The 144,179-nt window shown below is 46.6% G+C and overlaps 3 protein-coding genes across 15 annotated transcripts; 1 reads left to right on the top strand and 2 right to left on the bottom strand.

Moving 5' to 3' along the window:
- Positions 1-12,786: 12,786 nt before the first annotated feature.
- On the bottom strand, positions 12,787-29,528 carry DNAJB4 (DnaJ heat shock protein family (Hsp40) member B4). Its single transcript, XM_073643949.1, has 3 exons — positions 29,122-29,528; positions 19,389-19,960; positions 12,787-16,918 (listed from the first exon to the last, which is right to left on the bottom strand). The coding sequence occupies exons 1-3, from the start codon at positions 29,435-29,437 to the stop codon at positions 16,685-16,687; spliced, it is 1,122 nt and encodes a 373-aa protein (XP_073500050.1). The 5' UTR covers positions 29,438-29,528; the 3' UTR covers positions 12,787-16,684.
- A 32,752-nt stretch (positions 29,529-62,280) lies between these two features.
- Positions 62,281-73,095, top strand: FUBP1 (far upstream element binding protein 1). 4 transcript variants are annotated; one of them, XM_073643944.1, is made up of 21 exons: positions 62,281-62,492; positions 63,453-63,582; positions 64,232-64,270; positions 64,361-64,400; positions 65,139-65,188; positions 65,519-65,590; positions 65,870-65,927; positions 66,000-66,159; positions 66,262-66,360; positions 66,458-66,559; positions 67,141-67,243; positions 67,323-67,423; positions 67,705-67,846; positions 68,852-69,012; positions 69,093-69,247; positions 69,332-69,411; positions 70,863-70,991; positions 71,324-71,398; positions 71,535-71,594; positions 72,505-72,650; positions 72,929-73,095. In XM_073643944.1, the coding sequence occupies exons 1-21, from the start codon at positions 62,400-62,402 to the stop codon at positions 72,935-72,937; spliced, it is 2,004 nt and encodes a 667-aa protein (XP_073500045.1). In that variant the 5' UTR covers positions 62,281-62,399; the 3' UTR covers positions 72,938-73,095. The 4 variants fall into 4 exon arrangements, with proteins under 4 accessions (XP_073500045.1, XP_073500047.1, XP_073500046.1 ...); XM_073643945.1 differs by having other exon boundaries at positions 62,283-62,492; positions 63,453-63,546; XM_073643946.1 differs by lacking the exon at positions 70,863-70,991.
- Positions 73,096-81,442: 8,347 nt separating this feature from the next.
- Positions 81,443-143,810, bottom strand: NEXN (nexilin F-actin binding protein). 10 transcript variants are annotated; one of them, XM_073643934.1, is made up of 16 exons: positions 143,448-143,802; positions 108,879-108,961; positions 107,774-107,965; positions 104,666-104,747; positions 101,170-101,318; positions 99,854-99,895; positions 97,806-98,003; positions 97,385-97,564; positions 95,857-96,048; positions 89,051-89,239; positions 87,617-87,685; positions 85,542-85,739; positions 84,624-84,845; positions 83,083-83,268; positions 81,873-82,233; positions 81,443-81,783 (listed from the first exon to the last, which is right to left on the bottom strand). In XM_073643934.1, exons 2-16 carry the CDS (start codon positions 108,903-108,905, stop codon positions 81,770-81,772), a joined length of 2,301 nt encoding a protein of 766 aa, XP_073500035.1. In that variant the 5' UTR covers positions 108,906-108,961; positions 143,448-143,802; the 3' UTR covers positions 81,443-81,769. The 10 variants fall into 10 exon arrangements, with proteins under 10 accessions (XP_073500035.1, XP_073500036.1, XP_073500038.1 ...); XM_073643935.1 differs by lacking the exon at positions 143,448-143,802 and adding an exon at positions 130,612-130,754; XM_073643937.1 differs by lacking the exon at positions 99,854-99,895 and having other exon boundaries at positions 143,448-143,804.
- Positions 143,811-144,179: the final 369 nt, after the last annotated feature.

The raw sequence follows: 144,179 nt of genomic DNA, 5'->3' as shown, positions 1-144,179 counted from the left end.
AGGAGGAGAGCAGAGGAGTCTGGAGGAGGAAGACAGGAGTCTGGAGGAGGAAGACAGAGGAGTCTGGAGGAGGAAGACAGAGGAGTCTGGAGGAGGAGGACAGTGGAGTCTGGAGGAGGAGGACAGAGGAGTCTGGAGAGAGGAGTGCAGAGGAGTCTGGAGGAGGAGGACAGAGGAGCCTGGAGGAGGAGGACAGAGGAGTCTAGAGGAGGAGGACAGAGGAGTGTGGAGAGAGGAGTGCAGAGGAGTCTGGAGGAGGAGGAAGACAGAGGAGTCTGGAGGAGGAGAACAGAGGAGTCTGGTGGAGGAGGACAGAGGAGTCTGGTGGAGGAGGACAGAGGAGTCTGGAGGAGGAGGACAGAGGAGTCTGGGGGAGGAGAGCAGAGGAGTCTGGGGGAGGAGAACAGAGGAGTCTGGAGGAGGAGAACAGAGGAGTCTAGAGGAGGAGGACAGAGGAGTGTGGAGAGAGGAGTGCAGAGGAGTCTGGAGGAGGAGGAAGACAGAGGAGTCTGGAGGAGGAGAACAGAGGAGTCTGGTGGAGGACAGACGAGTCTGGAGGAGGAGAGCAGAGGAGTCTGGGGGAGGAGAACAGAGGAGTCTGGAGGAGGAGAACAGAGGAGTCTGGAGGAGGAAGACAGAGGAGTCTGGAGGAGGAGAACATAGGAGTCTGGAGGAGGAGGACAGAGGAGTCTGGAGGAGGAAGACAGAGGAGTCTGGAGAAGGAAGACAGAGGATTCTGGAGGAGGAGAACAGAGGAGTCTGGAGGAGGAGGAGAACATAGGAGTAGGAGGACAGAGGAGTCTGGAGAGAGGAGTGCAGAGGAGTCTGGAGGAGGAGAGCAGAGGAGTCTGGAGGAGGAAGACAGGAGTCTGGAGGAGGAAGACAGAGGAGTCTGGAGGAGGAAGACAGAGGAGTCTGGAGGAGGAGGACAGTGGAGTCTGGAGGAGGAGGACAGAGGAGTCTGGAGAGAGGAGTGCAGAGGAGTCTGGAGGAGGAGGACAGAGGAGCCTGGAGGAGGAGGACAGAGGAGTCTAGAGGAGGAGGACAGAGGAGTGTGGAGAGAGGAGTGCAGAGGAGTCTGGAGGAGGAGGAAGACAGAGGAGTCTGGAGGAGGAGAACAGAGGAGTCTGGTGGAGGAGGACAGAGGAGTCTGGTGGAGGAGGACAGAGGAGTCTGGAGGAGGAGGACAGAGGAGTCTGGGGGAGGAGAGCAGAGGAGTCTGGGGGAGGAGAACAGAGGAGTCTGGAGGAGGAGAACAGAGGAGTCTAGAGGAGGAGGACAGAGGAGTGTGGAGAGAGGAGTGCAGAGGAGTCTGGAGGAGGAGGAAGACAGAGGAGTCTGGAGGAGGAGAACAGAGGAGTCTGGTGGAGGAGGACAGAGGAGTCTGGAGGAGGAGGACAGAGGAGTCTGGGGGAGGAGAGCAGAGGAGTCTGGGGGAGGAGAACAGAGGAGTCTGGAGGAGGAGAACAGAGGAGTCTAGAGGAGGAGGACAGAGGAGTGTGGAGAGAGGAGTGCAGAGGAGTCTGGAGGAGGAGGAAGACAGAGGAGTCTGGAGGAGGAGAACAGAGGAGTCTGGTGGAGGAGGACAGAGGAGTCGAGGAGGAGGACAGAGGAGTCTGGGGGAGGAGAACAGAGGAGTCTGGAGGAGGAGAACAGAGGAGTCTGGAGGAGGAAGACAGAGGAGTCTGGAGGAGGAGAACATAGGACTCTGGAGGAGGAGGACAGAGGAGTCTGGAGGAGGAAGACAGAGGAGTCTGGAGGAGGAAGACAGAGTATTCTGGAGGAGGAGAACAGAGGAGTCTGGAGGAGAAGGAGAACATAGGAGTAGGAGGACAGAGGAGTCTGGAGGAGGAGGACAGAGGAGTCTGGAGGAGGAGGACAGAGGAGTCTGGGGAAGGAGAGCAGAGGAGTCTGGGGGAGGAGAACAGAGGAGTCTGGAGGAGGAGAACAGGAGTCTAGAGGAGGAGGACAGAGGAGTGTGGAGAGAGGAGTGCAGAGGAATCTGGAGGAGAAGGAAGACAGAGGAGTCTGGAGGAGGAGAACAGAGGAGTCTGGTGGAGGACAGAGGAGTCTGGAGGAGGAGAGCAGAGGAGTCTGGGGGAGGAGAACAGAGGAGTCTGGAGGAGGAAGACAGAGGAGTCTGGAGGAGGAAGACAGAGGAGTCTGGAGGAGGAGGACAGTGGAGTCTGGAGGAGGAGGACAGAGGAGTCTGGAGAGAGGAGTGCAGAGGAGTCTGGAGGAGGAGGACAGAGGAGCCTGGAGGAGGAGGACAGAGGAGTCTAGAGGAGGAGGACAGAGGAGTGTGGAGAGAGGAGTGCAGAGGAGTCTGGAGGAGGAGGAAGACAGAGGAGTCTGGAGGAGGAGAACAGAGGAGTCTGGAGGAGGAGAACAGAGGAGTCTGGTGGAGGAGGACAGAGGAGTCTGGTGGAGGAGGACAGAGGAGTCTGGAGGAGGAGGACAGAGGAGTCTGGGGGAGGAGAGCAGAGGAGTCTGGGGGAGGAGAACAGAGGAGTCTGGAGGAGGAGAACAGAGGAGTCTAGAGGAGGAGGACAGAGGAGTGTGGAGAGAGGAGTGCAGAGGAGTCTGGAGGAGGAGGAAGACAGAGGAGTCTGGAGGAGGAGAACAGAGGAGTCTGGTGGAGGAGGACAGAGGAGTCGAGGAGGAGGACAGAGGAGTCTGGGGGAGGAGAGCAGAGGAGTCTGGGGGAGGAGAACAGAGGAGTCTGGAGGAGGAGAACAGAGGAGTCTGGAGGAGGAAGACAGAGGAGTCTGGAGCAGGAGAACATAGGACTCTGGAGGAGGAGGACAGAGGAGTCTGGAGGAGGAAGACAGAGGAGTCTGGAGGAGGAAGACAGAGGAGTCTGGAGGAGGAAGACAGAGGATTCTGGAGGAGGAGAACAGAGGAGTCTGGAGGAGGAGGAGAACATAGGAGTAGGAGGACAGAGGAGTCTGGAGGAGGAGGACAGAGGAGTCTGGAGGAGGAGGACAGAGGAGTCTGGGGGAGGAGAGCAGAGGAGTCTGGGGGAGGAGAACAGAGGAGTCTGGAGGAGGAGAACAGAGGAGTCTAGAGGAGGAGGACAGAGGAGTGTGGAGAGAGGAGTGCAGAGGAGTCTGGAGGAGGAGGAAGACAGAGGAGTCTGGAGGAGGAGAACAGAGGAGTCTGGTGGAGGAGGACAGAGGAGTCAAGGAGGAGGACAGAGGAGTCTGGGGGAGGAGAGCAGAGGAGTCTGGGGGAGGAGAACAGAGGAGTCTGGAGGAGGAGAACAGAGGAGTCTGGAGGAGGAAGACAGAGGAGTCTGGAGGAGGAGAACATAGGACTCTGGAGGAGGAGGACAGAGGAGTCTGGAGGAGGAAGACAGAGGAGTCTGGAGGAGGAAGACAGAGGATTCTGGAGGAGGAGAACAGAGGAGTCTGGAGGAGGAGGAGAACATAGGAGTAGGAGGACAGAGGAGTCTGGAGGAGGAGGACAGAGGAGTCTGGAGGAGGAGGACAGAGGAGTCTGGGGGAGGAGAGCAGAGGAGTCTGGGGGAGGAGAACAGAGGAGTCTGTAGGAGGAGAACAGAGGAGTCTAGAGGAGGAGGACAGAGGAGTGTGGAGACAGGAGTGCAGAGGAGTCTGGAGGAGAAGGAAGACAGAGGAGTCTGGAGGAGGAGAACAGAGGAGTCTGGTGGAGGAGGACAGAGGAGTCTGGAGGAGGAGAGCAGAGGAGTCTGGGGGAGGAGAACAGAGGAGTCTGGAGGAGGAGAACAGAGGAGTCTGGAGGAGGAAGACAGAGGAGTCTGGAGGAGGAGAACATAGGAGTCTGGAGGAGGAGGACAGAGGAGTCTGGAGGAGGAAGACAGAGGAGTCTGGAGGAGGAAGACAGAGGATTCTGGAGAAGGAGAACAGAGGAGTCTGGAGGAGGAGGAGAACATAGGAGTAGGAGGACAGAGGAGTCTGGACAGAGGAGTGCAGAGGAGTCTGGAGGAGGAGAGCAGAGGAGTCTGGAGGAGGAAGACAGGAGTCTGGAGGAGGAAGACAGAGGAGTCTGGAGGAGGAAGACAGAGGAGTCTGGAGGAGGAGGACAGTGGAGTCTGGAGGAGGAGGACAGAGGAGTCTGGAGAGAGGAGTGCAGAGGAGTCTGGAGGAGGAGGACAGAGGAGCCTGGAGGAGGAGGACAGAGGAGTCTAGAGGAGGAGGACAGAGGAGTGTGGAGAGAGGAGTGCAGAGGAGTCTGGAGGAGGAGGAAGACAGAGGAGTCTGGAGGAGGAGAACAGAGGAGTCTGGTGGAGGAGGACAGAGGAGTCTGGTGGAGGACAGAGGAGTCTGGAGGAGGAGGACAGAGGAGTCTGGGGGAGGAGAGCAGAGGAGTCTGGGGGAGGAGAACAGAGGAGTCTGGAGGAGGAGAACAGAGGAGTCTAGAGGAGGAGGACAGAGGAGTGTGGAGAGAGGAGTGCAGAGGAGTCTGGAGGAGGAGGAAGACAGAGGAGTCTGGAGGAGGAGAACAGAGGAGTCTGGTGGAGGAGGACAGAGGAGTCGAGGAGGAGGACAGAGCAGTCTGGGGGAGGAGAGCAGAGGAGTCTGGAGGAGGAGAACAGAGGAGTCTGGAGGAGGAAGACAGAGGAGTCTGGAGGAGGAGAACATAGGACTCTGGATGAGGAGGACAGAGGAGTCTGGAGGAGGAAGACAGTGGAGTCTGGAGGAGGAAGACAGAGGAGTCTGGAGGAGGAAGACAGAGGATTCTGGAGGAGGAGAACAGAGGAGTCTGGAGGAGGAGGAGAACATAGGAGTAGGAGGACAGAGGAGTCTGGAGGAGGAGGACAGAGGAGTCTGGAGGAGGAGGACAGAGGAGTCTGGGGGAGGAGAGCAGAGGAGTCTGGGGGAGAACAGAGGAGTCTGGAGGAGGAGAACAGAGGAGTCTAGAGGAGGAGGACAGAGGAGTGTGGAGAGAGGAGTGCAGAGTAGTCTGGAGGAGAAGGAAGACAGAGGAGTCTGGAGGAGGAGAACAGAGGAGTCTGGTGGAGGAGGACAGAGGAGTCTGGAGGAGGAGAGCAGAGGAGTCTGGGGGAGGAGAACAGAGGAGTCTGGAGGAGGAGAACAGAGGAGTCTGGAGGAGGAAGACAGAGGAGTCTGGAGGAGGAGAACATAGGAGTCTGGAGGAGGAGGACAGAGGAGTCTAGAGGAGGAAGACAGAGGAGTCTGGAGGAGGAAGACAGAGGATTCTGGAGGAGGAGAACAGAGGAGTCTGGAGGAGGAGGAGAACATAGGAGTAGGAGGACAGAGGAGTCTGGAGAGAGGAGTGCAGAGGAGTCTGGAGGAGAGCAGAGGAGTCTGGAGGAGGAAGACAGGAGTCTGGAGGAGGAAGACAGAGGAGTCTGGAGGAGGAGGACAGTGGAGTCTGGAGGAGGAGGACAGAGGAGTCTGGAGAGAGGAGTGCAGAGGAGTCTGGAGGAGGAGGACAGAGGAGCCTGGAGGAGGAGGACAGAGGAGCCGGGAGGAGGAGGACCGAGGAGTCTGGAGGAGGAGGACCGAGGAGTCTGGAGGAGGAAGACCGAGGAGTCTGGAGGAGGAAGACAGAGGAGTCTGGAGGAGGAGAACAGAGGAGTCTGGAGGAGGAGGACAGAGGAGTCTAGAGGAGGAGGACAGAGGAGTCTGGAGGGGGGAGGACAGAGGAGTCTGGAGAGAGGAGTGCAGAGGAGTCTGGAGGAGGAGAGCAGAGGAGTCTGGAGGAGGAAGACAGAGGAGTCTGGAGGAGGAGGACAGAGGAGTCTGGAGGAGGAGGACCAAGGAGTCTGGAGGAGGAGGACCGAGGAGTCTGGAGGAGGAAGACAGAGGAGTCTGGAGGAGGAAGACAGAGGAGTCTGGAGGAGGAGAACAGAGGAATCTAGAGGAGGAGGACAGAGGAGTCTAGAGGAGGAGGACAGAGGAGTCTAGAGGAGGAGGACAGAGGAGTTTGGAGGGAGGAGGACAGAGGAGTCTGGAGAGAGGAGTGCAGAGGAGTCTGGAGGAGGAGAGCAGAGGAGTCTGGAGGAGGAGAGCAGAGGAGTCTGGAGGAGGAAGACAGAGGAGTCTGGAGGAGGAGAACAGAGGAGTCTGGAGGAGGAGGACAGAGGAGTCTGGAGGAGGAGGACAGAGGAGTCTGGAGAGAGGAGTGCAGAGGAGTCTGGAGGAGGAGAGCAGAGGAGTCTGGAGGAGGAAGACAGGAGTCTGGAGGAGGAAGACAGAGGAGTCTGGAGGAGGAGGACAGTGAAGTCTGGAGGAGGAGGACAGAAGAGTCTGGAGAGAGGAGTCTGGAGGAGGAGGACAGAGGAGTCTGGAGGAGGAAGACAGAGGAGCCGGGAGGAGGAGGACCGAGGAGTCTGGAGGAGGAGGACCGAGGAGTCTGGAGGAGGAAGACAGAGGAGTCTGGAGGAGGAAGACAGAGGAGTCTGGAGGAAGAAGACAGAGGAGTCTCGAGGAGGAGAACAGAGGAATCTGGAGGAGGAGGACAGAGGAGTCTAGAGGAGGAGGACAGAGGAGTCTGGAGGGAGGAGGACAGAGGAGTCAGGAGAGAGGATTGCAGAGGAGTCTGGAGGAGGAGAGCACAGGAGTCTGGAGGAGAAGAGCAGAGGAGTCTGGAGGAGGAAGACAGAGGAGTCTGGAGGAGGAGAACAGAGGAGTCTGGAGGAGGAGGACAGAGGAGTCTGGAGGAGGAGGACAGAGGAGTCTGGAGGGAGGAGGACAGAGGAGTCTGGAGAGAGGAGTGCAGAGGAGTCAGGAGGAGGAGAGCAGAGGAGTCTGGAGGAGGAAGACAGAGGAGTCTGGAGGAGGAAGACAGAGGAGTCTGGAGGAGGAAGACAGAGGAGTCTGGAGGAGGAGGACAGTGAAGCCTGGAGGAGGAGGACAGAGGAGTCTGGAGAGAGGAGTCTGGAGGAGGAGGACAGAGGAGCCTGGAGGAGGAAGACAGAGGAGCCGGGAGGAGGAGGACCGAGGAGTCTGGAGGAGGAGGACCGAGGAGTCTGGAGGAGGAAGACAGAGGAGTCTGGAGGAGGAAGACAGAGGAGTCTGGAGGAGGAAGACAGAGGAGTCTCAAGGAGGAGAACAGAGGAATCTGGAGGAGGAGGACAGAAGAGTCTAGAGGAGGAGGACAGAGGAGTCTGGAGGGAGGAGGACAGAGGAGTCTGGAGAGAGGATTGCAGAGGAGTCTGGAGGAGGAGAGCAGAGGAGTCTGGAGGAGGAGAGCAGAGGAGTCTGGAGGAGGAAGACAGAGGAGTCTGGAGGAGAACAGAGGAGTCTGAAGGAGGAGGACAGAGGAGTCTGGAGGAGGAGGACAGAGGAGTCTGGAGGGAGGAGGACAGAGGAGTCTGGAGAGAGGAGTGCAGAGGAGTCTGGAGGAGGAGAGCAGAGGAGTCTGGAGGAGGAAGACAGAGGAGTCTGGAGGAGGAAGACAGAGGAGTCTGGAGGAGGAAGACAGAGGAGTCTGGAGGAGGAAGACAGGGGAGTCTGGAGGAGGAAGACAGAGGAGTCTGGAGATGGAAGACAGAGAAGTCTAGCGGAGGAGGACAGAGAAGTCTGGAGGAGGAAGACAGAGAAGTCTGGAGGTGGAAGACAGAGAAGTCTGGAGGAGGAAGACAGAAGAGTCTGGAGGAGGACAGAGGAATCTGGAGGAGGAGGACAGAGGAGTCTGGAGGAGGAAGACAGAGGAGTCTGGAGGAGGAAGACAGAGAATTCTGGAGGAGGAAGACAGAGAAGTCTGGAGGAGGAGGACAGAAGAGTCTGGAGGAGGAGAACAGAGGAATCTGGAGGAGGAAGACAGAGGAGTCTGGAGGAGGAAGACAGAGGAGTCTGGAGGAGGAAGACAGAGGAGTCTGGAGGAGGAGAACAGAGGAATCTGGAGGAGGAGGACAGAGGAGTCTAGAGGAGGAGGACAGAGGAGTCTGGAGGGAGGAGGACAGAGGAGTCTGGAGAGAGGAGTGCAGAGGAGTCTGGAGAGAGGAGTGCAGAGGAGTCTGGAGGAGGAGAGCAGAGGAGTCTGGAGGAGGAGAGCAGAGGAGTCTGGAGGAGGAGAACAGAGGAGTCTGGAGGAGGAGGACAGAGGAGTCTGGAGGAGGAGGACAGAGGAGTCTGGAGGGAGGAGGACAGAGGAGTCTGGAGGAGGAGAGCAGAGGAGTCTGGAGGAGGAAGACAGAGGAGTCTGGAGGAGGAAGACAGAGGAGTCTGGAGGAGGAAGACAGGGGAGTCTGGAGGAGGAAGACAGAGGAGTCTGGAGATGGAAGACAGAGGAGTCTAGCGGAGGAGGACAGAGAAGTCTGGAGGAGGAAGACAGGGAAGTCTGGAGGAGGAAGACAGAAGAGTCTGGAGGAGGGCAGAGGAATCTGGAGGAGGAGGACAGAGGAGTCTGGAGGAGGAGGACAGAGGAGTCTGGAGGAGGACAGAGGAGTCTGGAGGAGGAAGACAGAGAAGTCTGGAGGAGGAAGACAGAAGAGTCTGGAGGAGGAGAACAGAGGAGTCTGGAGGAGGAAGACAGAGGAGTCTGGAGGAGGAAGACAGAGGAGTCTGGAGGAGGAGGACAGAGGAGTCTGGAGGAGGAGGACAGAGGAGTCGGACAGAGGAGTCTGGAGGACAGAGGAGTCCGGTGGAGGACAGAGAAGTCTGGAGGAGGAGGACAAAGGAGTCTGGCAGCTTCTCTCTCATAGAGAGCTCCGGAGTCGAGTGTTGTATGGAGGAGTTGGGAGAGATCGCTCTCGGCCTTATGATTGTTTGCCCGGCATCTATGTGATGTGTTTGGTGGCCATTATGATTGCATTTGTCTACAGAATTTTTAGCAATTTCCACCATCATTTAGTGGCATTTTCATCATGCATAAAACGTGGAAAGGTGGAAAGAAAAGAGGGTAGGTAACCTGTCACCCAGGATGTTGGCACTGGCATTACGACACACTATGAAATATATACTGTACTTACCAACTGACCCAGGAATTTCCGAGACTCGAGGGCTGGATGTCTACGTTCTGCCCCCACATCTTCTGGAAATGTCCCTGTCCCACCCAGAACACCCACTTTTGTGTGGGATTACATTATTGGTAGTGGAGTACCGGGAAATCCTGAGCTATTTGGTAAAAATGGAAATGTAATGAGACAACACGAAACTTACAAATGAGATAAAAGTTGCATCTCTGCTCTACACGGATCCTGAAAAAGTGTGACGAGGTTCTCAAGAAAGGAGCGCACATCCATCCAAACATCTCAATACAGTAGTGAAGCTTTAGAGGGGTTGTCAAGGGTTAGAAAAACATGGCTGCTTTATTTCGGAAACAGCGCCACCCCTGTCTACAGGATGTGTCTGATATCGCAGCTCAGCTCACTTGAAGTGAATATGCATAGTGTCGCTGTACAATCGTATCCTCTGGAGCCCGGCGATGACGACTGCACAGCATTACCCGCTCTACAGATACATCACTGTCTGTCCATGTTCCGGGTTACTGGGGATTCTGTAAACAGAAACCTTAAAAGGCGCGAACCTTTAACTGGTAGAGCATCAACGATCAGCGGCGGAAAGGCTTCACGAGGACAAAGCCAAGACAAGGACGAAATGTCTTCACTAGCAGCAGATTGCATTGATATAAAACCCCTTTCTGAAGCCGAGGGATCAGATATTAAAGGGGTTGTCCACTCTGGAAAGACTGCATAGAAAAGAAAATATCCAAGAAAAATATACATTTCTCTAATAAACATTCATTACAAATTTTCAGGACTTCTCTCCCTTTTTGCTGTTGATTCTTGGTCGCTCTACACCCAGGAAGCTGCTCCTCTTCCTCTGGTCAGGTGACCACCCCCTCATGGGTCCTGGCTCTTCTGGATCATCATGACCTCTATTGAGCTCTGCCACCACATCACGTGGTCTCAGCTCCTCCATTATTTTCCCACTCCCAGTTTCTCACAGCTTCATAGTTGCCAATAGCCCTGGATTTTATGGGACCATCCTGATTTTTCAGATAAAAACCCAGCTGTCATGTGCCAAAAAGGGTCCTAAAAGTGGGTGGTCTGCCCTGTATGGCGAAGGTTGGCACGAGGATTCAATATCAATATTGATAAGTATGCAGCTCCCTCGGTTCTCGTCCAATTTCCTGATTGATGTGCTCCACCTATAACTTCATCACATGACCAAAGAAGAAGGACTAAAGCAGTGGTCACCTGACCTGATGACATCACAACCAGGAAGGGAAAGGTTACAGTTTCCTGTGTCTTGAGCAACCAAGAACTCAACAATTTCCGGGGCAGAAAAAAAGAAGGCAAAGGGTAAAAAGTTTTTAATGAATGTATATTAGAGATATGTATATTTTTTGTATGATTTGTCTCCTGCAACTGAATTTTTTTTTAAAGTGGACAACCCCTTTAAACCTGGAAATTCCAGACAGACATATAAATGAAGTGTTACATGGCCGCCATACACAGTCCTATGAACGGGCAGACGTCCTAACCCTTTTCCTCACTGAAGGTTCTTTGCCTTTACAAGTTTATTCTATTATTCTGGAGCAGTCCAACAATTCAGAATCTCCTATAATCCGACACCTATCCTCCCTAATCAGGAATGTCTATTGTCGCTGATTTCAGAATTATGACTGCAGTAAGATAGAGATATTAATACTAAGGCGTCTGCCGTCCTTGACATGAAAAATAAGGGAACATATAATAATCTTATAAAAACCTTCGGATTCCAAGAATCAATGAAATTAAACAGTCACAAAGCAAAGACTTTTAATAAAAACAAGGCACAGAAGATTCATTCTCAGCCCCTCCGACCAATGAACCCGGGACATATACTTCCGCGTGGTGCAGTATACGGCCACCGCTTTCTTTTACTTATGTAACAAAATATATATTTTTTTTTTTGTAAAGTGCATTGTATCAGCCCTAACACGATTACTCCGCAGCGATGAGCATTCGCCGGGCACAAAACAGCGGGTGCGGCAGCCGCCAGAACTTCATGGTGTTTGGACTCGGTTTTCGTTAGTTTGGGCTACAAGCGGAGCGAATGACATCCCTGAGTGCAAGCAAAAAGGTACATAGATTCCTGACGAGTCCAACAGGCGTGCGTGTATGCCTTTAACTAAACTTTAAAAGTTTTTTTAATATGTTGTAGCCGATGGAACGTTGTGTAAACCCGCCGGGTCCCAGCACCACAATACAAGCTACCAGACAGTCAGAGGTCGAGGTTGGCGTGCAAGTCATCGATTGCACATGGCAGTGACGTTATGCACTACATATGGGGGACATATACAGTACAGACTGGACACACCTTCTCATTTAAAGATTTTTCTGTATTTTCATGACTATGAAAATTGTACATTCACACTGAAGGCATCAAAACTATGAATTACCACATGTGGAATTATATACTTAACAAAAAAGTGTGAAACAACTGAAAATATGTCTTATATTCTAGGTTCTTCAAAGTAGCCACCTTTTGCTTTGATGACTGCTTTGCACACTCTTGGCATTCTCTTGATGAGCTTCAAGAGGTAGTCACCGGAAATGGTCTTCCAACAATCTTGAAGGAGTTCCCAGAGATGCTTAGCACTTGTTGGCCCTTTTGCCTTCACTCTGGGGTCCAGCTCACCCCAAACCATCTCGATTGGGTTCAGGTCTGGTGACTGTGGAGGCCAGGTCATCTGGCGTAGCCCCCCATCACTCTCCCTCTTGGTCAAATAGCCCTTACACAGCCTGGAGGTGTGTTTGGGGTCATTGTCCTGTTGAAAAATAAATGATGGTCCAACTAAACGCAAACCGGATGGAATAGCATGCTGCTGCAAGATGCTGTGGTAGCCATGCTGGTTCAGTATGCCTTCAATTTTGAATAAATCCCCAACAGTGTCACCAGCAAAGCACCCCCACACCATCACACCTCCTCCTCCATGCTTCACGGTGGGAACCAGGCATGTAGAGTCCATCCGTTCACCTTTTCTGCGTCGCATAAAGACACGGTGGTTGGAACCAAAGATCTCAAATTTGGAGTCATCAGACCAAAGCACAGATTTCCACTGGTCTAATGTCCATTCCTTGTGTTCTTTAGCCCAAACAAGTCTCTTTTGCTTGTTGCCTGTCCTTAGCAGTGGCTTCCTAGCAGCTATTTTACCATGAAGGCCTGCTGCACAAAGTCTCCTCTTAACAGTTGTTGTAGAGATGTGTCTGCTGCTAGAACTCTGTGTGGCATTGACCTGGTCTCTAATCTGAGCTGCTGTTAACCTGCGATTTCTGAGGCTGGTGACTCGGATAAACTTATCCTCAGAAGCAGAGGTGACTCTTGGTCTTCCTTTCCTGTGGCGTTCCTCATGTGAGCCAGTTTCTTTGTAGCGCTTGATGGTTTTTGCAACTGCACTTGTGGACACTTTCAAAGTTTTCCCAATTTTTCGCACTGACTGACCTTCATTTCTTAAAGTAATGATGGCCACTCGTTTTTCTTTACTTAGCTGCTTTTTTCTTGCCATAATACAAATTCTAACAGTCTATTCAGTAGGACTATCAGCTGTGTATCCACCTGACTTCTGCACAACACAACTGATGGTCCCAACCCCATTTATAAGGCAAGAATTCCCACTTATTAAACCTGACAGGGCACACCTGTGAAGTGAAAACCATTTCCGGTGACTACCTCTTGAATCTCATCAAGAGAATGCCAAGAGTGTGCAAAGCAGTCATCAAAGCAAAAGGTGGCTACTTTGAAGAACCTAGAATATAAGACATATTTTCAGTTGTTTCACACTTTTTTGTTAAGTATATAATTCCACATGTGGTAATTCATAGTTTTGATGCCTTCAGTGTGAATGGACAATTTTCATAGTCATGAAAATACAGAAAAATCTTTAAATGAGGTGTGTCCAAACTTTTGGTCTGTACTGTATATAAAAATGGGTCCAGGATGAGGGACATATATACCAGGATGGGTCCAGAATGGGGGACATTCATACCAGGATGGGGGCATATATACCAGGATGGGTCCAGGATGGTGGACATATATACCAGAAAGAGTCCAGGATAAGGGAAATGTATACCAGGATGGGGGACATTTATACCAGGATGGGGGATATGTATACCAAGATGGGTCCAGGGTGGAGGACATGTATGCCAGGATGGGTCAAGGATGGGGGACATGTATACCAGAATGAGTCCAGGATGGGGGATATATATACCAGGATGGGGGACATATATACCAGGATGGGTCCAGGATGGGGGACATATATACCAGGATAGGGGACATGTATACCAGGATGGGTCCAGGATGGGAGACATGTATACCAGGATGGGTCCAGGATGGGAGACATGTATACCAGGATGGGTCCAGGATGGGGGACATATATACCAGGATGGGTCCAGGATGGGGGACATATATACAGGGATGGGTCCAGGATGGGGGAAATGTATACCAGGATGGGTCCAGGATGGGGGACATATATACCAGGATGGGGGACATATATACCAGGATGGGTCCAGGATGGGAGACATATATACCAGGATAGGGGACATGTATACCAGGATGGGTCCAGGATGGGAGACATGTATACCAGGATGGGTCCAGGATGGGAGACATGTATACCAGGATGGGTCCAGGATGGGGGACATATATACCAGGATGGGTCCAGGATGGGGGACATATATACCAGGATGGGTCCAGGATGGGAGACATATATACCAGGATTGGGGACATGTATTCCATGATGGGGGACATATATACCAGGATGGGGGATCTATATACCAGGATGGGTCCAGGATGGGGGACATATATACCAAGATGGGAGGATGGAGGCCCAAGATAAGGGACAATTATACCAGGAAGCGTCCCTGGATGGAGTACATTGGTACAGGAGGATGGACGTTACTACATAATGAAGGGGAGTGGGGGGGATGCGTATGTCTTCATAGGATTTAGAATGCACAAGGGGCCGTACATCGGACCAACATGCAAAGGGAGGGGGGACCAGGTCCAAAGTTTGCATCAGGGCCCATTGGACTCTAGTTAGGGAACTGACTACAGCATATAAAAGAACTTTTAAAACCTTAGTTACACTTTAAATAAAAATGGATACTAAAGCTGGCCATGCAGTTTCAATAGCTGAGAGCCGAGCGCCGGGATAGCACCACCTATTTCTAGATGAGCTCCACATACACATGAACGCTCACCTCAGCCGAGAGTGCATGTATCATGAATGGACAGAATGGAAGTCAATGCCAGAATCCTAATTCATCATGTCCTGCTTTCCCTGACAATAGATGGTCATCCTTTCCTGATGAAATCCACAGGCTCAGGCACATTGAGATTAGAGGGGGGGTCCTGTACTCCGTCAGCCATCTTCTCCATGGACTGTGTCTGGTTTTGCAGCTCAGCTTCATGAACGCTGCAATACGAAATCAGGACTATGGACATAACGGGGCACAGAACTGGGAGCTTTTCACACAATCCCTTTAACAGAAGCGCGGGCCACGATAAGACCAACGCTATGAGGCCCCATGTCTACATTTATGGACCCCATACACTAGATTAATTCTCATTGCCAATTTCGTTGGGACCAGCTGACCAAAGTGAATGGGGGTCTCCGATTCTCCCGAACAGGTGAAAGGATGAGGCAGCATGCTCCAGTCCTTTCCGCAGCCTGAGGTGTCTGGTGGCAGCTCGCTGCCCTTCCCCCTCCGAGCGTGCATGTGTATGGGGGAGTCAGGTGCCCGCTATCTACGTTACACCTGATTATTATTATCGCCCAACTATTCCGATTCTTTACATAGAAAATGATACCATTACTACATCAATCACCTCCTTCCCCCTCGGCAGACCAGAGTTCCCCTTTAAGTTTCCCCGTATTGTCCCATAGAGCCGCTGTTTGCAGTCTGCCCATACACATCAGACAGCTGCGAATAAACACTCTAGTGACTCCCCCATAATCCTGCACCCCCACACTGCACATTTATTCGGTCGGAAGTCTAACTTCTAATGTTATTTGCTACTTATATAAAGGCCTGTAAGAGGGAGGAGAATTTTCTGATAACCCTCCTACAAGAAAGACTGGCCCTTTAATTTTGTTTTGGCCCTTTAATTTAGTTTCTTCGACCCCCTACCTGTACTGACGGTCCGTGCATTGTGTGTGCTGTGTCTGCAGGGCTGTGTCTGCAGGTAGATAGGTGGCTCAGGTGAGAAGAGGCTAGCCTGTACTATTTGGGGGGCTGGTTTCCCTCCATTCTGAGTCAGTTGCAGAGGGGATGTGGAGCGGGGAGCAGCTGCGTGAGCCGATACAGTCCAGGTCTCTTAGCTACTGCCCGATGCGGCATGTCACAGAGGAGAGATTGCCCCGGAGGAGGCAGCCATGCCCGCCTGTGAGGAGCTGGGGCGGACGCTGCTCTAGTAGAGACCCTCCCTGTAGAGAGACAGGAGTCAGGGAGGAGGAGAGACTGTACATGGTCAGTAGAAAAAGACAGATGGAGGGCATAGTTGGCAGACGAGGGGTGAATGTCTGCGGCTTCAAGGAGCTGACAAGCTAAAGGTCAGACGAGCCGAGTTGTAACCCGTGAGTGACCATTCTACAAGTGAAGAGTGAGCCAGAGAGAAGGGCCTGAGAGGCAAGTGTGCACAGAGGCCTGCTGGAGCAAGAAGTGACAGAATGAGGCCAGCAGCTGAGGAGCCAACCTGGAGTGAGCGGTCTGGAGGATTGGACAGCCGCTAGAGAGCATAAGAGTCTTGTAGTGAAAAAGTTGTACAGAAGAAGTAGACGTTTGGACCAAGAGTCTACAAAGGGACAGTAAATATGGCGTATCTGTAACGTTCAAGCTAAGCGCCTCACCTAAGGGAAGCCGCGCTGAGAGGAATCACAAGCCAGGGCCCGTCCGGCACGTTACACCAGGTTGTGGCCACTCACACCCCCAATGATCTTCTCACAGGCCTATAAATGGGTTATTTCTGAATTCATAAGAACAAAGAACATTCATTGAAAGGATGAATGGATCATTTCTGAAGGCCCTCAAATAGTTGTCGGCAGCACATCTCCCCAGGTAAACAGTAGATGTGCTGCCGATATGTCAACTACATGGGAACTATCCTAATAAGTCTGCATGGGGTCGTGTGAAAGGGTCTTACCCGGGCGCTCATGGGATTGTTACAGAAGAAAAACTAATGCCGTATTGCGAATCCTTGCTGTATTCTGGGGATCCCATCTTACAGTCTCCGGCACACCGACCGGTCTTTAGTGACTGCTTCTCTCAGCACGTACCGCGTGTTCTTTGGCTAAATGCAACGTTTGAGGCATCAGTTTTACCACGTTTGAGATGCGTCGGTGCAAACATTTTTGGAAAAAAACATATTCTCCCTATTTGACAAATGCGCAAAGCTCTGAAACTCACGTAATACCGACGCTTCTTTAACGCCGTGCGGGATGAAATCCGATGCTGAATATACCGCCAATCTAATATATAAGAACTACCGCTATGCAGGGTTTGCGTCATCACCATTAATATGCTGGATATATGCAAGCTCTGTAATAACAGAAATGCTCATACAGTACACATCCGTCATTAGTAAGCCTGTGAAACCCCCCCGAAATGGCAACAGCAGAAAACATCCTCCACGGGGTTATATACTGCACATATACAGCCCCCCAGACACTGGGGTAGTGCGGATGGATGGCTGGGCGCACGTTCTAGGATTGTGGAGTTGGTTCAGAGACTACTCGGTGCTTTCAGCGTCCTCTAGGACGCAGGCAGGTGCCGTTTCAGGATCTCCTTTGACGACTGTGGAATGCTGTCCGGGAAAATTACTTCGAACTCGACCAGAAGGTCTCCATGTTGATCGGGGTTTTTTGGAAAAGGGAGTCCGTACCCAATAATCCTTCGTCTCATTCCCGGCTTAATAACTTCATTTATGGTCATGGGGATGTTCCGGTCGTCCAACGTGGGCACAGTGATGGAGCAGCCACACAAAGCCTGCAAACACAGAAAACACGTTACATAAACCTCAGGCAATGAACACAGACAGTCCCAATCTGGCGGACTTGAGCCTTACTAGTATTAGATGGACGGACATACGTCTCAGTGGCCGCCATGTAATATTTCATCCCTGGCTTCCTCCATCAGTTGTGGGACCTGAGATGCCTCAAGATGCTGGTCATCTCTGATGGGACAACCCTCCTAACTGAAAAAGTCCTAGTGATGGACCGATCTTACGTCTTATCCTCTCCGTCTTACAGCCACCATAAATTCTTAATTTTTTTCCACCGGAACGGCTGTATGAGATCTTGGCTTCCTAAATCGGCATGCCAACTGGGCTGCACTACTTAAATGCCACCGTCATCCTCCTCACCCCTCACAAAGCAAATGCGGGTTGCCGATAGATTGTTATGGCAATTGATCTTTATTTTTTTCCACCGGAACGGCTGTATAACATCTTGGCTGCCTAAATCGGCATGCCAACCGGACTGCACTACTTAAATGCCACCGTCTTCCTCCTCAACCCTCACAAAGCAAATGCGGGGTGCTGATAGATTGTTATGGCCCCCCCAGATAGGAGCACAAAGATGGGCACTATCAACCAAGCCAGTGCCTGGACTTCATGAGAGATCCTACATTTTACTATATTCAGGAATAACAAAGTATAAAAAGTGCAAGAGGTCAAATAATTGCAGGTTCCAGTCCTATAGGAGGGCTAGAAAAAAGGGTAAAAACGCTTTAAAAAATATTAAAAAACTATAAAAAAAAAAAAAAAGTTTAAAGTTTTGTTGTATCATCCTTTTCCCAATACAAAAGAAAATAAATAAACATATTGGGTATCGCCAAGTCCTCAAAAGTCCGATCTATCAAAATATAACATTAATAAACAGATTACGACCCGCATAATAAATCATGTGGGTAAGGGGTCTCCACAAAAGATTGGACCCCGTTACCACATAGCCTACTCAAAACAATACCTCTTGAGAAAGCCAGGTCCTAACACCGGCGAAACGCGCGTCGAGGCTTTTTCTAACTCTGCGTCCTATCCCTGCACCACCTTTTGCAGGTCTGGGGTCCCTCTCTATCCGGGTGAGTCTGGTGCAACATGATTTTTGGGACTTTTGGGAGTATACAACCCACATGGGAGTGATTCCTAATTATTTCAACTACATGTCCCTCTCCCTGTCTTAATTTTAGCACCATGTCCTGACCCCCGGGGTGAACCTTCTATTTAGACCTATTTATATGCAATATGAGGGATTACTGTATATGTCCGCTTGTCCTATCTATATGTCATTGTTACTAAAGTGATGTACTGTCTTTTAATATTTATACAATAAAGTTTTTCTATGCCATTCTACTCAGCTGTCCTCAAAATACAACATTACTTAACCTGCACGTTCAAATTTAAATTCCAGAATTGCTACTTTTATTTACAGCAACTCAAAAACAACGCAATAAAAAAGATATCAAAACATCATCTGTATCCAAAAGGATTCCAATAAAACTACAGCTCAGCACGGTGAAAGGGTTAAGTCCTCACCCAGCTCCGCCAATGGGCAACAAAAAAACATCTGGGTGTCAGGGAGAAACAAACAAAAACTGTACAAAGTTTTGGTATCACCATAATATCATATGAAAAACACTGTAAATTAACGCAAACAGTGACTCTTTGAGAGCGTAAACCAGTAAAACCAGTTCTGCAATCATCAGTGAGCCCCTGATTTTACTGGTGGTTGGAGCTGACGTGACGGCGGGATGGACGGTGACTGCAAACAAAACCTCTGTATGTGCAAAACACACTTATTCTATCCAGAGAAGCAAGTCTTTGTGTGACCGAGTGAGCAAAAGGCCGGCCCCTGGGAATTCCCTCACTGCGTCCTCCCCTTCATGTGATATTTCTTTCATTCCAGACCCTTCGATTCGAGCCCCCTTAGTCGCCCATAAGGTAGTGAATCAGTTATGGTATAATATACGGCTGTAGAAAACACATAAGGCAATGAAATCACTTTAGAAGGACCATCGTGTCCAATGGTTCCCCCCATATTACCAAGTCGTAGGTGGATGTCCTTTATATTTTTTGGATATTATTTTTTTTAAAGTCACTTTATGTAAACTGCTTCCCATCCCGAGTCTACAACGTCCGGCCGTTGTGCACTACGAGCACGGATGGGGGGGGGGTCACTGTACAGGTCTCTGACTTTGGAGAAGTGACAAACCTCCTCCAGAACGGTTCACCTTTAGGTGAAATGTGAGAAGCTTTCTTACAGTACCTATCTAGTGCAGTGGTCTGTATCTTGGAGACCCCCTGTATATAAAAGAGAACTGTGGCATTAGATTAGTATCATGCAAAAAAAAAAAAAAAAACATCAATGCAACACTTCCCTATGATCAAGTCTGTCCCAAAAAAAGTCACAGTCACAGACAGAAGTGTTATGACTAACAAAGTGGCAACCATAAGTCGTACCTCTCGCAGGCTGATCTGTAAAGGGCACACAATGTTCGAGCCATCCCTCTTAAAATGTGCATGGGGCTTGTCCTTGATAACAAATACTACATCGGCTGGAATGGTCATGGAGGCCTCGTCTCCCTCCTTGGGGAATGTGATTTTGGTGCCTTCTTTCCACCCTTTCTTTATCTCGATGGTCAGGATCTTATCCTCAGTCCGTGCGGTTCTTCCGTCGGGATTCATCCTCTTCCTGGAGATTCTCATTCTTTTAGTGCATCCGTGGTATATCTCCTCTAAGGACACTTTCAGCTCGTGAATTATAGGCGGGTCCTGCTTCCGTCGGATCTGACCAACCTGGTTCTTTTCTCTTGGAAACCCATTCATACCAAAGCTAGAAAACGAGCTGAACGGATCGCCATCCAACTCCATGTCCTCGTCGTCCCGGACTCCGGGCATTCGTCTTCCGAAGAACATTTCAAATGGGTTTGCTCCGCCGAAAAATGCAGCAAAAGTGGCGTGTGGATCTCCATGAAACGTGTAGTGGAAGTTTCCTCCGTGCCCATTTTGTGCCCCGGGTCCTCCTTTAAGTCCTAGAATTAATGATAGGAAAACATTATTGCAATTTTCTAACAGGATTTTGGTATAATGTAATTTCTGGACTCTTCCCAATAATGCAAAGGTCAAAGAAATTGTAATCTCTGGGTGAAGACAAAGCACAGGATGGTGCGATAGATGCAGTAGTTGACCAACATTTGGCCAACAGATTTCCCGTCGCGAAAATTGCACAATAAGTCGAGCATTTATGATTTTTAGTGAGAATAGAGACAGGGGCTTAACTCCTACGTGGACCAAAGATCCGACATGTTGAAATCCCATATCCCCCATCCTTCTGTCCCCCGACAGCTCCCATCAGGTGTTCCCTGCACACATTAGATAGGCAGTCGTTTCTCCCGAATGTGGCAAAATGGATAATATTCACTAAAGCTGGCGATGCACGATAGGTTCGTCCAGCTTACCGCAATCCCTCTCGACTTCCACATAGAGCGCTCTGCTCAGCCAACATTCATGTGTTTTAATGGGGAGAGAGACACCTCTAGGTACATTCGGAAGAGCTGATCTGGGCCCGTTATCAGGCACTGATCCACTATATATGTCAATGGTTCTTTATTTACTGGCCTGTTTACACAGAACGACGAGCACTGATGAGACAAGAACAATTGCTAATACCATCGTTATGTCCCGTTACAACATCGTGTTATCGGCAGCACAACTCCTGGTTACACTGGACGATGTGCTGCCGATAACGATGCTTATTACGGAGGCATAAACCATCCAATCACCAAAGACAAAGAGCGTTTTACTCGCTCGTTGGGTGATCGCCATCATGTCTACATGGACGGATAATTGGGAACAAGAGATGGTTCACTGATTTTCAGCCAGTTTACATGCACCTTCTGCCCCTGAAAATATCTGTTGGGGAAGGATCGGGGGTCCCCATGCATATCGGCAGGTCCTCCAGAGATTGTTCAGTTCTGCTGATTTTTTACTAATGTGTATGGGAGGTTAGTGACCCTTGTACTCACATGGAAATATGCATTCAGAAAACTTCTGATTGTTGGGGGAATGTGGTGACATCTGAGCTCAACTTGAGGCCGGATATGCTGCACATTAGGAAATGTAGGACTTGTCAATTGTTGCAAAACTACAACTCCCAGCATGCCAGGAGAGGTCATTTACACCATCATTGGGAGATGACTTTCTGAGTCAGAATTTAGCACATTACTGAAAGCATCTTTAAATAAGAATTTCCCTGGATTTTTTTGTTACTTTTACATAGTCCAATTGCGTCTGCTCCACTGATTCTGGAACAGTTTTTCTTCTGTTCTCATCCGTTCCAAAGTTATGCCTCCCTGTAATAAAGTTGCAAATTTTCCCTTCAACGACGGGGCGTGTACCACAGAACTTTTCTGCACTTTCTCCTCTGATTCTGGCCAATCGAAAAACGGACGTGCCCACAGAGATGTTCTTTAGCTGCTCGAAGGGAAGATTTGCATCATTACCAGGAGGCGACATTTTGGAATGGAGGGGTCACGAAAGGAAAAGAAAAACTGTTCTAGAATCAATCGACGGCAGAAATTGGAGGCGATGCTCAGTTAAAATAACAAACCAAAATCCAGTTTAATGGGGTTTTTGCATGTTTGTAAATGGTGCATTTAAAAACAAGTAACTATGACATTTACTTCTTATTAAAAATCCTCTCCATTCAAGAGGTATATTTCATATTTTTCCACTTTATGTCTGGGTTACCGGTCACCTCCGCAAGGTTTGGGTTCATAGTCAGTGAGCTGTGGAGATGAAACTGGCTCTGCTGGGAACAGAAGGTATGAAAATACAAAGTAATCGGTGTGAAAGTATGATCAAAGTAACCATGGCGATGAAGAATAAAGAAATGCTGCTTTCATCCAGACACGGAGAACAAGAGGGGGGAAGGTTTAGTAATAGGGTCTTACATGCAAACAGATGAGGATCAGACTCGATGCACATACATCACAAGGGCTGATGAGAGATGATGAATCTGCTTCTTCCCCGCACACTTTTCTCTCACTTTATTCCACTTCTTGGTTACATCAGTATTCGTTCTTTCACCTTTTGCCAAATATGTTGCCATAATTTTGTGCATTATAAGCTGTGAACACCTAATAAACGGGGTGCACGGGAATTCCACCAGAATTCTGGTGCATTTTAAATAGTAAATTTGCCCCAATTTTTTGGGGACCAGAAGCTTAAAAAAGTTTTCTCTACTATAATTGTTAATCTTACACAGGTCCAGGGCGGTGTAAAAAAAAAAAAGTATATACTCAGCTTTTGGACTGCTCTAATTATTGTGTCTTCCTATGTTCCCTTTAAGAGTTTCTACTGCATAACTATCTGAATCGGCTTTAGGAGCTGTTTATTGTGCAGAGCATCCAACTGGAAAGGACATTTGGGCTAAGCATTGTGAGGACAGTCCTATCAAGTAGCATTACTGAGCACACCTGCTGATTGGCCGGTGACTAACAGCTGCTCACAAGTCCTTTTCAGCTGAATGCCAGGCCAGGTATAACATACCCCAAATCTCAGGAATAGTTGAATGGGAGCTGTTCACACCTAATAGCTTATTCTACCTACATAAATGTCATAAATGCTGATAACTGATCATCACATCTCGTTTTTGTTAGTCATTGTGAGGGTCTCAGTGATTGGACATTTATGGCATCTACGATCTTAAAGTTTGACCTTCCGCGTGCTGTATCGAACCAGTCCAACCTCAGGTCTTCTCCAGTTTTGGCAATGAACAAGCACTAGCTAGACTGCCATATTGAACACTTAGGCTATGTTCACACTAGTAATTTTTTCAGCATTTTTTTTCTGCAGCAAAACCTGATCTCTTGGCAGGAAAGAAACTGTGGCAAAAAAAAGGTTTTGGTGCATTTTTGAGGATCCAAAAGTTCAGCTTTGCTTCCACCACAGGAGCATGAACACAGGTCACCCACCAATGGCAGTGCATTTACTTACTTTCACACTTTGGTCTGCCATTACTCAGGCATTGCAAAATTTCACACCTTTGTCAGCCACAGTTTGGATTAGTACAGTTTAATTAAATTAGTGATGAGTAAAAAGTAAACATTGGCAGACCCAAGGTGTGAGATTGATCAATAGGTGATCAGCCAATGTTTATTTTGCACGTATCCCTAATTTACTTAAACTGTACTAATCCAACCTGCCATCTCAGGTGACCTAAGACAAGATTGTAAATTTGGGAAAAATCACAAAAATAAATGAGTTTCACATACTGCTGATGGCTATGTTCACACTAGGCGTTTTTTCACCACCCATTACTTTCAATAGGTAAAAAACCCTGAAAGAAGTGACATGCTCTATTGTGCAAAAAAAACAAAAAACATGCAAAGCACAAAATACTAATGATGCAAAAAAACAATTTATGTGCATGAGATTTCTGAAATCTCATTGACTTTGCTGGTACTGTAAAACGCAGCTGAGCGTTTGCATAAAAAAATGCATAAAAAAAACGCTGAAAAAATGCCTAGTGTGAACATATCCTTACTACAACGAGCATTTGACATGTCACCAGTAAACAGATCAGATGGAGAAAAGCCCACCCTGCTTGTTCTGCAATTAGCTCCAAACATGGTGACTGCAAACATGATGCTCTTTTATCTGTTCATCATCTCCCTTGCCACTTAGTTTTTTTTTTGCTACAGGCTTTAAAGTGTTCACAGTGCAAATGCAAATGGATGCAATCTGCAACAGTGTTGCGGTTATATTAAGGGCTGTAACAATGCAAATAAGATATAAGCTTGTACCAAGAGAGCACAACTACACAAATATCGACCACAGAGACCATGGCCTTTCCTAGTACAAGGTCCAACATTCTCTATGTCTGCTCCAAACAGCCAGAAGTCGTATCTGTGGGTGACAAGACAGCAGGAACCGGTCATTATATGGGAGGGGTCCAAAATGGCAGCAGATTTTAACTTTTTATGTGACTGTACGGCTGACGACCATGTAAATGCAGCTCAGCGATGATGCCAAAGAAACTGGAGATGGAATGAAACATATGGCTCCAGCCCTGGCATTTCCTAGAATAACACTGAGTGGGTGGCGCTGACGGAAGGACCACATTCCACGTCTGAGTATATGGGGCGGTATACACCACAGCCATAAATCAGGGCATCAAGGGTATAGCGGTATAGTATATACTGCATGTGTAAAATGTCATCATTTCGGGCCCCCATGCAAAATCAGAACCTCAGCCTCCCAATAATCACGTGCCCAATGGGGTCCCATCTGCTCTGAATGTAAGCTCCGTACCCCTATAGCATAGCTGCCAACATTTCTGGGGGTGCTTAAGTCCCATCCCAATCCCTGGCCCGCTCCTTCTGGGAACACCTTGGACTCACCCCAGAGTTCCCACTTTTGGTTTGGGCGGCTAATACATACATTTTTCGGCCCAGGAAATCCGGGACGGGACAGTTGGTGACTATGCTATGTATGGAAAGATAAGCACCGGGATAGGCTACCTGAATTGTATTATTGATCGGTAGTGTGACCGGAAACATTGGGTTTGCAAAGGAGACAGTCAGCAAGACAATCTAGGAGCAGAAAGTCACATTTAATGGCAGAGTTTTAAGTAAGGGACCAGTTGTCGCATCCTATATATAAATCTTCTATAAATATCAGTCTCATAGACAATAACAGAGCTGAGGTGGGGCATCCATCTGCAAAGCCCAATTCTCGTGGTTCCATACTCCCTGAGGGTCCCAGTGGTCAGACCCCCAGTGATCAGTAAGTTGTTCCCTATCCAATGAAAAGGTGATAACTTACAATTCTGGGAATAACCCATTAGCGGGGGCTGCACGGTGAGCGTTGTAATTGCAGTATTCCATCTAATGATTTCCTACAGTGTCGCGACTTGTCTGATAATTGCTGTTGTATCACATGCCGCCATATAGTCCTGACTGGGGCCGGCTGCAGTTCTCAGTGTAGCCGGGCGGCCATGGCCTTGCAGGAATAACTTAGAGGGGTAGCGGTGCTAAATTAACACTCTGGCCCTGTCATCTACAGTAAAGGTGGGCCGAGGTCGGGAAGGTGTTAGGGGGTCTGAGAGCCCCTTCATTGGCTGCTGGGGATTCCCATCCCACGTTCTTCTTGCACCAGATTTGGTAAATCTCCCCCGTCATTTCTCTTGTGGTTGCATTAAAGTGTTAGCTGTATACTGAGGCTGTGAACAATGATTTGCCTTTTATACTGAGGATCAGCCAAAAATGTAGTTGTCAAGGAGATCAGTGATGGTAACGACAGCCGCATAATTCTTAATTTGCCGCAATAAACGTTTCCATGGATATTTAAAAAAATACAGGAATTTGTTTGCTGCTTTAATTAAATGGTGTCAGAACTTAAAGGGGGTTGTCTCAACAGCAACAGAATTTCTTCAAGGGGCGGTGTGCATATGATGACTGACAGCTCGGGCCTGTGGCATGGTCCCGCAGCCGGCCAGGACTCAGCGCTCTCCTGTGCTGCTAGGAGAGACCGTTTTACCTCTGCAGCATGGGAGAAGCGCAGGGACTCGGAAGTAGTTTGGATTTAGCGGTCCGGTCAGCTCCAGAGCAGCGCTCGCTGGCTTGAATCTACTGACACCACTAGCTTGCCTGGAGCAGCACTGTCTGCAGAGAAAGCTCAGGCAAGCTACTACTGTCAATCACCAGCGAGGGAGACGAGGACATGCAAAGCCAGTGGACCGAAAGGTGCACTGAGCTTTTTGGCCACACCCAGGGTGCACCAAACATCCTAATTAGCATATATGATTAGACTTCATAAAAAAGCTGATTTTTATAAGGGCAATCTCTCCTACAAGGCAATGTGCTTAGTTTATACAGCCAGTTTGGGATTACAGGCTCCTTTTAGCTTCAAAATCCTAACAAGGACAATATTAAGAATGGGAAAGATAAGCAGCTGCCAGATTCCTCTGACACTACGTATCGCGACTATACAAAAGACTGGAGACGTTAAAATCCGACATGGAGACAATGTTTCTCCAGCAGCAACTATGAAGAGGCAGTGGATACTGAATTAAGCAGGGGGCTCCCACTAAATGCATCGCCCCAAGGCCTCCCCCATCCTGACCGCAGGCCTGGGTATATAAATGCATCGCCCCAAGGCCTCCCCCATCCAGACCCCAGGCCTGGGTATATAAATGCATCGCCCCAAGGCCTCCCCCATCCTGACCCCAGGCCTCTGGGTATATAAATGCATCGCCCCAAGGCCTCCCCCATCCAGACCCCAGGCCTGGGTATATAAATGCATCGCCCCAAGGCCTCCCCCATCCTGACCCCAGGCCTCTGGGTATATAAATGCATCGCCCCAAGGCCTCCCCCATCCAGACCCCAGGCCTGGGTATATAAATGCATCGCCCCAAGGCCTCCCCCATCCTGACCCCAGGCCTGGGTATATAAATGCATCGCCCCAAGGCCTCCCCCATCCTGACCCCAGGCCTCTGGGTATATAAATGCATCGCCCCAAGGCCTCCCCCATCCTGACCCCAGGCCTCTGGGTATATAAATGCATCGCCCCAAGGCCTCCCCCATCCTGACCCCAGGCCTCTGGGTATATAAATGCATCGCCCCAAGGCCTCCCCCATCCAGACCCCAGGCCTGGGTATATAAATGCATCGCCCCAAGGCCTCCCCCATCCAGACCCCAGGCCTCTGGGTATATAAAGTATAAGTCCTGCTACATGTCGTTATATTCTACATCTGCTTTCATGTTTTTTTTTTTTTTTTTTACAGATCCTACAAGAACGAGCCCAACAGCATTACTGATCCTGTGGGAGCTGACGAAGCAGCGCAATAATGAAGCCGCACACAGAGGATCACTGCAAAATCTGCAAGACGTTAAATGGAGGCCCCCCCCGGGCAGAAACCAGTGACGGCGCCCCCTCCTGGAGACGCGTGCTTATGGCTTTTATTCGCTGTTTTCAATTAGGGTTTAGGAATTTCATGACATCATGTAAGATTCTCAGTGTCCGGGGCTGGAGCCAGAGATCTGTGTCATGGAGGAGCGAGGACGGCTCTTCAGCTCCATCATTTCCTTTTGTTGCTTATGACGGTGACATAGTTACCGCCCGGCCGCCATGGTTTCTTTTGTTTATTACCCTTTTTGGTTACTTTTGTCTTATTTAGCATGTGGTGCTGAGTGCATACCCTCGCTCTAGTATCACCTTGGTCTTGGCATCTTGTAATGTGACATCACGTATCAGGCATTTATACTTATGTGATACTATATTAGCGTCACATATACAAGTACCAATCCCTGTAAGACTTGGAAATCTATTACAATGTGTGTAAAAATCCTTATAGAATTTAGTGCATTTTACTAATTTTTCATATATTGTAGATTTTGAGTTAAATCTATATAATATTATTGAGGCTACACAATGCATTTAAAGGGAACCAGGTCAGAAAGGAGCAGGATTGTCTCTTGATTTATTCCTGCCGCTCCCCTCAGTAATGTCTTTTTTTTTTTGTAAATCAGCCATATTGTTCCAGAGATAGGGGCCTTTTTATTTACGGCTGGTTTTAATGGTCTTTACTCAGGGGCGTGGCTTACAGGGTAATTATGCAGGACCCCCCCCCAGGTCTTTACTCAGGGGCGTGGCTTACAGATGCAAAAAATCTGTAGATAAAAACCGCATGTGCGTCTTTATTGTGTTTCGCAGTGGAAATGCTGCAAAAATGCCTTTAATTGGGCCCGGCCGTGACTTTATCACTGAAGCTGGATACTCAGCAGCGGAGAGTAGATTTATTTGATGCTTGACATTTCAAAAATTGCAGTGGAATAAAAAGTTACAAAAGACAAATACTGATGTAATTATAAATGGAGCAAGGCCGCGCTCACTGGACGGGGTCCGGCCGGGAGTATGTATAACTCATACATACCCTCCGGTCCCGGCTCAGAAACCTGCAAATCCCTGCAGTGCACAGTACATGCGCTGAGGGGATTCATAAGTCTACAGTCAGACAGAGTGACTGCAGACTTATCGATTTGGACTGGACGGCCCCTTTAAATCTAACCCTAAACTAATCCCTAGATAAACTTAGAAAAAGTGTAAGAATTTACCAGTAGCTCTTAGTAATAAACGAAGACAGATTTGAATCACGTGTCTTCATTCCTTGGCTGCTCCATCTTCTTTACTTGCTGGCTATGCAGAGCGCAGCAGTGAAGATGGGCTTATCATTAGTTGCTGCCTTCCGTACAGGCATCGACTGAGATGACAAACCTCACTTGATTAGTCATTTCGGTTGCTGCCTATGCAGAACATAGAAGCAGATGGCAAGTCTCATCTTATCAGTTGCGCTCTGCATAACCAGAAATCACTGTACACTTGCAAGAGCTGACTGCTTCACAGGGTGGGTAATTTTGGGAAGCGGCGAGAGGGAGGGTGAAATTTTGCAATCCCATAGGCTGTGGGACTGGGGGTAAGCGTGCCCCGGACCCATCTGAGGCTAAGCCACTGATATCAGGTCCATTTGTGGTGCACAAACCAAACATACAACACAAATGTGATGAGAACGTGGACTTATTATGATGTATTAAATGTATAACAGATCGATATCTCTCTCTATTACTATTGTCCTGTTACGTGGCATAACTCTGGATGACACGCCAGCCCATGTATGTAGCAGGTACCGATGTTCCCATGCACACTGAGCGCTCCGGAGCGTAATAAAGCGTCTCCATATATGTGTATATATATATATATATATATTGTATTATAAGGAGCATACGATGCCTGTAAACAGAGCGGCTCTGACGTGATTAGGGCTGTCGGAGTATCTGAACGATTGCAGCAGCTGCTTTGATAAATCCTAGGATCATGTGGTCTGGCTCAATCGATATTAACCAGCGAGTCTCACCTCTTTTCTACTGACGTACGATCGCGACACCCCCAATAAATGTCATATATAAACATAGCAGCAAAAATGTCCCGTGTGACCCCGGTACGTTTCCATCTGACGTTGGACTCAAAGCTGCAGCCACAGAAGGAAATAATGCAAAATATAGACGTGAACATATCCCGTCCACTAGGGTTATTGGGAAGCGTGTGGGATACAGGCGTTAACCCCTTGAGCACCATTTGACTATCAGCTGTCCATTGCGTGCGGGAAGGATGAGACGTAAAAGATAATACCTACCCTCCTCCCCGTATTGATCATAGATCTCTCTCTTTTTGGGGTCACTCAACACCTCGTAGGCTTCCGCTATCTCCTTGAACTTCTCTTCTGCGTGGGCCGACTTGTTCTTGTCCGGGTGCCACTTGAGGGCTTGCTTTCTGTAAGCTTTCTTGATATCCTCCTCTGAAGCCCCCTTCTCGATGCCCAAAATTGAGTAGTAATTTTTCCCCATAGCCCCTCTGACGACAGGACTGGAATACTCACAGCTACTCGTCCCTAATGGGATACAAAAAGCGTGTCCCCCCGAATGCTCACCGGTCCATCCCCTCCTGCTCATATATAGAGATCAGCTCCCTGCCTCCCATGTACGTCTCTCTGCTGCCTGCAGAATTTACCAGCTCTTTCTACCAAGTTTTTTTTTTTTTTTTAAACAAGCTGAAGCTTTATTAGATGACAGGCTGCAAAAATTCTACCGAACTCGGGGAACAGCTTCCTATTGTGCCAGGATAAAGCGGGTGACAGAACAAAGTGCCCTGTGACCACAACCTCTGTACAGGAAGGCACGCAACCGCGCACATCAACAAGAGATCCACCGCTCGATCCATGCAAGATATTTCACAAATTATATGATCTCCAGAGTACACATCAAATAAACATTTTAACAAAAAAAAACAGAGATGGGAACTTTACATTACTGATCGGGAGTTAAATTCCAGATACAGAGCTGCACTCACTATTCTGCTGGTGCAGTCACTGTGTACATACATTACATTACTGATCCTGAGTTACATCCTGTATTATACTCCAGAGCTGCACTCACTATTCTGCTGGTGCAGTCACTGTGTACATACATTACATTACTGATCCTGAGTTACATCCTGTATTATACTCCAGAGCTGCACTCACTATTCTGCTGGTGCAGTCACTGTGTACATACATTACATTACTGATCCTGAGTTACCTCCTGTATTATACTCCAGAGCTGCACTCACTATTCTGCTGGTGCAGTCACTGTGTACATACATTACATTACTGATCCTGAGTTACATCCTGTATTATACTCCAGAGCTGCACTCACTATTCTGCTGGTGCAGTCACTGTGTACATACATTACATTACTGATCCTGAGTTACCTCCTGTATTATACTCCAGAGCTGCACTCACTATTCTGCTGGTGCAGTCACTGTGTACATACATTACATTACTGATCCTGAGTTACATCCTGTATTATACTCCAGAGCTGCACTCACTATTCTGCTGGTGCAGTCACTGTGTACATACATTACATTACTGATCCTGAGTTACATCCTGTATTATACTCCAGAGCTGCACTCACTATTCTGCTGGTGCAGTCACTGTGTACATACATTACATTACTAATCCTGAGTTACATCCTGTATTATACTCCAGAGCCGCACTCACTATTCGGCTGGTGGAGTCACTGTGTACATACATTACATTACTGATCCTGAGTTACATCCTGTATTATACTCCAGAGCTGCACTCACTATTCTGCTGGTGCAGTCACTGTGTACATACATTACATTACTAATCCTGAGTTACATCCTGTATTATACTCCAGAGCCGCACTCACTATTCGGCTGGTGGAGTCACTGTGTACATACATTACATTACTAATCCTGAGTTACATCCTGTATTATACTCCAGAGCTGCACTCACTATTCTGCTGGTACAGTCACTGTGTACATACATTACATTACTGATCCTGAGTTACATCCTGTATTATACTCCAGAGCTGCACTCACTATTCTGCTGGTGCAGTCACTGTGTACATACATTACATTACTGATCCTGAGTTACATCCTGTATTATACTCCAGAGCTGCACTCATTATTCTGCTGGTGCAGTCACTGTGTACATACATTACATTACTGATCCTGAGTTACATCCTGTATTATCCTCCAGAGCTGCACTCACTATTCTGCTGGTGCAGTCACTGTGTACATACATTACATTACTGATCCTGAGTTACATCCTGTATTATACTCCAGAGCTGCACTCACTATTCTGCTGGTGCAGTCACTGTGTACATACATTACATTACTGATCCTGAGTTACATCCTGTATTATACTCCAGAGCTGCACTCACTATTCTGCTGGTGCAGTCACTGTGTACATACATTACATTACTGATCCTGAGTTACATCCTGTATTATACTCCAGAGCTGCACTCATTATTCTGCTGGTGCAGTCACTGTGTACATACATTACATTACTGATCCTGAGTTACATCCTGTATTATACTCCAGAGCTGCACTCACTATTCTGCTGGTGCAGTCACTGTGTACATATATTACATTACTGATCCTGAGTTACATCCTGTATTATACTCCAGAGCTGCACTCACTATTCTGCTGGTGCAGTCACTGTTTATACATTACATTACTGATCCTGAGTTACATCCTGTATTATACTCCAGAGCTGCACTCACTATTCTGCTGGTGCAGTCACTGTGTACATACATTACATTACTGATCCTGAGTTACCTCCTGTATTATACCCCAGAGCTGCACTCACTATTCTGCTGGTGCAGTCACTGTGTACATACATTACATTACTGATCCTGAGTTACATCCTGTATTATACTCCAGAGCTGCACTCACTATTCTGCTGGTGCAGTCACTGTGTACATACATTACATTACTAATCCTGAGTTACATCCTGTATTATACTCCAGAGCTGCACTCGCTATTCTGCTGGTGCAGTCACTGTGTACATACATTACATTACTGATCCTGAGTTACATCATGTATTATACTCCAGAGCTGCACTCACTATTCTGCTGGTGCAGTCACTGTGTACATACATTACATTACTGATCCTGAGTTACATCCTGCATTATTCTCCGGAGCTTCACTCACTATTCTCCTGGAGTCAGTGTGCACATACAGTTGACACCAGAAGTTTCCATCCACTATATATAAAGACATGTCTGCAGGTTCTTCTCAATATCTGACATGAAATCAGAATAAACCTTTTCCGTTTTAGGTCAGTTAGGATTATACCATAATGTTTAATATTTGCCAAATAATGAGAGGAGAGAATGTTTTAAGGCATTTTTATTACTTACTGAAAAGTCAGAAGTTTCCATCCATTTCATTAGTATTTGGTGCCATTGCCCTTACACTGAATGACTTGGGTCAGATGTTTGGCATTTCCTTCCAGAAGCTTCTCACAATAGTTGGTTGGAATTTGGGCCGATTCCTCCTGACAGAACTGGTGTAACTGATCCAGGTTTGTAGGTCGTCTTGCTCGGCGCTCGCAGCCTTTTCAGCTTTGCCCTTAAATTTTCAATAGGATTGAGATCAGGGCTTTATGATGGCCACTCCAAAACATTGACTTTGTTATCCTTAAGCCACTTTGTTACCATTTTGGCAGTATGCTTCGGGTCATTGTCCATTTGGAAGACCCATTTCCGCCCAAGTTTTAACTTCCTGACTGATGTCTTGAGATGTTGCTTCAGTATTGCCACATAATCTTCTTTTCTCATGATGCCATCTATTTTGTGAAGAGCACCAGTCCCTCCTGCAGCAAAACAACCCTACAACATGTTGCTGCCGCCCCCGTGTTTCACAGTTGGGATGGTGTTCTTCGACTTGCAAGTTTCTCCCTTTTACCTCCAAACGTAACAATGGTCATCATGCTCAAAAAGTTAAATTTTAGTTTCATCAGACCACAGGACATGTCTCCAAAAATTAAGGTCTTTGTTCCTGTGTGCTTTCGCAAACATTAATCTGGCTTTTTTATGTTTCTTTTGGAGTAACGGCTTCTTCCTGGCAGAGTGGCCTTTCAGCCCATGTTGATACAGTACTCGCTTCACTGTGGCTATTGACACAATCTTACCAGCTTCCGCCATCATCTTCACAAGGTCTTTTGCTATTGTCCTTGGGTTGATATGCACATATCGGACCAAAGCACGTTCATCTCTGGGACACAGAACCTGTCTCGTTCCTGAGTGGTATGATGACTGGACATTCCCATCTTGTTTGTACTTGCGTATAATTGTTTGTACAGATGAACGAGGCACCTTCAGGTATCTTGAAATTGTACCCAAGGATGAGCCAGACTTGTGCAAGTCCACAATTCTCTTCCTGATATCTTGGCTGATTTCTTTAGACTTTCCCATGATGCTACACAAAGAAGCAGTGTGTTTCAGGTGTTCATTAAAATACATCCACAGGTGTGTCTCTAATTAACTCAGATGTTGCCAAAAAACTATCAGAAACTTCCAAACACATGACCTCATCATATGGGCCGTCCAGAATTGTTTAAAGACACAGTAATCTTAGTGTATGTAAACTTTTGACTTTGCATTAAGTAATAAAAATGCCTTAAAACATTCTCTCTCTCTCATTATTCTGGCATTTAGCAAATATTAAAAAATATGGTAATCCTAATTCACCTAAAACGGGAAAGGTTTATTCTGATGTCATGTCAGATATTGAGAAAAACATCATATGTGTCTTTTTATATAGTGATATAGTGTATGGAAACTTCTGGTTTCAACTGTACATACATTACTGATCCTGAGCTACATCCTGTATTATACTCCAGAGCTGCACTCACTATTCTGCTGGTGCAGTCACTGTGCACATAAATTTTTATCTTGCACTAGTGATGAGAGAGGGTGCTCGTTCAATTCTTTCACCGAGCATGCTCGGGTGCTCACCGAGTAGCTTTGGCGTGCTCTTATATTATGTTCGAGACCCTGCACCTGCATGATTTACAGCTGTAAGACAGCCTCAACACATGTGACGATTCCCTAACAAAGAAGCAATCCCTGCATGTGTTCAGGCTGTCTTACAACTGTAAATCATGCAGACACAGGGACTGGAACATAATATACGAGCATGCCGAAGATACTCGTTAAGCACCCGAGCATGCTCGGTGAAAGGGTTAAACGAGCACGCTTGCACATCATTATCCTGCACTGATCCAGAGTTACATCCTGTATTATACTTGTGGTAAGACGCCTCACTCGGCCGCTTCCGGAAGTAGATCCTGGAACCGTGTTTTCTCTGCAGGCTTTATTTAGTGGCATAAAGCCCTGCAGCTCCAGCAAAAATAAACACAGCCTTACTCGAAAAACAACAAAACAAAAGATAAACAATAGCACAGTCCATAGCAGTGTGGGATTAGCCCCACAGGTTGTAGTCCCAGCTTTCAGCTTCTCTCTGAGCTGTGGCCTTCCAGTCTGGAGTCTTTGCCACTCTAAACGCAACAGAGAAAAAAAACCAGGACTAAACATTTAAACTTTGCTCAGCCTCACCCTGAAGTGGAGGTATGGGGAATGACGTCCCCCCCATCTTTATGTCATTCCCATAAAACCACGCCCTTTAAAAGAGTTAACCCCCCAGCATATAACATACTGGCAGAAAGTTTATTGGTTCTAGTTCACACAGGCTACCAACCTGTGCGACACATACCTCCCCTCATATACCATACCAGTGACTCTGTCACATACTCCAGAGCGGCACTTACTATTCTGCTGGTGCAGTCACTGTGTACATACATTACATATCCTGCATTATACTCCGGAGCTGCACTCACTATTCTGCTGGTGCAGTCACTGTGCACATACATTACTTAACCTGCACTGATCCTGAGTTACATCCTGTATTTGTCATGGGTGTGTCAGAAGTGACAGTCGCCCTGCAGTTGGTTGCAGATCTCTTTGTTTAGCATTACAGACACCTTCTTAGAGGCTCTCTCTAGGACACAGCGGCTACCTCCCTCTGGCTAATTAACACCCTGGCCTGGGTGTATAAATACCTGCTGTCTGCTAGAGGGAGGTGCCGGCGATACTCACATTACCCCTTGTGAAGGCTCGGAGCAACTGCATTACTTCTTCCTCTCTGGAGCTATGAGGACGGGTGTTCATATCTCTGAAGTCGACTAAAGGTAAGCTATCTTCTCTTGTTTGTTCCACCTTGTTGTCTTTAGTTTTCAGTGGGGATCGACTAGCGCTCATCCCACTCACTTCCCTAGCCACGGCCTAACGTCAGAGAAAGACAGGGCGAAGTTTGCGTGCGGCGATTGGTGAAGAACTAATACAGGGACATTAGTAGAGACAGAGTGATATTAGATCAGCCTAGGAGGTCTCCACTCCCCCCTTTCCCTAGTGTCTGGGCGCCCTATCCCTCTTCCCTTTGTGTTGCACTGTCTTTCTCACACCTTGCGTGACAGTATTATACTCGAGCTGCACTCACTATTCTGCTGGTGCAGTCACTGTGTACATACATTACATTACTGATCCTGTACTGATCCTGAGTTACATCCTGTATTATACTCCAGAGCTGCACTCACTATTCTGCTGTTGCAGTCACTGTGTACATTACATTACTGATTCTGTACAGATCTTTAGTTACATCCTGCATTATACTCCAGAGCTGCACTCACTATTCTGCTGGGGCAGTCACTGTGTACATACATTACATTACTGATCCCGAGTTACATCCTGTATTATACTCCAGAGCTGCACTCACTATTCTGCTGGTGCAGTCACAGCCTTGAAAAAGTATTCATACCATGGGAACTTTTCCACATTTTTTCACATTACACCCACAAACTTAAGTGTTTTAAATTTGGATTTTATGTGATATTCCAATACCAAGTATTTGTGAAGTGTAAAGGAAATGATACAAGGTTTTCAACATATTTAAAAAATATGAATCTGAAAATTGTGAGGTGCATTAGTATTCAGCCCAGTCAATACTTTGTAGGACCATCTTTCTCTGCCATTAATGCTGCAGTCTTTTGGGGTCTGTCTCTCCAGTTTTGTACATCTAGTGGTGACATTTCTGCTCCTTATTCTTTGCACACTCGCTCAGTGAGATTGGATGGAGATTTCTGTGACCAGCAATTTTCACGTCTTGTCACAGATTCTCAATGGGATTCAGATGTGGACTGTGACGTTTACACACACGAATATGCTCTGATCTTAACCCTCCATTGTAGATCTGGCAGGATGTTTAGGGTTGTTGTCCTGCCGGAAAGTGAACCTATGCCCCAGTCTCTTGCAGCCTCTAACAGGTTTGTATTTAGCTCCATCCATCACCTCTGAGCAGCTTCCCAAGTCCCTGCTGAAGAAAAGCCCCCCCCCCCCCCCCCCAGAACATGATGCTGCCACCATGTGCAACAGTGGGGATGGTGTTTTCAGGGTCATGTGCATTGCTAGTTTTCCGCCACACAGTATTTTGCATTTAGCCCAAAAAGGTCTACTTTGGTCTCATCTGAGCAGAGTCTTCTTTTTTTCACATGCTCGCTGTGGCCCCTACATGGCTTTATGTAAACTGAAAACGGGACTTCTTGTCGCTTGCTTTCAAAAGTGGCTTATTCTTGCTCCTCTTCCATAAAGGCCAGATTTGTGGAGTAAACGACTAATAGTTGTCCTGTGCACAGATTCTCCCACCTGAGCTGTGGATCTCTGCAGCTCCTCCAGTGACCATCATCACTGTCCCCATAGGGAAATTATATTGTGAGCCCCAATCAGTATGTCTTTGGAGTGTGGGAAGAAACTGGAGGAAACCCAAGCAAACACTGGGAGAACATGCAAACTTCTTGCAGATGTTGGTGGGATTTTAACACATGTCCCCAGCGCTGGAAAGCAACAGTCCTAACCACTAAGCCACCATGCTACCCCATGGGCCTCTTGGCTGCTTGTTCTCATTGCTTGGGATGTCAGTATAAGTGGACGGCCATGTCTTGGAAGGTTTGCAGTTGTGTCATACTCCTTACATCGTTGGATAATGGTTTGCACAGCGCTCCATGAAATGTTCAGAGCTCAGGCTATTTTTCATAACCTAACCCTGCTTTACTCATCTCCACAACTTTATCCCTGACCTGTCTGGTGGGCTCCTTGGATTTCATGATGCTGTTTGATCTCTAATGTTCTCACACAAACCTCTGAGGCCTTCCCAGAACAGCTATGGTTATACTGAGAAGAAATTATAATAATAATTTTTATAGCGCCAATATATTCCGCAGCACTTTACAATTTTAGGATGGACTTATACAGAATAAGCATAACTCAGATATAAAAAGGAGGGCCCTGCTCGCAAGCTTACAGTCTATGAGGAAATAGGGGGAACACAAAAGGTAACATGTACATATTTTGTATCATACAGCCATAATGTGCTAAATAGGGTAAGTACATAGCACTACAAGAATTGGTCGCCAGCCAGTATGTGTACAGTACAGACAGAAGCTATTAAGTGCGTGGATGGTATGAACATGATTTTGAAGAAAATTTTAAAATGGGCCAAACTAGGACAGTTAGATAACTATGTTGAGGCGATAGGCCAGTCTAAAGAAATGGGTTTTTAGGGCACGCTTAAAGCTGTGGGTATTGGGAATTAATCGAATTGTCCTGGGTAGTGCATTCCAAAGAATTGGCGCAGCACGTGAGAAATCTAGGAGATGGGAAAGGAGGTTCGGATTATGGAGGATTTTAGTTTTAAGTCATGGTAGAATGGAGGGCATGGGTAGGGTGGTAGACTGAGATGATGGGGGAGATGATGGGTGGTGCTGAAGCATGGAGCGCTTTGTGGGTGAGGGTGATGAGTTTAAATAGAACTCTGTATTGGATGGACAACCAGTGCAACGACTGGCACAGGGAAGCAGCATCGGTGTAGCGGTTGGCGAGGAATATGATCCTGGCTGCTGAGTTTAGGACGGATTGGAGAGGGGAGAGTTTAGTAAAAGGGAGACTGATGAGTAAAGAGTTGCAGTAGTCCAGATGAGAATGAATAACAGCTACAGTAAGAGTTTTTGCCGAGTCAAAGATAAAAAAGGTTCTGATTCTAGAGATGTTTTTGAGGTGAATGGTGAAGGAAAGATCTGAATCAAGTATGACCCCAAGACAGCGGGCTTGTTGCTGGGGAGTAATGGTAGAGCCACAAACGGAAATGGCAATATCGGGCACAGGTAGGTTAGTGGAGGGAGGAAATACGAATAGTTCAGTTTTTGACAGATTCAGTCTTAGATAGAGGGAGGACATAGTGTTAGAGACACACAAGAGGACTCAATGTACCAATTATGTGACTTCTGGAGGAAATTAGTCACTCACAATTTTATTTGGACCTCGCTAGTATGTATGGACTCTGCACGAGTTACGCTTTTATTTAAGGTTTCAAGATTTGCTGTCTCTCTGTTTGGATCACATTTAGCCTCGCGCTACACAACAATTTTGTGACATTTTTATGAAAATTGTACCAGCTACCATAGGTTCAATATGTCCAAATCCCCCTTGCAGAAGTTGCAGTGCATGGGTTAAAGGGATGACCCAGATCCAGGACAAGAGTTGATCAAAAAGAAGCGAATGCCCTGGTCCAGCATCCAGTCCTGTCCTGCGTGGCAGTCACACTAGGGCAGTTTTCACTTTTACCGATACATTCTTTGCAGTCTTCTGATTGGACAGGACCCAGTTCGGTGCGATTTCCATCAGGAGATGCTTCAAAAAGAAACACTTTTTTTTCCACCAGGCATTTTTCAAAACCCAAAGCATTCTTTGTGTGAACTCAGAAATGTTTATCAGTGTTTTAAACCATTGTTGCATCTATTTAGCACAAAAAGTTGCACAAAAAATGGTGCAAAATTTGTGCAAAAATATCAGGCGTACATTAAAAAGTTGCACAAAAAATGGTGCAAAATTTGTGCAAAAATATCAGGCGTACATTAAAAAAAATAAAATAAACACTACAGAGGGGAAAAAAAAATTGTGAATAATTTTTTTTTTTTTTAAAAAGTTGCAATTGATGCATTAAAAAAATAAAACAGGCGAACATGTGTAAAATAGTCTTTAAAAACAGCACGGATTAAAAAAAGAATTAGGCATAAATGAAAAAAGGCGAAAAACAACAAAAACAAGAAGAAAAAAAAGGCACAAGTAAAATAGTGAATCGACCCTTGTAGTTATGCGTCCACCTCTTCATTGTAGACACTCCTGACTAAGATGCAGATATTAGTCTGAGGATCAATCCTCCCCACTGACGAGCTCGGGGGTCCCTTAGACTCCGCATCTCATATCAGTCAGCGGCAAATCGGATACAGAACAAGTTTTCACTGCTCAGATGAAAGTGTATCACAGAAGTAAAATATAATGGAAATGTACAGATCTCATCGGATAGGTGGTGTTACCGCTTCTCTGCACAATCACGATCGTCGTCTTCATATTGGTTCCTTCTCAGGGATTCTAACATAGCAGTAGATAGACGTCAGGTATCTAACCTACCTAAACCTAAAATTCCCAACTCCGTGTGTGGTTCTACCATCACTCCCCAGCAGCAGCTCGCTGTCTTGGGATCATATTTGATTCAAATACTTCCTTCACTCCCCTCATCAGATCACTCGCTCGCTCATGTGACCTGCATCTTAAAATCTCTAGAATCCAACTTTTTCTCACCTTTGACTCTGCAAAACTCTGTTGCACTTATTCATTCTTGTCTTGACTACTGCAACTCTCTACTGATCGGTCTCCCGCTTACCAAACAAACTTCTCTCCAATCTATCCTGCATGCAACAGCCAGGGTTGTATTCCTGTCCAACAGCTTCACCGATGCCTCTACCCTGTGCCAGCCATTGCACTGGTTACCCATCCACTACAGAGTCCAATATAAACTTCTCTATCTCACCCACAAAGCTCTCCACAGTTCTGCACCTCCCTACATCTCCTCATCTGTCTTCCACCCTACCTGTGCTCTCCACATCACTGCACCTCCCTACATCTCCTCCTCATCTCTGTCTATAACCCTACTCGTGCTCTCCTCTCCATTAATGACCTAAGACTAACATCCTCAATAATCCGAATCTCCCACTTCCATCTCAAGACTTCTCTCTTGCTGCACCAGTTCTCTGGAATGCACTATCCAAGACAATCCAGTGAATTCCCAGTATCCAGTTTCAAAATTGCCCAAAAAACACATTTCTTTAGACTGGCCTATCGCCTCATAAAACATCACTTTCCAGGACGTCCCTTCTGACAGCACCATCAGGAGGTCGTCCTTCATGTCCTTGATAGAGACAGGAAACACACAAGAGGTTAAAAGGCTCCTCCCTCCACCCCAACTCCAGTGTTTTTCCTGTCCCTATCAGGGACGGACACAGAAGAGGAGTACTCGCGTAGTTCCTGAGATACGGATGCAGGAGGATCCGGACGGGGTCCTCGCATTCCTTCCCTCCCTCCTGCTGAAATCCAGACGGCGAAACCCCGCTGTATCCAGGGGTCCCTCAGCCTTGACCAGTGTGAGTGCCAGGAAATTCTGTCTCCCCCGCAGAGGGGGCTCTCAGTTCCGGTGGCTGCAGCCCTGCGCTCGGCACCAGCGAGCCGCCCAAGATGTCGGAAGCCGCACTTCCGGATACAGAGGGAACGACACACGGACCTCTAGTAACCGGCGTGCGTTCCACGGTGGAACGCACTTCCGGTTTATTTGAAAAAAGGCGCCAGACTGAAAATTAAAGGGAGAACGCCTTTTTTTCTGACAATTCAGATGGAAGACAGGTGAGGGATGCTACTTAAAGGGGGGGTAGTGCTAAGGTTCTCAGTTCACTAGTAATGGCGGCTCTAACCACCGGTCGCTCTGAGGCTATGTCTGAACCTCCAGTCCAAGTAAGTTCTGGGCACATTCCCCTCTGGTCTCCTGTTTTTTTCAATCTGTCGATGGTAGTAAAAGTCTTGTGCTCCTTGTCATTTTAGGATAAGGAGGCACCTAAGAAAGACACGATGACTTCAGCTCCTAAGAAAAGGAGATGCGCCATCTGTAACAAAAAACTATCAGACACTTACGGAAAACAGCTATGCTCCACTTGTATTGCAAAAGTGGTTAAAGAAGAGCATTCTTCCTTCATGTCGGACTTAAGGGCTATAGTGAGAGAAGAAGTGCAGAGTACGGTTACGGATTTAGTTTCCCCGCAGACTCCTCAGGGTGCACCCCGTCACAAAAAGCCACGGCAGGAGCTGGAATCCAGTTTAGAGGGGGAGGAGTTGTCAGTCTTCTCAGACTCCGATCAGGATAGGGAAGGATCTATGGATATTCCCCCAGAAGAGAAGAAAAAATATCTCTTCTCCTGGGAAGATATGGATACTCTATTATCTGCAGTGAGGAATACCATGCAGATTGAGGACACTTACCAACCATCTTCAGTACAAGATGAAATGTTTGGAGGGTTGAGAACCCGCAGGAATCAAGTATTTCCGGTTAATAACCATATTAGAGCAATGATTCTTGAAGAATGGGAGGAGGCAGAGAGGAAGCTTGTCATTCCCAGAAGCTTCAAATCTCGCCTCCTATTCGAGCCGGAAGATATTAAATTATGGGACGAGATTCCCAAGATTGACATCCCGATTGCCAGAGTAACAAAGAAAACTTCCATCCTATTTGAGGACTCGTCTTCTTTGAAAGATGCAATGGACAGGAAGGCAGACAGTCTCGTTAAAAAAAACCTGGGAAACTTCTGCGGCAATAATAAAAGCCAATATCATGTCCACTTCGGTAGCAAGGTCTATGAGCATATGGCTGGAACAACTGGAAGACCATCTAAAGAGGAAGACTCCCAGAGAAGAGATCCTCAACTCAATCCCACTTCTCAAAATGGCGATGGGTTTTGTTGCCGATGCCTCGGCAGAGTCAATCAGATTCGCGGCCAGGAATGGAGCCCTTTCTACAGCATCCAGAAGGGCAATATGGCTAAAGACCTGGTCGGGGAATAGTCAGTCCAAGAACAAATTATGCGCCATTCCCTTTTCTGGTCTCTGGGTTTTTGGTCCCGTATTGGATGAGATCCTGGAGAAAGCTCCAGACAATAAGAAAGGGTTTCCAAAAGAAAAAGATATCTTCCTTTCAGAAACCTCGTTAACAGCAGCAGAAGTCAGAATATTCCTGGAAAGGGAAGTCGGGGGGGTTGATGGAGCTACCAGAAAGGAGGTAGCTCGAGAAATCCCCTTTCCCCTACAGGTGTTGGCACAGGCAGAAAATGACGCCAGGAAAGTGGATGGAAGACTCCGTCATTTCCACAGAGCATGGACGAGGGTTTCCAACAGCCCATGGATTATTCAATCCATTGCTCAGGGCTACAAAATAAAATTCGATCAGATCCCGCCGGGAAGATTCCATCTGACGATGACCCTGTCCGACTGGGTTTCCAAAAGGCTGCTAACAGATGTAAAAAAAACTCATGAATTCAGGAGCAGTAATACCTGTACCAGAGACAGAAAGCTTCTTGGGTTACTACTCAGGTCTATTCTCAATAAAGAAACCCGGAGGCAGTTTTCGCACAATAATAAATCTAAAATCACTAAACAAATCAGTAGTTTACAAAAAATTTAAATTGGAATCAATCAGGTCGACAATCCCCCTAATCAGACGCACATGGTCATGTGCACAATAGATCTCAAAGAGGCCTATTATCATGTTCCAATCCACCACCACAGTCAAAGGTTTTTACGGTTCGCACTAAAAGATGGAGACACCATTCATCATTACCAGTTTACTTGTCTTCCGTTTGGTGTCTCTTCGGCTCCTCGCATCTTTACCAAGCTGATGGCCGAAGTTATGGCATTCCTCAGAGAACAGGGAATACTGATAATCCAGTATCTAGACGACTTCCTGGTGTTAGCAGAATTTCCTCAACAGCTGAAGATCAATCTAACATCAACCATACTGACCCTAAACAATTTAGGATGGATTATAAACTGGGGAAAATTACACCTTATTCCAGAAAGAAGAAAAATCTTTTTGGGAATCCTCCTAGATTCGGAACAACAACTGTCATTTCTTCCGGAAAAGAAGCAGACGGAACTCAGGGTCAGGATCAAGAGATTTGCAAGGAGAAGGAAAGTCTCCATCCGAGAATACATGAAAATCTTGGGTCTCATGACAGCTTCCATACCAGGGGTCAGGTGGAGCCAATTCCATTCGAGACAGTCGCAGAAACAAATACTGTCATCTTGGAATCGGAAGATGGTCGGTCTGGACAAGAGAATTATTTTATCAATAATAGCCAAGAGATCATTAACTTCGTGGATTTCAAAGACCAACCTACAGGAAGGCGTCATGTGGAAACTAGCTCCATTCGTCACTCTCACTACCGATGCAAGCAACAGTCGTTGGGGGACTCATCTGAACAACCAATACCTGCAAGGTACGTGGCAGAAGCAAGATCTTCCCAGTTCATCAAATCTGAGAAAACTTCAAGTCGTCTGGTCGGCCTTAAAAAGGTGCCAAGATCAGCTAAAAGGTCATCATGTCAGAATCTTGACAGACAACATGACGACAGTAGCCTTCCTCAAACATCAGGGAGGTCCACCTGCTACAATCTTTGGAGGGAAAATTTTTGTCAGTGGGCAGAAAGAGCAATCCTTTCAATAACAGCAGTACACTTAAAAGGTGCAGTAGCAGATTTTCTCAGTCGAAAAACAATTCTGCAGTCAGATTGTGAGTTAAACTGGGAAGTGTTTCATCACATAACACATCAGTGAGGCGTTCCCTGATGGGATCTGTTCGCCACATGAAAAAACGCAAAGGCGGAAAAATTCTTTTCCCTCAATCCAGGGGAGAGGACGGCAGGGATAGACACCTTATCTCAAAGATGGAACATGGATCTGGCATACGCATTTCCCCCTTTACCCTTAATACCGTTAGTACTAAGGAAGATTCAGGAGGATCGGGCCAGGGTAATAATAATCCTTCCTTTCTGGCCCAAGAGAAGTTGGTTCCCCTTACTAAGAATGATGTCCCTGAAAGATCCGATAATCCTCCCAGAGAGATGGGATTTGCTGTTCCAAGGTCCAGTGTACCTTCCCGATGTGAAAACTCTCCAGGTTTCGGCTTGGATCTTGAAAGGCAGATACTGAAATCTAGAGGCCAGTCAGATGCGGTAATCTCAACCATGCAAAATAGTAGGAAACCAGTGAGTTCGGCCATCTGTACAAAAGTATGGAAAAAGTTTTGTACTCAGTATCAGCCAACATCAGAGAGTTCTATTCCAGACTTTCCAAAAATCCTAGAATTCTTACAGACAGGGTTTGAAAAAGGTCTAAGACCCAGCACATTGAAGGTACAGATTGCAGGATTAAGGGCCTACCTGGACTATCCTCTAGCCCACCATCCTTGGGTGGAGAGATTCATTAAAGCTACAAGGTTAAGACCAACGTTTAAATCCCACGTCCCTCCATTGACTTGAACATAGTCCTCAGGAGACTATGCAACAAACCCTTTGAAGAATCAAGCATTAAATTCCTTTCGCTTAAGACGGTGTTTCTGGTCGCAATAACCACTAAGAGACGTATAGGGGAGATACAAGCATTTTCAATCAGAGACCCATATCTGAAATGCCTAGATGACTGTATTATCCTCAGATTAGATCCAGCATTCTTACCAAAAATAGTTACACCTTTCTATGTGAATCAGGAGGTGGTCCTACTCTCTTTTTGTCAGGACTATAAAAATGGTCAAGAATTGACCTTCCATTCACTAGACGTTAGGAGATCAGTGCCACAGTACTTAGAGGTCACAAAAGACGGGCGTTTAGATTCCAACCTGTTCGTACAGTTTGGGGGAAAAAATAAGGGGAACAAAAAGCAATAAAATCTACCTTTAGCTAGATGGGTCACTTCAGTAATAAGGCTGGCCTATTCATCTCCTCCAGAGAATATTAGAGCCCATTCTACGAGAGCTATGTCCACATCATGGGCAGAAAGAGCAGGGGCATCTGTGGACCAAATCTGCAAGGCCGCAACTTGGTCAAATTTAAGCACCTTCTGCAAACATTACAAATTAGACATTCTGTTAGGTCAGGATATGGCCTTCGGACGGAAGGTCCTCCAGGCAGTAGTCCCACCCTAAAATGTATACTCTGGTATTCTCCTGATGGCGCTGTCAGGAGGTACGTCCTGGAAAGTAGGCATTAGACCTACCGGTAATAGGGTTTCCAGGAGTCCCTCATGGCAGCACCCATTACATTCCCTCCCTAGATATTCCTAAAACGACCTTGTGAAGTTAACATGGTTTGTAGAAAAGCAAATAAAATAGAGTTGCATCCATCATGGTGTGGGACTTGAAAAATCACTGGAGTAGGGGTGGAGGGAGGGGCCCTTTAACCTCTTGTGTGTTTCCTGTCCCTATCAAGGACATGAAGGACGACCTCCTGATGGTGCAGTCATGAGGGACCCCTGGAAACCCTATTACCGGTAGGTCTAATGCCTACTTTTAATAAAGATATATTAAAAATCTTAATAGTATTCACAGTATTAAAACAGCTGATGTCATAACCCAGCAAGATAAGGTACAACAGCTTACAAGACTATACAGTATATTGCAGGGGCCTCAAATACGTGGCCCTAGGGCCGCATGCGGCCCCTGAGGCTGCTTAATGCGGCCCGCAGGCAACGGAGCCCCCGTAATGATCGCGGCCTTGGCCTGAGGGCCGCCAAAGTCAGTGATTCTTTTCAGTTGAATGTTCTACAAGTTAGGGACCTGCATGGGCACATTACTACAAGATGGGGACCAGGGTGGGCACATTACTACAAGATGGGGACCAGGGTGGGCACATTACTACAAGATGGGGACCAGGGTGGGCACATTACTACAAGATTGGGACCGGGGTGGGCACATTACTACAAGATGTGGACCAGGGCGGGCACATTACAAGATGGGGACCAGGATGGGCACAATAATACAAGATGGGGACCGGGATGAGCACATTACTACAAGATGAGGACCAGGATGGGCACATTACTACAAGATGGGGACCGGGATGAGCACATTACTACAAGATGAGGACCAGGATGGGCACATTACTACAAGATGGGGACCAGGATGAGCACAATAATACAAGATGGGGACCGGGATGAGCACATTACTACAAGATGAGGACCAGGATGGGCACATTACTACAAGATGGAGACCAGGGTGGGCACATTACTACAAGATGAGGACCAGGGTGGGCACATTAATACAAGATGGGGACCAGGATGGGCACATTACTACAAGATGGGGACCAGGATGAGCACATTAATACAAGATGGGGAAGAGGGTGGGCACCTTACTACAAGATGGGGACCAGGATGAGCACATTAATACAAGATGGGGAAGAGGGTGGGCACATTACTACAAGATGGGGACCAGGATGAGCACATTAATACAAGATGGGGACCAGGATGAGCACATTAATACAAGATGAGGACCAGGGTGGGGACATTACTACAAGATGGGGACCAGGATGAGCACATTACTACAAGATGGGGACCAGGATGAGCACATTAATACAAGATGGGGACCAGGGTGGGCACATTACTACAAGATGGGGACCAGGATGAGCCCATTACTACAAGATGGGGACCAGGATGAGCCCATTACTACAAGATGGGGACCAGGATGGGCACATTACTACAAGATGGGGATTAGGGTGGGCACATTACTACAAGATGAGGACCAGGGTGGGCACATTAATACAAGATGGGAACCAGGGTGGGCACATTAATACAAGATGGGGACCAGGATGGGCACATTACTACAAGATGGGGACCAGGATGAGCACATTAATACAAGATGGGGAAGAGGGTGGGCACATTACTACAAGATGGGGACCAGGATGAGCACATTAATACAAGATGGGCAAGAGGGTGGGCACATTACTACAAGATGGGGACCAGGATGAGCACATTAATACAAGATGGGGACCAGGATGAGCACATTAATACAAGATGAGGACCAGGGTGGGGACATTACTACAAGATGGGGACCAGGATGAGCACATTACTACAAGATGGGGACCAGGATGAGCCCATTACTACAAGATGGGGACCGGGATGGGCACATTACTACAAGATGGGGACCAGGGTGGGCACATTAATACAAGATGGGGACCAGGGTGGGCACATTAATACAAGATGGGGACCAGGATGGGCACATTACTACAAGATGGGGACCAGGATGAGCACATTAATACAAGATGGGGAAGAGGGTGGGCACATTACTACAAGATGGGGACCAGGGTGGGCACATTAATACAAGATGGGGACCAGGGTGGGCAATTACTACAAGATGGGGACCAGGATGAGCACATTTATACAAGATGGGGAAGAGAATGGGCACATTACTACAAGATGGGGACCAGGATGAGCACATTAATACAAGATGGGGACCAGGGTGGGCAATTACTACAAGATGGGGACCAGGATGGGGACATTACTACAAGTTGGGGACCAGGATGGGCACATTACTACAAGTTGGTGACCAGGATGAGCACATTACTACAAGATGGGGACCAGAGTAGGCACATTACTACGAGATGGGGACCAGGATGGGGACATTACTACAAGATGGGGACCAGGCTGGGCACATTACTACAAGATGGGGACATTACTACAAGTTGGGGACCAGGGTGGGCACATTACTACAAGATGGGGACCAGGATGGGCACATTACTACAAGATGCAGACCAGGATGTGCACATTACTACAAGATGGGGACCAGGATTATTATTATTATTATTTATTATTATTATAGCGACATTGGCGCTTTACATGTGAAAAAGGGGTATAATACAAGAACAATTACAATAATCTTGAACACAATGTGACAGCGACTGGTACAGGAGGAGCAAGGAACCTGCCCGCGAGGGCTCACAGTCTACGAGGGATGGGTGAGGATACAGTAGGTGAGGGTAGAGCTTTACTACAAGATGGGGACCGGGATGGGCACATTACTACAAGATGAGGACCAGGATGGGCACATTACTACAAGATGGGGACCAGGGTGGGCACATTACTACAAGATGGGGACCAGGGTGGGCACATTACTACAAGATGGGGACCAGGGTGGGCACATTACTACAAGATGGGGACCAGGGTGGGCACATTAATACAAGATGGGGACCAGGGTGGGCACATTACTACAAGATGGGGACCAGGATGGGCACATTACTACAAGATGGGGACCAGGATGAGCACATTAATACAAGATGGGGAAGAGGGTGGGCACATTAATACAAGATGGGGACCAGGATGAGCACATTAATACAAGATGAGGACCAGGGTGGGGACATTACTACAAGATGGGGACCAGGATGAGCACATTAATACAAGATGAGGACCAGGGTGGGGACATTACTACAAGATGGGGACCAGGATGAGCACATTACTACAAGATGGGGACCAGGATGAGCCCATTACTACAAGATGGGGACTGGGATGGGCACATTACTACAAGATGGGAACCAGGGTGGGCACATTAATACAAGATGGGGACCAGGGTGGGCACATTAATACAAGATGGAGACCAGGATGGGCACATTAATACAAGATGGGGAAGAGGATGGGCACATTACTACAAGATGGAGACCAGGATGGGCACATTAATACAAGATGGGGACCAGGGTGGGCACATTAATACAAGATGGGGACCAGGATGAGCACATTAATACAAGATGGGGAAGAGGATGGGCACATTACTACAAGATGGGGACCAGGATGAGCACATTAATACAAGATGGGGACCAGGGTGGGCAATTACTACAAGATGGGGACATTACTACAAGTTGGGGACCAGGATGGGCACATTACTACAAGTTGGTGACCAGGATGAGCACATTACTACAAGATGGGGACCAGAGTAGGCACATTACTACAAGATGGGGACCAGGATGGGGACATTACTACAAGATGGGGACCAGGGTGAGCACATTACTACAAAATGAGGACCAGGATGGGCAGATTACTACAAGATGGGGACCAGGATGGGCACATTACTACAAGATGGGGACCAGGATGGGGACATTACTACAAGATGGGGACCAGGATGGGCACATTACTACAAGATGGGGACCAGGATGGAGACATTACTACAAGTTGGGGACCAGGGTGGGCACATTACTACAAGATGGGGACCAGGATGGGCACATTACTACAAGATGGGGACATTACTACAAGTTGGGGACCAGGGTGGGCACATTACTACAAGATGGGGACCAGGGTGGGCACATTAATACAAGATGGGGACCAGGGTGGGCACATTACTACAAGATGGGGACCAGGGTGGGCACATTAATACAAGATGGGGACCAGGATGGGCACATTAATACAAGATGGGGACCAGGATGGGCACATTACTACAAGATGGGGACCAGGATGAGCCCATTAATACAAGATGGGGAAGAGGGTGGGCACATTACTACAAGATGGGGACCAGGATGAGCACATTAATACAAGATGGGGAAGAGGGTGGGCACATTACTACAAGATGGGGACCAGGATGAGCACATTAATACAAGATGGGGACCAGGATGAGCACATTAATACAAGATGAGGACCAGGGTGGGGACATTACTACAAGATGGGGACCAGGATGAGCACATTACTACAAGATGGGGACCAGGATGAGCCCATTACAAGATGGGGACCAGGATGGGCACATTACTACAAGATGGGGACCAGGATGAGCACATTAATACAAGATGGGGAAGAGGGTGGGCACATTACTACAAGGTGGGGACCAGGATGAGCACATTAATACAAGATGAGGACCAGGGTGGGGACATTACTACAAGATGGGGACCAGGATGAGCACATTACTACAAGATGGGGACCAGGATGAGCCCATTACTACAAGATGGGGACCGGGATGGGCACATTACTACAAGATGGGGACCAGGGTGGGCACATTAATACAAGATGGGGACCAGGGTGGGCACATTACTACAAGATGGGGACAAGGATGAGCACATTAATACAAGATGGGGAAGAGGGTGGGCACATTACTACAAGATGGGGAAGAGGGTGGGCACATTAATACAAGATGGGGACCAGGGTGGACACATTAATACAAGATGGGGACCAGGATGAGCACATTAATACAAGATGGGGAAGAGGATGGGCACATTACTACAAGATGGGGAAGAGGATGGGCAATTACTACAAGATGGGGACATTACTACAAGTTGGGGACCAGGATGGGCACATTACTACAAGTTGGTGACCAGGATGTGCACATTACTACAAGATGGGGACCAGGATGGGGCATTACTACAAGATGGGGACCAGAGTAGGCACATTACTACAAGATGGGGACCAGGATGGGGACATTACTACAAGATGGGGACCAGGATGGGCACATTACTACAAGATGGGGACCAGGATGGGGACATTACTACAAGATGGGGACCAGGATGGGCACATTACTACAAGATGGGGACCAGGATGGAGACATTACTACAAGTTGGGGACCAGGGTGGGCACATTACTACAAGATGGGGACCAGGATGGGCACATTACTACAAGATGGGGACCAGGATGGGGACATTACTACAAGATGGGGACCAGGATGGGCACATTACTACAAGATGGGGACCAGGATGGAGACATTACTACAAGTTGGGGACCAGGGTGGGCACATTACTACAAGATGGGGACCAGGATGAGCACATTACTACAAGATGGGGACCAGGAGGAGCACATTACTACAAGATGGGGACCAGGATGAGCACATTACTACAAGATGAGGACCAGGATGTGCACATTACTACAAGATGAGGACCAGGATGTGCACATTACTACAAGATGAGGACCGGTATTGGCCCATTACTACAAGATGGGGACATTACTACAAGATGGTGACCAGGATGTGCACATTACTACAAGATGGGGACCAGGATGGGGACATTACTACAAGATGGGGACCAGGATGGGCACATTAATACAAGACGGGGACCAGGATGAGCACATTACTACAAGACGGGGACCAGGATGAGCACATTACTACAAGATGGGGACCAGGATGAGCACATTACTACAAGATGGGGACCAGGATGAGCACATTACTACAAGATGGGGACCAGGATGAGCACATTAATACAAGATGAGGACCAGGGTGGGGACATTACTACAAGATGAGGACCGGTATTGGCCCATTACTACAAGATGGGGACATTACTACAAGATGGTGACCAGGATGTGCACATTACTACAAGATGGTGACCAGTATGGGGACATTACTACAAGATGGGGACCAGGATGGGCACATTACTACAAGATGGGGACCAGGATGGGCACATTAATACAAGATGGGGACCAGGATGGGCACATTACTACAAGACGGGGACCAGGATGAGCACATTACTACAAGATGGGGACCAGGATGAGCACATTACTACAAGATGGGGACCAGGATGAGCACATTACTACAAGATGAGGACCAGGATGAGCACATTAATACAAGATGGGGACCAGGATGGGCACATTACTACAAGATGTGGACCAGGATGGGCACATTACTACAAGATGGGTACCAGGATGGGCACATTACTGTAACGGGTCTGGAAGGTGGAACCTCTGAGCTACTATACAAAGGGGCAGTCCTTGTAAGGAAGCGGGTGGCTCCCAGGGAAGGCGGGCAGGTAGACACGGCAAGTGACAGGAACAGTCTCTGGGTAGAAGGGCAGGTGGTCACGGCAAGTGACGGGGAAAGTCTCTTGACAGGCGGGTGGTCACGGCAAGTGACAGCAGGGTAAGAGTCTCTAGACAGGCAGGTGGTCACGGCAAGTGACGGCAGAGCCTCCAGGTAGGCTAGCTGGCGGGTAGCAGGTGAGCGCTCCCAGGTGAGCGAGTAAGAGTCTCTCGGCTGGCTGGCAGGTGGTCACGGCAAGTGACGGCAGAGCCTCCAGGTAGGCTAGCTGGCGGGTAGCAGGTGAGCGCTCCCAGGTGAGCGGGTCAGAGTCTCTCGGCTGGCTGGCAGGTGGTCTAAGGCAGATGCTTCCTGATCCGCAGGCGGACTGGTCCATAGACAGACTGGCGGATGCTGGTAGACAGACTGTCGGACCGCAGGGAATGCAAGCAGGTAGACAGAGCTGGAAAACAGACTGGCAAAGGGACCTGAGGGCTGAAGCAGAGGTGAAAGGCTTTGCAACAACTTTGCTCGGGCACCTCCATTTTGGGGAAGGTGCCTTATATATGGGAGCTCCACCGGCAATTGGCCGGGGACTCCTTAGGACGGCGCGCGCGGCCCCTTTAAGAGAGAGGGAGCGCGCGCCCTAAGCACAGTGCCCGGGAAGCAGCGAGCGCTGCCAGCAGCGCGGGAAGAGGACGCCGAGGACGGAGCAGGGAGTTGAGGGGAACGGCGTCTCTGCCTAGCAGGAGGCAGGGACGCCGACGCTACAGTACCCCCCCCTTTAGGCCCCCCCTTTTTTAGGACGGAGAGAAATTTATCAAGGATAAGCGGGGCATGGATGTTCTCCCGGGGTTCCCACGTTCTCTCCTCAGGACCAAACCCCTTCCAATGCACTAGAAAAAAGGTTTTTCCTCTTACCCTTTTGGTGGCCATAATGCTCTCGACCTCAAACTCGTCTTCAGCGGAAACCGGAGCAGGAGGCGTACCTGTAGACTTGGAAAAAGAGTTAAGTACCACAGGTTTGAGGAGAGATACATGGAAGGAGTTAGGGATCCGCAAGTTGGCCGGGAGTTTCAATTTATAGGCCACCGGGTTGATTTGTTTGATAACTTCCAGTGGGCCGATGAACCGAGGCCCTAACTTGTAGGAAGGAATCTTGAGCCGGACATATTTGGACGAGAGCCAGACTTTATCTCCAGGACAGAATTGGGGCGGATCCAGACGTCTTTTGTCAGCCTGTTTCTTCATCCGCTCGGAGGACAGAAGAAGTGCGGATCTGGTACTTTCCCAAATGGAGGAGAATTCGCTAACAATAGATTCCGCGGCCGGATTATCCACCGAGGCGGAGACGGGAAACGGGATCCGAGGATGTTGACCGTAGACAATAAAAAACGGGGATTTGGAGGAAGACTCGCTCTCGTGATTATTATAGGAAAATTCGGCCCACGGTAAAAGATCCACCCAGTCGGAATGGTGGGCATTAATAAAGTGCCGGAGGTAACAGGTTAGAATTTGGTTGATTCGCTCTACTTGACCATTGGACTGTGGGTGATAAGCAGAGGAGAAGTCCAAGGTGACCCACAGCAGTTTACACATGGCTCTCCAGAAGCGAAAGGTGAACTGAACTCCTCGGTCGGATACGATGTGGAGAGGGAGACCATGAAGACGGAAAATATGATGGATAAAGTCTTTAGCCAATTCAGATGCAGACGGAAGACCCGGCAGGGGAATGAAGTGAGCCATCTTAGAGAAGCGGTCAGCGACCACCCAAATGACCGTACAACCAGCAGAGACAGGGAGATCCGTTATAAAGTCCATGGCTATATGCTGCCACGGGGCAGCAGGAATGGGAAGAGGCAGAAGGCGGCCGGCTGGCAGATGTCTAGGAACCTTGTTGCGGGCGCAGGACGCACAGGCTGAGACAAAGTCTATTACGTCCTTGTGCAGGGTAGGCCACAAGTAATGCCGCGTAATAAGCAGGAGGGTCTTTTTCTGGCCAGCATGGCCAGCTAGCTTAGACGAATGTCCCCAATGTAGGACTTTCTCACGATCAGGTACTGTTATGAACGTCTTACCGGGTGGAAGACGATTTAGATCCACGGGAGCCACCAGCATTACCTTGGCGGGGTCGATGATGTGCTTTGGCTCCTCCTCTAGATCGGAGAACAAAAAGGATCGGAACAAGGCATCAGCTTTGATATTTTTGTCTGCCGGGCTAAAATGAAGAATGAAATCAAAGAGGGCGAAGAACAAGGACCACCGGGCTTGGCGCAGGTTAAGTCTTTGGGCACTCTGGAGATAAGCCAAGTTTTTGTGATCCGTATAGATAATTACAGGGTGAAGAGCCCCCTCGAGCAGGTAACGCCACTCCTCCAGTGCCAACTTAATGGCTAACAATTCTCGGTCTCCTATAGAATAACTGCGCTCAGATGAGGAGAAGAGTTTGGAGAAGAAGCCGCAGGTTACCATTCTTCCGGATGACGACTTTTTGGTGAGCACCGCTCCGGCTCCGGAGGAGGAAGCGTCTACTTCTAAGAAGAATTGTTTGTTGCTGTCCGGACGGTGCAGCACAGGAGCGGAGGAGAAAGCTTGTTTCAAAGACAGGAAGGCCTCCTCTGCCTCGGGCGGCCATTCTTTGGGATTAGCGCCCTTACGGGTGAGCGCAGAGATAGGGGCAGTCCGGGAAGACAAGTGCGGAATGAAGAGGCGGCAGTAGTTGGCGAAGCCCAGGAACCGCTGGATAGCCTTCAACCCCTCCGGTCGGGGCCACTTCTGGATGGCAGAAAGTTTCTCAGGATCCATTCGTAGACCGGTCTGAGAGATGATGTAGCCCAGAAATGGAAGAGAGGTCTGCTCAAAGAGGTACTTCCCAAATTTTGCGTAGAGGTGGTTTTGCCTGAGCCTGAGCAGGACCCGACGAACGTCCCTCCGGTGTGTAGGGAGATCCGGAGAGAAGACCAAGATGTCGTCCAGGTGTACCACCACGCAGGAGTAGAGAAGATCACGGAAGATATCATTGACCAACTCTTGAAAGACGGCGGGAGCATTACAGAGACCGAAGGGCATTATGAGGTATTCATAGTGGCCGTCCCGGGTGTTGAATGCCGTCTTCCATTCATCCCCCTGACGGATACGGACCAGGTTATAGGCCCCACGGAGATCCAGCTTGGTGAAGATCCGAGCACCCCTCAGACGGTCAAATAATTCAGGAATGAGCGGAAGGGGGTATTTATTCTTCACCGTGATCTGGTTAAGGCCTCTATAGTCTATGCAGGGACGGAGAAGATGCCTGCTCCCGCCGGGGAGGTAGATTTCCGGATAAATCCCCGGGCCAGGTTCTCCTCGATATATTCAGACATGGACCGGGTCTCAGCAGCGGACAAAGGGTAGATACGCCCTCGGGGCGGAGTAGCGACAGGTACCAAGTCGATAGGGCAATCGTATGGTCTATGAGGAGGTAATGTCTCTGCTTCCTTTTTATTAAAGACATCAGCATAAGACCAATAGGGTACTGGCAGGCCGGGTAGATTGGCTGGGGGAGGAGAAGGACGGGCAGGACGAACGGGAACTAAACAAGTCTTATGGCAGTCCTGTCCCCAGCGAAGGACTTCTTCAGTCTGCCAATCAAGCACGGGTGCATGTCTCTGGAGCCAAGGTAGGCCAAGCAAAAGAGCATGAGAGAGTCCAGGTAGAACATGCTCTCAGAGTGCAGCATTCCCACCTGCAGAGTTATGGGTTCGGTGATAAGTTGAATGGGATGCGGTAAGAGACCCCCGTCCACGGAGGCGACAGATAAGGGTTCGGCCAGAGGTTTGGTGGGAATGCGGTATTTCTCTACCAGGGACTGGGAAATGAGATTTCCGGCAGCTCCAGAATCAAGTTGAGCTAGTTCAAAGTAACGGTTCTCCCCGCAGATGATAGAGACCGACAGAATCAGAGATGGAGAGTGTTTATTCTTGTCTAGGACGACCTCTCTGAGCGATCCTAGACACAGGCATTTCCTGACCTCTCTGGGCAGGAACGGATCCGGTGCTCCTTACTGCCACAGTAGAAGCAGCTCCCCTCGGCACGGCGTGACTCTTGACGGGTTTTGACCATCTTGGTCTGGCCGACCTGCATTGGCTCAGGTGAGTGCGCCTGGGGAGTAACAGAGGAAGTGACGGGATTCTGGAAGGTAGGAGCAAGGCGAGGAATCCTCCTCTCACGGGTGACCTCTTTGGTACGCTCCTGGAACCGGATGTCAATCCGGGTGGCAAGTGTTATTAAGTCGTCGAGAGAGGTAGGAATGTCCCGACCGGCAAGTCCATCTTTAATCTGGTCGGATAGACCCTCCCAGAAGACGGACACCAGGGCGTCGTTATCCCAGGCAAGCTCCGAAGCAAGGGTACGGAACCGTATGGCATATTGGCCCACGGTGAGACTCCCTTGACGGAGGCGTAGCAGAGATGAGGCGGAAGAGGTCTTTCGTCCTGGTTCGTCGAAGACTTTCCGGAAGGCTGTGAGAAAGGCTGGCAGGTTGGACACCAGGGGGTCTCCTCTCTCCCATAGAGGATTTAGCCAAGCCAGCGCCTCCCCAGTGAGATGGGACATGATGAAGACCACTTTGGCTCGGTCGGTGGAAAACTGGTGTGCCAAAAGTTCGAAGTGCAGGGTGCACTGGTTAATGAAGCCCCATGCCTGACCGGGATCTCCACCAAAACGAGGCGGGGCGGAAAGGCGGGGACCGGGAAGGGATGCCATGGTATTGATGGGCAGCGGCGCTGCCGGGGTAATAGTTGTGCGAGTAGAAGCAGCTCCCGACGAGGCAGTCAGTGTGTCCAGGCGGGAGTGAACACTACGCAGGTGGCCCAAGATGGAGTCCTCTTGGGACCTCTGACGGGAAAGTTCATGACATAGGTCCGAGAGCGAGGGAGCTTGGGTGCCACCGGGTTCCATGGCCGAGCAAACTGTAACGGGTCTGGGAGGTGGAACCTCTGAGCTACTATACAAAGGGGCAGTCCTTGTAAGGAAGCGGGTGGCTCCCAGGGAAGGCGGGCAGGTAGACACGGCAAGTGACAGGAACAGTCTCTGGGTAGAAGGGCAGGTGGTCACGGCAAGTGACGGGGAAAGTCTCTTGACAGGCGGGTGGTCACGGCAAGTGACAGCAGGGTAAGAGTCTCTAGACAGGCAGGTGGTCACGGCAAGTGACAGCAGAGCCTCCAGGTAGGCTAGCTGGCGGGTAGCAGGTGAGCGCTCCCAGGTGAGCTGGTAAGAGTCTCTCGGCTGGCTGGCAGGTGGTCTCAGGCAGGTATCAGGCAGGTGCTTCCTGATCCGCAGGCGGACTGGTCCATAGACAGACTGGCGGATGCTGGTAGACAGACTGGCGGACCGCAGGGAATGCAAGCAGGTAGACAGAGCTGGAAAACAGACTGGCAACGGGACCTGAGGGCTGAAGCAGAGGTGAAAGGCTTTGCAACAACTTTGCTCGGGCACCTCCATTTTGGGGGAGGTGCCTTATATATGGGAGCTCCACCGGCAATTGGCCGGGGAGACTCCTTAGGACGGCGCGCGCGGCCCCTTTAAGAGAGAGGGAGCGCGCGCCCTAAGCACAGTGCCCGGGAAGAAGCGAGCGCTGCCAGCAGCGCGGGAAGAGGACGCCGATGACGGAGCAGGGAGGTGAGGGGAACGGCGTCTCTGCCTAGCAGGAGGCAGGGACGCCGACGCTACTATTACTACAAGATGGGAACCAGGATGAGCACATTACTACAAGATGGGGACCAGGATGAGCACATTACTACAAGATGGGGACGAGGATGAGCACATTACTACAAGATGAGGACCGGGATTGGCCCATTACTACAAGATGGGGACCAGGATGAGCACATTACTACAAGATGAGGACCGGGATTGGCCCATTACTACAAGATGGGCACATTACTACAAGATGGTGACCAGGATGTGCACATTACTACAAGATGGGGACCAGGATGTGCACATTACTACAAGATGGGGACCAGGATGTGCACATTATTACAAGATGGGGACCAGGGTGAGCACATTACTACAAGATGAGGACCAGGATGGGCACATTACTACAAGATGGGGACCAGGATGGGCACATTACTACAAGATGGGGACCAAGATGGGCACATTACTACAAGATGGGGACCAGGATGGGGATATTACTACAAGTTGTGGACCAGGGTGGGCACATTACTACAAGATGGGGACCAGGATGGGCACATTACTACAAGATGGGGACCAGGATGGGGACATTACTACAAGTTGGGGACCAGGATGAGCACACTACTACAAGATGAGGACCGGGATTGGCCCATTACTACAAGATGGGGACATTACTACAAGATGGTGACCAGGATGTGCACATTACTACAAGATGGGGACCAGGATGGGGCATTACTACAAGATGGGGACCAGGATGAGCACATTATTACAAGATGGGGACCAGGATTGGCACATTATTACAAGATGAGGACCAAGATAGGGGACATTACTACAAGATGGGGACCAGGATGGGAATATTATTACAAGATGGGGACCAGGGTGAGCACATTACTACAAGATGGGGACCAGGATGTGCACATTATTACAAGATGAGGACCAAGATGGGGGACATTACTACAAGATGGGGAAACATTACTATATGAAGTTGGTCAGAATTACTATATGGTTCTAATTGTAAGAAAAAAAATCACTATGTGTCCAATTAGGGGACACAAAAAGGAAATAAAAATTGAAAAAACTGTAAACTTGTAAAAACTTTAAAACTGTACCATAGCCCATAAAATGAATGCCATTTAAAACAATAAAATAAAAAAAAGCCAAAAAATGTTCAAAAAATTATCCAAAAGGTGTATAGAAAAAACAACATAGTATCATTAAAAATTTCATATCATCCTTGCAAAGAATGCGGCCCTTCAAATTCACATTTTTACTATGTGCGGCCCATATACTTAGCAGAGTTTGAGACCCCTGATATATTGTCTCCAGTTTGGGACTAAGTGCAATATTTATATATACACGTGGTCAAAATTGTTGGTGCCCCTCGTTTAATGAAAGAAAAACCCACAATGGTCACAGAAATAACTTGAATCTGACAAAAGTAATAATAAATTAAAAATCTATGAAAATGAACAAATGAAAGTCAGACATTGCTTCTCTGCTTCCACAGAATTTAAAAAAAAATTAAACTCCTGAAATCGGCCTGGACAGAAATGATGATTCTTCTTCTTCTTAACTTAATATTTTGTTGAACCTTTTGAGGCAATCACTGCAATCAAACGATTTTCTGTGGATTGTGCAATCAACATAATAATTTGACACTCACTTGGTCAACCGTGAAGGGTTATTGCCCTCCCTTAACAACACTACTTAATAACCTATTCTGCAGGAATTACCACTATCCCACTAACGGTCTTCTCATGGTCCACTATAGGATATTAGCACAGTCTGCTTTTGTACTTTTTGATGATTTCTCTTCCTTTTATCTTTTCTCCTAGGGCCCTGTAGAGTCAGTTAGGGAGAGTCTACGTCGAGGGGGGCCCCATTGCGCAAGTGTAGGGTGCCAACCTCCGTAGCAAGGTAGGGATATTTTAGACCAAAATATAGGGTTTAACATCTTTTCTGATCCTTTTGGATCACCAAATTGATAATTTTCTTGAAACATTAGATTTATTTGACTGAGGGAATATATCAAGTTATATCTTGTTTCACTTTTTTTTAGATGTTATTAAGTAATAACTGGTTGACCCGTTTATTTCTTTTCCTACCTTGCCTCCCTTTGCAGGACCTTATGGGGTTAGATAGAGAGACGACGTACAAGCGGGGACGCCACTGCGCAGATATAGGATGCCAACCTCCGCGGTAAGAAAGGGCAACATCAGAGCTGTTGTAGGGTTAATCTGTACCCTTTCCTTCTCAACTTTATCCATAAGAGTAGTGGATGGTATTGGCCATTTTTAATACTGTGAATAATATTAAGATTTTTAATATATCTTTAATAAGTGATTTTTTTATGATTACATTGTTATTTAGTGTTAAGTTGGTGAGAGTTTGCGTTTCTTAGGCTGCGTGCCCACAATGCGGACTTAATGAGTTTCCGCAGCGCCATTTCCGACGCGGAAAAGCATTAAAAACGCTTGTTAAGTTGTCTGCCATGTTTCCCAATGATAATCCACATGTGCTGTGCACATGCTGCGGAAAAATCCGCAGCACAACCATTAATTTTGCGGAATCACCGCCATTGATTTGCATTGGACCACATAACATCTGCATGACTACATGTGCACATGCGGATATTATGCAATTCAATGCGCGGATGGTTCCCGGGTCTGGAGAAGAGGAGACTCTCGTCCAGACCCGGGAACCATAGTACCTGTAGTTAAAGAATTAAAATGAAAAAAAAAACAAAACATATACTTACCTTCTGATGGCCCCCTGCCTGCTCCCGGCGGCGCTGATGGCTCTTCGGCTGCTCGCAGAGGTGTAAAAGGACCTTCCATGACGTAACTTAGTTATGTGATGGGTCACGCGACCGTTGAAGTCGGCGGTCGCGTGACCTGTCACATGACTAAATTACATCATGGAAGGTCCATTTTAGAGCACCACAAGTGCCGAAGACACCGGACGCACCGGAGAAGGAGATCGGGGGCCATCGGAAGGTGAGTATAATTTTTTTTTTATTTTTCAACATTTTTATTCTTTTTTTTTACGATTGATGCAGCATCGTAACTTAGTCACACAACATAAATCCATGCCGGTTGCATGGATTTTAATAGTGTGACCAAGCTGTCAAGCACTTTTCCAAGTGATGCTAAAATCGCTTGACAACCCTGCATGCAGAATCACATGTTCAAAACACTTCACAAACGCTTCCATCTGGCAGAAAAACCGCGTGTAAAATCAGCATGTGTCTTTTCTGCCAGGGAGATGCAGCATTTCTGCATCGTGGGCACTTAGCCTTACACTAGGTTATTCTAAGGCTATGTGCCCACGATGCAGAATTGAAGCAGAAAATTTCTGCAGCGGTTCTGCATGTTCTTGGCAGTAAAAAAGCTTGCGGATTTTACACGCGTTTTTACATGCGGATTTGACTTTGTTTTTCAAATGCATTGGGACCTCAAATCCGCATATGGAAACGCACAAATAATTGACATGCTGCGGATTTTCCCCCCGCGAAAAATTCCGCAGCATGGGCACAGAACATGCAGATTTTCATTGGGGATCATAGGGTACAGATTACCAAGCATTTACGCTGCGGAAATTCCGCAGCAAAAATGCTTGAAAAACGCATAGTGGGCACATAGCCTTAATCGGTGATTTTTGGCCTATCGCTTCACTAACTTTCCATGCGCTCAACAGCCTTCTGCATCAGTACTTGTACACACACACACTATCCGGTGACCGGATCATGCAGCGTTATTTTAATGCCTCTATTTATATTGATAAATGGGCTGTACAAGACAATCACTTTATTTTTACTTTTCCTGTCCCCCCTATTTCCTCATAGATTGTAGCTGGTGAGCAGCAGGGCCCTCTCTTCTCAGTATCTGGTGAATTATGTGCTACTCTGTGAATTTTTTGTCTGTACAAGTCCCCTCTGATGTGTGCAGAGCTGCGGAATATAATAATAATCTTGATTTTTATATAGCGCCATTAATTCCACAGCACTTTACAGACATGATCATCAGTATGTCTTTGGACTGTGGGAGGAAACCCACGCAAACACGGGGAGAACATTTGTATGTTGTACTCCTTGCAGGTGTTGTCCTTGGTGGGATTTGAACCCAGGATCCCAGCGCCTGCTCCTCCTCACCCTCGGGCTCAACACCTCCTCCTCGCCCTCAGCGCCTTGTCCTCGCCCCCTCACCCTCGGGCTCTGAGCCTCCGCCTCGCCCCCTCGCCCTCAGCGCCTCGTCCTCGCCCCCTCACCCTCGGGCTCTGCGCCTCCGCCTCGCCCCCTCACCCTTGGGCTCAACACCTCCTCCTCCTCGCCCCCCTCACCCTCGGGCTCGGCGCCTCCACCTCGCCCTCAGTGCCTCCTCCTCGCCCCCTCACCCTCGGGCTCTGCGCCTCCTCCTCGCCCCCTCACCCTCGGGCTCAACACCTCCTCCTCCTCCTCGCCCCCCTCACCCTCGGGCTCGGCGCCTCCACCTCGCCCTCAGTGCCTCCTCCTCGCCCCCTCACCCTCGGGCTCTGCGCCTCCTCCTCGCCCCCTCACTCTCGGGCTCATCGCCTCCTCCTCCTCGCCCCCCTCGCCCTCGGGCTCAGCGCCTCCACCTCGCCCCCTCGCCCTCAGCGCCTCCTCCTCGCGCCCTCACCCTCGGGCTCAACACCTCCTCCTCGCCCCCTCACCCTCGGGCTCAGCGCCTCCACCTCGCCCCCTCACCCTCAGCGCCTCCTCCTCGCCCCCTCGGGCTCAACACCTCCTCCTCGCCCCCTCACCCTCGGGCTCAACACCTCCTCCTCGCCCCCCTCACTCTCGGGCTCAGCGCCTCCTCCTCGCCCCCCTCACTCTCGGGCTCAGCGCCTCCTCCACCTCGCCCCCTCGCCCTCAGCGCCCCCTCACCCTCGGGCTCAACACCACCTCCTCCTCCTCCTCGCCCCCTCACCCTCGGGCTCAACACCTCCTCCTCCTCGCCCCCTCACCCTCGGGCTCAGCAGCCGCACATTCGCTTCTCGGGCCAACATTCCAGCCAGTGACAGTGCCTGAGGAGTGCACGTGATCCGGAAACTCTCGCGAGAACTGGCCTGCTGCTCTTCTGGCTCAGTGGGAGGATCCGGTGGGAGTTCGCGCGGAGTCTCGCGAGATCTGACGGCGCGGGTTACTGAGCGAGGACTTCGGGCGCCATCTTCTCTCTTCCCTCAGACGCACGGATCAGCAGGGCTGCGAGCTCCGTGGACATGGCCGACTACTCCACCGTGCCGCCCCCCAACTCTGGCGCCGCCGGGGGAGTCAATGACGCCTTCAAGGACGCGCTGCAGAGGGCGAGACAGGTGAGGGACGGGCGGCGGGACCGCATGGAGGGCGGGGAGTAGGCCCGAGCCCCGGAGAGGAGGAAGGCGAGGAGTAGGCCCGAGCCCCGGAGAGGAGGGAGACGGGGAGCGGGGCCCCGGAGGAAAGGAGGAAGACGGGGAGCGGGGCCCCGGAGGAAAGGAGGAGGACGGGGAGCGGGGCCCCGGAGGAAAGGAGGAAGACGGGGAGCGGGGCCCCGGAGGAAAGGAGGAAGACGGGGAGCGGGGCCCCGGAGGAAAGGAGGAGGACGGGGAGCGGGGCCCCGGAGGAAAGGAGGAAGACGGGGAGCGGGGCCCCGGAGGAAAGGAGGAGGACGGGGAGCGGGGCCCCGGAGGAAAGGAGGAAGACGGGGAGCGGGGCCCCGGAGGAAAGGAGGAAGACGGGGAGCGGGGCCCCGGAGGAAAGGAGGAAGACGGGGAGCGGGGCCCCGGAGGAAAGGAGGAAGACGGGGAGCGGGGCCCCGGAGGTAAGGAGGAGGACGGGGAGCGGGGCCCCGGAGGTAAGGAGGAGGACGGGGAGCGGGGCCCCGGAGGTAAGGAGGAGGACGGGGAGCGGGGCCCCGGAGGTAAGGAGGAGGACGGGGAGCGGGGCCCCGGAGGAAAGGAGGAGGACGGGGAGCGGGGCCCCGGAGGAAAGGAGGAGGACGGGGAGCGGGGCCCCGGAGGAAAGGAGGAGGACGGGGAGCGGGGCCCCGGAGGTAAGGAGGAGGACGGGGAGCGGGGCCCCGGAGGTAAGGAGGACGACGGGGAGCGGGGCCCCGGAGACAGCAGGAAGGGAGACGGGGCACAAGGCCACAGGGAAGTCCAGCAGCAGGTGTTCAGTTTACCTACAGCACCCCCACAGGCGAGATACAGAATTACGCACTACCCATTTGAATTAATGTGTCCTTGTATTGCAGGAGGGGACAAGTCCTTTAACGACCTTTTGTTTCCCCCTAACAGATTGCTGCAAAAATTGGAGGTGATACTGGACCACCGGCCGTTAACACTAACGACTATGGCTTTTCTGGGCAGAAGAGGCCACTGGATGACGGAGGTGCGTTTATAGATGTGGGACTGACTGCACACTCACGTAGGTTTACAGAATGCGCCGGTTACAAAAGATACTCTGCTATGCTGGTATACGGTTCCTGTTTTCTCTGTGGCGCACCGGTGTGTTACCTCCTCCCCTGGTCCATAATTTCCTCACATACAGGGTCTTCTCCACCTCGCTGTTTGACAATGTGGTCACTGATTTCTTTAATGCATTTTTACACCTAGGGCTTGAGTTTGACCATTTGTGCTATAGGGGGAAACATACAAAGGCCGACTTCTCATGTGCCAGATTATCAGGATGTGCCCGCTGTGTGATTGGTGCATCCTGGGCTGAAATTTACCCTACTTGTCAGGCCAGCGCTGACTTGTCCACTTGTTTTTCACCTTTTCAAAAGCAAACTCACAGATATGGATTCCATGAAAATTTGCTAATTTGTGACACCGGAAAACTGCTGCAAATTATGTAATGAATTCCCTCCGTTCTGTCCTGTTGGCGTCACTGGCTGTGGGTGACCCTCAGAATCATTGATGCACTGGTGTTGCTGCCAGCATTGCGGGGTCTGACTGTCCCCATGTTATTTTTTCACAGCAATGATTGCCGCTCGTTATCTCTTATGTAAGGTTTGCAGATTTATTCTCATCCGTTCAGTTGTTCGCTTTTAATTTTTTTTTTTGTTACCATTTAGATCAACCTGAAGCGAAGAAAGTTGCTCCTACAAATGATTGTAAGTCATACGATATAAATTTCTTTTTTACAGCCTTCAGTCATAGTTTATGGGTGTTTCTAATGTGAATTTTTCTCCTTCCCTTAAAAGCGTTCCCACCAGCAATGCCTCCCATGCACCAGCAGCAGAGGTGAGTATTCAGCTAGGAGAGCAGTTCATGCCACATATCAGACAAGCCTGGCACCAATGGCCATAAACCCATCCTCACTCCTACTGCACTGTTCCCTAGAAATTCGGAAACATGAATCATGCTTTTTTTTTAAACTCCTCAGACCCCTTACCGCCTCCTCCTCCTTCTGCTGCTTCATACTGTCGTTTGATTGAGCTCCTAGTGTAGACAAACCATTCCAGCTATCCGTGACTCGAGTTTTCCCACTTTTTTTACAGCTCACAATGAGGATTTTTCTCATTAAAAACACTTTGCAAGTTTTCAAATTAATGAGAATCAACTTTGAAATGAACCCCTTATTTAAAATCCCCCTCTATTTTTAAGAACGCAGTAACTCGCTTTACTGCTCATTGCCTAAGTTACCAGCAACTCTGCTGTTTCAGTGGTGGTCGGTTCCCTAAGTAAGGAGCAAAGCTCTTCCAAGCTCTTTGCTCTAAAGCTCATCTGCTCTGATGCTGGCCGTATCTGATAAGCTGATGCTGCAGAGGCTTAGCTTCCTGCATGTTTGTGCCGCTTCAGTGCCAACGGCACAACCTTGCAGCCGGTCTGAGCTGTCAATCGTAAGGCGCACACTCTCCTGCGCCCCCCTGACTAGCAGGGAAATTTCTGGAAGTGCAGTCATGAAAACAACCCTTTCAAGATTCAGATTTCTTTTTCCAGTGGTCTAAAAATGCCTTCTTTTTTTTCCCGTTTATTAAGGGCTGTTCTGACAGAAGAATACAGAGTTCCGGATGGAATGGTCGGATTCAGTAAGTTCTTTGTTGGGGCATTTCACACTGCACCATTTCACTGATCATATGTATAGGCGATAAATGCTACAACAATGGGGTCTGACCCTCCCAATCCTTCACACTTCCCCACCTCAAAGCATATGGCAATATTCTTATTAATAGGACACGTGCATGTGAACTGCTTGGTTATTCAGGGTGGCCTCCACTTCTTCCACCCGGCATTGTCTTTCAGTGCCCAATATCAAGGGTTTGTGTGTCCTTCTCTGCTAAAACTAAGTTTTACATTCTATAATTTTATTTTACCCTTTCCTGTGCCATCTTGACTTTTTATTTTTTCCCTTTTGTTAGTAATCGGGAGAGGCGGAGAACAGATATCACGCATTCAGCAAGAATCTGGATGCAAGATACAAATTGCTCCTGGTAAGACATCTTATCAAAAATGCTTAAAGTGGTTCTGATCTATGCAAGGGTGGTGAAGGAAAGAAAAAATTATTCCAACCCCCGGACCAACTCTGCTCCAGCACACCATGTCGATCACCAGTCTTCTGCCATCCAGTGGGCAGAAACAGCGTGACACATGTACAGAATTGTTCTGGATCCCCAGGCTTCAGAAAGCGTTTCAGGATTTTAATACCTTATATCAGGTTGTGTAAAATTCCTTTTGACGTATTCTTAATGTGCTGTGTTCTTTCTTTTCAGATAGCGGTGGTATGCCCGACCGGTCCTGCATGTTGACTGGCAGTCCTGACTCTGTTCAGTAAGTAAAGCACTAAGGGATTCTTAGGTTAGTTTAAGTTTATTACGTTTTAATTTAAACTCTTTATTTAAGGGGTGCGAAGAGACTGCTGGATCAGATAGTGGCGATGGGAAGGCCTACCCCTTACCATCACGGGGATGGTCCCGGAAATACAGTCCAGGAGATCATGATTCCTGCCAGTAAAGCTGGACTGGTTATTGGAAAAGGAGGCGAGACCATCAAGCAGCTGCAGGTACGACCAAATGATATAGGTTTGTCAGGGTTTTTTTTTTTTCCGTCTTCTATGTGGATTATTGGGACTTGGACTCAACTTTTGTTGTTTAATTGAAAACAGGAGCGTGCCGGAGTTAAAATGGTGATGATACAAGACGGACCTCAGAACACAGGAGCGGACAAGCCATTAAGAATCACTGGGGATTCGTACAAAGTACAGGTAAAACAAGCTTATCAGCTGTAATTATCAGTCGTAATAACTTGTATATTAAAGGGGTAAATTCAAGTTTTTAATTATTTAATATTTTTCTTTACAGGAAGCAAAAGATATGGTATTAGAATTAATACGTGACCAAGGAGGTTTCAGAGAGGCAAGGAACGAGTACGGTTCAAGAATAGGTGGCAATGAAGGGATTGATGTAAGTTTGCTTTCCATTTGTTATAGAGTTTAATGTCATAAATCAGGATAGCACCTCCATGTCTGACAAGTGCAGGGTCACCGCTCTTAAAGGGAAGCGGTCAGCAGGTCTTCTTTCTAATCTGTTCTCCTCCCTTTTAGCATGGTCCCTACAACCCCTTTCTATCAGTATTGTTGCCCTGTGTTCTTCCAAAAATTATTTTTAAGTGTCCCCTTCTGATCACATAAATTGACACACCCCGTATTCGCTGTCCCATCATCCTTGGAAGTGGCGTAGATGGTGTCTTTGTCATGCTCACAACCCGTCCAAATCTTGCACCTGTGCATTTGAGAACAAGAACTGTGCCGTTGACTTAAGACATCACTGCGTCAATCACAGGCGGAGGGGCGGTGATCGCAGGCACAGAGGCAGCGCCGACCACGATTCAGAGTTGTGCTTCGGACCACTTTGCTTCCTCATCCTTTAACACTGATGTTACAATGTCTGATCCTGTGGACACCTTTTCTGCAATATATCAGTATAACACAAGGTCTTACAAGTAGCATAATGACGCTGGGCATGTATTTTTTTTTTTTTTTTAGGTCCCAATCCCACGATTTGCAGTTGGAATTGTAATAGGTAGAAACGGTGAAATGATCAAGAAAATTCAGAGTGATGCAGGTGTCAGAATACAGTTTAAACCCGGTATGTACGTTTCTGGGGACTTGTCTGGTTATTCAGAAGAACTTGTGCATCTTCTGACGGAGATTCTTTTCTTTTGCAGACGATGGATCAACTCCAGAAAGAATAGCCCAGATCAGCGGCCCCCCTGACAGGTGTCAGCATGCAGCCGAGATCATTACAGACCTGCTCCGCAGCGTCCAGGTTTGTGCTTTGTCCACCTGTGTATCCCACCTAAATTGGGCAACTACAGATGCGTATTTTAACCTCCTTTAGAAGGGGGATTTGTGTGACTGGTCCTTTATGCAAAAACTTGAGGTTAACCCTATGTTGTCTTTATACAATTGATAATTATAACAGCTGTAATGAAGCATTGTCTTAAGTCCAAACTCTTCTGGGTGGAGGAAGTGTTTAAGTGTTACGTCCTTACACATTTTTGGGGTCAGACTATCAACTTTTATTTTGTTCTTCCTTTTGCACCACAGTCTGGAAATGGTGGTGGTCCTGGTCCAGGTGGACGGGGAAGGGGACGAGGACAAGGAAACTGGAACATGGGCCCTCCCGGGGGACTTCAGGAATTCAACTTCTTTGTTCTGACTGTAAAAACTGGACTCATAATTGGAAAAGGTTATGAACTAACTCATATTTATAATGGTTTTCCTTATGCTTTTCACGTTAAATGTCATTTTGTACCCCTAATGTTTTAGTGCAGCATTAAAGGGATTGTATTTTAAGAGCCGCTCCAATTGCAAGTCCTAATCAAAGTGGCATTTTCATGTACTGGGTCCATATCTCTGGGCACGGCACATGTATATGCCCCCCCCTCCTGAGCTCTTGCAATTGTGACACCAGAGGTATTAAAACATGGATTCCTCAGACATGCAACCTGCATAGGTATCCCCAAAAGTGCATTTACACTGCTTGGCCTGAAGGGTCAAAACTGGCGACTCTATTAAGGGGGATTTTGTACTGTATTTTATGACCCCTCGAAGGATAGGTCATCAATTTTGTAGTTGTGGAAAACCCTTTTAACACATACCATTGAAATGCTTGAGCTGAATATTGTCTTGTAGTATTCTTAAAGGGGTTGTCCACCTCCTGAGAACCTTTTTATTTTTTAACTGAAATGCATGTATTTGGAGCTAAAAATCAATTTTGCAGTTTAGTTTCAGTTAAAACTTTGCACCAATTGGCTTTTACAGGCATTGATTTAACTTTGGTGTGATCTGTGGTCCTTAATCACTTGAGAAGAGCTCTGGAAAAAAAACAGCAGAGTTAGTAAATCTCCCATTGGGCTGTCAGTATGAGCTCACTGACAGATTCTCAGTTTATCCATTTTGCAATCATCAATAGACAGCGTAACACAGAATATAGAATGCAAACAGTGCAACGTTTATAATGAAACCCAATAGGAAAAAATGATTTCTAGCAAAAAAAAAAAAGCCCCTTTTTAATTGAATATTTCGGTGAAAAAGGTAAAATCAAAACTGTCACTTGCTATCCCATTACAGGGGTGTCTCGATGTACACTTTCCATGTTTTGTTTCTGCTTAGTTGGGTGTCCCCCTTAGCAGATGAGCAAACTTGTGATAGTATTGTGAGTTTTCATGGTCTTCTGTCATTTACTTCACAGGGGGAGAAACTATTAAAAGTATAAGCCAACAGTCCGGTGCCAGAATCGAGCTTCAGAGGAACCCTCCACCAAATTCTGACCCGAATATGAAGTTATTTACGATCCGTGGCACTCCGCAGCAGATTGATTACGCAAGGCAGCTTGTTGAAGAGAAGATCGGGGTAAGTGACGGCAGGAAACCTTTTCACTTTAGCTTCTTGTGATTGCACCGTTACATTGTTTTTCCATTTTTTTTTTTCAGGGTCCCGTAAATCCATTAGGTCCTCCAGTTCCTCATGGCCCTCCAGGTGGCGTACCTGGACCCCATGGACCTCCAGGACCCCCAGGCCCCGGTGCACCAATGGGACCCTACAACCCTCCACCATACAACCCTGGTCCCCCAGGACCAGCACCTCAGTAAGTTTTGAGGGAACGCTCCTGGCACATTATGATTTATGGGTTTAGTGTATATTTACTCAGTTACTCTGTTTTTGTTTTTAGTGGTCCCCCTGCACCATACGCCCCTCAGGGTTGGGGAAATACATACCCACACTGGCAGCAGCCGGCCCCCGCAGATCCAAGTAAGTTAATTGTGTGTGATTGCCTTCTTCCTTCTGTAAAAAGTAGCATTTGGCGTGAAAATTAGATTTAGTCCAACTTGTGTATATGTAATAGGTGTGTGCCTAGATCCACTAATTAACCCCATACAGTACAAACCGCATGTGCTTCATTGCTGTGGTCATGATTTTCGGTTCCCCTCTTTGGAGGGGTCATATGTGATCATAACGCTTCATTTGGTGGATCCCGTCTGTCGCCGACATGTTTCTTAACATGCCTGAGCGTCGCCCCGTTTCCTGAGCATGGGTTTTAGTTTTGTTTTTGTTTTTTTATTTCATTACATCTTACGAGATCCCTTCAATTGCTACAGCCGGAGTCGTCTTGCTCTATAGTTTCGGTTTTAGTGCAAATCCACCTGCTCTTGGTGATTTAAAGGTGATCGAGAATCTTTTAGGGATCCCGGCAATGCAGGATGTTTTTTTTTTTTTTTTAACCAACCTGTAGGTTGCAATAAAAAAATAAATAAATCAAAGTGAACATTAAATTTGCTGCTGCTACATAGAGAATGTGTATTGTGGTATCAAAATATATGTTCCCATCTGAACACTGTCCTGCAGAGAAAACTATTGTATAAGCTGCTGTGACAGTAGGAGAGGGAAAAAAAAAAAGGTCTCCTTCTCCTATGCCATCTATACCCATTGCTCGGGCACAGTACCCACCAGTTTGATATTGATGGATTTCTTAAGTTAGGTCTTATCGATTAGGGCCCAATACCCCCAACTGATCGGCACCTTCAGCGGCCGGATGTAAACGGTGTGCAGAGCCAGAATAGCACAGTGCCATCCTCTTGGTATAAATGGACCTAAGAAGGGTGACCATTTGGGGGATTTCATTACACACCTGGCCAGGTCCTGAATGACAGTCTGCACTTGCTAGTGCTAACCCTTGAACACTCCTGTAATGAAGTGGGTTTCCTACGTCGGCCACTGCAAAAAAAAAAAAAGTGGAATTGTTGCCCATGGCGAACAATGAAATCAACAGAACTGCTGGGAGATTTCAGCTCTCCTGCCTGAAATCCTGTAAACGCAGCTTTGAGCAGTGTCTGCGCAGATTAAAGCGGCAAAGCCTCATGACATTAAAGTAGTCGTGTCTATAAGACAACCATTAAAAATTAACAAGATGCCTGCGGGTCCAGCTCCTTTATCGCCTGGTGACCAGCAGTAGTAGGCACGGACGCAGCGTGCACCAACTACATGTGCAGAATTACTAAGGAATGGCCGACCATGTAACGTGTGGTCGGCTGGGTCTGCCAGAGTGCAAGCTGCTGTTGGAGATGGACACAGATGGGACAGCGTGTGGGGGGGGACCCCTTGATGATAAAATTAATCAATGGGAGGGGGGCCCGTGAATAATCTTATGTAGATAGACTGCTCGTCTTCAGTACACTATAAGAGTGTGATGTTTAATTTCTTAGGTAAAGCGGGAACAGACCCCAATTCTGCAGCTTGGGCAGCTTATTATGCTCACTATTACCAACAGCAAGCACCCCAACCACCTGCAGCTCCATCTGCTGGACCAGCTACAACCCAAACTAATGGACAAGGTAGCAAAACTCCTTTTAATTTTTTTCTATAATTTTTTTATTTTATCGGCCTCCGCGTGCCAAAGGTCCTGGCCAGTCACATAAATCTCACTTTAATTTGGCTGTCATGAGGAATGAAGTGTGAGCTTATGTCACACGGTCCTGGTGAAGGCATCTTGAGGATTGCCGAAGGATCGCCCCCTTTTTAGGTGGCATGTTGACCTTTTCGCACACACCTTACATGCTTTGCATGAACTCATGTGGAAACCTTTTTGAACTGCTAATGTCTTGCTCGGTTTCAGTCCTCACTTGCGTTCGCTGCTTGACTTACCTGTTTAATGCTTTTCATTCAGTCGATCCCCCAGCCGCACCTCAGGGCGGACAAGTGGACTACACAAAAGCTTGGGAAGAGTATTACAAAAAAATGGGTATGTGATGAGCGCCATCGCTTACGGTCTTGGTTATGTGGATTTTTATTACCTTTATAAAGTTTGTGTTAACTTCTTGTAAAAGTTTTGTTAGTAATGTGCGTGTTGTTTTTTTGTTTTTTTTTCTATTTATTAGGTCAGCAAGCACCACCACAAGATTATTCCAAGGCATGGGAGGAATATTATAAAAAGCAAGGCAAGTGTAGTGTCAGGCTTCACTTTTATGTAATTGACGCAAGGCAAATTGATGTCTGTAAAGGGAATGTTTGGAGTTGGTGCGACTCGATAAACAGCCGAGACAACCGTCTCTTAACAGTAAGTCTTTTGATTAGCCGGCCTGGTGCGACGTCGCGACAGGCCAGCTAATCAAAAGTAGAGTTGTGGACGTCAGGTAATCAGCTCGCTGGGCTGCCTTCCAGCATGCACAGACTACGGACATGGCCGTACGACTGGGTCCTAAAGCACCAATCTGACATGCACAAATCATAGAGCATGCCCACAACGCTCTCCCATACATATGAGTCCTATCTACAGGTTTCTACAATGTGGTTGCTGTAAAGCAAGTCTGTGAACTGTTAACAGGAAGGCCGACAAGATGGACCGCCCAATAATCGTGTATCCCCCCCCCCCCCCCCCCCCCCAAAAAAAGAAGAAAACTTAAATCAGTGTTTTAATGTGTAAAAATGAAAGTGTAACTAACCATCAAAAGAATCAATTCACATGATTTTGGTACAGACAGGGGCCCTGCGAACCACCTCCTACGTGCTGTCATTTCTGGTGCCTCTTCTGATTTCAAGGCCCGGAGCAAAGCCTATGTAACATGACGCACCCATGCCGGCTCGCTGAGCCTCCTAATCAGAAGAGATGCCCGCAGGTAGAAAGCGGTCTGCAGGGCTCCTGTCCGGCAGGTACTGACGTGGCCGCTGGACCCCCAAGTCCTGCAAATCAGTTTGCTTATCTCTACTTTTGAGTGATTGATGGAGGAAAGGCAACCTGTTTAGGTGCCTACAAAATGAGAAAACTCCTTAAAGTTTACAAACACTTTAAACAATTTATGTGCCGCACTTTGTACTTTACAATTAAGTTTTTTTTTGTTTGTTTTGTAGGACAAGCGGTCCCCGCTGCGGGTGGTGCGCCACCTGCTGGTCAAGCAGACTACAGTGCTGCTTGGGCAGAGTACTACAGGCAGCAAGCAGCATATTATGCCCAGACAAGCCCACAACCAATGCCACAGCACCCTCCCGCGCCACAGGTAGGAAGTTAAGAGTCCTGTCTTGCATCTTTTTTATATTTTTGGGGAGGTATATATTTTACCCTTGCAAAAATCGTAAAGCTTTCCTGTGCAACACAAATGTTTTGTGTGATCACATTTTCCCCTTTTCAGGGCAAATGAAAACTTTTTACAGGAAGCAGCCGACATTTGTTAACCCCCGTTTCTCCCTTAGGCTCTCTCCTGAGTTTGGCTTTCCTTTACCAAGGAATTTCTGGTTTAACGCTTTGTTATATCTCTTATGTATTTCCTCTGCACAGGGCCAATAATGCGAAGCGGACAGTACAGTATTTGCTTCATTGTGTTGGGGAAAACCTTTGTTAAATGTTTGGATGCAGACGCCTTGATGAAGATCTTAAAAAATTTTTTTTTTTTTTTGGTTTAAAAAAAAAAAAAATAATTGTTTTGAAAAAATGTACATAAACTATCACTACTGACTGATAGGAGGCTATATTTCTGTGTAGAAATGGAAACTTGGTTTGTTTTTAGTAAATTAGTGTAGATGTACACATTCCAGCAAAATGTATTTGCAATTATGTGGTCGAAGCTTTGTGATACAAATGTACTTTTTTCAATGTATACTTTCACTTTTAAAATGCCTGTTTTGTGCTTTACAATAAATAATATGAAACCTCCTGTGTCGGTAAGTTGGATATGTGAGTATTTAAAATGAAGACCTGTTTTTTTGTTTTAATCAAATGCTTTACAAGAACAAATTGCATAGGAAAAGGAAATGATTATTATTATTATTTTTTTTTTTTTATAAATATTTGAAAATGGTTGTTTTCAGTTTTATTTTCTTTGACAGTTATTTTTTATTTTTAGAAAGTTGTACTGTTATGACTTGTAGACCGGATAACGTCTTGCTCTGCTTGCATGTATATAACTTTATAGCAGACGGGTCTCGCTGCATTACTTATGACCACTGTTCAGACCTGTAAAGTTGTCTTCTCTTCATACCAGTTTTAAGTTTTGTTTTTTTTTTATTGCTTTATTTTTTTTGTTTTGTTTTTTTTTTCATAAATTGACTTATTTACTTACTTGACTGTGTGCTGTTTTTATTATTTTCGATATGATGTAGTAACCAGTTTTTATATAGTTTTTCCATATTAAATAGAAAGCATTGCTGGGATCCGCCTGCATCTTTTTATGCCTTCTCCCCTATTTCATGGTTCAGTTCAGGTCTGTCTTTTATCTAATTGCAATGTAGAACCTAAGGGCTAGCGCAAAATGTTTTCCTTTTTATTGTAACCTACTGTGTCCACACGGCTAGTACAGGCCTTCATTTACACCATGCTAGTTCAGTGTTTTGGTACAAAAATCATTTAGCCCTTTTTTTTTTGCCTAAATTGCTCTGTAGTGGTAAGAGGCGCGTGGTGCTTTCTCTATACGCACTGTAAGTATTACACGTAATGTTCTGTACTGATTTATATACAGTGCTGTATATTACATGCCATTACTGTGTGGCTTTCTCCTTATTGTAGGTAAGTATTTTACTTGTGGATTTAGCTACAGAAGTGTAATATGTAATTTTAAGCTCTGTGCACACTCCATTCGAGCCCTACAGTTTGCGTATAAGTTGGGCTAAGCGCCTGGCATATACGTCAATCCTATATATAGCTCTCCTTCCACCTAAGACCGACATGGTGTCCTGCTGGCATGTCTGTATCATTACTGTATGGCCATGTTCCCATGTGCAGGAACGCTGCATTTTTCTGCTGGTGTCTGCACAAAAAAAAACCCCAAAACGTATTAGCAGTTTGATTGGATTGTTGCATTTTTCTAATGCTTTTCCCTCTTTCTTTAAAATAGATTTGACGCAAAGGCTTTTTTTTTTTTTTTTCCTGCCTTCGTCTAAAAACACCAAGGTGGGGAGAAAATGCACCAAACACTGATCAACAGCATCTTTAAAGGGACCCTGTCAGCACAGAATGACTGTTCAAACTGAGCACAGGTGCTCAATGCCTCGTGGCAGCCAATCATTTAAATACACCTTTCCACCTGCTTGTTTTGTATCTATCTCCACCCTTCTCTGGCTCTATGAGCTGTCAGAGGGGGTGGCAATAAAGGGAAAACAAGCAGGTGGGAGGGTATTTAAATATTTGGCCACCCCAAAATCCACAAAGCACCTGTACTTGGTTTGAACAGTCATTCTGTGTTGACAGTCTCTAAAAATGGTATCCGTTGGCAGGTTTTGCTGCATAATATGAGAGCTGTGTTGCGGTTTCAGTAAAATCAGTGTATTACTACAGGACTAGTTGCCTTGTTCCATGTAGTCTTCCTGCTCTGTATAACCCCGCCCACACCACTGATTGGCAGCTTTCTGTGTACACTGACAAAGCTGCCAATCAGTGGTATGGGCGGGGCTATACACAAAGTTGCTGGTCAGTGGTGTGGGCGGGGCTTTACAGAAAGCTGCCAGTCAATGGTGTGGGCAGGGTTATACACAGAAAGCTGCCAGTCAGTGGTGTGGGCGGGGTTATACACAGAAAGCTGCCAGTCAGTGGCGTGGGCGGAGGTATACAGAAAGCTGCCAGTCAGTGATGTGGGCGGAGGTATACACAAAGCTGCGAGTCAGTGGTGTGGGTGGGGTTATACACAGCTGCCAATCAGTGGTGTGGGTGGGGTTATACACAAAGCTGCCAGTCAGTGGTGTGGGCGGGGTTACTGAGTTCAACATTCCGAACTTTGCAACATTTGCAGCTTAGACAATGTTGACTCTTATCACATCTGCTGCACCCAGGTACTACATCGCTAGAATCAGGGTCTCTGACCCTGAATTGTGCTGCTGTCAGATTTTATAGCAAAAACCTGCAGACAGATTTCATTTAAATGCACAGTGGGTATTAAGTGTTCATGAGATCACATCCACTTTGCTTCAACTGTTAAATATAGCTATAAAAAAAAAGTGGAAAAACCGCAGTGTGTTCTCTATGTGGAAATAATGGCTTATGAGAGCCGCAGACTGCACTTTCCTTTGCAGGGGAGACGAACATCTTTCTTTTTTAATTGTGGACAGTGACACGTGCGGAGCCTTATATTGGGGGCTTGAACGCAGTCTGCACAGAGCTCTACTGAGAAACTATAAGTTGAGCTTTACAATGCCTGTCACTTGGCATCATTTCTATTAGTCCATTTGCCTTTTTATTTCTGTCTCTGACATATGAACTCGTAATATGAAGAACCGTAATGAGTTTATGTAGGCAATGTATTTTTTTTATTTTTATTTTTTCCTTTACCTGCCTTTGATTTCTCCACTTCTGTCTATGAAACAGGTGGGGGCGCTGAAATGACCTTTTTATTCTGCATGACGTTTTGTCTTGTTGTAAAGTCACCAGTTTATTTCTATATCGTTCAGATTTACCTTTTTTTTTTATATGACCTTTTACAATCGGAGGCTGTCTAATTCATTTCAGGTCTTTATAAATAAAAATTCTATATAGTTGGAAAGAGTTGAAATAATAAAACATCAGTTGCCTTCCCTGATCTTCCACCTTAGGTTCTGCTGCACAATGTGTCAGGTAAGCACAACCTAAGGACGCAAACTTGCATTATCATGTTGTCCCTTATTTGACGGTTTGTGCTTTATTTTTCTATGCCAAAATCTGCACCCAAAAAAAAAAAAAGTAAAATCTATATTGTCTTTGGACTGAATGTGATGTGTTAGGGAGGTGTTATTTATTTTTTTTCTTTCCTTCATGCTGTAGTAAGGGCACTTAATGTTTTTCCTGCTAGCTCTTTATACGCTTGTGCTGCTGTTAGACCGTATATGATGGCAGACATGATGTCCATGGTTTTCTTGTTGTCTCTCTTTTTTTGTTGTTAAAAGATCATTTGTTTCGTAACTTCTGAAACAAAATGTGCTGATTTTATTCTCTAAAAAAAAGTCCTGCATAACTTTGTACGTTTTTAAAAGAAAGTTTCAAAATCCTGCCTTCCATTTTCACACACAGTGCTGAAGATGCTGCAAAATGGTAGCTCTTAATATCAGGTCCTGAGGTAGTTCCCACCCATAAGGAGGAATCCTTTCTGTGTATGCCATTGGTGAGCCGATGAGCATGGACCTAGAAGGGCTCATGTAGAAGGTAACACCGTAATAATGCATTATATAGTGCAGACTGATGTCTTTATTTTTTTTTAACTGATCACTGTTGATGCTTTTTTCAACTGATATATATATATATTTTTTGCCCTCGAAGTTATCTTATTTGGTTAAAGTGAGCCTGATTTTTATCTTGAGACGTATACCTGGGTATATAGGACTGTTGTAACATTTCCTGAAGTGCTCTGATTATATTGCTGTCATTGAGGGGACAAGTCGTTTAGCCTGACTGCTTTTACGTGTTATATATTTTATTTTTAATTTCCAATATTCTGCAACATGAGTGCTCTTTTATGTTTTTAGTTTTTCTGTTACTTTAATATTTAGTTCCAGACTTTGAAATTAGGACTGTAATATTGAACGAAAAATGCATTGTGTGCACAAACTTATATATAGACTGGTATGAAGCTATGATCACATCTATACACGATCCGACCATATGAACAGTAACACCGGTAAATGACAATGATCTTTATGGAATTGATGAAGTAGGGCAGTAATTAATGTTTGTCACTCAATAATAAAATGGACATTAAAGAGGACCACTGGACACACCATGTAATAGTGGCTTCATAGCAGAATAAAAAGATCTTTTTTATTTATTTCACCTCTCTTTTAGATATTGGCAATTTAAAAAAATTGGTACCTGACGAGTTAATTTTAGATACTTCCCAGTGGGTGTTATTAGACCGCTTCTGTACTTTTGCATCCTGTATGACACTGACCAATCATAAGCAGGCAGCAACTTTAGGAGTGCAGAAGGACCTGTGATGTCATCAGTCACATGATCAGAGTGTGCAGTGTATATAAGCGCTGAAGATGCATTACACAGCACAAAAATATGGCGCATACAAACTGCAGTTAATATTTCCACACTTCTATGCTGTGTAATGTGCTTATTTAGGTTGCACACTCCAGCCGGCAGGACCTGAGGATTTGGGTCGTGTGACCCTGACATCATCGGTTCTTCTTCACTTCTATATTGCTGCCTGCTTATGATTGGTCAGTGTCATACAGGTGGCAACACCCACCTAGGCTTAAGCTAACTCATTAGGTGCCAAATATTTGATCGCTAATATTGCTGCAAGGGAGGCCAAAGTAAAACAAAGTTTTTTGTTTTTTCCTCTCTGCAACCACTATTACATTTTGTGTCCATTTCAAGAATTTTTGGTTAGTCCTGTTTAAAAAAAAAAAACTAAAAAATCTTGAGGCTGTGTTCACATGCACACAGGTCTTGCTGCAGCTTTAAGGCCATAAACCGGCTCTGTGCCACTGTGGTCTTTTCAGTTCCCCTTCAGGCACTTAATCTTGCATGGAAACAGCTGATTCACCTACAAGACCCCTCACATCTGATGGTAACGGCCCCGCAGTTTTTGCAGGTGAACCAGCAGTTTTCCTGTAAGATAATGAGATCATGCAGGAAAACTGTGGAAAGCTGCAGCCTGTCTGCTGGGTGTGCAGCTTTTGTTCATGTCTTACACACCAGTGCAAGTGCATTATAATAATTATTAACCATGCTCTCTGTAATCTGGTGAATTTAATCCATGGGCCATTGAGAGGCGTTCAAGAAAGGCCTGAATCTGCCGTTTGTGCGTTCATAGGGGTGGTCCATCACTAGAAATGTTATCACTTCATAATCCGTGACCTCCGTCCCACACTGATCTGGAGAAGCACAGATGCCGTCCTTAAGCCCCCGACACTTTTTTTTTTTTTTTTTTTTCCCCCATGGTCAATACTGTGCAAGGAAATCTTAGGGTGACGTGGTACAGAAATCAGTGCATTCCCCCAGGATCAATGTAGGCCTCAGAGGGTGGACCGCAATCCGGCACAGATCCCAGATGTGAACGCACCAGGTCCTAATATTTCATCAGGGCAGAACTTGCAGGGAGAAATGATTGTATATAGACTGTACAGACGCCGCCATTCCCTCAGACAGCTAGAAAGATTAACAGGAGTGACTGATAATTCGCTCACAATATGCAGGTAAATTAGAAGAAAGGTCTTTAGCTCTTTACCAGATGACGCTGAGACTTTTCGTTAATACTTATATATTTTTAGTGCTCATTAGAAATGAGCGAAATGATTTCCGGAACCCTGGTCCAGCGATCAGATCAGGATTCAGTGGCTGCTGGTCGGGAGCCCTGCGACCCGCCTGTTAGCTGGCACCATGTCATTGTTGCACCAGACTGGCCAAAAGGGCATCCGCGATGCCCACAGGTAGTAAGATGTTTGCATGGCTCTCGTCCAGCGGCCGCTCGATCAGGTCCTACCGTCCAGCGGCCGCTCGATCAGGTCCTACCGTCCAGCGGCCGCTCGATCAGGTCCTACCGTCCAGCGGCCGCTCGATCAGGTCCTACCGTCCAGCGGCCGCTCGATCAGGTCCTACCAATTCATAGTATTAGGAATCAGCTCTGACCACTTTAGCTGCATTCTTTCTGGCAATAGTCATCCTTCCAAGGTCATTAGTTTTCGTGTTCTCTTCGTTGAACAGTGGGTTGTTGTTTTTTTTTGTGTGTTTTTTAAGTATGGCAAATCAGTCAGATGCAAATTTTTTTTCCTTCGGTCCTTTTTGTAACCAGAGAGCTTCCAATTAATAGACATCCATATTGAATAAAAAGAAATGCAGATTTGTTCCCTTATGACAGAACCTGTAGATGTCTGTGTTTATCCAACCTCACCCCCCCCCACACACACACACGCTAATTAGAACACGTACTTAACCATTATGATACCCTATGTCCTTAGAAATGGCTCGTGACGGCTCTTACAGCTGTATTACAGATGCCCGAGGACTCTTTCAGGGTCACACTTGCAGCTTTTAGCAACTGACATAAAACAAGTGTACAGTAGTTATTGACGAGGTCTCGTTACTATTATCTCTTTAGTAGAAAATAAGTTATGCTCCATCAAAGGGATTGTCCAGGATCAGAAAAAAAAACAAACATGCACCACTCCTGTCCATCCACAGGCCGAGTTGGGTACTGCAGTTCAGTCCTGTTGTACCACCCCATGGACAGGAGTGGAGTTATATCTGTAGGAAATAGCCATGTTTTGCTGGAACCCCCTTTAATGAGGGTTTATTGGCCATTTTCTGTGCGCTTTCAGGTTTAGTTCCTTTTCTAATCGCTCTTGGACACGATGATGATGTGGGTCACTTTAGATGAGCCAGACCTGCTCCCTCTATTAATGCTGTGTCTGTCGCGCTGGTTTATCACTGATATACTGTACATCGGTTGTGGTAAGCAGTTTCCTATCTGTTGCTGTAATTTACTAACCCGGTAATGTATTTTTAGTTTTTGCTGTGACTTGCTAACACCTCTTAGTACAAGTATGATTTCACTGTGGGTATCTTGCCATTGATCAATGTGCTGTCACATAAACCTGTCGTACACGTGAGATGCATTTCTGACATTGCACAGTGTTCCCCACTGCATAAAGAAGACCGACGCCAGTGTCTTGTATAAAAAATCCAGTGTCGTAGTCAGCCGGCGTACAGATGGAGGTAAATCGCACGGCTCAATGTTTTATCCTGTAAAGTCTGATTAATACAAGGTGTAATGTTCGGCCTGACTGTAATGCCTCATTTCAGAATTTTGCTTTAGTCTATTCCATAAATCACTTTTGTGTTCAGTATCTTGCTATATAATATCTTTTTGAAGAGTTTTCTAGATACGCCATTGTTTCCTGTGATACATGGGCCTCGTCTAGTACTTCAATCACACTAGCGAAATTGCATGAAATTAGTCGTAGGTCACATTATGGGTACCGATGACCACAGGCAAGTTCGCTAGCGGGATTGGGGCTACCAGAAAAACATTGAATAAAATATATAAGTATATGGTGGACCCCAAATACAGGAACGGATGGGATATCTAATGTTGTAAATGCTGGCGTTGTTTTACCACTGTTTGGTACTTTGTGGCAACTAATCTTTAATTCTTTCCTCTGTCATTATTTCAGAACTAAGGAAACTTTTAGATGCCACGATTATAGGCTTAAGTCTTGTTGAAGGGGTTGCTCAGGGCAGTCACCTCACTGAGGACGGTGCAGTGTTAGCAAATATGAGGGGGTACAGCCTGCTGTTCAGACCCCCACAATTATGTGGTCAGATGGGCCATGACTGGGTACAGCCTGCTGTTCAGACCCCCACAATTATGTGGTCAGATGGGCCAATCACTGAATGTTCTGATCAATCCCTTTTTAAATATATATATGGATTGATCAGAACATTCAGTGATTGGCCCATCTGACCACATAATTGTGGGGGTCCAATTTTTTTTTTATTTTTTTTTTCTCTAAATAGTCCAGACTGAGCATATTTTTAGGGCAGTATTTGGGAACTTGTGGGGTTATCGATTAAAGAAAATCTTTCTTAGGGGTAGTATATCACAATCGTTAATGGAAGACCGGTATAACTTCTGAGTTAGCCATTTTTATTTGCTTTTTTTTTATTATTATTTTATTTTTTTTGATAAGTTGAGTCTTTAACATTGAACTTTTGAGAATTTTTACGAGTTGTATTACTGATGGAATTGCTCCTGTACTGACAAATGTATATTCTTCTGCTATATGTAACATTGTACCCAATAAAACCAATAAATGGTCTCTTGTGGCATTGGGCTCCTTACTTGTTGTGTTGTGATGATGCGGCGGCGCAGGAAGATCAATCCACTTAAAGGTTAAACAAAATCTTTATTAGGAAATTGGATGAAAAATACTCAAGAAGTTGGCACAAAATATTTCTCTTAGAAAAGTCAGGTGTGGGACCTACAAAAGGCAGCGGAGTTCTATAAAATTCTGCTGTTCACCACGTGCAGTTTTTTTTTTTTTTGTTCTGGGTGCAGCCCCTGCGTCGCCGCTCAGCATCCATCCTCAGCTGCAGCAATGCATGCAATACTACAGGAATGCTGGATTAATGCAGAGGCGATTCTTGTCGGCCCATGAAGAAAGACCTGGTTGCGGTGAGGGTCATAAGGAAGGCTCCAGGTAAAGCAGGATGTTAATAGTCATCAGCTGAAGCGAGAAAAGAGAGAGCAGAGTAAGAGAGAGAGAACCAGCGTGCCAGGAAGCATGCAGTCCATTACTAAAGCGCTAGCTCTTACTTTCAATGCTGAGGATGCAGCTGCTGGCGGCCGTGCCCCTGCTGTTCACTACTTTACACATATACTCCCCTTCATCTTCCGGGAAGGTTTCAGGTAGGTAGAGACAATATGTTTTTCCCCTCTCGATATACTGATAGTCTTCAGAGTCTTGCAGCATCTCCCCTTCAAACCACCATGTCACTTCAGGCTTTGGCTCTCCTGTAATTTTTACTGTAAACCTTACGGGTTCTGTGTCCACCACAGACATGTTCTTTAGTGGCTTCTTAAACCAAGGGGCCCCAGAGCGAGCAAGTTCTTCATCTTCATATTGTGAACCGTTGACACTCGCCGCCTCCTCCTCTTCATCATCGTTGTCCCTTTTCTGTAAGACGTGGAACGATTAGGTCATTCACTTATGTAGAATAATAGCTTGTTTTTTAACCTTATGTAACCCAGGGGTTAATTTCTACACATTACTGTTCTAAGCTACAGTAAAGGCGTCCTCACACCGCAAGTAAATCACATGATCGAGGATACAATAATGGGGAAGATTTATTTAAAAAAACGTGAACACGGGGAGGGGACTTCCTTTTAATGTAATTATTTGGTTTCGTTAAAATGACTGCAATATTTGGCTGCTATAGCCTCTATGGGTCACGGTGTGTTGCTTGCCACAGCTTGCGTTTATGGAGAAACTGAGCAGCAGTACCATTTTTTTCACAGATGTGTGAATGAGGCCTTGTATAAGTTGCCTGTTTTGCTCCTGTAGAACACAGTGTAAGGCAGTGCTGTAATTTATTCTCAACCTGCTATAGGGAAAATGTTCTACTTCCCAGGATGTGAAACAAATGTTCTGCTTCCCAGGATGTGAAACACAATCCCCATATGGACTATGAGGAGGGAGAGCGCAGGGAGCAATGGTTTATGAATGATGATTGATCTGTAATTCCATCTTTAGTCAGACATGTTGGGATCACATCTCAAAAATTACGATGTGGAATCTGCCTAAAATGTTAACAAACCCTAAAATATTAATTGGCTTGTGTGGAATTTCATACATTGAAATCAAGGGTGAAAATGTGGAGCATGCCTGCTCTCCTTAGTGACTGTTTCACATGGTGAGTGATTTGGGGAGGGGGGGGGGGGGTGTCTCTTAAAACCCATGTAATGTTTTTCACAAATTCCCCTAGGGAGGTTTGTAATCTAAATCCACTCATTGAGGTGGTTGTACCTTCTGTAAAGCAGCATCTATTTCCTTCTGTTCAAACTGCATTCTTAGAAGTTTCTGTTCCTCGATTCTTCTCTGTTCTTCTTCTTCCCGGGCTTTCGCCATCTGCTCGAATCGAGCCTTCATATTGACCTTGTGTGAGAATGGAGCGTGGCTCCTCACGGCTGGTCTTACATCGATCTCATCTTCCTGCAGCAGATAGTAACGATAATGTAAGTAACTACGCCCTTCTGAGCAATATAAAGCCTAGGTAAAGAAGCGATAATGTAAGTAACAGACCTACGCCCTTCTGAGCAATATAAAGCCTAGGTAAAGAAGCGATAATGTAAGTAACAGACCTACGCCCCTTCTGAGCAATACAAAGCCTAGGTAAAGAAGCGATAATGTAAGTAACAGACCTACGCCCCTTCTGAGCAATACAAAGCCTAGGTAAAGAAGCGATAATGTAAGTAACAGACCTACGCCCCTTCTGAGCAATATAAAGCCTAGGTAAAGAAGCGATAATGTAAGTAACAGACCTACGCCCCTTCTGAGCAATACAGAGCCTAGGTAAAGAAGCGATAATGTAAGTAACAGACCTACGCCCTTCTGAGCAATATAAAGCCTAGGTAAAGAAGCGATAATGTAAGTAACAGACCTACGCCCCTTCTGAGCAATACAAAGCCTAGGTAAAGAAGCGATAATGTAAGTAACAGACCTACGCCCCTTCTGAGCAATATAAAGCCTAGGTAAAGAAGCGATAATGTAAGTAACAGACCTACGCCCCTTCTGAGCAATACAAAGCCTAGGTAAAGAAGCGATAATGTAAGTAACAGACCTACGCCCCTTCTGAGCAATACAGAGCCTAGGTAAAGAAGCGATAATGTAAGACCTACGCCCTTCATGCAGCTGACCTTTTTGCTAAACCCCACGCACTTTCAAACCCCTTCCTGACCAGCTCATTTTTTACTTCCATTTTTTTTTTTTTTTTTTTTTTTCCCCTATCCTTGTTCTAATTGCTGTGGCGCTTGCCATTCGAAGAAATGTAGATTTGAAGGACTACTAATTTTACTAAACAATGCACTAAAAAAATAGGGAGAAAAATTTCAAGTGCTATATGACTTCTATATGACGGTGATCGGAGCTAGCTCCAGTCGCTGCTGTTGGATGCAGGTGCTGGCTATGTAACGGCTGACTCCAGTTCTTATACGATCAGCCTCTGTTCCCGAGCCCGCTCCATATACCCGTGTCCAATGTAGGACATACAGGTTGGGAAGAGGTTAAAATGTTGGGACCCATGCGCTAACATTTGCTAGTTGCAATTACGGTAGAATATTGGACTGGAGGAAATAGGATCGCCTGGGCCGGTTTCCAAGCAAGGCCTGCTATCAAAGAAAAAGCAGAAAGTTGACAATGGCTATTAATGGGACTACTAAAAGCTGAATATGGCCAGTTAGTGTTAGTTAATTGCAGAAATATCACAGATCCTGTAATCGGGAAATCATCCTACAGATCACCTACAAGACAAGCAGCCATTGTACAACTCACAACGTCGACCATCTGACCTCATGGAAATGTTCTGCTTCCCTTTCCTTCAGCTCGTCGTCCGTGGCTTTTCTCCTTAACCTCTCCTCTTCTATTTTTCTCTGAATTTCCTCTTCTGACAGTTTTCCAATTTTCTCAAATTTACTTTTCAAGTTTTTGGCTTGGATGGATCCAGTCCTTTTCAGCTTGATGAGTTCTTCATATTCTCTGCTTAAAACCTCATAACTTTCATTTATTTCTTCCTACTCCAAAAAAAGAAAAAAGTTGCGAGTAAGGCTTGATCGTTCCCTATTGGAGGAAAAGTTGCCAAAATATTCCTAAACTATTGTAGGGAAAAAAAAAAAAAAAAAGTTGGAATTGTTTTGGAAAATTTTGCGGTTTACAACCCTTCCTCCCTTCCCCTAATTAGCAGCTGTGATTTATTTCCATGGCTTTGCACAATGGAGGCACTTTTTCATGGGCATATGATTTACATGGAACATAAAATCTTTGTATGTAACCAAAAGGTTAACAATGAATTTTCTAGAAATCACGCCCACACTAAATTTTGATGTACACGATAAAGAGTATTTAAAGAGAATGCATCACATCAAAGGGCTGTCATTGTTGATGTCAGACACCCATCGATCAGCTTATATCGTGTCCATCGTCTACTGATAGTACACGACCGGAACAGCATTGCTCCACACACTGAGTAGTGGCCGTTCTTGGTACTGCAATTCAGTTTCCATTGAAGTGAATGTGATCTGAGCTGCAGTACTGAGAATGGCCAGTATTCTCCGGACGGCGCTGTGCTGTTCCTGGCACATGCAGGATCTGGTGATAGCTGATCGAGGAGGGTCCCAGGTTTCGAACCCCCCACGATTTGATACTGAAGATCTATCCTTTGTTGCAATTGTAAAACGTCTCCCATACAAATTAATTCTCATGTTTCCCACCTCTCCCATTTCCTGTCGTAACTGAGCAAATTCTTGTTTCTCCAGTTCCAGCTTTTGTTTCCTTTCTTCCTCTTTTAACCTCTTTTCTTCCTCCATTTTCTGTTTGAGGAGTTCTTCAAAATTAATTTCCAGTTTGCCTGGGGTTAGAGACTCTTGAGAGGTGGGTTTGCTGAGTGGCAAGCCTTCTTCATCTGGCTCCTGGTGAGGGAAACAAAGTATACATATATACTCCTTGTCAACTGTCCAACTCTGATCTCTGCACCGTCAGCACATCTGCACCCTGAAGAAGTCATTATGGTCACATTTTGCCGATTGTTTGACCAGAAATAATATGTACAGTATACATACCTAATTTTTCAATGTTACTATGAAGGGTTAGGTTCAACTAGATGCCATAAATGCATCTGTTCAGGGTAAATATGTGCAAAAAAAGGTTCCGAAAACATCCCTGAAACGTCCTTAATTCTAATTTTAATGCACTTTTGCATCCATGTGAAGTCGTGTAACCATAATGAGGATACCAAAATGATTTTTAGCTCCATGCAGAAATTGGGATTGTAGGACACGTTATGGCCACCGGCTGTGGCTGACCTCCTCAGCAGTATTGGGACTGCTCGCTTAGTATCCAGGATTGGGACATACAAATCTGTTTTACCAATACTAGAACACGGCGCAGGACTTCACCCATCGGCACAAAGTAAAAGGAATCTGCTTAAAAAAAAAGTTATTCTCACAATCTTTGATGGGCAATTTTGCAAAGAGCTTGTGAAATCAAGGAACGTTGCAATTTACTCCTTACTAAAAAATCCTCAAGAATGCAGGGATTTTTAATTTGATTGCTCAATGGCTAAGTTACCAGCAGTCTTAGCAGTGGAGGCCGAGCAAGTTCTTCACATGTAGGCAGGATCCTCTGACACAACAGATGCAAAATTTCCTCATACAGCCACATAGGGCGCACAGATCAGGCCAGCGACTATAATGCTGCTCTGAACTGTCAATCAAGCAGACGCGCGCTAGGAGGTGGGGGAGCTGTGTGCTTCTGCAGAAGATGGAACAGCTCCTTTACAAATAAGTCCTTCAACTTCATTAACTATCGAGATTTTTGCACTCTCAATACCATTGCCAGAAATGGCAAAATAGTGAAATTTATACGTTTGTTGATATGCAGTGATTAAAGGAACACTACAAATTAATAAAAAAATAGGCATGAGATAATTGTGCCTCGCTGGCTGCAGAATTTTTTCATGTTCCTTTCACAGCCAATCTACTAAATATTTTGCAGGGAAAACTTTTCTTTTGACTGCCTTAGGATATGTTATCAATATCAGATTGGTGACAGTTAGAGATGGGCGAGCATGGACTTCTCCTAAAAGTCCGTTGCAATATTCGGAGTTCCAGCGAGAGAATTTTTCCAGCTCCAAACTTCGGATCTCCATTGTTATCAATGGAATTCAAGTTCGGGTACCCAAACCAAACTTTGGACTAAAGTTCAGTCGGGTACCAAAACCCGAACTTCCACGGATCCGCTCAACCCTAGTGACGATTCAACTCCCGTCCTAGCACTGCTGATCGGATGATTGAAGGGTGGCATCGGGGACTAAAAGGGGCACAGCTCTATACATTGTATAGTGGCCGGGAAGCTCGCTTTAATTCACTTTTATGGGAGAAACCTTGAGCTCTTCATGGCTCGGATGGTGTCACGCAGCGCCTCGAGCATGGGTGACGGCAGTCAGACCCTCGGTAATTATTAATGACCTTATCCTGAAGATATATCGTCAATATTAAAGCCACAGAAAACCCCCTTTAAAGCAGTTATAGAACGTTGGCATAGGAAGAAATACTAAGATCATTGCAACAAATAAAAACCATTAGGAACGTCTTTGCATGGACCGACAGGCCACCGGGGTCTGCTGATGGTTCGGCCTTTTCCATAGGATCATTTACTGGATTTTGTGTTCAAAACTTGCGAAGGCAAAATGGATTTTTAATATTTTTAATATGTGCTTGTTAATAATGAACATGATGTAAATTAGTGAGTTAATATTAGAAATTGACCTCGGTTGAACATATCTTACTTTGCATGCGGCACAACTGTCCGGGTGAGAACACTCCATATCCTGAAGAATATAATCTTGGCCTGGGCTCTTAAAAATAATTTGGAAATTGTTTGTTTTGGACAATAACACAAAATGATTCCCAATCTGGAGAAAGCAAATCTGTCACCAACGGAAAAAAAACAGTCAAAGATACTGGCTACTGTGTAGTGGATCCTCCATCATCGCCTATTCTTTATGCCGATCTTTTACTACGTTCATGGAATTTTTAACGCGCGTCACAATCTTAATTCAGTGTTACAAGGACGATACGATGCTCAGACGGTCAACATATTTAACTTCCAAAATACGCAATTATCTGAGATGTAGATTAGACATTTTGGTGACCCTGAACACATCTTACAGCTTCTCATAAGGAAAAAATTCTGATAATACTAGATGTAAAGATAAGGTAATGTATTTGGAACCAGTTATAAACTACCAGTAGTCCCATATTTGGGGATGGAATTAATTATATTGTCACTTTTTGTTAAGGGAGCTCTTGAGAATTAGAATATTGTCCAGTACTTCTATATTGATGGCCCTTCCTTAGAATAGGGTATCAATGCCAGATCTGTGGGGTTGCGACACCCGGTACCCCCGCCACGGAGCTGTTCTGGATGCCGTCGGCGGCTGGATGTGCTTGGTTGCCGAGCGCAAGAGCACTGCTCCGTTAACTGCATGCTGGTCGCAACGAGTTCCACCAATAGGGGGCGATGTGCTGTACTCGGCCGAGGCCACTATGCAGTTGATGTGGCTGTGCTGTGCAGCTCCGTAGCTGAGCAGATGCGGCTGGCGTCGGGAACAGCTTATTGGGTGTCAAACTCCCACTGATCTGGTGTTGATGACCTATTGTAAAGATAGGGCATCATTGGTAAAGTACCACACAACACCTTTAAGGTAGGTTTTCATGATCAAATTGAGTCTGACTCCAAGAACCTGCACCGATTGTAATGGAAAGAGTACGACACTCCATCTTCACGGTTTACCTGGTACAGTGCCTACTTCTTGTAGTGGCGGAGCCTGGTATTACAGCTCACTACCGTTGACTGGAATGGAGCGGAACGGGCTCCAGTCCCCGGAACGGAGCGGAACGGGCTCCAGTCCCCGGAACGGAGCGGAACGGGCTCCAGTCCCTGGAACGGAGCGGAATGGGCTCCAGTCCCCGGAACGGGCTCCAGTCCCCGGAACAGTCACTGTCAAAAGGATGGAGCGGAGCAAAGTAGAAAGTGAAAGGGCTATGACACTCGATGGAAAGCTATGGCCCCTTGAATCAGCTAATTGGGGGAGTCGGAATCCTTACCTAGATTTTAAAGACTTAGGATGAATCTTCATCTGTTATCCCACCTTATGCCATCCTTTTCCAGACTGAACTCGAATACTTTGCATTCTATGAAGAACAGGGTAAAATCTTACCATGTTTTTCCTCGCCTCGGCAAACTGCTTTCTCTCCTCCTCCAGCCTCCGTCGCGCCTCCTCCTCCGCTCGTCTGTGCTCCACTGCTCGTCTCTGTTTTTCCAGTTCTTCAAAGCTTAATCTCAGTTTTCCAGGTGTAACATTTTCTTTTTGGAGTTCATACCCATCCTCATCTTCATCATTGGAAGCCTGCATGGCAAAAGTAATAATCTAAGAACCAATTTGTGTCCTTAATCAAGTCCAGAAGACACCAGACTCCGTGACCGCAGCACAACCAGGGTGGAGACGCTCAGCAGTTATTCTTGAGGTTTCTCACATGGGAAAATTCAGCCATTGTAGGTGTTCACTAAATACAGGCACACAGGGTGTCCTCTGTCCCTACATCCACATGGGATCGCCCCCATGTTTCTGGAATGTGGGAGGAAACCAGACAAAACCCATGCAAGGAAAAGCATGCCCACACCGCCTGCAAGGCGAAGCATGCCCACACCGCTTGCAAGAAGAAGCATGCCCACACCACCTGCAAGGAGAAGCATGCCCACACCGCCTGCAAGGCGAAGCATGCCCACACTGCCTGCAAGGAGAAGCATGCCCACTCCGCCTGCAAGGAGAAGCATGCCCATGCCGCCTGCAAGGAGAAGCATGCCCACGCCGCCTGCAAGGCGAAGCATGCCCACACCGCCTGCAAGGCGAAGCATGCCCACTCCGCCTGCAAGGAGAAGCATGCCCACGCCGCCTGCAAGGAGAAGCATGCCCACGCCGCCTGCAAGGCGAAGCATGCCCACGCCGCCTGCAAGGCGAAGCATGCCCACGCCGCCTGCAAGGAGAAGCATGCCCACGCCGCCTGCAAGGCGAAGCATGCCCACGCCGCCTGCAAGGAGAAGCATGCCCACGCCGCCTGCAAGGAGAAGCATGCCCACGCCGCCTGCAAGGAGAAGCATGCCCACGCCGCCTGCAAGGAGAAGCATGCCCACACCGCCTGCAAGGAGAAGCATGTCCACACCGCCTGCAAGGAGAAGACCTCAAGGAAACCACAGAGCCGTCGAGCGCCACTAAGAAAGGCCAAGAGCAGATCGATGAAATTAGGGTCTAATGAAATCCGTAATTGGAAAAAGGCTTAAGCCTAGTATAAACTGATCAGCCATAACAAGAAAACCAGTGATAAGTGGAGTAAATAACATTGACTAAAAAGTTACTGCTGGCTATGACAGAGAATTGTCAGGACACGCAGAGCATCGCATCTATGATAGAAAGGTGTCAGGAGACGCAGAACATCGCAGCTATGTTAGAAAGGTGTCAGGACACGCAGAGCATCGCAGCTATGATAGAAAGGGGTCAGGACACGCAGAGCATCGCAGCTATGATAGAAAGGTGTCAGGACACGCAGAACATCGCAGCTATGATAGAAAGGGGTCAGGACACGCAGAGCATCGCAGCTATGTTAGAAAGGTGTCAGGACACGCAGAGAATCGCAGCTATGATAGAAAGGGGTCAGGACACGCAGAGCATCGCAGCTATGATAGAAAGGTGTCAGGACACGCAGAACATCGCAGCTATGATAGAAAGGGGTCAGGACACGCAGAGCATCGCAGCTATGATAGAAAGGTGTCAGTACACGCAGAGCATCGCAGCTATGTTAGAAAGGTGTCAGGACACGCAGAGAATCGCAGCTATGATAGAAAGGAGTCAGGACATACAGAGGATCGCAGCTAGAATAGAAAGGTGTCAGGACACACAGAGGATCGCATCTATGATAGAAAGGAGTCAGGACATACAGAGGATCGCATCTATGATAGAAAGGTGTCAGGACACGCAGAACATCGCAGCTATGATAGGAAGGCGTCAGGACACACAGAGGATCGCATCTATGATAGAAAGGAGTCAGGACATACAGAGGATCGCAGCTATGATAGAAAGGAGTCGGGACACACAGTATCGCAGCTATGATAGAAAGGTGTCAGGACATACAGAGGATCGCATCTATGATAGGTGTCAGGACACGCAGAACATCGCAGCTATGATAGAAAGGTGTCAGGACATACAGAGGATCGCATCTATGATAGGTGTCAGGACACCCAGAACATCGCAGCTATGATAGAAAGGTGTCAGGACACCCAGAACATCGCAGCTATGATAGAAAGGTGTCAGGACATACAGAGGATCGCATCTATGATAGGTGTCAGGACACGCAGAACATCGCAGCTATGATAGAAAGGGGTCAGGACACACAGAGCATCACAGCTATGATAGAAAGGTGTCAGGACACGCAGAGCATCGCAGCTATGATAGAAAGGAGTCGGGACACGCAGAGCATCGCAGCTATGATAGAAAGGAGTCGGGACACCCAGAACATCGCAGCTATGATAGAAAGGTGTCAGGACACGCAGAGCATCGCAGCTATGATAGAAAGGAGTCAGGACATACAGAGGATCGCAGCTATGATAGAAAGGTGTCAGGACACACAGCATCGCAGCTATGATAGAAAGGTGTCAGGACATACAGAGGATCGCATCTATGATAGGTGTCAGGACACGCAGAACATCGCAGCTATGATAGAAAGGTGTCAGGACATACAGAGGATCGCATCTATGATAGGTGTAAGGACACCCAGAACATCGCAGCTATGATAGAAAGGTGTCAGGACACCCAGAACATCGCAGCTATGATAGAAAGGTGTCAGGACATACAGAGGATCGCATCTATGATAGGTGTCAGGACACGCAGAACATCGCAGCTATGATAGAAAGGGGTCAGGACACACAGCATCACAGCTATGATAGAAAGGTGTCAGGACACGCAGAGCATCGCAGCTATGATAGAAAGGAGTCGGGACACGCAGAGCATCGCAGCTATGATAGAAAGGAGTCGGGACACCCAGAACATCGCAGCTATGATAGAAAGGTGTCAGGACACGCAGAGCATTGCAGCAATGATAGAAAGGAGTCGGGACACCCAGAACATCGCAGCTATGATAGAAAGGTGTCAGGAGTACGCAGAGCATCGCAGCTATGATAGAAAGGAGTCGGGACACGCAGAGCATCGCAGCTATGATAGAAAGGAGTAGGGACACCCAGAACATCGCAGCTATGATAGAAAGGTGTCAGGACACGCAGAGCATCGCAGCTATGATAGAAAGGAGTCAGGACATACAGAGGATCGCAGCTATGATAGAAAGGTGTCAGGACACACAGCATCGCAGCTATGATAGAAAGGTGTCAGGACATACAGAGGATCGCATCTATGATAGGTGTCAGGACACGCAGAACATCGCAGCTATGATAGAAAGGTGTCAGGACATACAGAGGATCGCATCTATGATAGGTGTAAGGACACCCAGAACATCGCAGCTATGATAGAAAGGTGTCAGGACACCCAGAACATCGCAGCTATGATAGAAAGGTGTCAGGACATACAGAGGATCGCATCTATGATAGGTGTCAGGACACGCAGAACATCGCAGCTATGATAGAAAGGGGTCAGGACACACAGAGCATCACAGCTATGATAGAAAGGTGTCAGGACACGCAGAGCATCGCAGCTATGATAGAAAGGAGTCGGGACACGCAGAGCATTGCAGCTATGATAGAAAAGAGTCGGGACACCCAGAACATCGCAGCTATGATAGAAAGGTGTCAGGACACGCAGAGCATCGCAGCTATGATAGAAAGGAGTCGGGACACCCAGAACATCGCAGCTATGATAGAAAGGAGTCGGGACACGCAGAGCATTGCAGCTATGATAGAAAGGAGTTGGGACACCCAGAACATCGCAGCTATGATAGAAAGGTGTCAGGACACGCAGAGCATCGCAGCTATGATAGAAAGGAGTCGGGACACGCAGAGCATCGCAGCTATGATAGAAAGGAGTCGGGACACCCAGAACATCGCAGCTATGATAGAAAGGTGTTAGGACATGCAGAGCATCGCAGCTATGATAGAAAGGAGTCGGGACACGCACTGGAACGCATCTATGATAGAATGGTGTCAGGACACGCAGAGCTTCGCAGCTAGAATAGAAAGGAGTCAGGACACGCAGAGCATCGCAGCTATGATAGAAAGGAGTCGGGACACCCAGAACATAGCAGCTATGATAGAAAGGTGTCAGGACACGCAGAGCATCGCAGCTATGATAGAAAGGAGTCGGGACACGCAGAGCATTGCAGCTATGATAGAAAAGAGTCGGGACACCCAGAACATCGCAGCTATGATAGAAAGGTGTCATGACACGCAGAGCATCGCAGCTATGATAGAAAGGAGTCGGGACACCCAGAACATCGCAGCTATGATAGAAAGGAGTCGGGACACGCAGAGCATTGCAGCTATGATAGAAAGGAGTTGGGACACCCAGAACATCGCAGCTATGATAGAAAGGTGTCAGGACACGCAGAGCATCGCAGCTATGATAGAAAGGAGTCGGGACACGCAGAGCATCGCAGCTATGATAGAAAGGAGTCGGGACACCCAGAACATCGCAGCTATGATAGAAAGGTGTCAGGACACACAGAGCATCGCAGCTATGATAGAAAGGAGTCAGGACATGCAGAGCATCGCAGCTATGATAGAAAGGAGTCGGGACACGCACAGGAATGCATCTATGATAGAAAGGTGTCAGGACACGCAGAGCTTCGCAGCTAGAATAGAAAGGAGTCAGGACACGCAGAGCATCGCAGCTATGATAGAAAGGAGTCGGGACACCCAGAACATCGCAGCTATGATAGAAAGGTGTCAGGACACGCAGAGCATCGCAGCTATGATAGAAAGGAGTCGGGACACGCAGAGCATTGCAGCTATGATAGAAAGGAGTCGGGACACCCAGAACATCGCAGCTATGATAGAAAGGTGTCAGGACACGCAGAGCATCGCAGCTATGATAGAAAAGAGTCGGGACACGCAGAGCATCGCAGCTATGATAGAAAGGAGTCGGGACACCCAGAACATCGCAGCTATGATAGAAAGGTGTCAGGACATGCAGAGCATCGCAGCTATGATAGAAAGGAGTCGGGACACGCACAGGAACGCATCTATGATAGAAAGGTGTCAGGACAAGCAGAGCTTCGCAGCTAGAATAGAAAGGAGTCAGGACACGCAGAGCATCGCAGCTATGATAGAAAGGTGTCATGACACCCAGAGAATCGCAGCTATGATGGAAAGGTGTCAGGACACGCAGATGATCGCATCTATGATAGAAAGGTGTCAGGACACCCAGAACATCGCAGCTATCATAGAAAGGTGTCAGGACATGCAGAGCATCACAGCTATGATAGAGAGGTGTCAGGACACGCAGAAGATCGCATCTATGATAGAAAGGTGTCAGGACACCCAGAACATCGCAGCTATGATAGAAAGGGGTCAGGACACGCAGATGATTGCATCTATGATAGAGAGGTGTCAGGACACGCAGAACATCGCAGCTATGATAGAGAGGTGTCAGGACACGCAGAAGATTGCATCTATGATAGAAAGGTGTCAGGACACGCAGAACATCGCAGCTATGATAGAAAGGTGTCAGGACACGCAGAGCATCGCAGCTATGATAGAGAGGTGTCAGGACACGCAGAAGATTGCATCTATGATAGAAAGGTGTCAGGACACGCAGAACATCGCAGCTATGATAGAAAGGTGTCAGGACACGCAGAGCATCGCAGCTATGATAGAAAGGGGTCAGGAGACGCAGATGATTGCATCTATGATAGAGAGGTGTCAGGACACGCAGAACATCGCAGCTATGGTAGAAAGGTGTCAGGACACCCAGAGCATCGCAGCTATGATAGAAAGGTGTCAGGACACCCAGAACATCGCAGCTATGATAGAAAGGTGTCAGGACATGCAGAGCATCGCAGCTATGATAGAAAGGTGTCAGGACATGCAGAGCATCGCAGCTATGATAGAAAGGTGTCAGGACATGCACAGGATCGCATCTATGATAGAAAGGTGTCACGACACGCAGAGCATCGCAGCTATGATAGAAAGGTGTCAGGACATGCAGAGCATCGCAGCTATGATAGAAAGGTGTCAGGACATGCAGAGCATCGCAGCTATGATAGAAAGGTGTCAGGACACGCAGAGCATCGCAGCTATGATAGAAAGGTGTCAGGACATGCAGAGCATCTCAGCTGTGATAGAAAGGTGTCAGGACATGCAGAGCATCGCAGCTATGATAGAAAGGTGTCAGGACACACAGAGCATCGCATCTATGATAGAAAGGTGTCACAACACGCAGAGCATCGCAGCTATGGTAGAAAGGAGTCAGGACAAGCAGAGCATCGTAGTTATGGTAGAAATTGGTCAGGACACAGAACTTCACAGCTATGATAAAAAGGTATCACAACACGCAGAGCATCGCAGCTATGGTAGAAAGAACCAGAGGTTTTTGCCACCTGACCCACAACTGAAACAGCTAAGCCCGTCTACTTCACCTCCTATGATTCTTGGTTGTCCCCAGGAACCTATTTAGTAATGAACCCGTCGTTGCTCCCTGATCCTATAAATGCCTTATGTAAGTTAGAACAAACATTTATGTCGAACCTTTTCCTGACTTTTCTTTTACTGTTTCGATCAGCATTGTACAATCCCCATACACTACACATGGACTTTCATGTATGGGTTTGGGTCTTCTAGATAACTGAGTTTAAGTGTTCCTACTTTTCATTCATTTAGCCACCATTGTTTCAGTGCGTTCATTTTGTCCGTCCCTAGTAGGTGTATTCTTATTCTAACATAGCGATGCCGTCCTGCCTGGAACCAAAAAAAAGGGAATTCATGCACGATGGGGAAACACAGAAGGAACGTTCTCAAACACTACGCTACCATGTTCTTTCTGGCTTCTGCAAATGTTCTTTTCTCTTCTTCTATCCTCCTCCTCGCTTCCTCCTCCGCTCTCATCCTCTCCTCCTCTTTTCTCTGCTTTTCTAACTCCTCAAAACTCAACTTCAGTTTTCCGGGTCGGATTTCTTCTTTGTGTGCATTAAAGCTCGCGTCGTCTTCATCATCACCACTGACCTTTGGAAAAATAGATGCTGAGAAGTTAAATTCTTTCTTATCTTGAAAGAAATTTTTCTGTTAAAAGAGACTTTTGCATTAAACTTGTATCTGAGTGTAAATGGTTCATTTAACCCTCTTGCATGTACTATTCATGTGGATTGTACATGCACCTGGGATTAAAAAAAGGAGAAAGGAAAAAAAAAAAAAAAAGAAATTAGGGAATTTTTGTGGAATGTTCGTAAAACCTGTTAATAACAAGTAAATTCAAGAGTTTGTGGGTGAGAGTCAGTGGTTTATATAAACAATATTTCAATAAAAAAGATAGTAAGACTACTTAAAATTACGACTAGCAATGGAGCGCATTAAACTTGCCCACCAAGCGTGTCCCTGATACAATACTCCTTATGTGCACTTCATCGTCCGTGGAGCCATCGCTTCACCCAGACCAGCCTCAGATGCTGCCTGTAACCCTCCTTGGGCGTGATTGTCCTCCTCAGTGACCACATCATATCTGCAGAACTGGAAATCTTGCGCATGCGTGCAAAGTCCTTCCTACTTGAGCATGAGCAATGAAGTTGGGTTTGCTCTCCCATGCTTTATCGGCACGCTGTGCACGCCCAGAATGGCGGAGAGCTGCATACATCGTTGGGAAAACGTCAAACATGCCGAGGAAGGGCGATTACTGCACTTGAGGCCAGACAGCTCTGGGTGACCCTCGGGACTAGTCTGGGACAATTTTCAAGGACGGCAATAAGAAGTGTTTTACCGCACATACAAATCCTTGTATCCAGAACACGATTGTAAGTTTTGTTTGTTCTGAATCGGTATCAGGCGATTCGGGAGGTTTGATGGGCCTAACAGGTAACTTTAAGAAGTTTTCTTTTCAAAATCAGATTCTCCCCCCAGATTTTGCTAAGGAATAGCACTGACCTTTCAGAAAAGAAAAAATTTTAGGAATGAGCAGTTGAACATTGGTTTTGGTGATTATCCACACGCAACACAATTGAATAGTAAGTGTCAATATGTAGATGGATATTATCCTTCCCATCACCCTAGACGTACTGGTAGCCAAGAGCGATGGTCACTACATCATCTCAGATACCCTCCAGAGACGCTGACACTGGATCTATGAATAAACTGGGGATTTTGGGGTTTAGAATTCCTACAAAAATCGTTAAGGTTGAGTGTGAAGTCCATCCGGACCAGCTGGTTACTGGACTGCTGCGGCAGATGACCAAAGATATATTTGTTTTTTGGAATGACTATGGGAATAAACAGTTATTAGAAATCATTTCTACTGGCGGTTAGTGAGTGTAGGGGAGGAAAAGAACTACAGAATCAATGGCAGTATTACCACATGTTGTCTGGCTTCCTCAAAGGTCTTCCTTTCCTCCTCCAAACGCTGGCGAGCCTCCTCTTCCGCTAGCTTCTTCTGATGCTCCTGCCTTTGTTTTTCTAGCTCTTCGAAGGTTAATTTTAGTTTTCCAGGAGTCACTTGTTCTTTGCTCTTCTTGTCCTGAGTCTCTGTTTCATCCTTGGAAAATAAGATGCGTAGGCAGATGGCAATTACAATTATGATCATTAATTCTTAATTTGGTCACTCGAATGTGGCGACGTGCAACTCTTCTTAACAGGACATCATACAAACAACCTTGATATTTCCTTCCATTATGTCTCTACGATTGATGCCAAAATCAAATTAGTTCTGACCTTAGCCAAAACTTCTATAAGTGGATACATTTCCAGCTAAATTGCCGGCATCTAGACATTATTACCATAGCGGTGGAACGTCTCTTAGCTTCTCGGAATGATTTCCTATGTTCATCGTATCTTCTGTTATTTTCTTCTTCGCGTCTTCTTTTTTCATCTTCTTCCCTTTCCTTCTCCAAATCTTCGAAGTTGACATTTATTCTCCCTGGAGATCTGACAGGCTTTTCTGTTCTTACGGCTACCTCTACTTCCTCTGTTTCTTCCTGTTTAAAATAGACACTCTCCTTGGTTAGATGAGACTCTATTCACTAACTATTCAGAAAAGGAAACCTGTGTGCCAAAACTCCATAAACTATTTCTACGCAAGAAGAAGGTAAGAGTTATGACAGGCCAAAGCACCTCGATCCCTTGGATCATTTCCTTATAGTCAAGATCTGAAACCTCGGAGACTTTGTTGGATGTTATTCCAAGAGGAATATTGCAAAGAACTAAGTTCTTTTTCTAGATACGTCCTAATGTTGGATTTCAATGTGTCCGATCCTCCAACCAAGTAAAAAATAACTAAAGTTGCTTTAAAATTTAATACATTATGGGCCCGATACATTGTTGCATTTGCACCTTTTTAAAGTCTATATTATAGGTGTTCACCTGTTTTGTTTTTTTGTCTAGTTCACCATTGTTGGCGATGTTTAGGGTTTCCAGATGTTTTTGCCTCATTCATCATTTGCACAAGTCACAAATATACTCCAGTCTCCCCTTCCCCCCATGCTGGAGCAATTTTAAGTATGCCAGATATTTTGGAGAAAGGAGACTCCTCTGAGAAATTAAATATGCAAATATCTTCTTCAGAGAGGAAGCAGACTAGAACTCTAGTGCCATCTATCGGGGATAGCAATCCTATAAGTCAATATTCACCCTTTAAGGAGCCACATGACTTAGGATAAATAGACTAAACTTTGCACTGATGAGGAGCAACCACCCCGAAACATGAGTCTGCAAATGAAATTTCTAGATTAGCTTTTATCCTATGTCATCTGGCAGGGTTCATTAAAGGGTCAGTATTGACTTTTAGGATTGCTACAATCCAGGAGTTGGAACTAGAGTTCTAATCTTCTTCCTCTCTGAAGGGGATATTTACATAGATATTTTGGTGCAATTTTTAGAATCATTTTAGAAGGCGTGCAACGTTTTGAGCTAAAAAGTCACAGAAAAAAAATAAAAGTAAAAAATACCGGCCATTTTTTTACTTGCTCATCATGATCTACATGTGCTATTTTGATACATTTGGCACAAAAAAAATTATAAAAAAAAACCCGTGACTTTAAAAAAAAAATTGCAAATGATGAATCGGACCCTATGCTTCTTGCTAGAACAAATTTTTTGGAAACATTAGCTATAAAGGAAGCTACTTGATGGCCAGTTCATTCTTGGATAAATTGTTCTTATAACTTCCTTCAGCTGTTATATTTTTAGACGATCAAAGTGATTCTATAGATCGTCTCTCGTGGCATCTTCAGATTAATTTCACAAGTTTTATCACGGAGGAAGGTGAAAGTCTGAAATGTAGAAGATATAAGTCCTCAGCAAACCACGAACTTGAGCGGAGACGTCTATCGTTTCTCTTTTGCCTTTGACATTTCAGCCGTAAAACTGTTCTCAAAAATAAACTAAGAGATTTAATAAAAAAAAAAAAAACTTCAAAAATAACATAATAAAACAAAAATAAAATAAAGAAATAAAATGTTCTCAAAAATAAACTAAGAGATTTAATAAAAAAAAAAAAACTTCAAAAATAACATAATGAAAAAAAAAAATAAAATAAAGAAATAAAATGTTCTCAAAAATAAACTAAGAGATTTAATAAAAAAAAAAATAAACTTCAAAAGTAACATAATAAAAAAAAAAATAATAAAGAAATAAAATAGTTGTGTTAAGATATACGAGATTAAACCTTTTATATTTCCAGGATAGGAACCTAAACCAAAAAAAAAAAATTACTTTTTTTTCGGGGAAAATAGGCAGTAAGTATTAATAAATATAAAGATAGAAAGACGTCAGAAGGAAAAAAAAAGTAGGAAGAATAGGAATTTTAGTTGAATAAATTTCTCATTACCTCCATCTCCGAGTCACTTCCATCACAGTTAATGTCCTCAATCTATTAAATAAGAATTTTATCATATTGTCAAACTGTTTCCGCATTTCAAGAAAGAAGATGCTGATGTTTTTGTTCATGAAAAAAAAAATGTAAAAATTTTTGAAGAACAGGAAAAAAAAAAAAAAAAAAGTCACCAATGGAAATCAAATTTTTGTAAAGATTTTGAAGATTTTATTTTTATGGGTCCTGAAAGGGAAAAAGAGTAGAAACCCTACAGATGTTTTTTTTTTTTTTTTTTGCAGACCAGAAGCAAAATGTCTCCAACAAGCACTTTGTAAGACACTGCTGACCTGTCTCCATAAATGACGACTAAATTAGTGTTCTGCACGGATTATACCGTGGGCATCAGAATGTAACGTAAACCAGTTATTGGCTACTTTACTCCAGGTTTTGGTACAAACTACGACGCTAAGCGAACTTTTTACTTTCAAACTTGCAAGTTTTCTTAAGTTATCAACTTAAATTGCAAATTGGAGAGAAAGTATCTAATTCCCCCAAAGAAATTTACATTTCACCAGATTTAATAGGTGAATTAGGAGGAAATATCTTGGATTTTAGTGCAAATTTATGCTTAACATTAACCCCCTTCTTTTGTAAGATTGGTCAGATGCGTCAGTAATTAGTTACTGTCTCATGCTAGCAGTGCTGACTTGTCTCACTGGAGATATTGACACCTTCGGAAGCAACTTTTTTTTTTTAATGAAATGCATGTATTTTTGAACTTAAAATAATTTTTGTAATTGTTTTTTTTTATTAAAAAAAAATTGCACAGTTTTTTTTTTTTTTCAGGTTTTCTGGCTGCAGAATGAGCTAACTGTGAGTTGGTCGGTGACCTCATTCTGACTCCTGTATCTGTCTTTTCCTGAACTCCTCAGCTGATTTATGATCACATCAAAGTTCACTTCCAACGTTGATGAGGTCTGTGACCATTCATCAGCCAAGAAGAGCTCGAAAAAAACAAAGATTAAAAAAAAGTTACAAACTTCTGTCAGAACAAGCTCACTGACAGAATCTCAGTTAACTCATTCTTCAGCCAGAAATATACAGGAGTAACAAAAAAAAAAAAAAAAAAGAGCCAAACAGCTGGAAGATTTTAATGAAACCCAATTAAAAAAAAAATATTTATCCCAAAATACATGTATTTAAAATAAAAAACATTGTTCCCAGAGGTGGTATTGCAGAGCCTGCGGTGATATTTTTCTAAAAATGACAAAGAAATATTACACATTTACTGGTATGAATAAGAAAAAAAGAAGACGGTAAATCTGACTTACGTCTTCAGCTTTCTTTGCCAGTTCACGCTGAATTTTCCTCTTTTCCTTCAAGTCCTGCTCAAGCCTCCGTTTCCTCTCCTCTTCCATCCTTTTTCTCTCTTCATCTTGCCTTTGTTTTTCCATTTCTGCAAACTTTCCTTTAACGGTTCCTACAACACCAGATGCATGTAGGAATGAGTATGGTCTATTCTCCACTTACCTAGGAATCACACAGATACACTGTAACTCTGAGAGAACGGCTTTGTAAAGGGAAAGTTGTACAATTTATTATCCTTCTTCTGTAACAATAGCTCATGATTTTTCATTTTTCTACTTGTTCTCATTCAGTGGGAACTTTCATTAGACCCGGGCACGTGATTTGTTACAAGTCGCAGCTATGATAAGTACGGAAGTGGCACAAAACGAATATCGCCAAATTGTACAACGTTTCAATATGCCGATTGGGTGGTACCAAGGATAGGGCATAAATTATTGATTACTGGGACCCCCTCAATCCTGAGAACGTGTCATTCATTCTCTTTGTTCTGCTGTAGATTATTATTATTAATTTCTATAGCGCCATTGATTCCATGGTGCTGTACATAAGGAGGGGTTACATAACAAATACTGATATCACTTACAGTAAACTAACAATGATAGCACGGTACAGAGGGAGGAGGACCCTGCCCTTACATTACATTCTACAGGATGGTGGGGAAGGAGACAGTAGGTTGGGGGGCTGCAGCAGCTCCGGTGTTGTTGGTTGAGGAGGCAGTGGGGTCATGGCAGGCTGTAAGCTTTCTTGAAGAGATGGGTTTTCAGGTTCCGTCTGAAGGATCCAGATGTGGTGGATAATCGGACGTGTTGAGGCGCAGAATTCCATAGGACGGGGGATATTCGGGAGAAATCTTGGAGGCGATTGCGTGAGGAATGAAGAAGTGCGGAGTAGAGTAGGAGGTCTTGGGAGGACCGGAGGTTACGTAAGGGAATACATCGGGAGATTAGTTCAGAGATATACGGAGGAGAGAGGTTATGGACGGCTTTCTAGGTCAGTGTTAGTAGTTTGAACTGGATACGCTGGGGGAATGGGAGCCAGTGAAGGGATTTGCAAAGGGGAGTAGCGAGGCGAGAGATGGACCAGTCGTGCAGCAGAGTTGAGGACGGACTGGAGGGGTGCGAGAGTGTTAGCAGGGAGGCCACAGAGGAGGATGTTGCAGTAGTTGAGGCGGGAGATGATGAGGGCATGCACAAGCAGTTTAGTAGATTGAGGGTTGAGGAAAGGACGGATTCTGGAAATGTTTTTGAGCTGGAGGCGACAGGACGTGGCGAGAGCTTGGATGTGGGGTATGAAGGACAGGGCAGAGTCAAGGGTTACTCCGAGGCAGCGGATTGTCGGTACAGGGGAAAGCGTGACGTCATTTATTGTGATAGAAAGATCAGGTGGGGAAGATACGCGAGATGGGGGAAAGATGATGAGTTCAGTTTTGTCCACATTGAGCTTGAGGTAGCGGTAGGAGAAGAAGGAGGATATGGCTGATAGACATGCTGGGATTCTGGACAGCAAAGAGGTGACGTCTGGGACAGAGAGGTAGATCTGGGTGTCATCAGCGTACAGATGATATTGGAAGCCATGGGATTTTATGAGCTGTACCAGGCCAAGGGTATAGATTGAGAAGAGTAGGCGTCCTAGGACAGAGCCTTGAGGGACTCCAACAGAGAGGGGGCGAGATGAGGAGGTAGTGTGGGAGTGGGAGACGCTAAATGTGCGGTTAGAAAGGTATGAGGAGATCCAGGATAGGCAAGGTCTTTGACGCCAAAGGAAGAGAGGATCTGTAGTAGGAGGCAGTGGTCAGCTGTATGGAAAGCAGAGGACAGGTCGAGAAGGAGGAGAATGGAGAATTGTCTGTTAGCTTTGGCTGTAAGTAAGTCATTGGTGATTTTGGTAAGGGCAGTTTCGGTGGAATGGTGGGGGCGGAAGCCGGATTGTCGGTTGTCGAAGAGAGAGTTAGATGAGAAGTGGGAGGAAAGTTCAGCGTGAACGTGTTGCTCAAGGAGTTTGGAGGCAAATGGGAGCAGTGATATGGGGCGATAGCTGGACAGGGCGGTTGGGTTGAGGGATGGCTTTTGGAGGATGGGCGTGATTGTGGCATGTTTGAAGGCAGAGGGGAAGGTACCAGAGGATAGTGATAGGTTGAAGAGATGGGTTAGGGATGGGATGAGTGTGGGTGTGAGGTTGGGGAGGAGGTAGGATGGGATGGGGTCGAGTGCACATGTAGTGAGGTGTGATTTGGAGAGGAGACGAGTAAGGTCTCTTTCCGTGATGTTGGGAAGGGAGGTTATGGGGGTAGGGAAATGCTGTGGAAAACAAAGGGGTTGTGGTGGTCGGACAGTAAAGACTTGCCGTGTTTGGTCAATCTTGTTTTTGAAGTGTGTGGCAAACTCCTCAGCAAAGATGACGGAGGTGGGAGAATACTGAGCTCAAAAATGTCCAGCACTACCATAGACAGTGACTGGTGCAGAGGTGCCATGTAAGACCACCAGGTGGGTTTCTGCAGAGTCAGGTTCTCCGATTTGGTGGCGGTCCCAGCGGTTGGACCCCACAGATCAGTACGGTGTCCCCCTATCTTATTCACAGGGAGAGCTTATAAACTTGGTACAACTTTCTTAATCAGAGCCATAGATGTTGGGTTATCACTAATGGTCAAGAACATTTTACCAAACGGAACCAAACGATTCTTGATACTTCTATGGTTCTTTAACGATTGTTTCCAAATTTTAGAAACCTGATCCAAAGGCCAGAAAGATTACATGGTTAGATAGCTGATATAGTCCAGCCTATGGTAATACTGTGTTTATCCAGAAGAAGGAAAAAAATTAATGAGACACATTCCACTTGCTCCATTTTAGGGGAAAAAAAAACTTATACTTTGACGTTAAATATGAAATCCGGCTAACATCCCCTTAGAAATGAGCAATTAATTTTGCAGATCCAACGGCCAAGTCCAGTAGTCCATGGCAGCCGGCCCGGAGCTGGCACACTGCCTCTTATCTGATGGAATCCCCGGCGCATCTTCTCTGATTTGTAGACCTGCACGACGCCATTGTTCCAGCATGATGTATGTATGGCGGTGCACCGGGTCTACTAACCAGTAGAGGACCTGGGGATACCGGCAGATAGAAGGCGGTTCGCAGGGCTCCTGCCTGGTCTGTGGTTGCTGGACCAAGGTCCTGTGAATCAATTTGCTCATCACTTTTCATTTTTTTTGCTTTTTAAATACTGAAATTGTAGCATTTAGTTTACCGTCATCCTAGAAAAATATGCATAAATAAGTGTAAATTCCTAATAGCTTGGACATTTCCACGGTTATATATTACTCCCTTGCCCATGGTATCTAAGCCTAATCTTTACAGTGGTCCTGAACAATAACGACTAGGAAGGACTCAAATTCTGGCAAAAAGTAAAAGGTAAAAAAAAAAAAAAAAAAATCCAACATATTTTGACTTTGATCAGACATACCGGTGAGCTTTGGGACGTATCCTTTTTCCACCTGCTTCGATTTATCGTCTTCTTCATCATCAGATTCTAGCAACTCTTTAATCTGGTGGCCAAGAATAAGAATCATTCAGTGGTAACGCAATAAGAACAGGGTCCGGACTCCACAGCGGTTGTGGGGAATAAAGACAAATATACAATCGTCCAAATGGACAGAAAAATATTCACCCTTCTTCCACCATTTCCACTAGCATTATTGAAACATTGCTTTGATTATGTGATATATCCATCACTGACTAAATTACTAAAATTCAACTGCTTAGTCCCCAGTTTGTGGATTTTACAAAAAAAAATGTAATTGAGATCACTGTTTCTCAACGTTCACATTGCTGCAATAGTTATGTATGTCACAGATAGTCACCATAATTGTGAGCAAGCACGTTTCACCAATAATCCAGCTTCATCAGGGGCACCGGGATTTCTAGACTAAATAGTGCTTTTACTTAGGCAGCAATTTTGGAAAATCCACACATTATGGACTTAGTCCACCGGTTGTATTTTAGTACTTTAGTTGGTGTTGGGCATGTTACATTATTAATTTTAAATAAGTAATGCAAGTGATGTTTTAATAGTGCATACAATGAAAGATAGGAAAAAAAATGTTCTGTCCGTTAATTGTACATTTGTAATAATATGATTCAAGTGGGGACAAGACGTAAGGAACTGGAGAATACCCCGATCCATTGATCTTCAAAAGAGACCACAGGGAACATATTAGAAAATAAAGGAGACAGTCGTGAAGAGCGTCACTTAGAGGATAGTGCATGCAGTGTATATGTACACTGTGGCCTGAATGTATATGTAACGGTTAGCCTCATATGTAACATATATTCAACGTATATGTAACGGCTAGCCTCATATGTAACTTATATGGAACGTATATGCAACGGCTAGCCTCATATGTAACTTATATGGAACGTATATGTAACGGCTAGCCATGTAACTTATATGTAACGGATATGTAACGGCTAGCCATGTAACTTATATGGAACGTATATGTAACGGCTAGCCTCATATGTAACTTATATGGAACGTATATGTAACGGCTAGCCTCATATGTAACTTAAATGGAACGTATATGTAACGGCTAGCCTCATATGTAACTTATATGGAACGTATATGTAACGGCTAGCCTCATATGTAACTTATATGGAACGGATATGTAACGGCCAGCCTCATATGTAACTTATATGGAACGTATATGTAACGGCTAGCCTCATATGTAACTTATATGGAACGTATATGTAACGGCTAGCCTCATATGTAACTTATATGGAACGTATATGTAACGGCTAGCCTCATATGTAACTTATATGGAACGTATATGTAACGGCTAGCCTCATATGTAACTTATATGGAACGTATATGCAACGGCTAGCCTCATATGTAACTTATATGGAACGTATATGTAACGGCTAGCCTCATATGTAACTTATATGGAACGTATATGTAACGGCTAGCCTCATATGTAGCTTATATGGAACGTATATGTAACGGCTAGCCTCATATGTAACGTATATGTAACGGCTAGCCTCATATGTAACTTATATGGAACGTATATGTAACGGCTAGCCTCATATGTAATTTATATGGAACGTATATGTAACAGCTAGCCTCATATGTAACTTATATGGAACGTATATGTAACGGCTAGCCTCATATGTAACTTATATGGAACGTATATGTAACGGCTAGCCTCATATGTAACTTATATGGAACGTATATGTAACGGCTAGCCTCATATGTAACTTATATGGAACGTATATGTAACGGCTAGCCTCATATGTAACTTATATGGAACGTATATGTAACGGCTAGCCTCATATGTAACTTATATGGAACGGATATGTAACGGCTAGCCTCATATGTAACTTATATGGAACGTATATGTAACGGCTAGCCTCATATGTAACTTATATGGAACGTATATGTAACGGCTAGCCTCATATGTAACTTATACGGAACGTATATGTAACGGCTAGCCTCATATGTAACTTATACGGAACGTATATGTAACGGCTAGCCTCATATGTAACTTATACGGAACGTATATGTAACGGCTAGCCTCATATGTAACTTATATGGAACGGATATGTAACGGCCAGCCTCATATGTAACTTATATGGAACGTATATGTAACGGCTAGCCTCATATGTAACTTATATGGAACGTATATGTAACGGCTAGCCTCATATGTAACTTATATGGAACGTATATGTAACGGCTAGCCTCATATGTAACTTATATGGAACGTATATGTAACGGCTAGCCTCATATGTAACTTATATGGAACGTATATGCAACGGCTAGCCTCATATGTAACTTATATGGAACGTATATGTAACGGCTAGCCTCATATGTAACTTATATGGAACGTATATGTAACGGCTAGCCTCATATGTAGCTTATATGGAACGTATATGTAACGGCTAGCCTCATATGTAACGTATATGTAACGGCTAGCCTCATATGTAACTTATATGGAACGTATATGTAACGGCTAGCCTCATATGTAATTTATATGGAACGTATATGTAACAGCTAGCCTCATATGTAACTTATATGGAACGTATATGTAACGGCTAGCCTCATATGTAACTTATATGGAACGTATATGTAACGGCTAGCCTCATATGTAACTTATATGGAACGTATATGTAACGGCTAGCCTCATATGTAACTTATATGGAACGTATATGTAACGGCTAGCCTCATATGTAACTTATATGGAACGTATATGTAACGGCTAGCCTCATATGTAACTTATATGGAACGGATATGTAACGGCTAGCCTCATATGTAACTTATATGGAACGTATATGTAACGGCTAGCCTCATATGTAACTTATATGGAACGTATATGTAACGGCTAGCCTCATATGTAACTTATACGGAACGTATATGTAACGGCTAGCCTCATATGTAACTTATACGGAACGGATATGTAACGGCTAGCCTCATATGTAACGTATATGTAACGGCTAGCCTCATATGTAACTTATATGTAACGGCTAGCCTCATATGTAACTTATATGTAACGGCTAGCCTACAAGTCCACCGCAGCACAGAGACCTCTTGCTTCCGCTTGTTCCAGATCCGCTCTCTATTGTACTGCTCTTTCCTCCGCTGTTTCTCGTCCGTGGATCTCCTCTGGCTCCGCTCCTCTCTGGCTTTCTGCATAGCTTCAAACTTATTCATTACATCTCCCTTGGCAAGCTTTGGGACGTAGGTTTTTTGGACAGGTTTAGATGTAGAAAGCAAAATCTTCAAGATGAGAAAAACAGGAAAGGAGCATGACAGAAATAGAGGAAGAATTATAGACACCCGAGAGGAAGGACAGAGCGGGAGCCGCATTTTCCAACGCATGTTATTGTTATTATATTATCTGAAAGATCTTAAAGGGAAAGTAGACCAAAAGTTTCTTTTCATCTCTGATGTAAAGGTAAAAGGGGGTTGTTCACTGGAAAAATATTTTAAAAAAGGGTTCAGACTAGTTAGAAAAATAAGTAAAAGAAGTGATACTCATCGATTCCCCATCGATCCATCACTTATCAAGTCCCAACTCAGTCCCATCTGGTCGCTACTTCCTGAAAACACAGGAAATGCCTGTTAGCCAATCACTGGCCAAAGCACTGACCACCTCAATCAGTGATTGGCTGAGCAGGCATTTCGCATTTACTACCATTTCCTGTATGTCCAGGAAGTAGAAACTAGCGGAGACCGGGAAAGTCAGAACAAAAAAAAATCTGGGGACTGTTCAGTGTCCCAAGCTTTGCTTAAACCAAGAGGCTGAAGCATAAGGCATACCCCCAATTAGGGGCAGAGCTCCGTTTGGGATCTTTAGAAAGTCTTCTTATCCATACACCTCTCTGCTCGCACTTAAAAATAAGCCGACCACTTCCCTCCCTTGGCATCAGTGATTGGTGGAGATCCTTGGGACGTGCACCCCCCTAGGGACTCTAGTATGAAAACTTTAAAAGTTTAGAAATTGAGTTTGCTCCGTACACAAAATTGAAAAGTTGCACTAGAAAAAGTTTCTAGCTCGGAAGGCTTGTACTAGCCACAATAAGGCTAGGCCTACACGGCATCACGCGACCTTGACATCTAATGGTTTCCTATGGTGTCGCACTCTGACCTGCCGCGGCTGCAACACCCATTACACACGTTAAGTACCTACCTCAGTCTTCTGGGCCACGTCATTCATGATTATTTTCCCTTCCCTGGGGTTCCCCCGTAAATCAGGTTACTTTAATATTCAACCTAAAATTAGAAATCGATATTAATGCTTTTTTATTTTAATCTTTTTTTAAACCTTATAGGTTTTTTTTTTTTCTACTTAAATGCATGTATTTGGGCCAAAAAATAATGTTTGCAATCGGGTTTCATTAATGTGTTTGCACCGTTTTTAAGCTCTTCTTTTCTCTGTACACTCATTTTTTTTTTATTATCTAGTTTAAAGATTTACAAACTTTCCATTCAGACCATCAATACGAGCTCACTGATGGACCCTCAGTTCTCTCATTCTGCAGCCGGCAATAGACAGTGCAGCACAGCAGCTACAGAAGGCAAACGATGCAAAATGATTAATAATACCAAATTGCAAAAATAATTTATAGCCCAAAATACATGCATTAAAAAAAAAAAAAGTCCCCATAACCGGACATTATGAAATCAATAAGCGATATAATCACTTTGCAATTAATTTCCTAAGCATGTGATACAGATGACGGCCAGTGCTCTCCTATTTAAAGAAGAGGTGCGGATTCTTAACATGTAAGATCACTCATGGATGAGATGTGCGGTATGTAGACGGCTCCGCCATTCCCCCTGTGCCAGACTATATACTACAAAGTCACAGCCCATCCCAATGGCTTCCTGAAAAATCGCCAAGCCACAATAACGCTTCCTAAAAATCCAAAAATATTAAGAGGATTTCCATGTGACTATGTGGTGGTGCACGCAGCTGGTTTATAGTCGCCTGTGTTTGTATGAAGTCGTTCGATTAATTATATCATTTTTGTATAAAAGAACGATTGAACGGCGCTCTGCACATTCACGGGGCGTCTGGTGTTTAATATCCCCATTGTTCCTTTTGAAGTTTTGCACTCGGCTCCTCATAAGTTTGAAGCAAGTTAACGAGATAGGAGAGAAAAGTCAGGAGTGTCAACAGAAAAAGTACTAAAGACAGCGGGAACTGGCGGCGGCGGCGGCTTCACGGAGAGGAGAAGAAACAAAAGGTGCAGAATTTTTAATGAAACCCAAATGTAAAATTATTAAATGCACAAAGTACGTGCATTACTTATTTTGAAGGCAATGCTGCATTGGGGAAGGAGGGATATATGCAAAGTAACTCAGACCAGCCGAACCAGACACAAATCTGTAGACCGCTGTTTCAGGGTTTTTGCCCTTCATCAATAAAGAGCAGGGCCTTGAAAAAAAATTCTCTATACTGAGTTGAGTTTCCTCAATGAAAGTGAATGTCCCCCCCCCCCGAGCTTTTCTAAGGCAAACAACTAGCCTGCTCTGTACTGATGAGGGGTGAAAACCATGAAACAGCCGTCTACAGATGGGTCTCTGCTTTGGCTGCTCTGAGCTTTTTTGCATATAGTACCTGTCCTCATCTAGTCTAGCATGCCCACAACATTCTCCCATGAAGAATATCACAGCCCATCTCTCCTTCCTCACTGCACAGTGACCTGTGCATAAGTCACAGAGCATGCCCACAACAGTCTCCTATGGATATTGTCACAGCTCATCTCCTCCTCCTCCCTGCACAGGTCACAGAGCATGCCCACAACACTCCTGTGAATAATGTCACAGCTCATCTCCTCCTCCCTGCACAGGTCACAGAGCATGCCCACAACACTCCTGTGAATAATGTCACAGCTCATCTCCTCCTCCTCCCTGCACAGGTCACAGAGCATGCCCACAACAGTCTCCTATGGATATTGTCACAGCTCATCTCCTCCTCCCGCCTAGTAAAACAATCACAAAATAAAAACATGGAAGAAAGATGATATATAATTCACTGTCTGGTTTTAACAAAAAATACTAAAACGGGTGATGCATTCCCTTAAAGGGGCTAGCTAACTCTATGATATTGAAGACCTATCCATCAGTTTGTGTGTGTGTGGGGGGTGCTGACTCCCCCCCCCCCCCAATCAGCTGTTGTTGTCAGCGCCGATGCCACCCAATCTGTGGATGGAGCTGGAATAACACAGCACCCTAGTCTGTGTAGTGGCCGTTCTCAGGTACTGCAGCTCCATACTCTGGGTAGTGGCCATTCTCAGGTACTGCAGTTCCATACTCTGCGTAGTGGCCATTCTTAGGTACTAAAACTCCACACTCTGCGTAGTGGCCCTTCTCAGGTACTGCAGCTCCATACTCTGGGTAGTGGCTGTTCTCAGGTACTGCAGCTCCATACTCTGGGTAGTGGCCATTCTCAGGTACTGCAGCTGCATACTGTGGGTAGTGGCTGTTCTCGGGTACTGCAGCTCCACACTCTGGGTAGTGGCCATTCTCAGGTACTGCAGCTCCATACTCTGGGTAGTGGCCATTCTCAGGTACTGCAGCTCCATACTCTGGGTAGTGGCCGTTCTCAGGTACTGCAGCTCCACACTCTGGGTAGTGGCCGTTCTCAGGTACTGCAGCTCCACACTCTGGGTAGTGGCCGTTCTTGGGTATTGCAGCTCCATACTCTGGGTAGTGGCTGTTCTCGGTTACTGCAGCTCCACACTCTGGGTAATGGCCATTCTCAGGTACTGCAGCTCCATATTCTGGGTAGTGGCCGTTCTCAGGTACTGCAGCTCCACACTCTGGGTAGTGGCCGTTCTCAGGTGCTGCAGCTCCATACTCTGGGTAGTGGCCATTCTCAGGTACTGCAGCTCCATACTTTGCGTAGTGGCCATTCTCAGGTACTGCAGCTCCATACTCTGGGTAGTGGCCATTCTCAGGTACTGCAGTTCCATACTCTGCGTAGTGGCCATTCTTAGGTACTAAAACTCCACACTCTGCGTAGTGGCCCTTCTCAGGTACTGCAGCTCCATACTCTGGGTAGTGGCTGTTCTCAGGTACTGCAGCTCCATACTCTGGGTAGTGGCCATTCTCAGGTACTGCAGCTGCATACTGTGGGTAGTGGCTGTTCTCAGGTACTGCAGCTCCATACTCTGGGTAGTGGCCATTCTCGGGTACTGCAGCTCCACACTCTGGGTAGTGGCTGTTCTCGGGTACTGCAGCTCCACACTCTGGGTAGTGGCCATTCTCAGGTACTGCAGCTCCATACTCTGGGTAGTGGCCGTTCTCAGGTACTGCAGTTCCATACTCTGCGTAGTGGCCATTCTTAGGTACTAAAACTCCACACTCTGCGTAGTGGCCCTTCTCAGGTACTGCAGCTCCATACTCTGGGTAGTGGCTGTTCTCAGGTACTGCAGCTCCATACTCTGGGTAGTGGCCATTCTCAGGTACTGCAGCTGCATACTGTGGGTAGTGGCTGTTCTCGGGTACTGCAGCTCCACACTCTGGGTAGTGGCCATTCTCAGGTACTGCAGCTCCATACTCTGGGTAGTGGCCGTTCTCAGGTACTGCAGCTCCACACTCTGGGTAGTGGCCGTTCTCAGGTACTGCAGCTCCACACTCTGGGTAGTGGCCGTTCTTGGGTACTGCAGCTCCATACTCTGGGTAGTGGCCATTCTCAGGTACTGCAGCTCCATACTCTGGGTAGTGGCTGTTCTCGGTTACTGCAGCTCCACACTCTGGGTAATGGCCATTCTCAGGTACTGCAGCTCCATATTCTGGGTAGTGGCCGTTCTCAGGTACTGCAGCTCCACACTCTGGGTAGTGGCCGTTCTCAGGTGCTGCAGCTCCATACTCTGGGTAGTGGCCATTCTCAGGTACTGCAGCTCCATACTCTGCGTAGTGGCCATTCTCAGGTACTGCAGCTCCATACTCTGGGTAGTGGCCATTCTCAGGTACTGCAGTTCCATACTCTGCGTAGTGGCCATTCTTAGGTACTAAAACTCCACACTCTGCGTAGTGGCCCTTCTCAGGTACTGCAGCTCCATACTCTGGGTAGTGGCTGTTCTCAGGTACTGCAGCTCCATACTCTGGGTAGTGGCCATTCTCAGGTACTGCAGCTGCATACTCTGGGTAGTGGCTGTTCTCAGGTACTGCAGCTCCATAATCTGGGTAGTGGCCATTCTCGGGTACTGCAGCTCCACACTCTGGGTAGTGGCTGTTCTCGGGTACTGCAGCTCCACACTCTGGGTAGTGGCCATTCTCAGGTACTGCAGCTCCATACTCTGGGTAGTGGCCGTTCTCAGGTACTGCAGCTCCACACTCTGGGTAGTGGCCGTTCTCAGGTACTGCAGCTCCACACTCTGGGTAGTGGCCGTTCTTGGGTACTGCAGCTCCATACTCTGGGTAGTGGCCATTCTCAGGTACTGCAGCTCCATACTCTGGGTAGTGGCTGTTCTCGGTTACTGCAGCTCCACACTCTGGGTAATGGCCATTCTCAGGTACTGCAGCTCCATATTCTGGGTAGTGGCCGTTCTCAGGTACTGCAGCTCCACACTCTGGGTAGTGGCCGTTCTCAGGTGCTGCAGCTCCATACTCTGGGTAGTGGCCATTCTCAGGTACTGCAGCTCCATACTCTGCGTAGTGGCCATTCTCAGGTACTGCAGCTCCATACTCTGGGTAGTGGCCATTCTCAGGTACTGCAGTTCCATACTCTGCGTAGTGGCCATTCTTAGGTACTAAAACTCCACACTCTGCGTAGTGGCCCTTCTCAGGTACTGCAGCTCCATACTCTGGGTAGTGGCTGTTCTCAGGTACTGCAGCTCCATACTCTGGGTAGTGGCCATTCTCAGGTACTGCAGCTGCATACTCTGGGTAGTGGCTGTTCTCAGGTACTGCAGCTCCATAATCTGGGTAGTGGCCATTCTCGGGTACTGCAGCTCCACACTCTGGGTAGTGGCTGTTCTCGGGTACTGCAGCTCCACACTCTGGGTAGTGGCCATTCTCAGGTACTGCAGCTCCATACTCTGGGTAGTGGCCGTTCTCAGGTACTGCAGCTCCACACTCTGGGTAGTGGCCGTTCTCAGGTACTGCAGCTCCACACTCTGGGTAGTGGCCGTTCTTGGGTACTGCAGCTCCATACTCTGGGTAGTGGCCATTCTCAGGTACTGCAGCTCCATACTCTGGGTAGTGGCTGTTCTCGGTTACTGCAGCTCCACACTCTGGGTAATGGCCATTCTCAGGTACTGCAGCTCCATATTCTGGGTAGTGGCCGTTCTCAGGTACTGCAGCTCCACACTCTGGGTAGTGGCCGTTCTCAGGTGCTGCAGCTCCATACTCTGGGTAGTGGCCATTCTCAGGTACTGCAGCTCCATACTCTGCGTAGTGGCCATTCTCAGGTACTGCAGCTCCATACTCTGGGTAGTGGCCATTCTCAGGTACTGCAGCTCCATACTCTGCGTAGTGGCCATTCTCAGGTACTGCAGCTCCATACTCTGGGTAGTGGCCATTCTCAGGTACTGCAGTTCCATACTCTGCGTAGTGGCCATTCTTAGGTACTAAAACTCTACATTCTGCGTAGTGGCCCTTCTCAGGTACTGCAGTTCCATACTCTGGGTAGTGGCCATTCTCAGGTACTGCAGCTCCATACTCTGCGTAGTGGCCATTCTCAGGTACTGCAGCTCCATACTCTGGGTAGTGACCATTCTCAGGTACTGCAGCTCCATACTCTGGGTAGTGGCTGTTCTCGGTTACTGCAGCTCCACACTCTGGGTAGTGGCCATTCTCAGGTACTGCAGCTCCATACTCTGGGTAGTGGCCATTCTCAGGTACTGCAGCTCCATACTCTGGGTAGTGGCCATTCTCAGGTACTGCAGCTCCATACTCTGGGTAGTGGCCATTCTCAGGTACTGCAGCTCCCGGGCTCAGTTCACACTATGATACATGTTCAATTCTAACACATCTGTCTGTCTTAAAGGGAACCTGTCAGGGTGATTTTACTTCTGACACTAGTGGCATGGCTGTACAGGTTCTGGTACAACAATAAAAAGGACACCTGTCTTGTAGTAATCAAATATGCCACTGATGAGAAATCCAGCATTGAAGCCATATGCAAATTACCCTAGAAGTGCACTGGAGGTGTGTTTCTGCACTCATTACATTGACACGCCCACATTGCACTTCCAGGCTTAGTGGCTTCAATGCTGGATTTCTCAGCGCTGGCACATCGGATGACTACAAGACAGGCGTCATTTTTGTTGCGCTCGGACCTATAGAGCCATAGTGTCAGTAATAGGATGGTGCTCGACAGGTTCCTTTTAACATGAACAGACGCCAGAGTCCATAAGTCGTCCATTTACCACCAATCGGAAACGTTATCAGCTGCGGCCCTGAATTCCTGCCTTATCTCACGTTGTCTCTGCTGCAGCCTCCAGATTCCTGTACTCTGTCAGACCAATCACTCAGACATTTTTTTAGCACTTGCCAACAATATTATCTGCGCTGCGCTATTTATAATGCAGTCACCACTGATGTAGCAGAGCTGGATGTGTCAGGTCTTTCCGGCTACAAAGTAACATCATTTAAAAACGTTCCGGATTTATTTATTGAGCACCATTGACATCCAGAACAGATCAGAGAGTAAAAACTCCTCTGATTTCAATGGCGTCCAAGAAAGAAAGCCAGACTATTTCTGTTTAATCACAGAGGATCCAGGAATTCGATGTTTTCTCTATGTTTATTTTACTTCTTGATTCTATAGCACCTTCATATACCACTGCACTGTACCACTGTCCCCACGCAAACACAGGGAGAACATACAAACTCCTTGCAGATGTCATCCTTGGTGAGATTAGAACCCAGGACCCAAACGCTGCAAAGAAACAATCGTGACCCACCGGGCTAACCACTGAGCCACCAAGCTAACCACTGAACCACAGAGCTAACCACTGAGCCACCAAGCTAACCACTGAACCACAGAGCTAATCACTGAACCACCGAGCTAATCACTGAGCCACCGAGCTAACCACCGAGCCACAGAGCTAATCACTGTGCCACCGAGCTAGCCACAGAGCTAACCACTGAGCCACCGAGCTAATCACTGAGCCACCGAGCTAACCACTGAGCCACCGAGCTAATCACTGAGCCACCGAGCTAACCACAGAGCTAATCACTGAGCCACCGAGCTAACCATCGAGCCACAGCGCTAATCACTGAGCCACCAAGCTAACCACTGAGCCACCGAGATAACCACTGAGCCACAGAGCTAACCACTGAGCCACCAAGCTAACCACTGAACCACAGAGCTAACCACTGAGCCACCGAGCTATTCACTGAGCCACCGAGCTAACCACCGAGCCACAGAGCTAACCACGGAGCCACAGAGCTAACCACGGAGCCACCAGTTTTTCTGCGGTACTCTAATGCCATAACTGCTCCGTGCGCCCATATTGGAGACTTGCTGACTGTTTCTCTAGTTTTCTTGATCTGCGTTCTGTAGAATTTAATGAAGTCCTATAAACAAAACAACCCACGCACTGCATGTATAGTATGACGAGCTCTGCTCCCAGAATGACCGGAGTAATGAACAGAACCGTGATATAGAAATATTATTCACACTGCTAATAATACTACAATCCTCAACATCACAGAACCGCCGCAGCAGAGAAACTCCCAGAAATCAGACCGGAGGGACCCAGGAGCCAAATAGTGACAAGATGAGCTGCTGAGCCTCCGGACCATATCAGAGGCAAATACAGGGGACTACCAGTGCAATACAGTGCCGACATATAGTACATCTACAGTGGGAATTGCCTCTACTGTTATACTGCGCCCATATAAATGGTGCCATGCAGTTTCCTCTACTGTTATACGGTGCCCATATAAACTGTGCCATACATACCCCTCTACTGTCATACAGCACCCATATAAACTGTGCCATACATACCCCTCTACTGTCATACAGCACCCATATAAACTGAGCCATACATACCCCTCTACTGTCATACAGCACCCATATAAACTGAGCCAAACATACCCCTCTACTGTCATACAGCACCCATATAAACTGAGCCAAACATACCCCTCTACTGTCATACAGCACCCATATAAAATGAGCCAAACATATCCCTCTACTGTCATACAGCACCCATATAAACTGTGCCATACATACTCCACTACTGTCATACAGCACCCATATAAACTGTGCCATACATACCCCTCTACTGTCATACAGCACCCATATAAGCTGTGCCATACATACCCCTCTACTGTCATACAGCACCCATATAAACTGTGCCATACATACCCCTCTACTGTCATACAGCACCCATATAAACTGTGCCATACATACCCCTCTACTGTCATACAGCGCCCATATAAGCTGTATGGGAAGGAACCAGCGTATGACGAGAGGAAAATGAGGGGAAGCCCAGCAACTAGGGAAAGGGAGAGTAGAGACCCCTATGTAGATCTTACAACACCCTGGCTCCCTCACCTATCGCCGAGCAGGATACCAAAGCCCTGGCTGACCCTAGAGCTAGGCCCTAGGTAGGGAGGGGGAGGGGTGAGCACTAGTTAAGCCCCACTGCAACTAAAGACAAACAAGGGAAACAGACAAGGTGATACACTTAGCTTTGAGAAGACACCAGAGTGATCTCGACAACGATCACAAAGGAACTCCAAGAGTAAAATAGTCGACTGCTAGAACTTCAGGCCTGAACAGAGGAGTATGCTTCTATCACCAGCGATTCTCTGGAGAGACTGGGTGTTATTTAATGGTCCAGCAAGGGTGTGTTAATTAGCAGCAGAAAGTGGAACTCACCGCTGTGTCCTGGAGAGGGAAGGATGGTGAAAGGATCAAGAAGGTGTCTGCAAAGCCAAGTGCAGTGACCTTCTACAGCCAGATCCAGAATGACTGTCTGTCACACCTGACACACCCTTGACAGTGCCCCCCCCCCTTGTACGAGTGGCCTTCGGACACACAGGACCAGGTTTTTCTGGATAACAGGCATGGAAAGAACGAACCAGCTTAGGGACATTCACCTCAGATGCTGAAACCCCCATCCTTTCCTCTGGATCGTAACCCCTCCAGTGCACCAAGTACTGAAGGGAACGATGTTGAAGACAAGAATCCACAATCTTCGAAATTTGGTACTCCAAATTACAATCAACCATGGAGGGACTGAGGTAACTCAAGACGAAACGCTGCTGGTTAATGACGGCGGTTATTTTATATGGACCAATAAATCTAGGTCCCAACTTCCAGGAAGGAACCTTCAACTTGATATTCCTGGTAGACAACCACACAAAGTCGTTCACACTTAGGTCCGGAACTGGCGATCGTTTCCTGTCAGCCATACATTTGTATCTGTCTCCCATGGTCTTCAAATTACTCTGACACCCTCCCCCCCATCCACACCTAGGATAGCGACGAAGCAAAACATTTCTCCTCAGAAACTCCCGAAGCCCCACACCAACTAAAGGTACCAAACTGTGGATGGTAACCGTATTCACCAAAGAAAGGTGACCTGCCAGTGGATTCTTGACGATGATTATTAATGGCAAATTCTGCCAGCGATAAGTTGGATGCCCAATCCGACTGAGCATGGAAGGCAGAGGAAAAGGACAGCTGCACCCCCAGTCGAGTGCAGAAAGCTTTCTAGAATTTAGTAACAAATTGGGTTCCCCGATCTGACACCACATCGGAGGGAACCCTGTGAAGCTTTATGATCTCATTAATGAACACCTGAGAAAGAGTTTTAGAATTCGGAAGTGCCGGTAATGCAATGAAATATACCATCTTACTGAACCTATCTACAACCACCAAGACCACCGTTTTGCCTGCAAATACCGGTAGGTCAGTAATAAAATCCATGGACAAGTGTGTCCATGGCCTACTAGGAATAGGCAGTGGCAGAAGAGAACCAGAAGGACGGGTATGCGATACTAGAACGCGCGCAAATACTGCAAGCAGACACATGTTCAACCACATCCTGATGCAACCCCGGCCACCGAAAACGACGAGAAAGGAGGTCCGCAGTTGCCTTACCAACTGGATGCTCAGCAAGCACAGAGTTGTGATGTTCCCTAATTACTTTGTGGCACAGATTACATGGTACAAATAACCTCCCTGAAGGGCAAGAGGCCGGGGCACTCCCCTGAGTCTCCAACACCTCTCCCTCCAGATCAGGGTACAAAGCCGAAATGACTACCCATTTCTGCAAAGTAGGGGCAGGTTTCTCATGGTGACCACCACCAGGAAAACTCCAGGATAAAGCATCAGCCTTGATGTTTTTAACCCCTAGACGGAAAGTGACAATAAAATTGAACCTAGTAAAAAACATGAACCATCTATCTTGCCTAGGGTTGAGACGTTTAGCAGACTGAAAATATGACAGGTTTTTATGGTCAGTAATAACAGTAATAGGATGGACAGCCCCCTCCAACCAATGTCGCCATTCTTCGAAAGCCAATTTAATCGCCAAAAGCTCCCTATTACCCACGTCATAATTTCAGCCGAAGATAACTCTTTGGAAAAGAAAGCGCATGGACGCCATTTACCAGGGGACGGACCCCGAGACAACACAGCCCCAATCCCCCACATCCGACGCATCAACCTCCACAATAAAGGATTGGGAAACATCGGGTTGACTGAGTATAGGTACTGTGGTAAAACATCTCTTTAAGGAGGAAAAAGCCTGCTGGGTGGCATTCGACCAGTTAGAAAGATCGGACACCTTTCTTATCATGTCAGTGAGGGGTTTCACAATTACCGAATAATTTTGAATACATTTCTGGTAAAAATTTGTGAAACCCAGAAAGCGCTGTAATGCCTTCAGGTTCTCGGGATGGTCCCAATCAAGTACATCACAGATCTTCTCCGGATCCATCCAAACACCCGCTGATGACAACAGGTACCCCAAAAACTGCACCTCCTGGACAGCGAAAACACATTTCTCTAGTTTGGCATATAGTTTGTTATCCCTTAATATATGTAGTACTTGTTTAACAAGACCCTGATGTGTCTCAAAATCAGGTGAGTAAACCAAAATATCGTCCAGATAGACCACCGCAAACCTCCCCACCAAATGATGGAAAATATTGTTTATGAAATGCTGGAATACCGCAGGCGCATTGGTCAAACCAAAAGGCATAACCAGACTCTCGAATTGCCCCTCAGGGGTATTGAATGCTGTTTTCCATTTATCCCCTTTTCTGATTCTAACCAGATTGTAGGCTCCCCTTAAACTTGGAGAACACCTTAGCTCCTACAACCTGGTTGAATAAATCTGGAATCAGAGAAAGAGGGTATAGATCACGGATGGTAATTTGATTTAATTCCCAGAAATCTAAACAGGGACAGAGACCGCCATCTTTCTTCTTAACGAAGAAGAACCCTGCTTCCACGTGCAAAGATGAGGTTCTGATATGTCCCTTCTCCCTTCACGGCTTGTCTCTCAGGGCCAGAAAGATTATACAGTCTGGACTTTGGTAGTTTAGCTCCGGGGGTCAGGTTAATAGGACAGTCATATGCACGATGAGGAGGCAAATCCTGACACCCCTTCTCAGAAAAAACGTCCTCAAAACCAGACAGAAACGCAGTCAAGGTCTCCGTAGAGACCGCAGAAAGGGAAATATTTAAGCAGGTCTCATGGCAGTCATCTCCCCATTCAACAATTCAATCGGATTATGTTTCACCAACCAGGGTAGACCCAGTACAATCAGAGTGGGAAGACCGTCCAGTACATAACAAGGGATTACTTCATAATGAAAAGACGCCACCCTCCATCTTACATTATGTGCAATCTGAGTGAGAGATCTCTGTGCAAGTGGCGCTGACGATAAATACGAATGGGCTTAGTTAATGTACAGCAAGTAAGCCCGTGAGTTCTCACAAACCCAGCATCAACCATGCTGAATGCTGACTCCAGCTCCACTGCCTACAAACACAGAAATTTTCTCAGGCCTGCTCTCTAGCACCACCTCTGTGTCGTCAGGACAAACCGAGAACTGCATGTTGAACACAAAACACACCCCGATTATCCAACTCCACACTACCAAGGGTTAATCGAGTTTCTTTTTGCTTAGAAATTGAGGGACAGACCCCAATAAAATGTTCCTGGTTACCACAAAAAAAAAAAACACCCCCTTTCTCTTGCAGATTTCAGGGGAAATATGCGACGCAGTAGCTCCCCCTAACTGCATTGGTTTCTCCAACTCCATAAGCACAGGTTAACCCCCAGACCGCCCTCCTGGCAAAGGGGCGTTGCCCCGAAAAAGAGGGTCTCTGGAGAAGGTGGTCTCACCCACCTATTCCGAAGGCATCTATCCACACGTATGGCCAATGACATGGCAGCCTCCAAGGACCCTGGGTTTGTGTAAACTGCCAAGGCATCCTTTAACCTTTCTGAAAGGCCCTAACAAAATTGGCTTCTAAGAGCCGGGTCATTCCATTTGGTATCCGTTGCCCATCTAAGGAATTCGGAACTATACGTCTCCACTGACCAATTTCCCTGCTGAAGGCGACGCAGCCTGGGTTCAACCAAGGAGATTCAGTCAGGATCATCATAGATGAGGGCCAGAGCCCCGAAAAATCCCTCAACCGACTGGAGACAAACAGAACCCTGTGCCAAAGAGAACGCCCAGGATTGAGGATCTCCTTGCAACAGTGAGATCACAATCCCAACTCACTGCTCCTCATCTCCAGAGGAGTAAGGTCGAAGCTTAAAATATAACTTACAAGCTTCTTTAAAAACAAAAAACTTGTCTCTACCTCCTGAAAACCTGTCCAGGAGGGCAACTTTGGGTTCAAGCTGGAACGGCATACCTGCAAAATCCCTAACATTGGGAGTCTGCGGCCACTGCCATTGCTGCTGAACTTCTAATCGAAGGTCAGTCACCTCCAGAGACAGCCTCCGAAGCTGCTCTGCCAGCACCGAAATGGGATCCATAAACCTGGAAACAACTTTAAAAAAAAAACACACAAAAAAACCCCAAACTACAGTTTTTTTTTCTTTTAAACAGCTGGTGATAATGTCATGCTAGGCATGGGAAGGACCCAGCGTACGACGAGGGGAAAAGGAGGGGAAGCCCAGTAACTAGGGAAAGGGAGAGTGGAGACCCCTAGGTAGATCTTTCAACACCCTGGCTCCCCTATCGTCCCTAAACAGATTCCTCACCTATCGCCGAGCAGTATGCCTAAAGCCCTAGCTGACCCTAGAGCTAGGCACTAGGTAGGGAGGGGTAGAGGTGAGCACTAGTTAGCCCCACTGCAACTAAAGACAAACAAGGTAAACAGACAAGGACACCAGAGCGATCACAACAATGATCACAAAGGAACTCCAAGAGGAAACTAGCCGACTGCTAGAACTTCAGGCCTGAACGGAGGAATATACTTCTATTACCAGCGATTCTCCGGAGAGACTGGGTGTTATTTAAAGGTCCAGCAAGGGTGTGTTAATTAGCAACAGAAAGTGGAGCTCGCCGCTGGGTCCTAGAGAGGGAAGGATGGTGAAACGATCAAGAAGGTGTCTGCAAAGCCAAGTGTTAGAACTCTCCTGTTAGGTTTTTTCTATTTTGCTGGTCACATGACCTTTTTGCCTATTTAGTCCTGCTGCGCCCTTCTGGCCATGCTGGACTTCATTGTAATTTCTACTCTTAAGCTAGCCAGGTGCTTTGTAACCTTTCTCAGTCAGTTTAGCTAGGTCTTTTGACCTTTATGTTCTATGTTGTGTGTTTGTCTTTTTACTGCTACAATTTCTGCTAGGAGGTGTCCATCTTTCTCCCAGTCCCTAGTTCTTGTAGGGATCCCTTCCTCACATCTATAGGTCTTCGTTCAGACTAGCTGAGGATTTTAGCGGGTCTGATCGCAGGATCAGGTTCCCCGTTACATCGTAGGGATCTAGCTTAGTTCTATTGTAGGGACAGATCTCCTGTCTTTCCTTAGTGCTTGTAGCCTATCATAACAGTAAGTCCAGCCCAAAAATATCTCTAAGGAAAGACCTCCAGTTTCCATCATGGTGTCGGTTCAGGATTTGGCTCAACGCCTGCAGGGACTCTCTCTGGAGGTGGCCGAGCTCCAACAACAAGTGAGTAGCTGTTCTGGAGCGCATTTTGTGGAGCCAAAGGTACGATTGCCTGATTTATTTTTTGGTGACCAACAAGATTTTTTTTCCTTTAAAAATGCTTGTTTATTGTATTTTCGTTTGAGACCCAGATCCTCTGGTGATGAATTACAGTTCATAGGGTTCATAATGTCACTTTTGCGCAAAGAACCTCAGGGATGGGCCTTTTCTCTCCAACCTAGTGATCCGTGCTTTAGATCAGTGGATAGTTTTTTTTCTGCTTTGGAGTTGTTGTATGATGATCCTGATCGTGTCTCATCAGCTGAGACGGAATTGAGACTTTTGAGACAGGGATCAGGTAATGTGGAAAATTATTGTACTCACTTCCGTCGGTGGTCTGCTCAAGTGGGGTGGAACGATTCAGCTCTGAAAAGTTTGTTTCTTTCTGGGCTAGGTGAAAGGGTTAAGGATCTGCTTATTGCTTATCCTACACCTGGAAACTTGCTGGAGGCAATGCAATTAGCTATACGGGTGGACAGGAGACTGCGTGCAAGGGTTAATGAGAGTAAATCCTTTGCCATGTCAGCTCCTAGTCTTGAGAGGGTCTGTACTGACATTGGAGAGCCGATGGAGATTGGGGCGATGTCACCCCGCTCTCAGGAAAAAGACCGCAGGTTTTCTGAAGGTTTGTGCTTTTATTGCGGAAAATCTGACCATTTCATTAAGAACTGTGTGCTTTGTATGAACAAAGAAAAAAAAAAAAGGTCAGTTACGCCCGTATAGCCTGTTTAAACATTAAGGGGGTATTTCTTTCTGCTACTACTGCAGCTCAGGAAGAATTAATTGAATTTCGGGTATTTGTGGATTGTGGTTCTACTCTGAATGTGATTGATGGGGGATTCTTGGAAAAACTTAAATTAAAACTCAAACCTTTGTCATCCCCTATTGCTGTGGTTTCTGTTGATGGCTCTCCCTTGAAATGTGTTACTCACAAGGTTTATGAATTTCCCCTCACTATTAATGGTATTCACCAAGAAAATTTGGATTTGGTAGTATTAAATAATTTGCCTTCTCCAGTCATTTTGGGGTTACCCTGGTTAAAATTGCACAATCCTGTACTGGATTGGTCTACTAATGAAATTAAGTCCTGGAGCCCTAAGTGTTATGACAAGTGTTGTAACGGACGTATTGCTGCTGTGGATAAAGGGGAATTACCTGTACCTATTCAGGATTTTTGGAAAGTTTTTTCTGAGGAGGAGTCGCAAATTTTGCCTCCCCATAGAGACTATGATTGTACCATTGAATTTGTCCCTGGAGCGACTCTTCATAAAAGTCGTTTATTTAATCTTACTATTCCTGAGAGAAAGGCTTTGGAGGAATACATACAAACAAGCTTGGCCGCCGGTCACATCAGACCTTCTAAGTCTCCTGTGGCTGTTGGATTTTTTTTTGTTAAAAAAAAGGACGGCAGTTTACGTCCTTGTCTGGACTTTCGTGAGATTAATAAAATTACTGTACTTAATCCCTACCCACTGCCATTGATTCCTGATCTGTTTAACCAGTTAGTGGGGGCCAAGTGGTTCTCTAAAATTGATCTCCGGGGGGCATACAATTTGTTGCGCATGAAGGAGGGTGACGAATGGAAGACTGCTTTTAACACTCCTGTGGGTCATTTTGAGAATCTGGTTATGCCTTTTGGTCTTACTAATGCTCCTGCATTTTTTCAGAATCTTATTAATGACATCCTTAGACCTTTGATCGGCAAAAATGTGGTTGTGTATTTGGATGACATTTTGATTTATTCGCCTGATCTGGAGTCTCATTGGCGGAGCGTGCGTGAGGTATTACAGTTATTAATGGACAATTCGCTTTTTGCTAAGCTGGAGAAATGTGAGTTTGCTGTACAGAGAATTAGTTTTTTGGGCTACATTATCTCCAGTGAAGGTTTTGAGATGGACCCGGTGAAGGTTCAAGCTGTGCAGGAATGGCCTAGGCCTATTGGTTTGAAATCGATACAGAGGTTTTTGGGTTTCGCCAATTATTACAGAAAATTCATTCAAAATTTTTCTATTATTGTCAAACCGCTGACCGATCTCACCAGGAAAGGTGCTGATGCGGTTCAGTGGACTTCTGAGGCCATTGAAGCTTTTGTGTTTCTAAAGGAGAGGTTCACCTCTGCTCCCATCCTTATGCAGCCTGATGTGACTAAGCCGTTTTTGGTTGAGGTTGATGCTTCTTCGGTGGGGGTCGGTGCGGTGTTGTCTCAGGAAATCAAGGATGGAGTACATCCCTGTGCCTTTTTTTCAAAAAATTTTTCTGAGACTGAACTTAATTACGATATTGGTAATCGGGAATTGCTGGCTATTAAACTCGCATTTGAACACTGGCGCCACTTCTTGGAAGGTGCTGAATTTCCCATTCAGGTTTTCACTGATCATAAAAATCTGATCTATCTTGATGCTGCCAAGCGCTTGAATGCCCGTCAGGCTAGGTGGGCACTTTTTTTCTCGGGGTTTAATTTTTCCGTTACTTACATCCCGGGTACCAAGAATGTTAAAGCTGATGCCTTGTCTCGCAGTTTTTCTCCCATGGTCGGTGCTGAGGAGGAGGAGAGCATTTTACAAGAAGGTGTTGTGATTCCTGCTTTGGACTCCGTTTTGGAGGATGAGATTCTTAAAGCTCAGGAGAATGCCCCATCTAACACTCCCCATGGGAGGTTGTTTGTGCCTAGGACCTTTAGGAGAGATTTGTTTGTTGAGTGTCATGAGTCTCGGTTGGCAGGTCATCCAGGAATTTCTGAGACCAAGAGACTTGTGGGTCGCAGTTTTTGGTGGCCTGGATGGCAGAAGGAAGTCATTAAGTGGGTGCGTCAATGTACGGTGTGTGCTAGATCTAAGTCTTCGCATGCTCCTGCTGCGGGGTTGCTTTGCCCTCTGGAGGTTCCTAGTGCACCTTGGACACATCTGGCTATGGACTTTATTACTGACCTTCCCTCCTCTGAGGGTTTCACGGTCATCTGGGTGGTCGTGGACCGTTTTAGCAAGATGTGTCACTTGGTTCCTTTCATCAAACTGCCTTGCGCTAAGACACTCGCTAAGGCCTTTGTCAAGGAAATTGTCAGACTCCATGGTGTTCCTACTGACATTGTTTCTGATAGGGGACCTCAGTCTGTGGCTCGCTTTTGGCGTGCCTTTTGTGACAGGTTGGGAGTTCATTTGTCGTTTTCATCCGGATATCATCCAGAGTCTAATGGCCAGACAGAAAGGAAGAATCAGGATGTTGAGCAGTTCTTGCGTTGTTTTGTGGCAGACAATCAAGAGGGGTGGTCTGAGTTTCTGCCGCTTGCTGAATTTGCTCTTAACAACCATACATCCTCTTCTGCTGGGTGTTCGCCTTTCTTTTGTTGTTCTGGGAGACATCCGTCTTTTGGGTCATTCTCCAAATTGGTATCGGCTGTGCCTGAGGAGGAGGGTTTTTCCGGTGATTTGGAGAGAGTTTGGACGGATGTGCGTGGTAATCTTCAGGAGGCTAACAAAAAATCTAAGAGGTACTTTGACAGGAAACGTCAAGAGGTTTTGTTTACGGTTGGTGACATGGTTTGGTTGTCCTCTAAGAATCTGCGGTTGAAGATTCCTTCTAAAAAATTGGGTCCCAAGTTTGTAGGGCCCTTTAAGGTGCTTCAGATAGTTAACCAATCTGCTGTTAGGTTGGAGGTTCCTACCTCCTGGAAGATTAATCCGGTGTTTCATGTTTCTCTGTTGAAAAGAGCTGATGTGTCGGTTGGTGACGCCTCTGCCACTGTTCCTCCGGTGGTGGAGGACGGGGAATATGAAATTTCCCGCATCCTTAATTCTAGACGGTATAGGGGGAGTTTGCAGTATCTAGTCGCTTGGAAGGGTTTCGGTCCCTAGGATAACTCATGGGTGAGGGCGGATGATGTTTCTGCTTCCAGACTTGTCAGAGCGTTTCACAAGAGGTTTCCGGATAAGCCTGGGCCTAGGGGATCCGGAGGATCCTCATAGAAGAGGGGGTACTGTTAGAACTCTCCTGTTAGGTTTTTTCTATTTTGCTGGTCACATGACCTTTTTGCCTATTTAATCCTGCTCCGCCCTCCTGGCCATGCTGGACTTCATTGTAATTTCTACTCTTAAGCTAGCCAGGTGCTTTGTAACCTTTCTCAGTTAGTTTAGCTAGGTCTTTTGACCTTTATGTTCTATGTTGTGTGTTTGTCTTTTTACTGCTACAATTTCTGCTAGGAGGTGTCCATCTTTCTCCCAGTCCCTAGTTCTTGTAGGGATCCTTTCCTCACATCTATAGGTCTTCGTTCAGACTAGCTGAGGACTTTAGTGGGTCTGATTGCAGGATCAGGTTCCCCGTTACATCGTAGGGATCTAGCTTAGTTCTATTGTAGGGACAGATCTCCTCTCTTTCCTTAGTGCTTGTAGCCTATCATAACACCAAGCGCAGCGACCTTCTACAGCCGAATCCAGAATGACTCACACTCGACACACCCATGACACGTACAATTCCCTCTACCGTCATACGATGCCCATATAAACTGGGCCATACAATTCCCTCTACCATCATACAGTGCCAATATAAACGGTGCCATATATACCCATATAAACTGTGCCATAAAATTCCCTCTACTGTCATACAGCGCCCATATAAACGCTGCCATACATACCCCTCTACCATCATACAGCGCCCATATAAACTGCCATACAATTCCCTCTACTGTCATACAGCGCCCATATAAACTGTGCCATATATACCCCTCTACTGTCATACAGCGCCCATATAAACTGAGCCAAACATACCCCTCTACTGTCATACAGCACCCATATAAACTGAGCCAAACATACCCATCTACTGTCATACAGCACCCATATAAACTGCCATATATACCCCTCTACTGTCATACAATGCCCATACAGTGCTGCTCATCATTATTGGCACCCCATCGTATTTTTCATAGACTGTACAATATCTTCAGAAATAAATGGAAATGTACCAAAGTTATATCCTCAGGATTTTTTAATTAGTGGTCCAAAGTATTACAACAATAAAACATTATTTTTCAACTTCCATGTTGCAATTTCAAAGAAGAAACAGAATAACCAGCATGTGCAGCAATAAAGGCCCCCCCTAATTAATACTTGGTTGCCCCCCTAATTAACACTTGGTTGCACACCCTTTGGCATTGCTGACAGCCTCCACACGTTTCTTGCAGCCATCTATAAGCTTCTTGCACTACTCAGCTGGAGTTTTCCTCCCTCTCTTCCTTCGCAGTTTGTTCGAGCTCTTGAATGTTTGCAGGTTCTTTTTCTCAATGGCAGATTTCAGCTCACCTCTAAGATTTTTAATGGGATTGAGGTCTGGACTTGCTGCTGGCCATTTTAAAACAGTCCATTTTTTATTTTTCAACCATTCCTGTGTACTTTTGGATGTGTGCTTTGGGTCATTGTCTTGCTGGAGGACCCATGATCTTTGACTCAAACCAAGTTTTCTTACACTGGGTAGGACATTTCGATCTAAAATCTCTTGATAATTCTCTGATTTCATGATTCCTGTGATACGGTCAAGGCCGCCAGTACCAGACGCCGCAAAGCAACCCCACAGCATTATGGATCCTCCACCATGCTTAACTATTGGTAAAGTGTTATTTTCCTTATAAGCTTCATTGCGCCACCTGTAAACAAACTGTTGCTTTGCATTGCAGAAAAGCTCTATTTTTGTTTCATCTGTTAACAGGACATTTTCCCAGAAGGATTGTGGTTTGTCAAGGTACTATTTGGCAAAGATCAGTCGTTTCCTTTTTATGTCTTTTCTTCAGCAATGGTTTCTTCCTTGGCCTTTGCTCATAAAGCTCAGCTTGGATTAGTGTGCGGTGTATGGTACTTATTAAAACCATAACCCCAGACTGTTCAAGGTTGGCCTTCAGGTCTTTGGATGTTTGACGTGATGTTTTTTCACCATTCGCACCAATCTTCGAAGACATCTCTTGTCAAATTTCCTTTTTCCCCCACATCCAGGGAGGTTCTTGACAGTTCAGTGCTTGGCAGACTTCTTAATAACATTGCGCACTGTTAAAAACTGGGATACCAAGGTCTTTAGAGATGGCCTTATACCCTTTGGAAGTCTTGTGCCTGCTAATAATAGCAGTTCTGATGTCCTCAGACAGCTCCTTTGTCTTCACCATTGTGACAAAGGAACAGGGCCTACCATGTGGCTTTTTAAAAAACACTGAAGTCATCATCATTCATTGGCTAATTCATGTCACATGTCTCTTTTGTGATTTACCACAGGCGAGTCAAAATGTGTTTCCATACTAAATTAATGTAAAGTGACACAGCAGCTTTAGGTTTTTCTATTTTTCCCTCCCATTGTTTTTGGTTTTAAATTATTGTTTCTCATTTGCTCTTTTGTATTTAACACGAGTCTCTATACAAAAAAACTGTTTCACTTGATTCATTTTTTTCAGGAGGTATTCCACATTATGTACTTACACGTCATGGATGCCAATAACCATGAGCAGGACTGTATATACTGTGCCATACAATTCCCTCTACCGTCATACAGCGCCTATATAAATGGTGCCATACATACCCTTCTATTATCATACAGTGCCCATATAAACGGTGCCATACATACCCCTCTACCATCATACAGCGCCCATATAAACGGTGCCATACATAACCTTCTATTATCATACAGTGCCCATATAAACGGTGCCATACATACCCCTCTACCATCATACAGCGCCCATATAAACGGTGCCATACATACCTTTCTACTATTATACAGTACCCATATAAACGGTGCCATATATACCCCTCTACCATAATACAGCGCCCATATAAACGGTGCCATACATACCCCTCTACCATCATACAGTACCCATATAAACGGTGCCATACATAACCTTCTATTATCATACAGTGCCCATATAAACGGTGCCATACATACCCCTCTACCATAATACAGCGCCCATATAAACGGTGCCATACATACCTTTCTACTATTATACAGTACCCATATAAACGGTGCCATATATACCCCTCTACCATAATACAGCGCCCATATAAACGGTGCCATACATACCCCTCTACCATCATACAGTACCCATATAAACGGTGCCATACATACCTTTCTACTATTATACAGTACCCATATAAATGGTGCCATACATACCCCTCTACAGTGTTATACAGTACCCATATAAACGGTGCCATACTCACCCCTCTACCATCATGCAGCGCCCATATAAACGGTGCCATACATACCCCTCTACCATCATGCAGCACCCATATAAACGGTGCCATACATACCTTTCTACTATTATACAGTACCCATATAAACGGTGCCATATATACCCCTCTACCATCTTACAGCACCCATATAAACGGTGCCATACATACCCTTCTACCGTCATACAGCGCCTATATAAATGGTGCCATACACACCCGTCTACCGTCATGCAGTGCCCATATATATATAGTGCCATACATACCCCTCTACCGTCATGCAGCGCCTATATAAATGGTGCCATACACACCCCTCTACCGTCATGCAGCGCCCATATATATATAGTGCCATACATACCCCTCTACCGTCATGCAGCGCCTATATAAATGGTGCCATACACACCCCTCTACCGTCATGCAGCGCCCATATATATATAGTGCCATACATACCCCTCTACCGTCATACAGCGCCTATATAAATGGTGCCATACACACCCCTCTACCATCATGCAGCGCCCATATATATATAGTGCCATACATACCCCTCTACAGTGTTATACAGTGGCCATATAAATGGTGCCATACATACCAGTCTACAGTGTTATACATCGCCCATATAAACGGTGCCATAATTAACATGGGCGGATTCAGGGGAGTTCAGACCCATCTTCCTCCAGGGATGAGGGCAGATGGGAAGGAGCAGTACCAGTGGAGACCCCGTATCCTCCCCATACACCCCTGTAATAACATAAGACCTTTCATTTCCTGAGCCGTCCAGCCCTGCCCCCAAATCTTACAAGGAAAGCAAAACTCTTCCAATAACTACTGAAATATAATGTCTTTGTTTTAGAAAATAAAGCATACGGCGATAACAGTCAAACTTCAGCCACGTTGCATTCATGTCCCGGATCCAACTTCAATAAAAAAAAAAAAAAAAAAAGGATTGGGATCCTGTAATTGGCACGAAGTATAAGGCATCAGCTGCCAAAGCTGCGTGTAACGTATTCCCGGGTCTGCACTTGGGATGTAGAATAAACACATGAAGATGTTATCGAGAATCCTGACCGACGTGGTGCAAAAAAAAAAAAAAATACATGTGTGTCATTACGGCTCCAAGTGTGTGCAGGGGTCTGGAAAAAACAGAAGCTGCCGGGAGGGGGGGCCTCAGCTGCGAGAGGCTGAAAATAGCCGACATGGCTGATCATTGGGCTGAGATGGGGGCACCGGGCCAGGACCGGAGCCGGTCAGGCCTCCTCTCATGGGACAGCGCAGAAAATAATGATTAACATGATGCAGGACGTCACCTATAAAGCTGGCGAGTGCACAAAGTATACAACCTGCGGAAAACGATACAGCAACAATAAACACAGAATATACAGCGGCGTGTCAGGCCAGGGCCACGCGAGGACACGGAGCGCCGGGGGTCGTGCTGCTAGAAGACGTCGAGTTCCGGTGTGAATTAGGATACATTGAAAACATGGACGCGGCAAAAGCCACAACAATCCGGAAGCCTCCCAGAACTAGGTCAGCCCGGATAATGATGAGATTTAGGCCGCGGCCCCACTATCAGTATTCGGTCAGTATTTTTTCTCAGGGGTGGGAGCCAAAACCAGGTGAGGAACAATCAGAGAAAAGGTAGTGTGACACCCCAGGGGTCTGGTTGCCACAGTGATAGAGATGTTATGTCTGAGAGCAGGTGGGAGGTCCTTTGGTCAGGGATCCTGTGCATGCCACACCTCCTGCCCAGTCTTGGGAGGGGAAGAACTTCCCCTATATAAACCCAGGGCTGAAGCAGGGTTAGGAGACAAGGAGAGTAGAGACAAGAGACAGTCATAGGAAGAAACAGCTGGAGCTCAGTGGGAGCAATACTACAAGGAGTCAGGGGCTGGCAGCTGCAGAGCTCGCCCTGACTGAGAAGCTTTCTTACCGGACCCGGCGTCCGAGGCTGTGGGGACTAACTCTTACCCAGCAGCAGAAGCCGACCGGCAGGGGATTTCAGGTCCTCAGGCCCAGAAACCCGAAGGCACGGTCACACGTGTGGGACCAGCACCGCCATCGTGGAGCGGAAGCCAATAGAAGGCCCCGAGTCACCGGCCATACGGGTGAGCACCACACGGTACACTCAGGGACGTGGGCTACTTATATCCACTTCTAGCAAGGTAGCCAGAAGAGTACAGACAGTTTGGGAGGCCTACAACTCCGCCTGGCCAGGGGAGATCCCATCTGCTCAAGGACTGACCAGGCCCCGTTCGCTAGCAAGTACTCCGGGAGGGTCTATCGTTGTTACCAGTAAAGACCCTGAATTACACCGCACCGTCTCTGAGTGGTTCATGCTACCCCCATCTTCCACGTCGGCTGCCCTGAGGCCATACCCCTCCCGTTGGGGGTTATACTATCACGCTGCACAATTCTACACCGGCCTCAGCGGTCTGCCCTGCAGCGGCAGCTCCATAGCTGCAAATCAACGGGTGGCGTAGTCGACACTCAAATAACATCTATCAAGACTGCCACACACTGAGTCTGACCCCCTGGGCACGGACCGGGTCCCCGCCACTCGGAGACTACAACCCTCATCTGATCCGGTTCCGGGTAAGCCCCCGTGCGCGAGACGCTGCGCGACACAGCAGGCCCAGGGGCGCGTCAACTTTGGCGTAGTCGGCAGGATTTCGTGCCCGCAACCACCGGGTACTGCGTGCCTGAAAAGCAAAGACTGTTCAAACTTACCAGTGGTGAGGTTTCCCGCCATCCGGCGCCATCTTCTGCCTTCTTCCCGCCATCCGCGAAGTTTTCCCGCCATCCGGCGCCATCTTCGGCCTTCTTCCCGCCATCCGTGGAGTTTTCCCGCCGTTGGACGCCATCTTGAGGACGCTGCGCGGGAAGAAGAGGGGCGTGCACTTCGAAAGCGCGCGAGAACTGAAGCCCCGCCTCACGTCCGGACGTTGCGTAAGGTCCTGGAAGGAGCCCAGCAGACGCCGACGTCACCGGAGCGCGACGGAAGGTCCTCAACCCTGACGATCTACTGCGGAGCCGCGGCCTACGGAACAGGATCATCTCAAGGTAGGCCACGGTCCACTAGGGGGGAGGAAGATGTCGGATACGGAGGAGAGCTTCACTGCCTCAACCCCCGCCAGCGCCACCGCTGCTGCAGTTATGCCCTTCACCATGCCCTATATCCCGGGGGCAGCCTGGCTACCCCAGTACTCAGGGGAGTCACATACCCTGCATGACTTTAGAGAAAAGCTGGATAGCCTCTTCCAGGTGTACCCCCTCACAGAAGAGCAAAAAGTGAGCATCCTGGTGGCCCAACTAACCGGGGCAGCTAAAAGGGAAGTAAAATCCTGGCCACCTGGGAGGAAGACTGTCGCAGGGATACTAACCCGGCTGAAGGATACCTTTGATACCCGCACCTCAGCCGAGATTAAGCTTAGATTCTACGGGTGCAAGCAGCGAGCGCATGAGAGTATAAGGGACTATGCACTAAACCTACAAGAGGCCCTGAGGGCCATTAAGCAGACCGACCCTGATGGAGTGGGAAACGAGGACAGGCTGTTGACTGAACAATTTATAGAGGGACTGTATTGTAATGCCCACCGAACCCAGTTGCGGGCGATGGCCTTACAGGATCCCCATCTGGGCTTTGCACAGTTCAAGGACAGAGCCATCCGGGTGCTCCGAGAACCGGCACCGGGTGGCGTTATGACCCACAGGCGCCCAGCTATTACTTACCACCAGGAGGCGGCGCCCTTGTCGGCAGGGCCTGTGGGAGCTGATGCGCAGGCTTTGGACAATGACCCGGCTCCAGACCTACACCATCAGGTCCAAGAGCTAGCTAAGAGCGTTGCTGCGCTAACCCGAACTGTGCAGTCTTTACAGGTTTCCACCCCAGGGAAGATCCAGCTGGCATCCGGACCGGAGGACATCCCGTGGCGTCGACCAAGGAGGACCCCACCGGCCAGAGGAAGACCCAGTGACTGATACAGCGAGGACGGACGACCCATCTGCCGCCTCTGCAATCAACCCGGACATATGGCAAGGTACTGTTCTTTAAACGGGCACAACCTGGGGTAGAGGGCCAACCCCCAGGAAAAAGATCACCAGGCCCATCGAACTGGCGCGACAGATATGTGGGAGGACGTCCAGTCTTGCCGGTGGTACTGGATGGCATTCCCATGAGTGCCCTACTGGACACCGGGTCGCAGGTCACCACCATCCCGTACGTGCTCTTTAAGCAGTACTGGAATGACTCGGATATTACCCGCTACCCTGACGACGACTTGAGTATCATCGCCAGCAATGGCCAGCCCGTGCCACAGATCGGATTTAAAGAGGTGACCATCAAAATCGGTAGAGTCGAACTGGCAGCACAGGGACTGATCATTGTAGATATTGACAAACATGAGAGTCACCCAAAAATAACTCTAGGAACTAATGTAATTGAAAATTGTCTTGCAGAGGTGATTTTCCTTTTACAGCAGGTTGCCAAGAACGCCAGCTCCGGCGAGCAGCGGGTGCTCCAGAAAGAGATCCGGGCACTGATGCGACGGCAACAGGTGGAACTCTCCGGCGGTGAGATTGGTAGCGTAAGAATGTGTGACCCTTTTCCTATTGCCATGCCCCCAAAAAGTGAAATGATGATTTGGTGCCGGGCAGCTATTGGTCTGAGAGGTAGGGATTACCAGGCAATGGTAGAACCAGTTTACTCAGACAGTAGGCCCACCATTTTGACAGCACGGGGGGTGGTTGATGTACGCCATGGGAGGGTGCCCGTTCGCATAATAAATATCGGGGAGAGGGAAGTGTACCTGCCCCGGTATGCCACGCTAGCCAAATTATATACCATTAACCAAAATTCTATACAATCTGTGGAACCCTTGCCTCCATCTCACCCGGAGGAAGGTAACGGCTCTAAGAAAAACATGGAGGACTGGTGTCAGCAACTACATCTGGGTACTGACTCCACTCCCTCACACCAGAAACAAGGAGTCTATCGGGTGGTTCAGGAGTACGAGAGAGTGTTCAGTAAACACCCGTTAGACTTCGGGCGAGTCAAGGGGGTAGAACACCACATCCCCACGGGAGACCATCCTCCTATAAAAGAGAGGTATCGACCCGTACCCCCTGCCCACTACCAACACGCCAAGGGGATGCTTAGAGACATGAAGGAGGCTGGGGTGATCAGGGATAGCTGTAGCCCCTGGGCAGCTCCACTAGTCTTAGTCAGAAAAAAAGACAACACCATGAGGATGTGTGTAGATTACCGGAAAATCAACCGTATCACACACAAGGATGCGTACCCCTTACCAAGGATAGAGGAGTCATTGGCTGCTTTAAGATCTGCTAACTTCTTCTCTACCTTGGATCTCACTAGCGGGTACTGGCAGGTTCCTGTAGCAGAGGCGGACCGGGAGAAGACTGCATTCACCACCCCGATGGGACTTAGCGAGTTCACCTGCATGCCGTTCGGACTCTGCAACGCACCAGGAACCTTCCAACGACTAATGGAGTGTTGTCTGGGCCACAGAAACTTCGAGACGGTCTTGTTGTACCTGGACGATGTCATCGTATATTCCAAGACGTATGAGGACCACCTGAAACACCTGGCGGAAGTGTTCGAAGCTCTGGCGAGTTACGGCCTAAAGGTGAAACCCTCCAAGTGTCACCTCCTGAAACCAAAGGTGCAGTACCTGGGACACGTGGTGAGCGCTGACGGAGTGGCTCCCGACCCTGATAAGATCACCGCAATTAAGGAATGGCCAAGTCCCTCCAGCGTAAAAGAAGTGCGGCAGTTCCTCGGGTTGGTAGGCTACTACCGAAGGTTTATTCCCGGTTTCACCAAAAAGGCAGCACCTATGCAGGACCTCCTGATAGGCCAGTCCCGGAAGGCCAAGAACCAGAAGCCGCCCTTCAAATGGGAGGAGTTGGAAGAAGAGTCCTTCCGCCAGCTGAAGATGGCCCTCACGGGGGACGAAATCCTGGCGTACCCGGATTATAGCCAGCCCTTTATCCTCTACACCGACGCCAGTAACATCGGGCTAGGAGCCGTACTGTCCCAGATCCAGCAGGGGAAGGAACGAGTAATCGCCTACGCCAGCCGAAAACTGCGACCCACCGAAAGGAACCCCGAGAATTACAGCTCATTTAAGCTAGAGTTCCTGGCCGTAGTATGGGCAGTCACCGAGCGCTTTAAGCATTACCTCGCTTCTTCCCGGTTCACCGTGTACACGGATAACAACCCGTTGACACACCTGGACACGGCAAGACTCGGTGCCCTGGAGCAGAGGTGGATGGCCCGTCTGTCCAACTACGAGTTCACAATCAAATACCGGGCCGGACGCTCCAATACCAACGCGGATGCCCTGTCCAGGATGCCCAACCTGCCGGACGAAGGAGAAGATCCGGAGGGACTGGAAGAAGTTGAACTCCCTGCGTTCCACCGTCATGGGACTATCCAGTATTCCCACCGGGTAAGGAGTAAGCAGGCTGCTACGTTGAACCCCTTACCTCACTACAACTGGGCGGAAACGCAAGACAGCGACCCTGCCGTCCGACTGGTGAAGGAGATGCTGACTCGCCCGGAGGCTTGCCTTGAACCAGACGCTCCAGAGGAAGCCAAACAACTATGGGCAGAGAAGAGTCGACTGTTCCTTTACAAGGGGAAGTTGTGCCGCAGAATGGTTAACTCCCGGACGCATGAACTACTCTGGCAAGTAGTGGTGCCACGAAGAGACGCAGCCATGGTGATGGAGGCATACCACGACGGAGCTGGACACTTCGGGTGGAAGAAGCTGGAGTTCCTGCTGCGCGAGCGATTCCACTGGGTAGGCATGAGGGGAACCATTGAGAAGTGGTGCAGAGACTGTGGCCCGTGCAACCTGAGAAGGAAGGACCGTGCCAGCCAGAAGACTCCCCTGCAGTCCATCGTCACCAGACAGCCGTTGGAACTGGTAGCCTTGGATCATGTAAAACTGACCCCAAGCAGAAGTGGCTACGTCTACGCGTTAACCATCGTGGATCATTACTCCCGGTTCTTGGTTGTCGTCCCCGTCAAGGACTTAATGGCTCAAACAGCAGCTAGAGCCTTCCAGCAGCACTTTTGCCGTCCACACGGGTACCCGGACCAAGTGCTGACGGACCAGGGACCTGCCTTTGAAGCGGAGGTCTTCCAGGAATTCTGCAATCTGTATGGCTGCCGGAAGATAAGGACGACACCCTACCATCCGCAAACTAATGGACTTTGTGAGAAAATGAACCAGGTGGTAATGGATCTTTTAAAAACGTTGCCCCTGGAAGAACGCAGTCTGTGGCCTGAGAAGTTGCCCGATCTGGTGGACCTATACAACCACATCCCGGTAGGTTCCACCAACTGTACCCCGGCTTACCTAATGAGGGCAAGACCTGGTAAGTTACCTGTTGACCTGGAAATGGGAGTCCTGACACCCGAGGACACTTCACCAGAAACAGACTGGGACACGGAGAGGCAGCAGCAGTACCGGAGAGTACAGGAGAGCGTGGAGCGAAGTCTCTGTCAGGCTAGGGAAAGACAAGAGAAAACTTACAACCAGTATGCTCCCGCTGTTCCCCTGGTACCCGGAGAGCAGGTCTTGAAGAGGAAGAGACGGCTCCACAAGTTGGACGACCGGTGGGAAAAGGACCCGTACACCGTACTGCCCTCAAGCCACGAGAACCCGAAGGTTTGTACCATCAGTAAAGACGGAGGGGAAACCACAGCTATTGTATCCCGGGACCACCTGAAGAAGTGTCCCGAACAACTGAGGAACCCTGAAGAGGAACAAGAAGACCATCGACCCGTAGAGGAAAGGGAAGATATGGTTAGTACTGTGCTCGGGGACTTCCCTCGGTCTTGGACTCAAGTCAATGGTGCAGTTGTGGTACCCGTACTCACCTTCCTCCAACCAGCATCCCAAGCACCTACGGAGCAACAGGTAGAGCTGGAAGAACAGCCGGTCCAGGAGGCAGAAGACCCCACACCCGCAGACCAGGAGGATCAACCCTCTGCTTGCAGTGAGCCTGCCATATCCCTAGTGAGCCAAAGAGCCGGTAGACAGCTGCCCAGTTTACCCTTGACAGCTCCTACACCCTGTAGTTCAGGGCTAGGCAGTCAGCTCCGTAGGTCCACTAGGGCCACTAGAGGCCAGTTACCCGCACGGTGGAGGATTTGAAGTGTATAAATTGTTTTATTTATGTTTACCTGTGTATTGTTGCTTGTGTATAATTTTGTGTTTCTAGTTATTTGTAGGAGTCCTTGGTGGATTTACCGGGAATCCTTGTACATAGTTGGAGCGTAACCCAGGACGGACTAAAGACTGTTAAGGACTCGGGGTAGGACAAACCCCTACCTGGTTACGTCTCCCTGTTTTGGTGAAATGGACACCTTGCTTTTCTTCAAAGACTGCACCCGGTTACGGACATGCCGTAACCATCTTTATATGTTTTTCTTATTGTATTATTATTGTTTTTATCTTGTTATGTTTTTCTAAAATATGTTTAGTCCCGGAGTACTAAATTTCACTAGGGGGGAATGTGACACCCCAGGGGTCTGGTTGCCACAGTGATAGAGATGTTATGTCTGAGAGCAGGTGGGAGGTCCTTTGGTCAGGGATCCTGTGCATGCCACACCTCCTGCCCAGTCTTGGGAGGGGAAGAACTTCCCCTATATAAACCCGGGGCTGAAGCAGGGTTAGGAGTCAAGGAGAGTAGAGACAAGAGACAGTCATAGGAAGAAACAGCTGGAGCTCAGTGGGAGCAATACTACTACGAGTCAGGGGCTGGCAGCTGCAGAGCTCGCCCTGACTGAGAAGCTTTCTTACCGGACCCGGCGTCCGAGGCTGTGGGGACTAACTCTTACCCAGCAGCAGAAGCCGACCGGCAGGGGATTTCAGGTCCTCAGGCCCAGAAACCCGAAGGCACGGTCACACGTGTGGGACCAGCACCGCCATCGTGGAGCGGAAGCCAATAGAAGGCCCCGAGTCACCGGCCATACGGGTGAGCACCACACGGTACACTCAGGGACGTGGGCTACTTATATCCGCTTCTAGCAAGGTAGCTAGAAGAGTACAGACAGTTTGGGAGGCCTACAACTCCGCCTGGCCAGGGGAGATCCCATCTGCTCAAGGACTGACCAGGCCCCGTTCGCTAGCAAGTACTCCGGGAGGGTCTATCGTTGTTACCAGTAAAGACCCTGAATTACACCGCACCGTCTCTGAGTGGTTCCTGCTACCCCCATCTTCCACGTCGGCTGCCCTGAGGCCATACCCCTCCCGTTGGGGGTTATACTATCACGCTGCACAATTCTACACCGGCCTCAGCGGTCTGCCCTGCAGCGGCAGCTCCATAGCTGCAAATCAACGGGTGGCGTAGTCGACACTCAAATAACATCTATCAAGACTGCCACACACTGAGTCTGACCCCCTGGGCACGGACCGGGTCCCCGCCACTCGGAGACTACAACCCTTATCTGATCCGGTTCCGGGTAAGCCCCCGTGCGCGAGACGCTGCGCGACACAGCAGGCCCAGGGGCGCGTCAGTAGAATAGAAACAAGTCACCAATTCTGCATTTATCACCCACTACTGAGAAAAAATACTGACCGAATACTGAGCGAATACTGATAGTGGGGCCGTGGCCTTAGGTGTAGTGTGGAAATGGCAGGGAAAGTACCGACGTGGTTTATATTGTCCCCAGAAAGTTAAAAGCGACCATTGGAAAAAAATCCTGATCATGTAAGCGGTTTCACGCTTCGTTTGAGGGAAGAATTACAATTTTTTTTGTTGTTGTTGCAAATAAGATCTAATTCACATGTCGGTAATTTTTCACGTCCACATAAAAAAAGGACAATTTTTCATCCATTTTTATAAACTTTTGCTCTGTGTGTCCATTTTTCCTGTTTGCAAAAAAAAAAAAGTTTTTTCTAGAGTTTGTGAAAATTGGACGGCATAAAAATGCAATTCAGATGGCATCCATGTGATGTCATTTTTTGGTGGAGACCCTGTCACTTGAATTGGCAAGATTGATCCATAAATCAGATCAAATAAGACGAGTCTTTTCATGGAAAAAAAAAAAAAAATGTGAATGGCCCCATAGAGCTTATTATATAACAAGTGCGAAAATCACTGACAGCAAACAGAAGACAAACACTGACGTGTGAATTCTTCAGGCAGATGCATTATTAGATGTATTATTCACTTTGTTCCTGAATTGCGTAGTTGTTATTATTCGGTGCAAATTGTTTTTAGACAAATCCATTACATAAATGCACCGGAAAATGAAAATGAAGGGGGTCAACAGTACTATAACTATATCACAACTTTACCAAAAGTTTACTACAACCATAACTTTGCTACAATGTCACAATATTTACTAGAACTGTGTCATAACTTTACAAAGCATTTTACTATAACTTTACAATTTTACTACAACATTTACTATAACTTTTCAACTCCTTTAAGAAAGTTTGTATCATTTTTGGAGCAAAAAAACCAAGACCAATACTTTAATAAAGCTAATTATCAATTTATTGATGCATCTCCAATGTTGCCACTATGATAGCTCCGTCTGAAACATGACAGCAATAATAAATCTGCCCCAGTGACTTTATGAGTCGGTGTAGACCCCCAAAGGCGTATTTCTAAAGATCTAAACATTTCTGAATTCATCATTTGCCTATATAATTGTACAATTCTAAAAAGGACTGAGCTCCTCTATGCAAACAAAAGGAACTTCTATCGAAAAGACAGGAACTTTTATTTTATTACACACAAAAAAAATAATTACCGTAAACATTTTTTTCAAACATTAAAAAAGACAATCACCTTCATCTTTATTGAAGCTACTAGAGGAATCCCCCAGTGAGAACTTTCTAAAAATATGCAAGCAGAGTTCTAGAACAATTAGAAAGTCATTCTATGTGAATCTTGTGGTGGGCTACAGAACTTCATTTTGCAAAAAATGGGAAAAATGTTGTCCAACTCAACAGTTTATCCAAATCTGGGGTCTCAGACACACGTCCATGTTATGGATCTAAATCACGGCACCCCATATGAGCTCATGGTGGACCTGTGCAGAGGCGTCACTTGTAGCCTCCGGGCCCCCCATGCACCCACTTGCAGAGACATAACCACAATAGGTGCAGATGTTGCAATTGCACCTGGGCCCTGAAGCCTAAGGGGCCCAAAAAGTCCCTATATGAAAAGACCAATATTATTAAATACTTGCAATAATTGGGGGCCCCGTGAGCAGTGGCGTAACCCTTAAAGTTACGCCACTGCTCACCTACCATTTTTATTATGTAATTGTAAGGGTCGCGGTCTCAAGAAAGAAGCCCACAAGAAATGTTGGATTACTGTCAATCAACCATCGCCAGCTGATCCTCGGAGGGATCCACCAAGGCGACTCCCAATGACCATGCCCAGGCTGAGCAGGTAGTAATGGCGCCATGTGTAAATGTGACACGGAGGTTGCAGGTGATGGCGGTTCATTTTACTGCGGCACTATTGGGAGGGGGTAGTGTCGGCAGCTGCCACCTGTTGTGAGGACTCATCCCAGGCCCAGTGACATTGCACAGACTCTGCAGTATCCGACTCTGTCCGGTCTTGTCCTTGGCAAACCCCAGATCTAAAGCCTGGAATCCTATATTCAGAAAATGTACATTGTGCCGCATTAAAGCCCCCAGCTGTCTGCATCATTTATATAAGAGCCAGCATGGGAATGTGATGACCCTGCTTATTAATATCACCGCCATATAATCTGCAATAAAACCAACCGACACAAGGTTCCCACAAAAGGAAAAAAGAAAATGTAAAGTTTTGTTTTCTTAGGAGTTTGTCGTGCAGATGTTCCAAAAACTAATGAATTGTTTAACCACAGAACCAAAGTTGTCATCCAATATAAGTAGAGGACAAGGATCCCAGTGTAACGCCCATCCTCCTGCTGGCGCTCTCATATCAGACACAACCCCCCCTCCCCCCATGACAAATCACATTGATAAACAGATGAAATGTGGCAACATTTTCTCAGAATTTCAGTTTGCATAATACCGCCATATAGTAGCTAGTGTATACTGCTATATACATCACCAATAATCACCAGTCATCTTCAGCCTCCAGGTAAGGGTGGACATAGTTTTATTCCACCAACAAATCTGCTGCAAAATATGGAATGGGTGAAATCTGCAGCAAATCCTTATTGAACTCCACCTGCGCGACATGCAGATTTTGCAGCGGATTTGTCAGTTGCATAGAGTTTCCGCCAGTTTGAATCTGTCTTAAATCTTCCTTAAAAGAAAAAAAAAATCAGCCCTCACGGGTTTCCTGTCCTGGACAATGATTCCTGACCACCTCCCCTGACCGCAGCGCCCTGTTTGTTGTGATCGGGGTGGTGACTATTTCTGGTCATCTCCACCTGAGCATTGTGACCTGTCTCTATCAGAGGCAGGGGTGACACTATAATAAATTGCACCTGGTCCCTGGAGACTGGAGGTCTATTACTATTAAAGACCTGTGTTAGTAGGGGGCCCCATTGGAGATTTTGCATTGGAGCCCACAAGCTTCAAGTTACACCACTGATCAGAGCTGCACCCCTGATCGACGTGATTACTGAATTATAACTTTATTTTCGCCCCTATCGATTTCCCGAGCTTCTGTTTAACATAAAAGGCCACATCCATTGGGAAATGAGCATTTTTTTTTTTAAACTCCATACTCTTTGAAAAAATTTTTTTTTTAAAACTTTTTGCTGTTTGTTTTATTATTTTCCACCATCAAAAATTAAATGAAAAAGAAAAAAACAACAAGAAAGAGCCTAGCACACGGAGGCCGCGATGCCCAAATGCCAATGACAGAGACGCTCAGCCAATTTGGTGCAACGCCAAGGAATATATTACACTTTATCTACTACCAGGACGAAACACTGAAGCAGCCAGGGGGGAAAGTTTTGCCAGATTTCTAAAAACATTTTTTTTAACTTTCTATAAGTTCACATCACAGTAATGAAGAATTCCGAGAAACCAGGGAAAAGTTTTGACAAATTCCTAAAACTTTTTTTTTAAGCTTTCTATAAATTCACATCACAGTAATGAAGAATTCCGAGAAACCAGGGGAAAGTTTTGACAAATTCCTAAAACTTTTTTTTTAAACTTTCTACAAATTCACATCACAGTACTGAAGAACTCGAGAGAACTGAGCGTAAAGAGGACGAGAACCCAGACAAGACGACCACATTCTGAATATTAATAATTTCCAGATTTCCAAAAGCCGTGAAAGTTCCTTACAGGTGGCGACTTTATCTCTCCAAGAAAAGCAGCATTAATGCTGAAAGTTTCATTTCTAGGATAACCAAAAAGTGACCCCTCTGTTTGCTGTGACTTGTAGTCCCACAGCCGCCTTCTGTTCATGCATTAGTGCCAGTCTTACCTTCTCCAGATACAGGCTCGGTGCCCTGTCCAGGGTCTAGACAAGGCCAGTCAGTGTTCCTGGCGGAGCGGTGCTCTTGCTATGCCAGGCCGGGTGCCCTGTGATGTGTGGCCCCCAGGATACGTGGATGCACACTACACTGTAGTCCAGTCTCAGCTCTTCTGCTCCTCTCATCAGACTGGATGCAGTTTGGCTGCAGTTACTCCCAGCCTGCGAGTTTCCATAAAAGTCCTGCTTGTCAGGTCATCCACCGCATTCCAGACAATCCAAAAGCAGCTCTCAGCTGTTGAGCACTCAAATGTTCCCAGTGCGACCCCCTGCACGGGAAACCACACTTCATTCTTCAGCCATGAATGAGAATAGGGGTCAGTTTGGAAGGGGTTAATTCTTCACTTTTTTTTTCCTCTCTCCTAGATTTGGGCGACTGTTAACACGATCAGATCCGTCGCACAAGGCGAAACATCTCTCATTAGCTGTGCATTTTCCACCTTGAAAAAATTGATGTTCCGCTTCATAACATTTATAACTATTGCTCAACTGGCAATTCCATAAACCAGAAATTCACATGACTTTGGCGCAAAATCAAAAATGCGCCTTATTTTTTTTTTTTTTTTTTTTATGTAGAGCAAAAAGTTGCAAAAACCTTTAAAATATCACATGAAACTGTAACATTTGCATAATAAGTTCTAGCAAACAAAAAAAAAAAATTACCTTAAAAGGAGAAAACTGGAA

Source organism: Phyllobates terribilis, unplaced genomic scaffold, assembly GCF_046119375.1.
Source record: "Phyllobates terribilis strain yellow unplaced genomic scaffold, ASM4611937v1 Scaffold_8__6_contigs__length_399053987, whole genome shotgun sequence".
Classification (NCBI taxonomy): domain Eukaryota; kingdom Metazoa; phylum Chordata; class Amphibia; order Anura; family Dendrobatidae; genus Phyllobates; species Phyllobates terribilis.
Note: the sequence above shows the minus strand (reverse complement) of the source record. Positions and strands in the feature narration are given on the sequence as shown.

Bases quoted from the DNA above. Each gene is read 5' to 3' on its own strand.
- DNAJB4 (XM_073643949.1), bottom strand. From the start codon at position 29,437: ATGAGCAGGAGGGGATGGACCGGTGAGCATTCGGGGGGACACGCTTTT. The intron at 19,961-29,121 runs GTAGGTATTATC...CATTAATTCTAG, and splicing joins TGATCAATACGGGGAGGAGG to GACTTAAAGGAGGACCCGGG. The intron at 16,919-19,388 runs GTACGACTTATG...CTGTGTTTGCAG, and splicing joins TACAGATCAGCCTGCGAGAG to GCTTTGTGTGGCTGCTCCAT.
- FUBP1 (XM_073643944.1), top strand. From the start codon at position 62,400: ATGGCCGACTACTCCACCGTGCCGCCCCCCAACTCTGGCGCCGCCGGG. The intron at 65,591-65,869 runs GTAAGACATCTT...CTTTCTTTTCAG, and splicing joins CAAGATACAAATTGCTCCTG to ATAGCGGTGGTATGCCCGAC. The intron at 67,244-67,322 runs GTATGTACGTTT...TTTCTTTTGCAG, and splicing joins CAGAATACAGTTTAAACCCG to ACGATGGATCAACTCCAGAA.
- NEXN (XM_073643934.1), bottom strand. From the start codon at position 108,905: ATGAATGACGTGGCCCAGAAGACTGAG. The intron at 101,319-104,665 runs GTATGTCTGATC...CTGGTGTTGTAG, and splicing joins ATACGTCCCAAAGCTCACCG to GAACCGTTAAAGGAAAGTTT. The intron at 98,004-99,853 runs GTAATGAGAAAT...TATTTTAAACAG, and splicing joins GAAGTGACTCGGAGATGGAG to GAAGAAACAGAGGAAGTAGA.